The 124381-nt window shown below is 34.7% G+C and overlaps 11 protein-coding genes, 3 non-coding genes and 1 pseudogene across 15 annotated transcripts in view; 9 read left to right on the top strand and 6 right to left on the bottom strand.

Moving 5' to 3' along the window:
* The window catches only part of LOC131628964 (stearoyl-[acyl-carrier-protein] 9-desaturase 6, chloroplastic-like), a 1536-nt gene extending 733 nt beyond the window's left edge, over positions 1 to 803 (top strand). Inside the window, exon 2 of the mRNA XM_058899774.1 lies at positions 1 to 803. This exon is cut by the window's left edge and continues 5 nt beyond it. Within this exon, the coding sequence (XP_058755757.1) occupies positions 1 to 541 (541 nt within the window). The 3' untranslated portion in view covers positions 542 to 803.
* An 18405-nt stretch (positions 804 to 19208) lies between these two features.
* Positions 19209 to 29556, bottom strand: LOC131628936 (flowering time control protein FPA-like). Its single transcript, XM_058899749.1, has 4 exons — positions 29304 to 29556; positions 28755 to 29102; positions 22552 to 23765; positions 19209 to 20620 (listed from the first exon to the last, which is right to left on the bottom strand). Exons 1-4 carry the CDS (start codon positions 29304 to 29306, stop codon positions 19384 to 19386), a joined length of 2802 nt encoding a protein of 933 aa, XP_058755732.1. The 5' UTR covers positions 29307 to 29556; the 3' UTR covers positions 19209 to 19383.
* A 16799-nt stretch (positions 29557 to 46355) lies between these two features.
* Positions 46356 to 51974, top strand: LOC131628937 (AUGMIN subunit 1-like). Its single transcript, XM_058899750.1, has 6 exons — positions 46356 to 46824; positions 46929 to 47061; positions 47163 to 47297; positions 47509 to 47632; positions 51477 to 51614; positions 51715 to 51974. Exons 1-6 carry the CDS (start codon positions 46593 to 46595, stop codon positions 51820 to 51822), a joined length of 870 nt encoding a protein of 289 aa, XP_058755733.1. The 5' UTR covers positions 46356 to 46592; the 3' UTR covers positions 51823 to 51974.
* Positions 51975 to 53031: 1057 nt separating this feature from the next.
* LOC131628965 (non-specific lipid transfer protein GPI-anchored 11-like) lies at positions 53032 to 54655 on the top strand. Its single transcript, XM_058899775.1, has 4 exons — positions 53032 to 53671; positions 53920 to 53976; positions 54120 to 54179; positions 54336 to 54655. The coding sequence occupies exons 1-4, from the start codon at positions 53275 to 53277 to the stop codon at positions 54446 to 54448; spliced, it is 627 nt and encodes a 208-aa protein (XP_058755758.1). The 5' UTR covers positions 53032 to 53274; the 3' UTR covers positions 54449 to 54655.
* Positions 54656 to 64558: 9903 nt separating this feature from the next.
* LOC131628938 (zinc finger CCCH domain-containing protein 40-like) lies at positions 64559 to 67514 on the top strand. The gene is made up of 4 exons (XM_058899751.1): positions 64559 to 64819; positions 65004 to 65273; positions 65422 to 65645; positions 66443 to 67514. Exons 1-4 carry the CDS (start codon positions 64715 to 64717, stop codon positions 67359 to 67361), a joined length of 1518 nt encoding a protein of 505 aa, XP_058755734.1. The 5' UTR covers positions 64559 to 64714; the 3' UTR covers positions 67362 to 67514.
* Positions 67515 to 67646: 132 nt separating this feature from the next.
* LOC131628941 (neutral ceramidase 2-like) lies at positions 67647 to 71363 on the top strand (annotated as a pseudogene).
* On the bottom strand, positions 71110 to 74896 carry LOC131628940 (alcohol dehydrogenase-like 7). 2 transcript variants are annotated; one of them, XM_058899753.1, is made up of 9 exons: positions 74779 to 74896; positions 74508 to 74691; positions 72893 to 73218; positions 72642 to 72724; positions 72465 to 72540; positions 72200 to 72264; positions 71898 to 71993; positions 71604 to 71768; positions 71110 to 71354 (listed from the first exon to the last, which is right to left on the bottom strand). In XM_058899753.1, exons 1-9 carry the CDS (start codon positions 74828 to 74830, stop codon positions 71238 to 71240), a joined length of 1164 nt encoding a protein of 387 aa, XP_058755736.1. In that variant the 5' UTR covers positions 74831 to 74896; the 3' UTR covers positions 71110 to 71237. The 2 variants fall into 2 exon arrangements, with proteins under 2 accessions (XP_058755736.1, XP_058755737.1); XM_058899754.1 differs by lacking the exon at positions 74508 to 74691 and having other exon boundaries at positions 72893 to 73201; positions 74779 to 74854.
* A 1412-nt stretch (positions 74897 to 76308) lies between these two features.
* On the top strand, positions 76309 to 76381 carry TRNAA-AGC (transfer RNA alanine (anticodon AGC)). The gene has a single exon. It is a non-coding gene; the product is annotated as a tRNA-Ala (tRNA).
* Positions 76382 to 76496: 115 nt separating this feature from the next.
* LOC131628939 (alcohol dehydrogenase-like 7) lies at positions 76497 to 79838 on the bottom strand. The gene is made up of 10 exons (XM_058899752.1): positions 79637 to 79838; positions 79394 to 79530; positions 79267 to 79313; positions 78558 to 78883; positions 78341 to 78423; positions 78180 to 78255; positions 78012 to 78076; positions 77776 to 77871; positions 77455 to 77619; positions 76497 to 77271 (listed from the first exon to the last, which is right to left on the bottom strand). The coding sequence occupies exons 1-10, from the start codon at positions 79701 to 79703 to the stop codon at positions 77155 to 77157; spliced, it is 1179 nt and encodes a 392-aa protein (XP_058755735.1). The 5' UTR covers positions 79704 to 79838; the 3' UTR covers positions 76497 to 77154.
* A 10583-nt stretch (positions 79839 to 90421) lies between these two features.
* LOC131628966 (superoxide dismutase [Fe] 3, chloroplastic-like) lies at positions 90422 to 93569 on the top strand. Its single transcript, XM_058899776.1, has 9 exons — positions 90422 to 90566; positions 91028 to 91144; positions 91317 to 91394; positions 91762 to 91953; positions 92198 to 92369; positions 92707 to 92780; positions 92861 to 92887; positions 92970 to 92993; positions 93074 to 93569. The coding sequence occupies exons 2-9, from the start codon at positions 91049 to 91051 to the stop codon at positions 93197 to 93199; spliced, it is 789 nt and encodes a 262-aa protein (XP_058755759.1). The 5' UTR covers positions 90422 to 90566; positions 91028 to 91048; the 3' UTR covers positions 93200 to 93569.
* Positions 93570 to 95243: 1674 nt separating this feature from the next.
* Positions 95244 to 95327, bottom strand: TRNAL-CAA (transfer RNA leucine (anticodon CAA)). The gene has a single exon. It is a non-coding gene; the product is annotated as a tRNA-Leu (tRNA).
* A 6125-nt stretch (positions 95328 to 101452) lies between these two features.
* LOC131628911 (uncharacterized) lies at positions 101453 to 102721 on the bottom strand. Its single transcript, XM_058899718.1, has one exon. It carries the CDS (start codon positions 102719 to 102721, stop codon positions 101453 to 101455), a length of 1269 nt encoding a protein of 422 aa, XP_058755701.1.
* Positions 102722 to 105816: 3095 nt separating this feature from the next.
* LOC131628967 (uncharacterized) lies at positions 105817 to 109876 on the top strand. Its single transcript, XM_058899777.1, has 6 exons — positions 105817 to 106284; positions 106383 to 106579; positions 106781 to 106861; positions 107777 to 108037; positions 108376 to 108453; positions 108536 to 109876. The coding sequence occupies exons 1-6, from the start codon at positions 106167 to 106169 to the stop codon at positions 108887 to 108889; spliced, it is 1089 nt and encodes a 362-aa protein (XP_058755760.1). The 5' UTR covers positions 105817 to 106166; the 3' UTR covers positions 108890 to 109876.
* Positions 109877 to 114541: 4665 nt separating this feature from the next.
* Positions 114542 to 119126, top strand: LOC131628943 (protein ALTERED PHOSPHATE STARVATION RESPONSE 1-like). Its single transcript, XM_058899755.1, has 6 exons — positions 114542 to 114710; positions 115340 to 116492; positions 116714 to 116785; positions 117141 to 117355; positions 117638 to 117861; positions 118019 to 119126. Exons 2-6 carry the CDS (start codon positions 115382 to 115384, stop codon positions 118770 to 118772), a joined length of 2376 nt encoding a protein of 791 aa, XP_058755738.1. The 5' UTR covers positions 114542 to 114710; positions 115340 to 115381; the 3' UTR covers positions 118773 to 119126.
* Positions 119127 to 119260: 134 nt separating this feature from the next.
* Positions 119261 to 119344, bottom strand: TRNAL-CAA (transfer RNA leucine (anticodon CAA)). The gene has a single exon. It is a non-coding gene; the product is annotated as a tRNA-Leu (tRNA).
* Between the last annotated feature and the right edge of the window lie 5037 nt (positions 119345 to 124381).

Below are 124381 nucleotides of genomic sequence, written 5' to 3' on the forward strand. Positions count from 1 at the left end.
AGGAACTGAAAACAACCCATATATGGGCTTTGTTTATACATCTTTTCAAGAGCGAGCCACTTTTGTGTCGGATGGTTGTTTGGCTCGACTGACTAAGGAAAGGGGTGATCCAGTTCTTTCATGCATATGTGGCACCATTGCTGCGGATGAAAAGCGCCACGAGATTGCATACGAGAGGATTGTGGAGAAACTTCTAGAAGTAGACCCCACAGAGACGATGATAGCGATATCAAAAATAATGAGTGGTAACATAACGATGCCCGGACACTTGATGTATGATGGACAAGACCCGCAGCTCTTCACCCACTTCTCTGCAGTGGCACAACGCATTGGCGTGTACACGATTAGTGACTACATTGATAACTTGGAGTTCTTGATTAGAAAATGGAGATTGGAGAAGATAGAGGGTTTAACGAGCGAGGGAAGACATGCACAAGAGCTCGTGTGTGGGCTTGTGCCCAAGATTAGGAGGCTACAAGAACGTGCTGATGAGCGGGTGCGAAAGATGAGACCCAGGTTTAGTTGGATCTTCAATAAATAGTGTCCATATTGAAGTACAGAATCTTTAAAAACAAAGTGCAGTGGAAAAGCAATGAATATGTGATCTTTAAACTCCTCTTATCCTGTGTTTGGTTATCCTATACTCTTTAGAGTAATTAATAAATAAAATTATTGTAAGAAAACTATGAGGACGTACTATTGTTCAACAATATTCGTTGAGAGATTGTGTGTATGTGTATGAGTGATGCATAAAATAAATAGAAGACATGATTTTTTATTAAAAAATAGAGGACAGGTTGTTGATGCTAGTGCAAATTAATACATGGTTAGAGAAAGAATACTCATATGACTTTGTTCTTATACATGTAAATAATTAAAGTATATTTGATTATAGATAGTTCAGTATGTGGTTCAAGCATGTGTTAATTCAGCCACATAGAAAAAACTTGTAAACCTTTTTGGTGAAGAAGTTGTTAACTAGTAGCTACTCAAGAAACAAATATTATATTTTTTCCAAAGAATTTGAATGATATGGTTGACAGTGAACCTCAAACTTATGTTGGTGGTCTCGACATCCGCTGCAAGACAATGAATATTGTAACATATGTTATCAAGCTTGTAAGATGTTGGAGAGTTATATTCAGTGGCCATGGACAAAGAATGGGAAGATCAAGCTTGTTGATATGGATGATTGTCATCTTCTAGTTTGTATCATTATCTCCTTGTCCAAAGATTGGGAAATATGTTTCTTCAAAGTGTTGATATCATGAAAAATGTGGCGGTTTGGATAATAATACCTAGAATTATACAATGATACATATGTGCTTATAAACAACCCTAGGAACTATGGAGTGTTTGGACATATAAGTGTTATAGTATCATTGGTACTTCTACTTCTCAATATTATACTCGTCTTAAAGTAAAACTTAATCTGGCTACTTGTTGGCATTTAACCATTGTTCATGCTAGTCCTATGGCATGAGTTTTGTGCCCTTAGCACCTCCATTTTCGTCCCTTGGTGTTTATCAGGAGATTTTATTGTACAATGCTTTTACATAAGGAAAAAATAAGTGGTGTCTCCATTAGTAATTTTTCATTTGCTTGATTTGAATATCTGACTCTAATATCTTTGATCTTAGTTTTTCGGGTTCTCCTTTCACTTTTCATCATGGTACGAAAGACAAGATTGTGTGGTTTGTAACTCTTAGCGTCAATTGTTTCCATGTAATTAATAGATGTGTAATTATGTTTTCTACACGTGGTTACCGATAGTTTAGAATGTGGTTACTGATACTATAGTATATGGTTTATAGTTTTGCATGTGGTTACTGATAGTTCAGTATATAGTTACTGATAATTCAGCATGTGCTTATTGATAGTTGAGTATGCAATTACTGATAGTTTAACATGTGGTTATTGATAACCATGCATGTAGTTAATGCTAGTTATCCATGTGGTTACTAACTAGAAGTTAGATAATTAGTAGTATGATCTTATATAAAGGATGCAACACATGTTTGTAAAATTTTAATTCCAATAATACTTCTCTCTCAATTGCTCTTTATGTTTCTCTATTTTCCTCATTTTGCAAATAACTTATAATTCAAGTTATTCAATAAATTGGTATCTAGAGCATCGGTTTGTTCTTCTCCATCCATGGCAAACGGGAATATAACCTTCAACCAGTTCCTAACCAATCTACCAATTTTCAAGGAAGAAAATTATGATAGATGGTGTGCGTAGATGAAAGTGATATTCATATTTCAAGTTATGCTTGAAACTGTTAATGATGGTTTCTTATTAGAGGCAACTGCTACTGAGGCGCAAAGAACGCTCATCGTGAAATGAGCAAGAAAAATGGGAAAGGCTTGTTCTTTATCTATCTGTGTGTGGATTCAAATATATTGGAGAAGATCATTGAGCAAGAAACGACCAAAGATATGTGGGATACTCTCAAGAAGTTGTATGATGAGGATGAGAAATTGAAGAAACTAAAGTTACTATTTTTTAGGAAATAGTATAAGAATTTGCAAATAAGTAATGGTGAAACCATTGTTGAGTTCTTCTCAAAGTTGGTGGTTTTCACAAACCAAATCAAGTTGTGTGGAGAGAAGATCTCTGAACTGCACGAAATTGAAGGTTCTAAGAGATCTTCTAGTCAAGTCTGATCACATTGTTATGTCCATTGAGGAGTCCAAATATTTGTCAGAGATGAAACTTGAAGAGTTGCAAGCATCTCTTGAAGTGCGTGAGTTTAGCTCAGATAGAGACATTCATATAAGGTATCTGAACAAGCTTTGTAGACCAAATTCTTCAAGAAAATGAATGAATATTCCTCAAAGAACAACAAATTTAAAAAAATGGAAGAAGAAGAAGAAGAAGATGAAGAAGAAGTGGAATGAAGGTGATGGTGCGGACAAGAACTCAAGAAGTCATGGTGGGACAAGGAAGAATGGTGCAGCTTAGAATTATAAATTCAAGAAGAATGTTGAGATTAAGGAGTTTCAATGTTATTGCTATCAAAAGTTTGGTCATTATGCTTGATATTTCTACTTCAAAAAATTCTAATGGAGGTGACAAATGTGTGACTCATTTCACACATGTTGGTGTAGTGATACAAAAGAGGTCATTTTAATGGTTGCAACACATTTGGTTCAAGAGAAAGCAAATTTTTGGTACCTTGATATAGGTTGCAGCAATCACATGACAGATAACAAAAATGGTTTATTAAACTTGATGAATCAGTTAGGAGATCTATCATATTTGTTGATAATAGCATTGTTACATCAGAAGTAACGGAAAACATTCTTGAAAAGAAAAAGAATGGGGAAAAAGAAATCATTTGTGATGTCTTGTATTATATGATAATCAACTTGATCAGTTTGGGTCAATGTCTTGATAAAGACTATAAAATAAGGTTAGAAGAAAGGGATCTCAGGGTGTTTGATGAAAGGTCTAAGCTAATTTTGAAGGCATCTTTATCAACCAATAAGATATTCAAGACCATGATTAACATGTTAGACCATTAGTGTCTTGCATCAACCATAGTTTGAGATAAAAATTGGATTTGGCATCAAAGGTTTGGCCATCTCAGTTTAAGGAGTCTCAGCTTGACGCACATAAAGAATATGGTGTATGGTCTTCCCAAGATTATAATGCCAAAGCAGTTGTGTGAGGACTGTTCATTTCCTAGTCAACTAGAAGGTCATTCAAATAGGACTTGCCAATAAAGTCACAACATAACTTGGAGATAGTGCACTCAAATATGTGTGGTCCCTTTGAAGTGAAGTCACTATGAGGTAATTGCTACTTCTTAACCTTCATTGATGAATTCACTAAATATGTGGATTTACTTATTGGATAGGAAAAGTGGGGTGTTCACTAATCTTAAGAGCATGTTGCTAGTTGAGAAGTAGGTTGAATGTGCAATCAAGAGGTTGAGAATAGATGGTGGTGGTGAGTACACCTCGACTGAATTTGCTTAGTTTTTTTAAAACGAATAGATTGAGCATGAAGTTATATCACCATACAATCCACACCAAAATGGCATTACTGTGAGAAAAAGCAGAAGTATCTTGGACATGGAAAGAAGCATACTCAAGGCACAACAAATGCCAAATCATTTTTCGGTGAAGTCACTTCAAGTTCTATGCACATCATCAATAGATACGCAACAAAGAAGTTAAATAAAAAAACACTTCATGAAGCTTGATCAGGTTTGAAACCAAGTGTTAGTCACTTAAATATTTTTGGCTCATTGTGTTTTAGACAAATCCCTAAACAACTTAGAAGAAAGTTGGATAATAGAAGCCAAGTTATGGTTCTAGTTGGATATCATTCAATAGGTGCTTACGAGTTGTTCTCGCCAATTAAGTACATGTTGGTGATTAGTAGAGATTTGGAGTTTAATGAAAGAAAAAATTGGAATGGGCTGAAAATTCCAAAAAATCTAATGCAAGAAGGTGAAGATTCAAGCCACATCATAACTACCCTTTATGATGATGATCAAGAAATAACAGTTGAGCCTACATGGTGTTTCTTTTGGATTGGCGGAATTATATAAAATATCATGGAGTTTGTTCAATCTATTTATGGTGCAGAAGGGACATGTCAAACACGATGTTCTAACATGTGTGCTGCAATATCTGGTCTCTATCACAGAAAAATGTTATTGCAGTTTTTATTCAGTCTTATTATATCTAAGATTTACTATACAAGAAGATCTATAATTCATAGAGAAGAGTTAATTTGGATGTACAGGAGCAACAAGTGGTATAAGATGTTCCAGCATGTGTGCAGCGCAACATCTGGCCCTAGTCAGCAAGTCATGGTGGGTGTTGTTTGGGGAAAAATTTCAAATTGAGATTCAATCAGAGTTATTGCAGATTGGTTAGCAATGTTTGTGAGATTTTTTTGACAGCTGTGAAGATCAAATCAGATTTAAGTGGAGATTTCAATTTGAATTTGAAATATAACAAATCATATCTTTTTGTTGGAGACTTTTATGGAGCTAATTAAATCCAACAAATTTAGTTATTATTCTGGATGAAATTAATTCAAATATCAAGGGAGAAAAAGCCCAGAAGACATTTCTATATAAGGAGACTCTATTCTCGTGTTTAGGCGTGACTTTTGTATGCAAGGACTCATTTCTTTGTGCTAGGGTTTCTGAGTCTTTTGTTTCTTGTATTCTACACTAATGTCATCATAAGGATTAGTGTTGAATCTTTGTTATACATCACTCTATATTTTAGTAACTTGGTATAGTTATTGAGTTGTCTTAGTTAAGTTGTAAATTCTACAATCATAATGTTATGATTAAGTTGATCACTAGAGGTTAGTGATTAAAAGAAACTAAGATGAATTCTCATATTTAGAGGGAGTCCTGAATATAAAGTCACTAGCATTAGGAAGAGGCATTGAACATCATGGGGTTGATATTCCTATTAGACTAATTGTACTAATTCGAAGTAGTGAATTTCCTTTCTAGGATAGAGAGCCCTCCAGACGTAGGTGTGGTTTCACCAAACTTGGTTACTAATCTCCTGTGTTATTTTATTGCTTTTTGCATTGTGTTATTATTGTTGTTATTCTGCTGTCATAATGGTGAAATTGTCAAGTATTGTTGAAGCGGTAAAGCGGAAAGCAACAAAAGTTTTGGAAGTATTTATCCGGGAACTTATCGTGTCCACAGAGATTGGTGAGAAGAACTGCCGTTCGACTATCTCGCGTTCTAAGTTTCATGATTTGGGTGCAGAAAGGTAAATGCGGGAAAAGTAAATAAAAGCAATTAAATATTCTTAATAGTCTAAAATAAATAGTTATGGAATTGCATTTCGTTCTACCCGTCTAATACTTAAGTCGGAAGATCTTATTGCAACACACTCACAATACGCATCAAAATCACCAGACATCAATCGAGACACCACATCAGTGTCCATGTCTGAAACACCGACGAAAGCTCAACCGTACTATTCACATTAGCGATCTCTCAACCGACACAAACAACACGGAGGCATTAAATTCGATACCCATTACGGTTATTAGCCCTAAATCCATTTCTGAAATCTAGAAACTAACAGTTATCATTCCTAATCAAGATCTATGATGTCTATTTCTACAACAACACAAATCCAGAGTATTTTAGCAAAAAGATCAAGAACAACAACAATGATGATTTGCAAAGTGAATATATCAAAAAAATCCCAAGATCGACAAATGTACATACAATAAGAGTAGAATATACATACAAAACCCACCATTGGAATGAAACATAGGGAAGAAAGAAGATGAACCAGAAACTCTCACTGTGTCAAGGCAATCGAGACAAATCCATAGCCAATCCACATGATGCAGCACCCAATGGTGTTTCCTAAACCTCTAAACTACCAAAAATGGATCAGAGCCACTCCAAGGGGGAAATGGGTGATAAAAACCCTAGAAAAATCTGTCTAAGCTATTTATACAAAAACTGAAATCGCAGAGCGTGACGCGCCCTAGCGCGCGCGACGCGCCCTAGCGCGCGCGACGCACCCTCTAACTAAAATGTACTAAACCGCCCTAGCGCGCGACACGTGCTACATAGCGTGCGACGCGCCCAATACTCTGCCTGGATTATTTCTTTTTCACCTTCAGCGTGCAACGCGGCCATCAGCGCGCGACGCGAGCTACACCAGAACAACAACTTTACGGATTCAAAACGCGTCTGCAGCCGTGTCTTCGACACTTTATTTCTCGAGGCTCCGAAACGCAAAAATACCTACAAAAAGACAACAAAACTATCAAACGGTACATATTTACATAAAAACATATTAAAACACAAACGATACAAATATACACAAAACGGGGAATTATTCAAACGGTATTAACAAAAAGTATCGATAAGTGTCACTATTTACATACACAAAATAACTACATTTTGGCACTTATCAAACTCTCCCCAACTTGAATTTATTTGTCCTCAAACAAGGCCAAACACTCAAATCGCAAAAGTAAAAATCAAAGAATCAAGAATCAACAAGATTTGGAAAAACGAAACAATTGTACGGTTCAAACAAAAACGTACCAACAAAGTAAATACTTACCACAATCCTACAACGACAACATGAAAATGAAACGAATCCTAAGTACAAAAATCATACAAATCATTCTAAAACAAAACAAGCTCAATCACGAATCACGCCTAGTAAAAATTCATCGGTAGATGAAAAACACCGAAAGGTGAGGACTTTGACACACACCCGACAACTTGCAAACAAAAGACAAAATTATGCATTCATCCACAAACAGTATCGAAAATGCAACGGAACGAATCACAAGGGCTTTTAAAGGTTGTAATGCGGCTCGGTTAACAAACAAGTGATAAGTCCTAAAGCTAATCGAAACAAAAACTTGCCTAAACCTAAGGGAGTAATTACTTCCACAAAGTTTCAAACAAAGGAATTTCAATCCAACTTTTCTTTTCATCACAAGTTTCACACCAAACACAATACTTATTAGCACAAATCTTATTCAACTCTTTTTGTTATTTTCTTTTTCAAACTTTTTCTCTATTTTTCTTTCTTTTTCTATTCTTTCTTTCTCGCGTTTTTTTCTTCTTTTCTTTCCTCAACTTCACATCAATCACAATATAAGCAAGCAAACATCTTCTCCCCAACTTGAATTCAACCATAACATAAAGTGAATACTCCCTACTTTCTAAGGCAAGGTAAAAATACAACTAAACATCATAGTTAAGGGTCAAGAAAAATGATAATCAAAATCCATCAAAAAGGTGAACTATGTCTCAAGTTCAAAAACAAAATGGACAATGACAAAAAGGCTCAAAGGGGTTACGAATGGTCACACACTCACAAGGTAAATTGACATTTGGCTAAGGTAGTTGTGCTCAAAATCAAACAAGTGCCTTGATCCATTTCGTGCATTCACAAAATCAATAAAAACAAAAGATTAAACATAATAATATCCAGTTAAAACAAGAAATGTCGGTCACTCGCATATGTACACAATGGAAAGCCATCTCACATTTATGGTAAAAAGGGAAAAATAATTGTGATTCAAGTCATGAGCAAGTTATGCAAAAAGAATGAGTAATATGAAAATTGTACAAATGAAAAGTCTCCTAAACATGTTATGCTATAGAAAGCGATAAACGAGTACATTGCTATGTACAAATTCGATCAATCATTACCGCACAACCGGCATGTTGAAACAATCAAAATCGAAGAATTACCAAATGCGACCACAAGCAAACGGGCCAAAATTTGAATCTAAACACAAACAAAAGAATTAAAAAAAATAAAACTATAAAATACTATACTATAAAGCCTTAGGGTAAGTGGGAAAAAGGCGAGCCAAGCGAACAATTAAAAAGAATTCACTGGCCAAAAGCAACACAGCGCGCGACGCGCCTTAGAGCGCGCGACGCGCGCTACACCATAAAAACCACACCAATCTAAAAAGACCAGAATTTCCAATGCGGCCTCGACTTATCACCTACACAACTCATTAACAGAAAAACAGAAGAAAAAAAATTGTTGGGGTGCCTCCCAACAAGCGCTTGTTTTACGTCGTTAGCACGACCCCTTTTATTGTTTCGCGAATGGTAAGAAACTTCCTCGCGGTACGCCAATGCTTTCGCCTCAAACGCCACCTAAAGAAAATGTCCTGCCCAAACACTTAACAAACAAATCAAAAGCAAAAGTATATATAAGTATGTGTAAAATACCAATTTACAACGGAATGGTGAAATTGACTAAACATGTTGAAAAGTGAAGATATATAATTTAAGAGCTAATCCGAGTTCAATTTGTTTAGTAAGTTCACCAAACAAAACGACACAAGTATAACTATACAAGTATGCGTCTATACACAAAATATACGATATTCACATATATACGAAACTTAAAACGAGAAACCATCGCAATGCAATTAATCTCAACCAATCCCCGACAACGGCGCCATTTTGTTGAAGCGATAAAGCGGCAAGCAACAAAAGTTTTGGAAGTATTTATCCGGGAACTTATTGTGTCCACAGAGATTGGTGAGAAGAACTGTCGTTCGACTATCTCGCGTTCTAAGTTTCATGATTTGGGTGCGGAAAGGTAAATGCGGGAAAAGTAAATAAAAGCAATTAAACATTCTTAATAGTCTAAAATAAATAGTTATGGAATTGCATTTCGTTCTACCCGTCTAATACTTAAATCGGAAGATCTTATCGCAACACACTCACAATACGCATCAAAATCACCAGACATCAATCGAGACACCACATCAGTGTCCATGTCTGAAACACCGACGAAAGCTCAACCGTACTATTCACATCAGCGATCTCTCAACCGACACAAACAACACGGAGGCATTAAATTCGATACCCATTACGGTTATTAGCCCTAAATCCATTTCTGAAATCTAGAAACTAACAGTTATCATTCCTAATCAAGATCTATGATGTCTATTTCTACAACAACACAAATCCAGAGTATTTAAGCAAAAATATCAAGAACAACAACAATGATGATTTGTAAAGCGAATATATAAAAGATCCCAAGATCGACAAATGTACATACAATAAGAGTAGAAATATACATACAAAACCCACCATTGGAATGAAACATAGGGAAGAAAGAAGATGAACCCGAAACTCTCACTGTGTCAAGGCAATCGAGACAAATCCATAGTCAATCCACATGATGTAGCACCCAATGGTGTTTCCTAAACCTCTAAACTACCAAAAATGGATCAGAGCCACTTGTTGCACCCCAAAATTTGCCCTCTTTCCCCGTGCCATAAGTTATCAAAGACGTTTATTTCGTCGTTTGAAAATGGAAGAGAAATAATAAAGAGTTTCATTTGTTTCGGGACAGTTTAATTGAGGATTATCGAATTAAAGGTTAATCATGGTACGTGAGTTTGGCCAAGGCGTATTGGAATATGATTAGTTTTTATGGACACATTGATCATCTTTCTTGGTTGTCCTCTTTGGATTATAAAATCATACGGGGACATTCATTTATGATTTCAGTCAATACTATGCAAGCTTGTTGCGCGATATTCAATTGTCACGCGTTATCATTGATTCAATGTTCAGTTCAAAGACATCTTCGGGCAGAATTATAGATTGAAGTTGGTATTTGGAAAATTGAAGAAAAGAACTTAGAAGGTTCAAATTAAAATCATTTGGTGGAAAAGAAAATTAAATTCACATTGAGAAGAAAAAATATATCCAATTTGCATTCACCATTAAAATCAAGTCAAAAATTCTACAACTTCAAAATCCATTACATTGCAAACATCCATTTGTCCATACTTCACAAATACCATTCTACCATTCAAAACCATCACAATTTGAATAGGGATTCATTTCAGTGCAGTTACAAAAATCTTAGTCCTTAAACCAATTGGCTAAATCAATCCTAATCTTTTCAATCTTCCAATCTTCAAATCTTAGGTTCAAACTATCGTGACCACCCTCTTTCTCGCTCTGGCAGGCCTGCATAACAAAAAGAAATAAATAAACGGAATGAACTTGCAGCAAAAAGGATCTGAAACCGACACAAAAAATCCTTCATTCAATTCACAACAAAAAAGAGAAGAAAAAAAACCATAACAACCTCTCATCATGAACCATAGCAAAAGGAGGCTGCAACAGAAAACAGAACAGGAGATGAGCAAAAGAAAAACGTAACAAACTCTTCTCCAATCTTCATTCATCTCAACCTTCTTCAATCTTGAATCTCCACTCTCGAATCCTCTCTCGTCACCGCATAGCCATCACGATTCCACCATCTTCTTCATCCTTTACAAAATCCTCAAGAACGCAACATCTTCAATCTTCACTCTACACAATCTCCTTCAATCTTCACTCTACACAATCTCCTTCAATTAATTCATTGATCACCAGAAAACCACAGAAATCAAGAAGAAGAGAAATGTGAATCGGATAGGGGAAATAAAGGATTGACGTTAACGCTTACTTGGATTTCTCACCGACATCTTCGAATCCGCCATAACCACAATCTTCGTCGTGATTTCTGATCAGCTTTAAGACAAAAACGCAGCAACACGTAATCTTCATTTTGCGTACTCGTCGTTACACATTCAACGGTTTCGATCTTCAACGACACTTCTTTGCTTCTGCGTCCTTCAGCGTCGATCTCTGCAATCAAATCCGTGATTTCTCAACATCAAAAAGAATGCACTACGTCTTCATCAACGACATCAATCATCTTCTTCAACATACTTCATCGCTTCTCTTCAATCTCCTCTGCATCGCAAAAACAACAACCGCGTCACAACGTGTTCGAAATTGCAAGTCAAAAGAATAAGAGAAGAAGGATATTCCGAGGCGTGAAGAGGAATATGATTGAATCCATTACAATTAGTAGAGGAAGCATATATACCAAAGCAGTTTGGTGAAGGTTCTTTGGTTCAATTTCTCCGTCGTCGTCCGATAGAGATATCGAGAGAGAAAAGATGCTGAGACCGAGGAAAATGGAAGACGAGTTGAAGGATTGAACGGATGGTTACGGCGGCGCTGGGAGGTCTTTGCCGGAGAGAACGACGGCCGCATCTGTGTTTTGTGAGGAAGGAGACATTTCTCAAATGTACGTGATTTTCTTTAACCTAGTTCCTCTTCTAATTTCAATTTGCATTGATTTGGAGTTTAATCAGTAATAATTAGCATTAGTTGGGAATTTGATGTTTAATTGTTAGTTAATGATAGTTGAATTAATAAAATCTGTACAAAAACAAACCTTGGGCCAGCAACATGGGCCTTGCGCCCCTTGTTTAGTTGCACCACAAATTGCATAATAAACCCCCCCTGTTTCTCATAATTCATGTTAGTTTTAGTTCTTTTTTCCTATTTTCTTTTAGGTGATAAATTGCCACGTATCTACTATGTTTTGTTAGATTTTTTGCATGATAAAAAAGAATAAAAAATATGTAATATCTTTTGCTCGTTAGACTTTAATTGTTTTCTTACATAGTTTTGTTCTATTACTTTTAGTTGAAAATGTCACAAAAAAAACAATTTAATCTTGTTAGATTTTTGTTTAGGATTTACTTAGAATTTAATTTCTATTATCTTCTATGGCGGGTGCGTGCCTCCTTGTTATTACTGATTTGGTTGTTGAGATGTGCGAGGTACTTCGAGAGAGCCTTTGATTGCTATTTGACTTGCTTCGTGTTCCACTTTATTTGTGGGACACAAATTCGCTTCCAGTGCGATTGATTCGAGTCGTGTTCCACTTTAGTTGTGGGATACGAACTTATCCTCGATGTGATTCACCTGATCTCTCATTCATTGAGATGTATATACCTGTCTTGTCTGGCTTGTGTTCTCTTGCAGGTTGCTCATGTGGTTATGCTCGACGCGTACCACATGGCGCTCATGATTGATTTTCACGATGACGCTTTCTGACTCGCTTTGCTTGATGATGGCTTACGCGAAGTATTTCGGACTTCTCTGCTTACGCTTGCTAGCTCATTGCGGATTTGCTATCCGTTAAGTATTGTCTCCCGTTTCATTTTATTTCTCTTGCACTTTATCGCTTTTCTGCATCATCCTTTAATATGAGAAGTAGGACCTAGACATGCATCTGGCCAAGCCCTCGAAAGAGGCTCTGTTTTTGTTGGTGTGTTTACGTTTGTGCTTTGCGGCAGGGAGTCACGGTGTAATAAGTCCTATATGGCACTCCGTTAAGTCCTCATGGAAGGCACGCGGAAAGGGTTAGTAATCAACCCCCGCCTAGTCTCATCGAGTCTGTTCAGTATGCGCACGCTACGCGTTGCTCGCTTCTGAACCTGCACAAGATCTTGTTATCGAGTATGTCAGGAAAAGGGTTCATGCAGCCGGACCCCCGCCTTTCCTATAGCTCGCGTCGCTCGACGTTGATGCTCGGTGTACGCACGCACCGTTTTCCTTTATGATCCGTGACGGCTTGGTTGCTGAGAGGGGTCCGCCCTCTTGTCTATGGCCCGATCATTTTCGCGAGGTCTAATGCTTGGTTGACTTGGGTTGAGCTGCTCCCCTTGGCTATGGCGGGACCGCTTTTCTACCATTCGGTCAGTACCGTTGGTTTTGTTTGCTTTACGAGTGGATGCTCGTTTGTGTGATATTCTTGTGTGCCTCCCCTCTCCTTCGTAGGTTGCTAGTTTAGTTAGACTTGTACCCTTTGTATGATAACATTAGGTAGCAAGCTTTCCCCCTTAGTTTAGGTTTTCCTCATGCATTCTTTAAAACACAAACCACACTCTTTCATTTTCTTTTCTTAAGAGCTTGTTATTTCCGCTCCATTCCCAAGCATAAGTCTCCAAAGGTCGAGCAGCGGAGTGTGAATGTAACTCGTTCACCTAAAAAACACAAAACAAACAGAAATTAGTTAGCCGAGCTACGGTAGCTCTGATTCTGCAAAACAGATACGTAGGCAGCGGGGTAGGGCCCGTGCGAGCATAATCCTTTCTTTTCCCTACATTCTGCATTCATTTTAGTCCAGATTAGCGTAGATTTGTTACACACCCATAGCTTTAGACACAGGCATGGATACCATCGAGTACGATGGGCGCGAGGGGTGCTAACACCTTCCCCTCGCGTAACCGACTCCCTTACCCTTTTTCTCTGGTCGTGAGACCGTTGTTTTGTTTTGTGGTTTGCTGGCATTCCCTTCCTTTTCAGGATAAATATGTTAGTGGCGACTCTGTTAATTTTCGCGGTAGCGACACCACTCCAAGGTGGAAATGGGTGATAAAAACCCTAGAAAAATCTGTCTAAACAATTTATACAAAAACTGAAATCGCAGAGCGCAACGAGCCCTAGCGCGCGACGCGCCCTCTAACTAAAATGTACTAAACCGCCCTAGCGCGCGACGCGTGCTACATAGCGCGCGACGCGCCCAAGACTCTGCCTGGATTATTTCTTTCTCACCTTCAGCGTGCAACGCGGCCATCAGCGCGCGACGCGAGCTACACCAGAACAACAACTTTATGGATTCAAAACGCGTCTGCAGCCGTGTCTTCGACACTTTATTTCTCGAGGCTCCAAAACGCAAAAATACCTACAAAAAGACAACAAAACTATCAAACGGTACATATTTACATAAAAACATATTAAAACACAAACGATACAAATATACACAAAACGGGGAATTATTCAAACGGTATTAACAAAAAGTATTGATAAGTGTCACTATTTACATACACAAAATAACTACATTTTGGCACTTATCAAACTCTCCCCAACTTGAATTTATTTGTCCTCAAACAAGGCCAAACACTCAAATCGCAAAAGTAAAAATCAAAGAATCAAGAATCAATAAGATTTGGAAAAACGAAACAATTGTACGGTTCAAACAAAAACGTACCAACAAAGTAAATACTTACCACAATCCTACAACGACAACATGAAAATGAAACGAATCCTAAGTACAAAAATCATACAAATCATTCTAAAACAAAACAAGCTCAATCACGAATCACGCCTAGTAAAAATTCATCGGTAGATGAAAAACACCGAAAGGTGAGGACTTTGACACACACCCGACAACTTGCAAACAAAAGACAAAATTATGCATTCATCCACAAACAGTATCGAAAATGCAACGGTACGAATCACAAGGGCTTTTAAAGGTTGTAATGCGGCTCGGTTAACAAACAAGTGATAATTCCTAAAGCTAATCGAAACAAAAACTTGCCTAAACCTAAGGGAGTAATTACTTCCACAAAGTTTCAAATAAAGGAATTTCAATCCAACTTTTCTTTTCATCACAAGTTTCACACCAAACACAATACTTATTAGCACAAATCTTATTCAACTCTTTTTGTTATTTTCTTTTTCAAACTTTTTCTCTATTTTTCTTTCTTTTTCTATTCTTTCTTTCTCGCGTTTTTTTTCTTCTTTTCTATCCTCAACTTCACATCAACCACAATATAAGCAAGCAAACATCTTCTCCCCAACTTGAATTCAACCATAACATAAAGTGAATACTCCCTACTTTCTAAGGCAAGGTAAAAATACAACTAGACATCATAGTTAAGGGTCAAGAAAAATGATAATCAAAATCCATCAAAAAGGTGAACTATGTCTCAAGTTCAAAAACAAAATGGACAATGACAAAAAGGCTCAAAGGGGTTACGAGTGGTCACACACTCACAAGGTAAATTGACATTTGGCTAAGGTAGTTGTGCTCAAAATCAAACAAGTGCCTTGATCCATTTCGTGCATTCACAAAATCAATAAAAACAAAAGACTAAACATAATAATATCCAGTTAAAACAAGAAATGTCGGTCACTCGCATATGTACACAATGGAAAGCCACCTCACACTTATGGTAAAAAGGGAAAACTAATTGTGATTCAAGTCATGAGCAAGTTATGCAAAAAGAATGAGTAATATGAAAATTGTACAAATGAAAAGTCTCCTAAACATGGTATGCTATAGAAAGCGATAAACGAGTACATTGCTATGTACAAATTCGATCAATCATTACCGCACAACCGGCATGTTGAAACAATCAAAATTGAAGAATTATCAAATGCGACCACAAGCAAACGGGCCAAAATTTGAATCTAAACACTAACAAAAGAAACATAGGGAATAAATGTACATACAATAAGAGTAGAAATATACATACAAAACCCACCATTGGAATGAAACATAGGGAAGAAAGAAGATGAACCGGAAACTCTCACTGTGTCAAGGCAATCGAGACAAATCCATAGCCAATTCACATGATGTAGCACCCAATGGTGTTTCCTAAACCTCTAAACTACCAAAAATGGATCAGAGCCACTCCAAGAGGGAAATGGGTGATAAAAACCCTAGAAAAATATGTCTAAGCTATTTATACAAAAATTGAAATCGCAGAGCGCGCGATGCGCCCTCTAACTAAAATGTATTAAACCGCCCTAGCGCGCGACGCGAGCTACATAGCGTGCGACGCGCCCAAGACTCTGCCTGGATTATTTATCTTTCACCTTCAGCGTGCAACGCGGCCATCAGCGCGCGACACGAGCTACACCAGAACAGCAACTTTATGGATTCAAAACGCGTCTGCAGCCGTGTATTCGACACTTTATTCCCCGAGGCTCCGAAACACAAAAATACCTACAAGAAGACAACAAAACTATCAAACGGTACATATTTACATAAAAACGTATTAAAACACAAACGATACAAATATACACAAAACGGAGAATTATTCAAACGGTATTAACAAAAAGTATCGATAAGTGCCACTATTTACATACACAAAATAACTATATTTTGGCACTTATCAAGTATAAATCAAGGTTAGTGGAAAAAAGGTTTTCTTCAAAAACCTAGAAGTGATTTTAATGAAGTTTATGCACAATTTGCTATACTGAAAACCATGAGACAGGTTGTTTCCATAGCATCTAATAAAGGTTGGAATATGCATCAAATTGATGTGAAGTCTGCACTCTTTAATGGGCCTTTAAAGGAAGAACATAGATCCACAGCATGAAGTGGCAACAGTAAACAATAGGAGAGAAATGGAACCTAAAAAAGGTTGGAGATGCCGAGCTAAAGCTACGATGCAAATCACTCAATATGCTAGAGACCAAATGAGTTACAAAATCTTAAGAGGAAACAAGTAGACATAACAAGTTATCACTAGAACTCAAGGATGGATGATTAGAGTTGGCAAAGGAAAAAAAGGCAGTTTGCGTAAAAGGTGAATCGTAACATGAAAAGAGAAATTGTCTTAATATAACGGAACAAGGTAAACAAATTAACGGCCCAGAATGAAGGAAAGTAGGCAGACGAAAATCAAGGGACAGGTTCATCTCAACATCAGAACGATACTCAAGTGCATTTTAGCGCCCTAAGGCGCAAAGTCAGTGGCCACATGGAAAAACGATCATCCCAATTGTTTCAGAGGCAAGAGTTGTGTTTAATGCGCTTATTACTAAGGTCACTTATTCCCACACTATAAGCCTTTCCACTTCTACAAGATAGGAGTCTGTCACGAGGACCATGGTCGAGGGGAACAACGGCTCGGAACTCTGAAGAGTATTTCCATTTTGCACAATGATAAACCTTGGTGACAACGGTGCTGGATCGACTACAGACCCAAGGACAATAAAGTCCAATCATGATGAGACCTAGTCCAAAAATATATGTGTCAGAATATTGAGGACTCAGGGTACTCGCGACCATGAGACTTGCACCAGATCTTTGCCCTTGGATGATCGCTCACAATCAGATATATAATCATACAGCCCTGCCTAAGGTGTCGGATCACATAGAGATGGCTCTAACCGCTCACACTATATAAAGTCTCACACGTGTCATTTCTGGTATTCATTCATTCACACACTCAAAATGCTTTCGCACTCATATATTAACTTGAACTTTGGAGTGTTTACTTTGTAGGTTCACTTCCCATTTCGCGTACGAAAAACTCACTCTACCGCATCATATCTCTGTTTTATCCAATATCTATCTATTTCAAGTTCCTATAGGGAACCAATCACCAGTAACAATAAGTTATTATCTTCCTCCTAGCCATTATTATATATATATAAAAAATACAACATAGACGCAATCATAATAATTATGTATTAAAATTATGAAAACATGTCTAAATATTTTTTTCTTAGTTAGTTTGATCCTTAAGTTAGTTAATTTAGCTTAGGGTTTTAAAATCAAATGATCCAATAGAAAACCGCTAACCAAACCAAACTAAAAACCGTATTTTGTTCAGATTTGTTTGGACCATATTTTAGTAAAATCGTGCGGTTTGTTTTGGTTTGCGGTTTATGTCAATATATTTGATATTGTATTTTATATATTTTTAGAAATGGCTCCGATCCTACACCTAAATGAGGGACTTTTTGATATTGAACATGATTGATAAATGTGCTAGAAAATGAAATAATATGTTTTTAAATCTTGTTCATTTCTTTTAATTTTTTTCATTTATTTTCAAGTATTAACTTCTTCGATTAGGATATGTAAGACGTTCAAATGGAGGATAATTGGATATCAAAATTTTGATGGAAGAGTTTGATGTTGTTATGACTGAATTTTCAAGTAGTATGGGGTGCTTTCTTGTTGTCTTGGGAGAAAGTGTTGTATTTTTAAGGTCTAATATAGGATTGAAGAGTTTCTCAGTTGTCTCGTGTAATGGGTAGCCTAGTTTTGGTCTAGGTTATGTGTACTTTGTAATACACATTGTTATTTTGTTATTTGATTTCTTTTATTATTTTGTGTTGAAATTTTATTATAACTTGTATTCATTGACATTGTTATTCGTTATTGATAATGTATGAATGATTAAACACAAAGTTATGTTGTACTCTAGACGTGTATGTATGATTGAATAAAAATATGATAAAAATCGTACAAATCAAACCAACTCAAACCGTATTGATTTGATTTGATTTGGTTTGGTTTAGTTCAGTTTTATTTCTAAACACCAACTGAAACAAACGAAATCACATATTTTTTCTCTTGCAAATCGGTTGACTTCGGTTGACTTTTATTGTTAAAAATATCCAAATCGCACCGTAAATACCGCTAATTTAACCTATAATATATTTTTGGTTATATACTAGACCAAAATTCAAACACAAATGCTCATAATTTTACCAAAAGATGGTGCTTTAATCGAAAGCAAAAATTAAATTTGGACCCATTAAAAACCATCATTGACATTAAAAGTCAAAGTCTAATTTGGCATAACAAATTTGACAATGGCATTTACACACGAGTTTGTATAGTTTTATTTTATTTAGAAATTAGTCTTTAGTCTCTAACATCAAAAGTCGGTATCAAATTATTATCAAGACGTTATTAAATATTTTATATTCTTTTATAATCATGTCCTCCTTTTTATTTTATTTTTTTTCTCCTCTCTTTTTCTCTAAGAATTTATATTGTTGACACTATTCATTTTTAGATGGTCTATAGTGTAACATTTTTATTTAAAAATATGATTTTTCAAAAAAATCATGTTATTATCTATTTGATAAAAGTATGCTGCTGCATCAGGAATGTTGACACAAATGTAATTATGTCATTTGTTATTAAGTACAAAAAATATTAACATAAGAAAACCTATTGAAAAATCAAACCAACCCAAAATATTACGTCTAGAGAGAACTTTTGAAAAGACACAGGTGCATCCAGTTATGGTGAATGACAATCACTAGTATATAACATGGCAAAATGACACACGTAATATGGAACAATAACTGATTGTGAAAAACCAAAGAACTACATCATTTCTACAAGAAATCCCATTGGTTATAAACCACTGCATTAATAAACCTAAACATCTTAATGACAACAATTTATCCTTGTTTTTCAAGTCAAGACATCAAACCAGGAAAGCAACTACTGATATCCCCGGCATTTCTCAATTCCCTTTTTCTTGATGGATTTGCTGAAGTAGAGTAGCAGCCAGCTTTAGTGTTGCTTGTAAACGTCTCTGTGGATCTGCGTCTCCGTCTTCCTGCAACCCATGATCTGCCAACTGCTGATTTCCATTAACTTCTCTTGGTAATTCTCTTTGAGCCTGTGAGAACTGTGGCGCATTTGGCATCATTTGCTGTTGTTGTTGTTGTTGTTGCTGCTGTTGCTTTTGCAACTGTAGACCGTGATGACCAAACTGAGATGTCGAGAACTCAGAGTTCGCTAGGTTATTTTCTGCAGCATATGATGGTCTGGATGAGGCTTCAGACTCATTAAATCTGTTCTGTCTGGGATCACTTACTGCAGATGTGCTCATAGAGCTTCCCAAATGCCTCTGCTGCTCAAGAAGAGTTGCAGCTAGTTGTGCCAGCTGTTCTGGTTGCAGGGATCCCACAGGGGTTGAAGGATCGAAATTTCTCATTTCCTGATGTTGTGACCTGCTGTTGCCGCCAAATGGAATACCAGAATTTCCACTGGAATGTTGAGTTGTATTTACATTCATGATGGGGTGACGCTCCTCGGCAATAGGTTCAACAGCACCGCTGAATGGATGTGAAGGTAAAGCTCTGTTAGAGTTGAAGTTATGCGGATTGTGAGGAGGCCAGTTTGGTCCTGATGGCTGTGGCTGGATGGATGGATAGTCGTGATTTCTTCCATCATAGGACTCAGATATGCCAGCTTCATAATGGGCCGAATTCGATACTAATGGAGCTGCTGGAAATTTGTTTCCATGAAATGAAAGGTTGCTTCTGATTCCAGAATTACCCAATTCTGAAATAGATGGTGGGTTTGTAGGCATGCGTGCGGATGGAAAAGATGAATTTGGATACATGTTCGGGAGGTTTTCGTTTTTCATTTCTCTTTCAATGTGCATAGAACCTTGGTTTAAACCAGGATATTCCAACCTAAGAATAACACCAGATATACTCAATTTACCAGGTACCTTTAACACTTTCTCTGAGAACTCTGATGGAGGTACAAGAAATAAGGTTGTCTTGTCATCCACTTTGGAAACAGCAGCTCGCTGCTTTTCCTCCAGATAATGCATAAACTCATTGTAGAATTCAATGTCAGCGTCACTTCCCGGCACAAAGAAAACAACCCAAACACCAACTGCTTGGTAGTAATGTTTCGAAAGCATGTCTAGACTAGTTCTTGCAGTGCAGTCCAAGAATTCAGGTCTGAAATAAATGTATTGATTGACATTAAAACCCAACATAAAACAATTGATGGGAAAATATAGTCAGTAAACTTTTATGGCATTGTTTTGTAGTTGCATGATTGTGATGTTATTGAATGCATAATAGTGCCTGAGTTTTCAATCAGAATTTCCTCCTTATCACCATTTTATGGGACAGTTGATTCTTCTGGCTTCTTTGTGGCAATCACAAAATGGACTTATTTAAGAGTGTTTTCTATTGTGACTAAAGGGATTGGAGAGATTCATTAGACAATGTATGTGTCATTTTCTCTTCGTCGGTTACTGCACGAGGATTTTGTATCCCCTTGTTCTGCTCTTTGCTATCATCTAATGAATTCTTTTATCAATTGATCATATTTTAGTTTGAACATTAACAAGATACTGCATATGTATGTTTATTTTGGTAAAAGAGTTGCATAAATATGAAGTATAAACAAAGAGTCTAAAGCCACATGTGCCTGGTCAAATGAATTTTTCTTTTTACTTTTTTTTTTGAAATGTTTATTAAATAATCCAACTTTTTGTTAGATATTTCAGTGACTAAATTAATTCATTTCTATACATTATTCCATATCTCCTGATAGAGAAATAATATAAACTTTTGGGTTTGTTAGCTCAAGACACCTCTAAAATCTTGAGTTTCTCTCCTTCAAATAAAATTAGTAAAATTTGGATTTGGCTTGGCTATTTTCTTTAGAGTAATATTGGCACATCTTCTGGGGAGTTTATTTGTAGTAAGCCTCAAACTCCCAATTGAAACCAGCCATTCTTGTAGCAATAATTTATTCTATCTGGTTTATGGTTCTGTAGGAATAATAATCACTTTAATGGCAGGTCCTTTATGCCCCATCAATTATCAGTTGTGATCTTTATTGTATTCTTAAGTAATGCATTACAGTAGTCTTGGTATATTGTTATACTGAGTTGTAAAGTGTGTCTGTTCAGTTTTTCAGCTAATGCAAATCCGGTTCATATTTTTTTCTGGGATTTTCACTTAGTTCTAGATGTCTTTCAGATTCTAACACAATACATGAAGAGCCAATAGTTTAGGCTAAACCTGCAGAACTCAATATGTAAAAACACACGCAGTCTGAGACAACAGCACTATCAGTATGTTACCATTTGTCAATCCATGGGAAGAAAAGACTCGCCTAAAATGACCTAAGACCACATGATAAGGATAACTTAATAACCTAAGCTTAAAATATGAGGACACCTCTGTAGTTTCACCCCTTTTCATATAGCTCACTCAATACTAATAGTCAATCTTTTTGCGTCACTACAACCCTTAACTCTTTGGTAATTTAACTTCTATCCTCTAGTAATTTAACTATCTCTTAATTCACTACTCGAAGTTACTCCCGTTTACATAGTAACCCTATAAGAATTAAACTAAAGGGGCGCATGTTAAGAAAATGTTATACCGCCATCGAAGTTAACTGAAGTTGAGAGGGTATTTAGTTTTGAGAAATCACTTTCTATTTTCAATAACAATTACAGAACTATTGCTTTGTGTTAACTTTATTTCCTATTTTCAACATTTTGAATGTGAAATGATGAAAATTATAAAATGTTATATTCCTGCCACTTACACATATATCTTTGAAAACTTAAAAAAAAAGTGAAAGTGCCATATTTGTAAAAGCAGAAAATTAAAACAAAAAAGTCTTCAAACCAAAACAAACCCTATCGTTTTCAACTTAAACTAAGGTTGAGGTGGTTAAGTGAGACAAAAAAATGGTTATTTCACAAAGATTATACTACATGGAGGGTGAAGTCTAATTATAGATTACCCACAAAGCACCTTAAAACCAATGAGACACTGTTTCAACTAAAAAAATACCTTGCAAGGCTTATATAAGACATTCTCATCAAGAAAAATGAATTTTAAAAGGAAAATGTTATACTTACAATGCGATATCAAGGACTTTCCCTACAGGAAAGCAGCGGGCGCGACAAATAGGGGTCCCACCTTTAGCAATGGTTCCTTCCCATTTCCACTCAGATGAAGATGAATGATCAGGTTCAGGTGTAAATCTTTTTTTCTCAATAAAATTTGATTGGAGAGCACCAGGACCCATTTGGAAACTATCATAAGGTTTCCAGCCATCATGTCTATCCATGCGAACCAGAGGCGAACTTGGTGGGTGATTAAATGTTTGTCCATAATTGAAGTTTCCAGCATCAAAGCTTTTGTCAAAAGCTTCGCGATGAGGAAAATCAGGTAATGGTCTAGGGAAAACATGTTTTTGTCTTTCTAGTTCAGAAAAAGCATACTCTGGAAGCTCTCTGTCAGAAGGAGAAGAACCACTCTTTAGCTTTTTAGCCACATGAAGATAAGGTGCATCTTCAGGCAAGCCATGCGGATCTTCAAAAAATGGACCTCTTTGAGGATAATTCTGTGGAAAATCACCCTGAAGAAAGTGTCTTTCTCTTGATGGACTATTTTTATGTTCATAGAATTCTTGTGATACTCCTAGTGGACCGCCCTTCTCTCCAACTTTCCTTGGCTCATATGCGTGAGCTCCACCAGCCCATGAAGAACCCCTGTTGTTAAAATCAGAATCTCGAGAATCCCAATTCCCTAACATATTCGGAGAACTAATGTTCTGCTCCCCACCAAAGCTCCAATCCTGCCTAAAGTTCTCAGAAGATCCACCACGGCCACTTGACTTGTATGATGGGGATCGAGGGCCATTAAATGAGCTCTTCCCACTGCTTGATGAACCTGATTCACTCTTGGCAAAACAAATATGTACGCGGGGATTCCCAAATAATTTTCCCTTCAGAGCATCTATTGCTCTGCATGCTGAAGTCTGATTTCTATAGCGAACAAACGCATAACTACGACCTGGAAATGTTGAAATCTTCACAATCTCACCAAATGGAGAAAAAGCCCTATCCAAAATTGATTCATCCACCTTTAACTGAGCTGGGAACCCAATCCACAAAACCTCACTGGGCTCTGGATTTTTATCACTCAATTTGGATTTGTCAGAATAATGTGGTTCAGGGCTACCATGACGTCCTCTAAACTCTCGTTGGGGGAAAGGAGACCCCCTTATCGCTGGTCTGCGCTCATCACGAGAATAATCTTCATCACGTGTTACTGCCGAGGGCTTGTCCTGTGATTAACAATATAAACTAAATGTGAATTGGTGTACATCTACAGAATTCAAATTTTAGTAATTTTAAAGAAATAATAATCCATAATCACGCTTAGATCGCAATATGACAATTATGGAGAAGTGCTTACACCAATTAACCAACATCCAACACTTTAGAGCACTAACAGATGACTAACAAACACTTTTTTGGCATGACATACAAGTACAAAGAAAATTTTGCTTCTAATGGTAGGATGAGATGCTAAACCCATAGAAGTGGAACAGTTTATAAAGTTGCACAGTCAAAACCTGAGTAGATAGATATCCAACACAAAGACAGAACGAATTTCACACAAGAAGAAAGTTACTAATTGAATCATTCTAAGGTCATCAAAATACAAGTACAGCTTGAAGTTACCCCAAAAAGGGTGGAATCAGCTTCATAGATAAAACAATACTTTAGGCTCTTACAAAAACTAATGTATTGTTGACCTTATATACAAAATTAAAGATTCACATAAGTTAACCAAATGATTAGGATTGAGTGAGTAATGAGCTTCATTTAAGGACAAATCATTCAGAAAACCTTAGTTCGGATCCTAGCTGAAACAATCCTTGGTCAGGCTTTACTTACCTCCTGGCCGGACTCAGAATTACTAGGACCCCCTTCCCCTTGGACCCGAAACAGCGGAGAAAATATACATACTATAGTAGTGTGTTTCTCAAATGCTGATCTGGCTAGATCCCCTCTAGTTAGCTAGAGAAGAAAGATGCAAGATTGATATTGCTCAATCAAGTTCCAAATCAGGATATAATACCATGGTCCAAGCTACAAGTGAATTGGTGGGGATATATCATCTTGTTGATGAGATTGGATTCAAGAGGAAAATGCATATGAAAATTGAAGGCCGTGCAAATTAACATTAAGCTGCAAGCTTGAAACTAAAGTGAATTGGCAACAATTGAGCTTCAACAAATATGTAGCTCAAAAATTGTAATTGTTTTATAGTGTATTTACAAACACTAATGAAGTCTTTGAGCTTTGCTTTGCCTCAAGTAATAAAGGCAAGCTAACTACTACTGATTCAAATCCACACTGAGTTCATCTTTCTAAAGGTTGATTCTTTTTTGTCTTTGGTTATGAATAATATGAACTATAGATCTCAGTTCAGGTTTGACTAGAAACAACTGCAGTCATTTTTTTCCTAGATATTTCTATTTTCAGAAAAGCTGAGTTGTTGAGAATTTCATCAGCTTTTCTGGTGTCTCCTCCCCCTTATGGATGAGGGAGTTTGAACGCCTAATTCTTCCGCAGTGCATTCTAGTCAGTTCATTCACTTTTTTACTCATTCATAAAGCAGGAACATATTCTTTCTTGATAAAGAATTGCTATAGATGCATAGACAATGACACATATTTTCCCACCTGTATCCAAAGTTCATAATTTCTTTGGTGCAATAATCAACAGGTCGTTATAAAATAAAAGTGCATATTGATAATTCTAATGGTTCAAGAACAATAACCATTCCATATTCCATAATCACTTTCAAGTGGAAAAAGAAGCAAGTTGACCCTGTAGATTAAATGCAAGAATTTGAGCTTTGGCTAGAAACGGGAAAATATAAGCAAAAACTAGATATGACTCACTACTTCTATTGATTCTTACCGAAGAACCTTCCGCAGACATTCTAGACATTTCTTTACTTTCAAAAGTAAGTCTTAATAGTTGCTAGACTTCTAGACTCATGAGAAATGAAAACAAAGAGAGAATTGAGAGAGAGAATCTAAACTGAATTCTGTTACTAACCAATCTGAATAGGATAGTTTACAACAGAGTATTAAAGAATTAGGATCATAACTAACTCTTGAGTTGAGGTTCCAGCAGTTATAACTAACCGACAGCTGTCATAAAAATCTAATAACAGATTTATAACAGAATCAGTAAGGAGGATATATGAAGAGTTGACTAAAGTCAATCTTCCTAAACAAAATAATGGTATACCTAACAGCATGTCCCTAATAATAGTGATGCAGGTATTTCTCCATAACAAGCACAAATGTCAACGGTTTATTTCACGTTAAGAGGCCTCATAAATCCATAGCTCTACCAAGTATGTGCTTATGTTTTGTCTAGCTCCAAGACTAACAGATACTTAAATTTATACGCAACACTAACAACATTCATTTGGGTTAAGCTTTTTCTTTTGGTGAATACAGAACTTTGTCTTAAGAGCAGTTTCCTCAGTGAATTTGTTATGCTTGGAAGGAAAGATCAAAGCCTTGTAGAAATGCATTAGGTATGTGGTTGTTTCTAATCTTGTATTTCAAAGAAGTAAAACATTATTTTCAGATTATAAGTTTTTCCTCAAAGATCTATGGGAAAAGTGCTATATTTTTTGCTTCTCTTTCATGTCTGTAGTATTTATGAGGTATCTTTTGTCTGCCATTCTGTATTTTCCTTCATTTATGTTGTGATTTCTCTGTCAACAACAATAACTCACTTTCCTCTTTTGAAATCCTTCATATAAAAATCAATAAACATCAGCAATAAGGAAAATCCAGTCTATAGCTTCATCCCCAACAGATGCAAGTGCATTCCCATCTGCAGCTATATGCATTGCATTGCAAAAAGAAGCACGTCTAGGCGTGGGAAATTGTGACTAGATATGGGATGGGAAACAAGAATCGGGTACTTGCTCGGGTAATCACATGTCATAATCCATACTCCAAATAGATATGAATGTTAGGTTGTAGGTCATGCAAGTCAACATTCACATCCATAATTACATTCGTGTTGAATATTGAGCTATGTTGACTAAGATTCTAACACAAGAACAGTGAACTGATATTACCACAACCTGCTGAATTTTTGGGCTTATTGACAGGTAAGCAGTTCTCTTGATTAATGTGAGGATTTTTCATTAAAATGTGATTCTCGATTTCTAAGCTTAATGAGTGAAGTTACTATTTGAAATTGATCTATGTTAATGTTACAACTTAGTTTGAAATTGATTTGCTGTCGTCGGATTGCCAATTTGTTTTCATGTAGTGGGTATGTGCTGTTTTGCTTGGTTTTGGCCTTTTTTTTTCCATAATCTTAAGTAACATAGTCTCTGATTATTGATTTTTGTAACATTTTATGCTAAAGCTCAGTTGTCATGTATTACTAATGAATTATTTTGCTTAAGCATTACAGAATTTACATCTATAATTAGCTTTCTTGAATTTTACCAAACTTAAGTACTATATAAATCATTGCTATCAAGAACTTGGAAATATATGCAAGAATTGAAAATTGAAGGTGGAACTCCAGTCCCATATACTATAAACCAATACATGCAATGTAAGTAGCAGAGCAAGCAGTAGCAATCATCTGAAGCATAACATTTCAGAAATTTCACAAACGCCGCCAAATTATTATTAGGCTTTTGTTTTTTTTATACTAAGCAATCTAGGCTACATTTTGGTGCATGTGGCTGAAACGAATCTGCAATACGGCAATGAAGGTTTTTTTGGCACAGCTGCAGATTTCTTTAAGATTAGGTATTCGGTTTCCATTTGATTTGAATCACAATACCTTAATAGTTAATCCTGGTGTTGACTGGTGGCCATTGAAATGAGGAACATTTATTGTGAGACATTATATAATGAGTTATTGAATGCTTGGTCTTAGAAAATTTCCTGATTTTTTCATAGTTCTCCAGTTATTAACTCCAAGCTGTTGGCATGAAAAATACAACCAATTATAGATAACATGAGCCAAACTGTCTTTTCTTTTGTTTATTCTACCGGTTGAAACATTGATTCTTACTTGGTAGAACAATGTGCTGATAGATAGGGGTTACTTTACTTATACTATAAAGCTGATGACCATCCTTTAAATTTAAGTTTACTCATACTATACAGCTGATGAATCTTCAGTTTAATTTAAGTTTTTTTAATTTTCCTACAGTTGCAATCTCTCTTTAATTTGCCTGTTATTGAATTCGTTTATTTATTGTTAGGTAAAATACTTTTATTTTCTTTTAGTCTTAAACCATGCACCACTCTGAGAAAGGAAAGAAAAAAAACATGCATAACTGAAGCTATCAATTTCATAGCATATATGCACGTCACAATGAAGAGAGAATACAGATATTATGGTAAAAGGTTTAATTGAATCCCTAACTTCAGTTTTACTAATATTTAAGCTCCAAATTTAGTCACTAGCCTTCTCTTGAAGTTTATGTTGAGGTGTGACTTGAGTTAACAGGAGCAGTATACTACCTGTTTTCTAAGAATTTTTTTATACCTATACCTATTTTTTTAAGAGTTTTTTATACCTATGATGTCAAACTCATTGAGTACGGAATTTCATCAAATTTGATAATATACCAAGAAGACATGGAAAATCTCTTGCCCTGAGATTATGCAATGTGGAAATCCAATTCAGAACTTGCAAAAATATTGAAGAGCTGAGTAATGCTGCTTGAGTCCATTTGCCAATAGTATGAAGTATGTGTAGCATGGTTTGGAGTGAAACGTTTAAAAAAAACTTTCTGGGGTGCTTTATGTGACTGTAAATGTAATGTGCATGTTGTGGAGTAACTTAATGTCATGTGCATGTTGGGGAGTAACTTAGTGTGTGTTTGGTATAGCTTTTGAAAGCCAATTTACACACGTCTGGACCGAAGCTAGAAATGTTAGCTTCTGAATTTCCGCGTTAATATGACATTGGAACGCGGTATTGTGGGAGTAAACGCCATACATAAAAGACGCTTAATGTAATGTGCAAGGTCTGGAGTAACTAAATTTGATGCACTGAATTTTATCAATTGCCATAAATGGAAAACAATGACCAGTGTAAAGTAATCCTAAATTTAGTTGTTGCAAGTTTTGCTGATTTATATCTAACATAAAAGCATGACCTTGATTAAATGAATTGAATTGAACCGAGCTGAACATCTGGGGTATATACATATAATCAGCTGAAAAAGTAACAAGCAGTATAAGATGGGCAACACTGACCGCCTTTGCAAACTCGATTCTAAGCGGGTTGCCAGCAAGAGGAAAACCCTGCAGCGATCTCATGGCATCAATGGCATCTTCATCCACTTCAAAATTGATGAAAGCATAGCTTCTCCCAGGCTGAAATGCAACTTTTTCCAGCGGTCCAAATCTTATGAAAGGATGAGCAAGTTCATCTTCTACAATGTTGTGGGGTAGATTCCCAACCCAAAGGTGCCTGGAAGGAGGATTACCACCACTATTGCTGCTACTACCACCGCGCCCAGAACCACCATTCCCCTTATTGTCTTCATATCTTGAAGGATAGTCCCTCCTAGACCGATCCCGATCCCTTCCACCTCGATTTGACTATTGCCAAACACAACAAAAAATAACAACAAAACACAGTAAATTATCCATCTTTTTCCCAATTTCCTCACATAAAATTAAACCTAAACATGAAATTACAAGCTAAACTAATGAACAATAGTGCAAACAGAGAAACCCTAATAGAGTGATGAGTGAGTAAATCCGAAAGTGTAGCAATTGAAGAAGTGGGATAAAACTGACCATAGTGGATTGAAGAAAGAGCGAATTGAGAATTTAGGGTTTGCTGGCACAATTTGTGGATCGAGGAAAGAGCGAGTGACGATTTCTATTCCTCAATCGGTGTCGCCGAATGAACAATTTACTGTTTAGGGTTTTTTGGTGATTGGTGATGTAATGGTAATAAGGCTGGCTGTAACTGCAAGAACAAGCGGATATGCTGCTGCGCTTTCTCTTGTTGAAGAAAAATAAAAAATATTAGAACCAATGTAATTGAAATTATTGTAAAAAAAAAAAATTTATACAATGGGGCCAAAACCCAAGGAAAACATGTATCGACTGAATATTTTAACTAGGTGTAGATTTCATATTAGTTTAATAAATCTGGACATTTATTTTTTTCCTCAAATATGTAAATAATTCGAACACTATTAATATTATTAGTAGTTACATTCTGAACACTATTAATCTAGTTGAACTTTCAAAATAACTTCTAACTAAGCACATGCCTTCATAGGTATGTCATGTATGTTATAGTATGACCTAAATAATGAGTAAATCTAACAATTCACCTGATATTGCTATCAGGGATAACATTGCCACAACCTACAACTTGTTTATCCATCTTAGCAGAGTCACCGATATTTAAACACATTCATCCATGCTGAGGAGAATACCAACTAACATTGATTGTTTGTTTGAAAGTGCTCAGTCTCATCCTTTGCGTGTTTTTTGAATTATGATACCATTAAACTTGGTTGAGGATAAAACTCCAAGGTTTGTACATACTTTTATAATTGTCATCTTGAACTCGTTTATCCTGCTACTGTCAAGTCCAATAACAATGAGTAGCCCAGATATCTCTCCACTTATTCTCACATTTTTTACCAATTTCTTAAGTTAAATTAAACTCAATAAATTATTGTATTGTTCCAATGAAGAATGAAGAATCTTTTACGATATCAATATTCATCAAATGAGTCTAAATTTCTATAGATAGCATTATAAATATGTTTATGAAAATTTAATGTTACGTTGTTTTTGCAATAATGTTATTAAATATTGTTTATTTCAAAAATAAATAATAAAATGTAAAAAGGTTGATAAATAAAAATATTATAAGTACAGATAATGAAAAAAATAGTTAGTAGAATTTTACCGTCTAATATGATCTTTTGTGACTCTAAAAATTAATATGTGCAGTTGTACGCAAAGAATAATTAATAATTTTTTGTGGATGGGATTATTAATTGGGCTGAGTTATTGGTGCAGGATTCAACCTCTCACATCGTCTGCATTTACAAAATAATAATAATAATAACCTCATAAATCTGTCATATATGTTGAGGTATGGCCCAGATTATGAACAAATCTAACAATCCACATTTCATTGTTATCACGTATAACATCGCCACAACCTACAACTTGTGTATCCATCTTAGCAATGTCATCAGTATTTAAACACATTGATCCATTCAAAGGAGAAGACCAATTAACATTAATTGTTTGTTTAAAAGTGCTCTGGTTCATCTTTTACATGTCTTTTGATTTATGATACCATTTAACTTATTCGAGGATAAAACTCCAAAGTTTTCATATACTTTTATAATTGTCATCATGAACTCGTTTATTTCACAACTGCCAAATTCAATAACAAGGAGTAGCTCAAATATCTCTCCACTTATTTTTACCATTTGACCAAATTCTTGAGTTAAATTAAACTCAATCAATTATTGTTTTGTTCCAATAAAGAATTGTTCAGGGTCGGCCCGAACATTTGAGAGGCCCTGTTCTAATTTTGAATTTATATATATATATATATATATATATATATATATATATATATATATATATATATATATATATATATATATATATATATATATATATATATATATATATATATATATATATATGGCATATCATATGAGAATGTCTTTTTTATATAAATATGTGAGAATGAATCTTAACCATTGGATTTTAAAATAAATGGTGGAGATTATGGGTGGATCTTTTTTTTCTCTCTCCTACATTTTGAAATAAATGATGTAGGAGAGAGAAAAAAAGTTTCACCCATAATCTCCACCATTTATTTTAAAATTCAATGGTTCAGATTCTCATATTATATGCTTCACCCATAATCTCCACCATTTATTTTAAAATTCAATGGTTCAGATTCTCATATTATATGCCTTAATATATATATATATATATATATATATATATATATATATATGTATATATATATATATATGTGTGTATATATATATATATATATATATATATATATATATATATATATATATATTAAACAAAATAAATAATATATATTTTAAAAAATAATAGAATAGTTAAATAAAATATCGTAAAATATTTAATAATAACATCTTGTTAAAAGGTCATTACCTAAAGTTTTTTTTTAAAAAAGTTAAACTAAAATTTAAAAATTATTTTCAATTATCTTTTATAAATTAAAAAGAATAATTTTGACATCTATTTATGGAAAATTTTATCAATAAAATTTTAAAATAATCAAAATCACATTATTTTTTATAACAATATAACTCAAAATTATTTTTTTTATAAAATTCTGTTTAAAATAACATAATTTTAGTGATATTTTAAAATCTAAAATATTAAAACAGAATAATAAAACCCTTTGGGTCACCTTTGACTTTGTTGTTCAACTAAGAAAATTCAAAAGCATATTCCAGTTGAACTGAATCGAACCAATGGCATTACCCTTACAAAACTTAATGGTAACACATACTCTACCGTTGAAGCATATCACATTTTTGTTAGTTTAGCGAAGTATAATATATTTAATATATACATGATATATTTTTTCTTAAGCCCAAATGTAATTGTGAGGCCCAAAACATTTGAGGCCCTGTGCGGTGGCACTTGTTGCACACCCATAGGGCCGGCCCTGTCCATGATTATCAATATTCTTCAAATGAGTCCAAATTTCTATAGTTAGTAGAGAATTTCTAAGAACGTCCATTATAAATATGTTTATGAAAACTTAATGTTACCTTTTTTTTTAATAATGTTAGTAAATATTATTTATTTCCAAAACAAATAATAAGTGTAAAAAAATTAATAAATAAAAATATTACAAATATAGATAATTAAAGAAGTAGTTAATAGAGTTTTACTATCTAATATGATCTTCTTTGACTTTAAAAATTAATATGTGTAGTTACGCTAAAAGAATAATTAATGATTTTGGATGGATGAGGTAGTTTAATTGGTAGTATTTATTAGTTGAGCTAAATAGATGTGAGTTATTGGTGCAAGGTTTAACTCCTAACGTCGTCAAATTTTACAAAATTAATTAAAAAAATAAATAATAATAATAAAAATAGTTTAAAAATAATTATAAAAATATATAGTTAATTAATAAGTAAAGGGAAATGTTACTAAATTAACTTTAATTTTAAAGCTAATAGTTAGTTAACTAAAGTATGGTTAAAGTATGGTTAGTAGTGCGGGTTAATTTTTATTAAATAATTAATAAATAAGTTTTAATATATATTGTAATTTCGGAAAATAAAAGGCGGTCTTGTCTACCTAAACCACGAAAGCACTATCAAATCACCCAATAGAGCTAGTTTACAGGTAAGTCGGCCAATACAGCTAGCCAACGAAGGCATAGCCGATTCGCCCAGCAGATCTAGCCTACGAAGGGACAATCAAGTCGCCCAATAGAGCTAGCCCACTGAGCTAAAATGCAGAGCTAGCCCACTGAGCTAAAATGCAGAGCTAGCCCACGAAGGTATCAAGTCGACCTACAGAGCTAGCCTGCAGGAAAGCCGACCAACACAGTTAGCCCACAAAGGCATAACCAATTTGCCCGATAGAGCTAGCCCGCAAAGGGACAAAACCAGGTCGTCCAACAGAGCTAGCTCAAGAAGGTACCAAGTCGGCCAGTACAGCTAGCCCACGAAGGTACCAAGTCGCCCGACTGAGTTAGCCCACAGAGCTAGTCCGTGAAGTAACTGACCCTAGGACATACATTGATGGACATTTAGAATATGTCTCCTATGTAATAATAGTCGCATCATTAATCATGAATATGATTTTATGGCATTGATTACCATTGTCTCACAAGGAAAACTATAAAGGAGCATAGGGAAATGGGATGGGAATTTCATAGAAAAACACCTAAGTTAGCGCATAAGTAGCCATATAACGTCCTCATTGACCCTCGTGAATGAGGCTGAAAATGCGACCTCTCCCGACCAACATCGGGGAGGTTATCAAATATGTTCTTTGCAGGAACAGTTGGCGTCGTCTATGGGAACCGGTAAAACTTTTTCGGACCACACAAAATCCATTTTCTCCATAGTTGCATGTAACCTTTGATCGATCTTCGTCCTCATCACATTTTTTACAGACGAGAATGAGGTATACATAACTTTTGATATGTTTAAGCGTTCAGCAGTTGGTGATTTCATAAAATTCTCGACATCACATGTTTAATTCATGAGAGAAATGATTCCCAATTGATTTGGTCATTCTGTTAAATACATTAATTTTGTAATGATAATTATAAGAGTTATCATAGTACTTAACAAAATAATATTTATAATATTTATAATGATTACAATATTTATAAGTCGGTTATAATCACAACTTAGTACTGGAATTTTCCGCTAATGTTGTATGTGGCAGCCTTTTGTTTCGAACACAACAGGCTAAGAGAACATATATATGTTATATATAGAGGCTAAATATTAGAAGTAGTCAATGATTGTGTTTTTCTGGTCTATCAATGTTACCTCTTGTTTCATATACTCCCTCCGTTTTTTATTATAAGTCGTTTTAGACTTTTCACACAGATTAAGAAAAATAATATTTGTTGTATGAAAATGAGAAATTATGAAGGTTTTTACAAAATTATCCTTCATTAATGACATGTGAAAGATAAATTTATATAAGGAGAGAGAATAATAAATATTTAAGGATATAATAGGAAAAATAGCATTAATTATTCATTGGAATTGTAAAGCGACTTATATTAAAATACAAATTCTTTTTTCCAAAACGACTTATAATAGAAAACGGAGGGAGTACCTTTTTATGAGGTCAGACAAACAAGGTATGTCATATACTGATGACTTTGATAAATAACAAGGATCTCAAGTTGATTATAGCAAAGGAGGATAAACGAATAAGCGTAATCATAAAGGGGCGTCCGAGTTATAAGCAGATAGTTAAAAGACATGAACTCGCCCACATGGAGGCGAAACGCATCAGATCGCAACATGAGTGTCAAAATAGAGACTAAAAGAAAATATTCATGGAAACCTTAAGTGAGATTAACGACATGATCAAAAGATTAGACATGTTAAATTTTAGATTTTAATTAAATTTTTTGTTTATTATTTGATAAAGGCGAGATACAATCTCTGCCGATTGTAGTTATTTTAAAGAAATTCTTTAGAAATTTACTTTAGGTTATGGGTTACGCCCCCTCTTTTTCTAAACTCATAAAATTATGCAAGGGGTTGTCGGAATAATCTATTTCCTATGGAGAGTTTCGAATTTTCGTTACAAAGCCCGAACAGAGGCTTACCTGTGAAGTCAAGACTCTCAATCCAATGTGTTTTTATGAAGACAAAATGAATGTCAAATAATTATATCAAAAAGTATGGAAAAAGCTACAAGAACAATGTATCAATTCAAGTGTCCAAGTCTTATCATGAGCAAAAGCAAAAGCTAGCACCAAATTATTCAAGATTAAAGTTGAAAACTAAGCATGGATCTTGATTGATAGAGGTACAAGCATGCAATTATATTGATAATTTTAGTGCTCAAATTATTCTCCAAAAAAATCACTTGCATGCATTGGTCATTTGTGTTCAAAATCACTTTCAAATATATTTTTTTTAATCATATTTGAACCATGTTAAATCTCTTTTAAATATATATTTTTTATCATGTTTGAACCATGTTAAATCACTTTCAAATATAATATATTAACTTAAATAAATCAATAGATGTTGCATTAGGTTGGTTCAAATATTAAGACAATTATTTAAATATTTTATTTTTTTTCAAACATGCCGTTTTTGGTAAATTATGGCGTTTTTAGCTGCCGTAACAGCACAAAAACCGCCACAATTTCCAACGTTCTGAACCAGTATTTTTATATTTGAAATTTGAAAAATACTGCGAACTTGTTAAGTCAAGTGGCCGTTTAAACTAACTTAAGAAGTGCTGTACAGAATTTAAAATTATGTTTTTTCATGAACCATTATTATTTTAAACTATTGCAAAGCTTCATGAAAATGTCTCAAAATTTACCATGTTTCATAGAGGTGTTATGCACTTATAAATACATGATATTTCAAATTAAAAATCACCTCTTTCATTGCAATTTAACATCATATTTTTCACTCAAATTTTCAAACAAGTGTTTTTGTTCTTAATATTTCATAAAGAATTTTCTACATTGTACGTTCATAACATTCTAGAAAATTCATATCATTCTCATAAACACTTGAACACTATATTTTCATCATAAATTTTTTGTTTGGAAGAGAAGATCAATCCTAGTGATTGATATATATTCATTAACATTACTACTCAAATATATTTGGTTATTAATGACTTGCTATCCATGATTGTTGGAAGCAATGGTTTTTGATTAGTAAGAGGATTATTCTCATAATCAATTTAGTAAATCCAAGAGGATTGTTCTTGGTGGTTGAATTCTTGTTGTCCAGGAATGTTAGAAACAAATGAGTCATTAAGGGAGGATTGTTCTCTTAGTGTACTTAGTGAAAATCCAAGAGGATTGTTCTTGGTGTTTGGTTTGTCTTGTGTAAGTCACAAATAATAGTAAAATTTCTTTCATGTTGGAAGGGGACTAGAGTACTCTCGGATTGTGAGGGGAACCAGTATACATCATTGTGTTCTTTACTTTTCCGCATTTACCGCTTTCATCACAAATCATAAACCAGAAAAGAAAGAAACATATGTATAAACTCTTACACCCAACCAGAAGAATAAGAACAAGTATTCTAAAAACAGGATAAAATTTTCAAAGTCCTAATTCACCCCCTCTTAGGCGCACTCTTATACTTACATTACCTTCCAACAAAAGTGAGGACTGAGAATGACCTCCACAAGGAGTGTTTTAGCCCAAGATCTACGGGGGGCACTTTAACCTAAGACCTCTACCAGGGGCACTTTAACCAGAGACCTACATGGGGACTCTTTAACCCAAGACCTCCACGGAGGGGGAGCATTTTAGCCGAAGACCTCCACCGGGGGCGCTTTAACCCAAGACCTCCATCGGGGGAGACTCCGTCGAAAACCCCAACTAAGGGCTATCCAATCCCAAATTTTCCGCAAGGTGAGTACTTATCCGATCTCTCCCAAAGTTAGAGCTTCGAACCTAGTTGGAGAGGAGCAGGAAGGACAAAGACTTAAAAGTCCTAACTCGCAAGGCGGGTACCTATCTAACTCTTTCGAAGCCACATCCTCGAAAGAATTTGGAGGGGAATAGGACAGGCAGAGACTCAAGAGTCCTAAAGCCCGCACTACGAGTGTCTGTCCGCCTCTTACAAGGAGCACGACACTGGAATTTGAAAAATAAACATAAAGCATGAGCATGTTAAAATCAGATCTATAAAACATTGTACGCAAAAAACTAAATCGCCTAGAGTTGTTCAAGCATGACATAATTAAGTCGGGTAAAGTCGCTTCAATAAAAGAAAGCAAATCGACCGAGAATATTTAGCTTGAAGCCGCCAGAAGACGTTAAGGGGGAGAAAGAAAAGTTCAAGATGTATTTGGGTCTTAAAAGATCATACATGCAAAGGAAAACAAATATGAGGTACAAGGACTCAAGAGTCCTAGCTCGAACGATAAGTCCCTATCTGCCTCGCATAAGATCAAGTCGCCAGAAGACATTTGGAAAGGAACTAGAAGGAAAAGGACTTAAGAGTCATAACTCGAGGATGATCCCCTACCAAAACGCTTGTGAACTTAAGCACTTTGATCCTTCAGACCTCACGCTTTGGGTTGAGATTTTGGGTCCGCCGCCCATAAAAGTCTGCTTAGCCAAAATCCGCCGCCCGCCAAAGCCCGCCCAGCCTATTCGTTCAGCTCGTCCCTCCTTAAGCCCATCTTTTTTTAGTTAATTATATTACTTCTAATTCTTGATGATTTTATTTTATACATTTATCTGTGAATATATGCAATATTTCTTAAAGTAAAATTTGTTAAAAGTATGCTTTGTAACACCCTTCTAATACCCCGCAGAATATAAAGTAAATTAAGGGTAAAACATGTAAAAGGATGCTACAACTCCTTAATAAAAATAATAACCATCTGTCATGCTTTTCTGAGGAACATAAATCACATCAACCAAATATGTTTAACACAGCGAAAAGAATTTCATAATTGGATAATGTAAAACATCAATTATCAGCACCAAAAATCACCGTCTCAATTCAAATAAAATTATCCAAATAAATAAAATCAAAGTTTATTAAAATAAATCTAAAACAAAATGTTCCCCAGTGTTACAAGACCAGGGCACGACACCGACACAGCTGAAACTAAACGGATTAGCTTTACGAGTTATCCACACCAAGCACGACGCCGATACCCCTTAATCTGAAAAATGATCAACAGTAAGGGTGATACATATTCACAATTAACATACATTATGAGTTCATAAACAACAAAACATCATAAATAAATTGTTCACCCTATTGCAACATATTCTAGATTTTAGAAAATTCAATCAACCATTCACAACTTACAAATAACACAAGTCGCATCACCACATTATAACACTGGAATTCATCCTCTCATGTTATAATAATCATACATAACAATGCAATGAGACATTGTGCATGTGGTACCAAATCATGGGATTAACTCATCTCACCGATCCAAACACCACCGGGATATAGCCATCGTCAACTCACTAATTCCATACAATGGGAATCAGCTACCACTGATCCAAACACCACTGGGATACAACCACAATATGATAATGAATGCATGCCTCATAACTAGCATACTAATCATCAACACCAATTACGATGAACAATATCATCACCGCATAACTCACTGAAAATAACACCAAATATGACATATTCATGCTTCAACATCATTTAAACATTCACCTTATACATAATTCACTGGAATACAACATCAACATAGCAATCATTTTGCCACAACATTACCACATTGTCACATTTATCAATTTATGCACACAATGTAAAAACCCACCATAATAAATTAAATTGGGATTTTCAAAATAAAATCGAGCCACTGCCCGTTACACCATTTTATTATATAGAATATTCAATTACTTTATCAACACTCAAAACGGTGACTAAAACGGACTTACGGTTTGAAAGATATGAAATTTTAAAATATTTTTCAAAAAGCATCAGGTGTAACCGGTTACCGTCCAGTCCGTACCCGGTTACACAACAACGTCAAATAACTATTTTTTCAAAAAGGCTTTAGTGTAACTGGTTACCGTCCAGAGCGTAACCGATTGCACATTAACGTCATCCAATTCGCTATTCTCAAATTTAACATGTAATCGGTTACGGCCCCGAGCGTAACCGGTTACAAGACCCCAAAAACCCCCATTTTAGCTATTTTTCGCTGTTGTAATCGCTTACAGCTCTGTTGGTAACCGGTTATAGTGTACCCAGTAGCAAAAATTCCATTTTTGACAGCACCTCCTCTTCTCCAATTCAACCCAATTTGTACCAAAACAATTGCAACCTCAAAACAAAACCAATTCACGTAATCTAACACATTTCTATCATACTTTGGGGTTATCTAACATCAAGCATAACCTATATCCATTCAATTTCATCAAAACTTCCAATTTATTCTATAGGTTCCCAAACCCCAAAACCTCTAATACATTCAATCAAATTAAACAACACATCTAATCAATTATATCATTTGCAAACTAATAATATAGGCTAAAAGGATTAGTCCCCCCTTTCCTTAGCCAAAATCTTGAGTCCTCTTCCTCTGATTTCACGTACTTTGAGTTCTCCTCTTTGCTTCCTCTCCTCTAGTCCTCTTTTCCTTTCTAACTTCCTTTAGTTATGAAAAATAAAATTAATTTAGTAGGCCCTTGCTTACACCTCCCCTTTACTAACTCCCACACTAGGCCCAATTATTTTATATTTCATAATTTTCCAATAAATCACCAAAAACTCCAATTAATTCAAATAAATAATTTAAATTCCAATTAAATTAAATAATAGAAATTATGGGGTGTCACATGCTTTATATCAAATGATATTTCCATCACTATTTGAAGTCTCTTAAATTTATTTATAGTAATGAAAAGTAACTTTGCAATTAAGTTTTGTTATTGGTTTATTTTGGATTCTAAACTGCAAATGTGCAAAATATACATTAACAATATATATTATGAAATACACTTTAGTTTGTCAATGTGTTTGACCATCAACCAAAGTATTATTGTCACGTGGATACACATTCATATTTTACCATTTGATATACACTTCAGATGACTGGTGTTGCCGGTGAATTTTACCACCGACAAATGTATAGTTATCTATAAATAGACATTATTGTTGTCACGTTCCCATATCACCATAAATTTATCGTTTGCTTATATATGTTGCACATAATGTTTAAGGCCTCTTGTTGGTCAAAAATATTGTTATTATCATTCGTGCCTTTTGTCCATAAAAACAATATGCTTATCAACAAAAAACTTATGTGTTTTGTTCGAGGTTAATATTTCTCACCAAAACCAATTATGGCAATATGAATCGTCTTTGTGAAATTGAGGAATGTTTCTTTAGCTTGGCATGCTCCCTTGTATTTTGGGTAGAGAAAATTTTATCTCATATGCATTAATACGAGATAGGGGTGACTTCAGGGTTGTTTTTGAAAGCGTAATGTTTGTATGAGGCAGTATGCAAGCAATTTAGATCCATCATTGCTGGTGTGTAATGTATGTCTTATACATGCCGAGGAGTAAACTTGACACCTCTATCCTGAGAGCCTTACAACGGGGAAGAAGTTGCACATTTTTAAAGTTTCATGGCAAAGTAGAAACTAAACACCTTTTACCTAACAGTGACATGAAATTTGAACACTCTTTAAAGATTTAATGTTTTTTTTTAATCTTTTAACACATTTCTAATAGTCTCATATACTTAGTAGTTAGAACAATTGTATCCTCTCTAACATTAACGAGTGCCAATCATATTTGAGTTACTTACGGACAAATACATATAATTGAGCAAAGTCATAGCATACCCCATGACTCAAGCACTTACAAATATACTCGTTTAATTATACAATTAAAGATTATCCACTAAAAGTTTTCACATTAAGATTCTATTCCATTAAATTCAGCATAGCGGTATGAGATGAAATGAAGTGATGTTTATTATTTAGATCAATTAAATTCTGATGGGGCGGGACACAGTAGAATATAATAATATGAATTATATTTCATTTCATCACTTACTATTACTAACCATATTTCTTCTTCTCTTATTTAAATAGAATAAAGAAGGCTTATTTAGTCCTGAAGTCCCGTAACTTAGTTTATGTTTTCACTTTGGTCCCCTATGTAATAAACGTTACATGTTAGTCCCTTAAGGAAACTTCCGTTATGAATGTTGATCCATTCCGTTACTTTCAGTCTGAAAACGTTAAATTTGCTGACCTGGTATGCCAACAAGGATTTTTTTAATTTCTGACTCAGCATAGTGCATTATATTATCGTATTATCATGGTTGCAATTATCAGAATCCATTTTCACGTTTTAGGGCAAACTTGTGCCTCCTCTCCTTCTACATTTATCACCTTCATCTCTTGTTCTTCTTTGTTTCTTCAGTGACCAGGAAATCGAGCGTGTGAAGATGTCTACGAACTCCAGTCACTACTCAAAATCAAACACCCAGAGTTGTGGGTCATTTGGGTCTGTTGTGCTAAGAAGCAAAAGGATTGATTGTTGGTGCCAAGAAGAGTGTGTGATGCGCACGGTTACAGATCTAAACAGTGTTAATGTAGGGAAAAAGTTTTGGGGCTGCAGGAATTACAGGAATCATATGGAGAAGGGATGTAATTTTTTCAAGTGGGTTGGTGATGAGGTTGTTGATGGAAGGGATTTAAAGATTGAAAGGCAAAGGAAGAAGATTTTAAAGTTGAAGAATGAAGTTCTGAGCATGAGAGGATTGTTGAAGAATGCAATAGTTTTTGCTGTTATTAGTCTAGGGTTTAATTTAGTCTTTGTAACTATGTATTTGAAATAGAGGTGTAACAAATCTTGTGAAAGTATGTAAGTTTTATGTTGGTTGAATGAATTGATTTCTAGCAATATTGAGTGTTATTTAACCATCTGTTATATGTTATATACTGATATTGTAAAAATGGTTGCAGATTGATAATTGTTGCAGATTGATATTGTAACAATATGTATACTTGCATTGATATTGTAACAATAAGGAGTAGCATAAAACACTTTGCATTATAAAAGTTATGTGTTCTGTTGACACAAACATAATAAGTTGTTCAATGACACAAACATAACAAAATGGCATGAAAGCCTAACTACTTGCTCGATGACAGAAACATACAAAATGACATGAAAGCCTAGGTTTTTGTTCAGACTAGATAATACACAAAATACATAAGGGCATAAAAGCCTAATTCAGAATTGCTTCAGACTGGGTTGAATCTTGCTGAGTAGCTTCAGGTTGAGTAGCTTCAGGCTGGCTAGGTCCATGCTGAATTGGGGAAGGCTGAGTAGTTTCAGGTTGAGCAGACTGGCTTGGTGGTGGCAGTTTGCATGTTGATTTGTTGTGCCCCATCATGTGGCACCTACTGCACTTAATGCCAAAGTTTGCTCTTTTGAGTTGAGTCTCATTCCTTATACTTTCAGATGGGTCTCTAGTTCTCTTCTTCTTTGGCCTTCCTGGCTGCCTCTTGATAGGTGGTGGTTGCAATTCAACATAGTCCTTCTTCTCCCACAGATTTTCTCCATTTACAGGAAAAATAACACTTGCATAACATGCCTCATAAGTAGATTTTTTGTAACAGTCAGGCACAAAATCTTCAATATCAAGTTGTTGTGATTTCATACAACTCATGGCATGACAACAAGGTAAACCTGTTAGCATCCATAACCTGCAAGAACACAGCTTGGTGGACAAATTCACCACATACTTTTCTCCATTGTTTGAGATGTGCCTCACTTCATAGTCAAACTCACCTGCACGCCTGTAAGAGCAACAAACAATAGCAATAATAAATATCTCAGAATTGCTACACTACAAAACACACAATAGGATTTTTCAAATACCTCACAATCCAATAGTTTGTTCTTCCAGATTCCTTTGTAAGTTTTTTCTTGATATTGGGCAAAATATCTCCTTCAAACTTGGCAATTTTCTCTCTATTTGACTCCCACCTTTGCATGAGATATACTCTGATTTCTTCAAGCATGGTAATTATAGGTTTGGCCCTAGAAGTCACAAACACTGAGTTGAAAGCCTCTGACATGTTGTTTACCAAGGCATCACAAAGAGGATATGGCTTGAAGAATGCCTTGCTCCAATATCTAGCTGGCAGCTTTATCAAATGCTTGAAGGCATTCTCATTGACACCCTTCATCTCCAGCATAGCCCTTTCAAATGCATTAGTATAACTAGCTGTAGCAGCTTTCCACAACAATTCCTTGAGTTTGGCTCCAGGGAATTTCTTTCTAAAATTGCTATACAAATGCCTACCAAAACATACCAATGTAAATGAGTCATCAGAACATACCAGACACATACCAACATAAGAATGTAAATGCAAATGAATATATAGAACAATAAGAATGCAAATTAATACACAGAACATTATATGTATTGAATCCTACCTGACACAGAACCTCTGATCCACTTGGGGCAGTAGTTCTTCTAGGGCTGGTAATAGTCCCTAAGAAAATATACAAATTATAAATCAGTCCCTTATGGAAATATACAAATTATACATCAAATCCTTATAGAAATATACAAATTATACAGAAGAGTACCTTTTGTTGATCACTTATGAAAGTGTAAGTTTTGCAAATCCTTTCCCCACCAAGATCAGCTATCAGCAACTCAAGGAACCAACTCCATGAATATTTGGTTTCTCCCTCCACTACAGCATAAGCAATAGGCATCATCTGATCATTGGGATCCCTCCCAATTGCAGCAAGAATCTGTCCACCATAATAACCCTTCAAGAAGCACCCATCCAATCCTATTATAGGCCTGCACTTAAAGAAGCTGTCCTTGCATGCCTTAAAACAAATGTACATTCTCTGAAAATGGGGACTCAGTTGACTTTGAGGATTCTCAATGCTTTCTTCTTCACCTTGGAAAGGTTGACTGGTTACTTTGACTGTTGAACCAGGATTGGCCCTTAGAAGTTCATGTGCATAGTCATGTATCCTTTTATATTGTTCTCTAAATGAGCCATCAACAATGTCAATTGCCTTTGTCTTGGCCCTGTATGCAAGAGTTCTATTGATTCCCACATTCCATTTCTGTTGAGTTTTTTCCATAATGTCAGCTAGCCTTAAATTAGGATTCTCTCTAACATTTTTCTGTATCTTACTACTCAGCCATTTTGAGTTTAACAAATTTACTTTGAAATCCCTACTACAAGTATGTTTGTCAATAATCTTCCTGAGCTGCCATGTTTCCTCATCCTGAATTTTGGCACAATATGCCTCCCATGGACACCCTTTTTTACATATCACTCTCATCCTTTTTTTATCATTTTTCTTGAACTTCATGTCCCTACCATTGTGTATGGCATATGACCTTATGGCATCCTTAAAGTCTTGGTTAGTTGCAAAGTATGTTCCTAACTCCCACTTATAATCCTCCATAGTTTTAGGCATTTTGAAGGTTTGAAATAGAGTCTTTGTCACACAATCATCCTCACTAAAATATTCATCAAATCCTACTTCACTGTTGTCAGTCTCAACATCACTCAAACCCTTCAAATTTACAGGTATTTCTTCTTCATCTACCTCATCATCATCAACTAAAAGGCTTTTTTCCCCAGATGTGGCACTCTCACTAACTTTCTTCTTACTAGGTCTTCCAATCTTCCCCTTCCCTTTTACTTTCCCCTTCCCCTTCCCCTTCCCTTTTACCTTCCCCTTCCCCTTCCCCTTCCTCTTAGCTTTAACTTTTCCTTTACTCTTCCCTTTTCCCTTACCTTTTTTTGTCCCATCCTCAGATATTTCAGCATCATCAACTGCCACTGCTTCAGTCATCACCACATCATTATCAGAATCTTCAAAGTTTATTCCTATTGCACTATCTTCACTACCACTTTTCAATCCATCAGTATCTTTGGTCCCCTCAACATCACCACCTGGTAACTCCTCTTCAAAGTTCAGTTCAGATTCAACCTCCTTCTCAAAGTTTAGATCAAGTTCAACATCTTTGTCACAAGTCAGTCCATCAGTATCTTTGGTCCCCTCAACATCACCACCTGGTAACTCTTCTTCAAAAATCAGTTCAGATTCAACTTCCTTCTCTAAGTTCAGATCAACTTCAACATCTTTGTCACAGTTCAGTCCCTCAGTATCTTCCATGTTACAGTTTAGTCCCTCAACTGCTACTGCTTCTTTGGCAATATCACTATGTCCTGATTCCATGGTCCCACCAACTTGTTCTACATCTGTGGTCCCCTTGTCTCCATATTCCATATCTGTGTTTGTACCTTCAACTTCAGCTTCTATATTAAGTGAATCTTCAGTGGTCCCCACTACATTCTCCATGTCTCCTAAACTATCAACATTTATCTCTCCTGTATCCATTGTGTTTGTTACATTAGTTTCAACTCCACCAATATCCTCAATAATATCTGGTTCTTGCACAGGATGCAAAACATATAAATGGACTTCCCCAGTCAACTCAGCTATTACATGCATCCTCCTAGTTCCTATGTCATCTGTCAACTCAACAATGCTATTACTCTCCATTTCGTCATGATACCAGAGACTATCTATGTCTGGATAACCTAACTCATTTAACGCGTCTAGTACTTCGAAATAACCCCAAAAGTCAGGATCCACTTTCCAGATTTCCTCTAACCCATCGTACCCTAATTTCGTGAACTCAGAAAAAAAACCCCCGTGATGAACAATGCATTCAAAACGAGTATCCATTACCTAAACACGGATTATGTAAAACCCTAAATGAGAAAAACAGGTAACGTAACAAAACTATAAATGCAAAACATCATTCATACCTTATCTCAGATTGTAGAATGTCTTCTTGTTCCACAAACCCTAGCAAATGAAGACGAAAGAACCATCAGTATGATAGATGAACGAAGTTCCAGTAGGAGATATGAAGGAAAATGTAAGAAATCAGTACTGATAACATTCACGAAGATGAAGCTGGGAATGATAGATGGTACCTTACTGCACGAAGATGAAGCTGGGAATGAACTATGTATGAAGATGAATCATTCACGAACCCTAGTGAACGAAAGGGGGTTGTGGGAGAAAACTTAAAATGAATATGGTAGATGAGAAAGAAATAAGGAACGTCAGAAATGTTCTTTCATTTTTTAATCATAAATCCATGTCAGCTATTGATGCCCAGCTGGACTGCCAACAAGGCAAAAACTAACAGAAAAACATAAAACTTAACAGAAAGGACAACATGCTTTAACGGAAGTACAAATAAGGGACCACAACGTAACGTTTATTACATCAGGGACTGAACTGAAACCTATAATTAAACTAAGGGACCAAAGGATGTATTAAGCCAATAAAGAATTTGTCTAATCTTTTTATTAATAAAACAAAATTTTCATTAGCTTCACTTCACTTCATTTATTATCTTTATTCCACTCTATTTCATTCCGTTTATTATATCCAAACTTTAACTTTAGTTTTTTTGGGTAAATTAATTTCTTATCAATCATAACGGTTAAATGTAAAATAGTTTAACCTAATAATTAATTAATTATTAGTATAAATAATAAATTTACCTATTCTTTTTGGGTTGCAGCCTGCTATATTTAAATTCAATTCTTTCTTAGAAGTCTGGTATCTTCAGTTTCAGAATTTTGAAATTTCAACCTAAGAACCTAAGAATTTTGAAAATTTAACAGCAATCCGCTTTGTTCCTATCACTGTCAGTCTGTCACTGCCATTTTCTTCTGCCCAAAGTGCAGCGTAGGTATCCCAATCCATCTTCAGATCTGATATATTCGCGATTCATTCTCCTTTCGTTCATCAAAAACCGCAACCGCGCGAGACGATCAATGGCCGATCAAGAGCCATCAGTGTCCACGGAAGCATCCGGCATCACCGAAGTCAAAGAATGGCTAGCCAAAACCTTCGAAGTCGCCGGCAAACCCGTTCCGGAATTCCAATACACTACACGCAGTGTCTCTCACTTGCACCATCTCTCCACACTATCCAAAGCCAAAGACGAAGCCGCTCGTCTCGTTGCGCGCGATTATCGCCTCAAAGCCGCCGAGTATAGATCCCAAGGTAACGTAATCGATGCAGTTTGTACCAGTTAGGGTTAGGTTAGGTTAGGTTCCTTTTATTTTTCTCCTTTTTTAAATGTATTTCGATTCGATTTTGCATTGTAGCTGCAAGGATTAGAGAAATTCTGGAGAATGTAGGTTTGGCTCAGGAGAGTTTACCGTCCAGTGTGGTCGCGTCTGCGCAGGTTCTCGCAAATGTCTCTAACTTGTTGAATATCAGAGATACTGAACTTAGTAGGTAGGTATCAGTCTCACCATTTTTGTTTGTTTGTTTAATTTTGTTGTGTTAAATTTGAAATTTCTGAACTGTTTTTTTTATTTTTTTTTTTATTTTTATAGTTTTCTTGTGGCAATGGGTGATATTTCCCTGAGGAAGACTGGTGTGGAGGAAAAAAGGGCTAAAGTGCAGAAAGAGTCGAAGTTTCTTCTCGATTATACTAGAAAGGCTTTATCCAGGCTAACTTATTTGAAAAGGTAGAACTGAAATTTTTAGCTTGATAAGTAACTTGATACTAAATAATTTGAAGAATTATACATTAGAATCAACAAATTAAAATGTAGAAAACTTTTGTGAAAATACTACAGTAATGTGCTCAAGGGGGACAAAATGTCCTAGCTTTTGGCATACAATCATACAATGTTCTTTTGTTCCTCACTTGTTTAGTGTGACTCAATGCTTGTGCAGAACACAATCCCAATTGGCTGCTGAACAACCTCTGTGTCAGGCTCAGATGGAAAATTGGAGCACAAACTTGCAAGTTATGGCTGCAAAAGAAAGGCAGTACATGCAACAATCAGCCAACTATAAGGTACACAGTTTTGTTATTTTGAAGGGGGAGGAGGTGAACTTGGTTCTTTAAGTTGAGGTGTGTTTTGAGAGTAACAGGAAAATTAGGTGAGTGTATTTGATGTTTGATGCTAGGTAAAATGCTGTTGGGTTATCGTAGCATGCAAGAGAAATAGTTAGAAAAAAACGGACGGAATTAGAGGCCAACCAGTTGAAAAATAACTTCGGCCGGTGGGGGAGAGGGGAGTTATCCTCTACTCATTAAACTGGTTTTGTTGCATAGAATTTGAATATTGAAAAAACAGAAGTAACTTGAACAAAAGAAACAAAAAGGCACAAACAAAATATAACAACTTGCAAACTTTGTGCTTTTCTTTTTTATGATTCCTGTCACAAACTTGTATTATGCAAGACTGTGGTAGATACACCGCGATGCGATATAATTTGATAAGTGTATTTTAGCTGTAATTTTTGTTGCATAATGGATTTTCCAAACTGAATTACTATATGAAAAGAGAAAGCATAACACATTTGTTAATATGCTTATTGATTTTGGTGCTGATTTCTAAATATCTCATCAAATTGTATATTGAATTGCAAATTCATATCATGGAGGTTGTTAGGGTAATGAATGAGGGAAAATCAGAGAAGCCATTCTGTAACCTAGAAGTCTAGAACTGTATTCAATTAGGAACAATTAGAGAAGCAATGTAGTTAGAGGGAAGGTCATGTATAAATAGGATAAATTTGGATGGAAGAAGGCATGTGTGAATTTAGAAATTTTGTGTAGAAGGATGTTTGGTCAATCTGTAATTAAAAATCCACTGAATAGAGACATAAGAATTATTGATGATATTCTGAGGAAACAAAGGGGTTAAATATTAGGTGGTCAAGAAAAGGGTAGGAAAGACCAATATACCCTTTTAAAAAATTAACACACATTTCTAAATATTTGGGTTTACGATTTTGTCCCAAATTGAGAATGTTGAAATTGTATTTCTTATATTATAATTATTATTTTTTTTGGTGAAAAGGAGGGCCTAGGCCCAAAAGGAAACAAAACTAAACTGAAACAACTCTAGAGGATGTAGATCCTCTAGCATCAAAATCTAAAGCTAAAACAAGAAAATCAGGTATCTCATTATGCATCACCAAGTCTCCTTGAAGCTGCCTACCAGCTTTGGCTAACAAGTGGGCACACTTATTTACTTCTCTATAAGTATGCACAATCTCCACAACTTCAAACTTACTCAAAAGCTTTTTGATATTTTCTACCAAGGAAGCCATGCCAAACCACTTCCTTGCAGTATTATTAATACAATCTACTGCACCCTTTGAGTCTGTATTAAGCTCCACTCTTTGATATCCTCTAAAGTTTGCCATCTTCAAACCTTCAAGGATCCCCCAAAGCTCTCCTTCCATAACAGAGGGTCTCTTATATTATAATTATAATGGGGAGAAAAATACGCATATATATAGGTCTCCGCCTCCTAATCAATCTCACTAATTACGGAAAGATTTGATACAATAATATCCTAATTGATACTACTAATAAATGTAATAGATATAGAATAATAATAAAATAATATCTCAACACTCCCCCTCAAGGTGGTGTGTATACATCATAAGCATCCATCTTGTCACATATGTATGTAATTCGAGGTCTTCGAAGAGATTTTGTAAAGAGGTCAGCAAGTTGATCCTTGGAATTACTCTCTTAAGAAAATGACAGTTGACTTCTATATGCTTTGTCATTTCATGAAAAACTGGATTGGAGGAGAGGTGCAAAGCTGATTGGTTGTCACATACAAGTTCCATCGTGTTGACTTCACAAAAATGAAGTTGCTACATACAAGTTCCATCGTGTTGACTTCACAAAAATGAAGTTGCTGTAGTAAATGTTTTAACCACAAGAGCTCACATGTGGCATGGGCCATGGCTTGATACTTAGCTTTTGTACTTGATCGAGCGACGACTGTTTGCTTTTTTGTTTTTCCATGAGATCAAATTTCCACCAATAAAAACACAATAACCCGATATAGAGCATCTATCACTTGCATCTCCTGCCCAATCGGCATCTGAATATCCAATGATATCAGTGTTGCCTCTATCACAAAAAACAACACCTTTTCCAGGTGATCCTTTGATATACCAAAGGATTCGAATAACTGCATCCCAATGGTTGTCACAAGGAGAATTCAAGAACTGACTTACTACACTGACTGGGAAAAATATATCAGGTCTAGTCAAGGTTAGATAATTCAACTTTCCTACAAGTCTCTGATATCTCCTATGGATCCTAATGTTAAGCTTCTTCCTAATCAGGGGGAGCGTGGTGGGCCCATAACCCACAGGTCCATGGATCGGAACCAGACTTTGATACCATGTTGAGATTGTATTTCTTATATTATAATAAGGAGAAAATTACACATATATATAGGTCTCAGCCTCCTAATCAATCCCAGTAATTACGGAAAAATTTGATACAATGATATCCTAATTAATATCCTGATTGATACTACTAATAAATGTAATAGATACAAAATATTAATAAAATAATATCTCAACAGAGAATAACAACTATCAAATTACTATAGCACTACTGTCGCTCCCCCATAGCGCTGTACGAAACCACTATTCGTGACCTCTATGACCACTATCATCAAGATCTTGCATAAGATCGTAGCTAAGATCGGAAGATCCTACTCAATTATTTTTGTAAGATCGAGAAGGGGTTGTAAAATCGTAAAACGTAAGATCGTAAAAAAAAAAAATTAAGATCCTACTAAAACGTGAAAATAATACTATATTTGAAGTATTTTTACATGATATTTAGGTTGACAAATGTATTAGTAGAAAAGTGTCCATTTTTTTCGCGTGCTTTGTTAGACATTAGAGAAATGTTCATTTTATTACTTGGTTTATCATAATCCCATTATTTAAAACAATCTGTAAATGATTATTCTCTTAACCCTAAAACTAAAACTTCGTCATTTCAAAAGGCATGTATTCATCCCGCAGAACAATAGTTGTTGCGCCTTTGCATATTGTCATCCTTCTCGACTTGTGATGGTGGTGGCTGGAAAACAGCCGGTCATGGTCAGAACTGGCCAAGATCACACAAAATCAATGTTTTTTTTTTTGTTTTTCTTAATACAATTTGGCTACAACACACAATTTACTTAAGATCGAGATTGTTGGGGGTGAGTAAGATTGCATAATCGTAAGATTTTAAAATCTAGATCGATATCTTGACGACCATGCTAATATAGGAGAGAGTCAGAGAAAGTGGAGTAACTTTTACTCTACCGAGGTACCCAATTCCTACCCGCATAGCCTATAAACTTGGGGAGGGATTTGCTACCTTTGGACTTTGATGCTTTTGGTATGCCCTATCTCGCTCTTAACCACACTATCTTACCCAACCATCCTCTAATGTACACTAAAGTTATGGAAGTTACCCAATAACAAAGGTAGCAAATTCATTCCCCTATAACCACCCATTGATTCTATTACCAACATGTTAGGTGCATAAAAATTTATGTCACTAATTTTAGTAATGCGCGCTTTATTGTAATTTTAACTGTGGTAGGTTGAACAATAAAGAGAGTAATATTACAATAAAGCACACATTACTAGAAGAGTTAATCCTGACAATTTAATATGTCATCTAGAAGAGCAAATTCCTTCCCAGGGTTATAGGCTATGCGGCTAGTAATCCGCAGTTGAACAATCTCATGGAAATATTAACTCTAGTCTTTGGCGGATAACATATTATAAACTGACTGCATCTGATGTACAAATTATTATTGTATTGTGATATTTTATATTTTAATCTCTTGAATGCTGAATAAAATTTGGTGCAGACGGTGCTCAACCATACAGGCTATACCCCAGAGGTTAGCCACAGTGTTTTGGTTGAAATGGCTGAGCATAGGAAGGAGCTGGAAAGGAAAACTAAGCCCATCCTTGACACTCTTAGGAGTTATCAAGATTTGCCTCCGGTATGTTTTATTTCTGATGCTCTCCATTTTAGTTCTTGAGTAAAATAGAAGAACTTTGTTGCATTTATTCTGACATTTTTGGCGGATTGGAACTATCCAGGATAAAGCTCTGGCTGCATTAGCAATTGAAGATAAAAAAAGGCAGTTTGATGCTGCTGAGAAACATCTGGATGATGTATTGCAAACAGCTCTTTTAAATTCAGAGTGATTAGTGATTACACTAAAACAAGTTCATAGCATGTTTTCTGAGTTTGGTTTTAAGTTAATGTTTTTATACCAGGCTAAAAATGCAGTATATGTACAACAATGATGTTTTGGTGCTTTCGGTTGATGAATGGATTCAAAGACAATTGATAGCTATTGATCCACTCTCATATTTTTCAAGACAAAAACTCTATTTTTTTATTCCTTAACAAATGCTCTAAGGGCACACATTAGAAGATCATCTGCTTATGGTATTTCATTTGAAAAAGAGTATAAAAAAAGTACTGAAAGAAGTAACACAGAAGGGATGCATTGTGAGTTTAAAAAGTGTTCATAATAAAGAAGGATTCATAATAATAAAAAATAGAAAATATGATACAAGTATGGCAGAGATACGAAACCCCATAAAATAAAATAACTATTGAACATGTGATGTCCTTTAACAAAATGGCAAAACATATCTCGAGTCCCACAAAGGTTTACAATATCATAAATGCTTTCTTCTCCTTATCCAAAGCCTCAACTTACAGCTTTCAACAAGATAATTCTGGTAAGAAGCCAAACCCAAAACACCCCTATCATTTTTTCAACATATCAAATTTTCAATAATGATTAACAAGTTAAAATTTGCAAAATAAATTTTACACAATAGCAAATTGGCAATATCTAACCGTCCCTATAGAAAATTGACACCCTACGGTCTAAATACAGCACAACCACCGCTACCAATTTAATCAAAACCCATTTTACATAACTTAACATGATGATTCATCCTAGCCAATGCAATAGGTAGATGTCATTTTCTTCATAGGTTGTTTTACTTTCTCTTTTCACACATTAAAACTACAAAAATTCCATAATTGCCTATCAATCTTTATTTAGTACTACATGTGAATGTGATGTTATTTTCCGCCTAATCATACAGTCTCAAAATAACATAACTTAATTCACACCAACAATGCCAGCTATCTAGAAATGTGAATCTAAAACTCACAGAAAGCAACTTAAGGCTCAGTTTGGTTGAAAACTTTACTATAAATTATGTTCCAAAAAAACTATTATTTAAAAATATTTTATTTATATAATTTTTTTTTTAATATAAAATTTGTTGAAATAGTAACTCACACCAACCATTCCATTAAAACAGCTTATAAATTCAATCACAGATTTAGAGATATAAAAAAATACCCCATCTTTAATTCAAAGAGAGGATAGAAGTTGGATCCAATGATAAATATACGGTGCAAAATGAATTAGTTAGGTAGTACTATTAATAGCTGTTAGTAAAATCCATTAAATTCATCAACCAAAAGTTAGAACCAAATTTTCCAAATCAAGCCCCTCTATTTAATTACTCCAACTACACCACACCTATATTCATAACACAGAACCCAATTTAACTTCTTATTCTACTCAACTCAACACACAGTTCAAAACACATCACAAAAGAACCAAAATGGCCACTACACCATTAGTACTACTAGCAATTGCTTCTGTACTCCTTGCATCACTACCATATCATGGAGTATCTGCTCCTACTCCTACTCCTACTGCTGAATCTCCGGTACCGGAGACTGTTGGAGCTCCATCGCCTGCTGTAGCAGACGATGGATGCTTGGCGGCTCTAACAAACATGTCAGATTGTTTATCATTTGTGCAAGACGGGAGTAAGTTGAAAAAGCCGGATAAAGGGTGCTGTCCTGAATTAGCAACTTTGGTTGATAATAACCCTATTTGTTTGTGTCAGCTTTTGGGAAATTCTGATTCTATTGGGATTAAGATTAATCTTAATAAAGCTCTTAAGCTTCCTTCTCTTTGTCGTGTTACTACTCCTCCTGTTAGTACTTGCTCAGGTAAATCTCAATGCCTTTTTTATGTTTTACTTTATAATTACTTTTAATTTGTAGATCTAGAAAAATGTGTGACTTTTATATCAACTTTATTTTTTCCAATAATTTAGTGATTAGAATATCACGTTATAAACGTGATCTCGTGATCTCAGATGTTGCGAGTTTAAACTTATATGTCTGACGCCCCTACATAACTATTAATTTAAATGTATATCACTCGTTAACAAATTTTTATATTTATGATGTTACAGCTGTTGGAGTTCCTGTATCTTTGCCTGGCCCATCAAGTCAAGATTCTATGCCACCAAGTAAGTTTTTTCATCACTTTAATACTGTTGTTAAATAATTATTATGCAAGTCCAAAAAAATTTATGCATTTTATTCTATCATAATATATTTTGATTATTTGGTGGTAACTTAATTTAATTTGGTGGAAAATATAATAATGAAGATATGGCAATGACACCAAAAGGATCAGCTCCCAGTCCTTCAAATTCAGCTGACAGTTCAGGTAAATTTTTCTTATTTTTCCTATTAATTCTCAACTATGTGAATGAAAAAATATCAATTTATTAAAATTTTAATATCTATATTTTCAATTAACAATGTTGTATGTACTAGAATGAATTTAACATTTTGTTTTTTTTTCTAAAACAAATTTGTGTAGCTGGTGGTGTTCTAAGTCCTTCTGAAAGCAAAAAAGGAGGCTCAAGCATTGTTGCCCCTGCCATGACATTCATTTTTGCAATGTCCACTCTTTCTTTCTCCATATTCTTCTGATTTTAGAATTCACATTTATCCTATAATTAGTTCCTATTTGTGTGTTGAGTGATTTGATTTAGTGAATTGCACCCTTTAATTAGGAACTGCATCACAACACCATTATGGGTGTTGTGCTATTTTATTCTTATTTTTTCTTCCCAACCACATTCTTGCTATATTTGTAATAATATATTCCCATTTTCAATATGATGTTTCATTTAGTTACTGGATGATTTTGATAGGATTTTGATGCTTAACCAAGAGATTATATTCATAATATTATGTTAAGAAAGAGAGAAACAATTGTATATCTTATGGTGATTTACAAACAATTTGTATATACTAAAGACTATTTTAAAATCAGAGTTTTACAAGCAAAACCGCAGTTTACAAACAAAAGTAAAAAAACGAAAAATTGATAAAGGAAGCATTTGAATTAATTTCACTATTTACTTAAACTAGTACTTAGACCCATGCGAGACACGGGTTATATATTTTCTAAATAAAAAAATATTTTAAAAATACTTATAATTTAAAAATTTTATCTATAGTAAGATTACTATTGTATAGATAAAATGTCATTATAATTAATAGTATACATAAAAAGTTAATTTAACTTTTTTTTATAAATTATAAACTAATTTGAAAATTTCTGATTTATTAATAATTTATATAAGTTTAAAAAAAATTAACTCCTTAAATAAAAAGAGACTCAATCAAGATGACATTCAAATTAAAAATATATATTTATAACAATTATTATAATAAAGTTTATCTTTTTATTAAAAATATATTGTAATAATGGTTATAAGTAAACAAATTAAAATTTTAAAAAGCAATAAATGGGATGATAAATTAATTAAAACTACTGTAAATAAATAAAAAATACGAAATAAATTCTTAAATTTATCATAAATTTAAATTTGGTTAATTATGTTTTAATATCAATATAAGTAATATATGTCATAATTTAAATATATATATATATATATATATATATATATATATATATATATATATTCTATATATTATAAACTTAATTTTTATTCTATTGTTAATTGTAGAAAATAATTTTTATAATAAAAAATAATTTACTAATTTAATAATATTTGAATCAAAAATCATTTAATAATCATTTATTATTAATTTACTTGTAATTTTAAAATTAATTATTTATAACATACATAATTAAAAAAACAAAGTACTTTATTTCCCGTATTTGAATATATATATATATATATATATATATATATATATATATATATATATATATATATATATATATATATATATATATATATATATATATATATATATATATATATATATATATATATATATATATATATATATATATAGGGAGCGTATCCAGTGAGAACTGATATTTATGTGAGAAACGAGAACTTTCTATACCGATCGTTTGATTTAATTAACGATTATGATTTAAAAATTCCATATAGAGAACACTTTACATGATTTTTTCTAGAATGGTTAATATTTTAAAGAAAATCATTTAAAGATATTCTTACCAAAAATATTTTTATTTGATTAAATTGTTATAACAATATTGTGAAATATATTTATTATAACCAAAATGTATTTAGTATTTTTATTTTAAATTAAAATTCTCTAAGCTATATATACATTTTCAAGATTAAAAAAATACTAAAAAATAATATAAACATTAAAATAATAAGAAGTATAAATTTTTTTAATAATTTTATTTGTATTTAAATTATATTCAATTAAAATTATATTATCTAATGTTTTTAAAAAAATATTAATTCTTACAAAATTAATATAATTTATAAAAAAAATTAACGTTTAATTCTTACATTTAACATTTTTATAACAATATAACAAGTCTTTCTTTTTAAAACAAAACATGCTACCAAATATTTTAAAAACAATTTAATCATTGCAATGGAAATTAATAAGTAAAATTTTAACAATAATTATATAGAACAATGGAAATTAAATTGACCCCTTTAGAACAATTTATTTACCTAAATAAATTATGAAAAAAATATAATTCTATAAACTATGATATACAATGTTAGATAAGTTTTGTTTAAATTTAATTACAATCAGTATATATAATTTAAAAATTTTACACTTTTAAATCATATACGTTAATTTAATTGTGATTAAAATATTTGGTAGCATGTTTTGTTTTAAAAAGAAAGACTTGTTATATTGTTTTAAAATTGTCAAATGTAAGAATTAAACGTTAAATTTTTTTTATAAATTATATTAATTTTGTAAGAACTAATATTTTTTTAAAAAATATTAGATGACATAATTTTAATTGAATATAATTTAAATACAAATAAAATGATTAAAAAATTTATACTTCTTATTATTTTAAAGTTTATATATTTTTTTAGTCTTGAAAATGTATATATAGCTTAGAAAAATTTTAATTTACACTTCTTATTGTGGGATAATACAATGACTAAAGATGTTTAAAGAACCAAAGCATCAATTAAACTAATTCATTTTACACACAAGGCTTAAACTGAATCTTATTAATCAAATAATTAATCTAATCACTAAAAGTTTTTATAGTTATAATTACCAAAAAGAAGATTCAAATGATTAAATCTATCATAGATCTATAGTTACACAATAAATCGATATAAGTAGATAAAATCTATGAACATGTGATTCTAAAAACTAAAAAGCAATAAAGTCTAAGTCATGCAAATCTATTATGAAATTTTAAAAGATATAGGGAAAAAAGGATTTGTGCACTAGGTTTATACTAGTTTATTGCATTCGTTCTCGCTAGCACTTAATTTAATCTTCAAGCGAGAGCCATTGAAAATTCTTCAAGTCTTCCAATATTTTGTACACTACAAGAAAATTATTGATTAGCAAGGTGAGTTTGCCAGGTGACAAACACCTCGCAAATTATTGTACTTGCGGAATGCAAATCACCTCGCAATTCAGTTTTCTTAAAAAAAAATATATAAATATTTTTCCATCTCGCAACGAAGGGAGGGAAGTTTGAAATTTTGGAAGAAAAAGTTGCAGAAGGTTAAACACCCGCAACAATTTTAAAAAAGTTATTGAAAAATTAAATATTCCATTTACTGAGAAGTCAGGGTGACAAGTGACCTTTAACTGACACAAAAGTTGCGGAGTACAAACCACCCCGCAAGTCTCAATACCTTTTTACGTTGCGGGGTGAGGACCACTTCACAAGTTTTTTTTTGAAAATTTTTTAAAAAAATAAATCTGACAAATCTGACATTTTGCAAGGTGAAATTCACCCCGCAAGTCCCCTAACACTGCTCTGACTCAACTGGCACACCTGCTCTGAACGAAACTGTCACATGGAAAGTAGTTCGCTGAAAAGTCTTGGAAAGCGTGTTTGCGGGGTGAAAAGCACATGGCAACGTTGCAGGGTGAAAACCACCTGGCAAAGTTGCGGGGTGAAAACCACCTGGCAAATATTTGCGACTAACATTTTTGCAGGGTGAACAGCTCACCTCGCAATTAAGGAGTTGCAGGGTGATCTTTACTTTTGCGGGGTGAAGTTCACCTGTCTAATTGCAGTTTTTTTTGTAGTGGTAAATTAATATACAACAGTTTTTTATACAACGGATAATCAAGACAACAACACTAAACACTTCATGCGAAACGATGTTTAAGCCAACACAAATATGAATTTGAATTTCCCTTATGTTGTAGCAGAACACTAAAAACTGCCAACTTTTGAAGATCTTCACTCGATCTTGAACTAATTGCCTTCATAGACCCAAATTTTGCTCCAATTAAGCTTCTGTCTGCAACAGTCTTCACTCTACCCTACTAAAAGTCCCTTGTCTGAGCCTTATATTGAAGGATTTTGAAAATTCTCAACTTCGTCTGTAGCAACCTTCACTCAGTTCAATTGAAGTCTTTAGTGAAGAAGAAATTAATCTTTTTCTTTGCTGAAAGTCAGTCTCCAGACACCATAATCACAAATCGATTCTTTAACTTGATACACACAAAAAACTTCAAAAAAAAAATTCCCTAATGTACCTTGTATCTACCACTCACACTCAATCTTTAGAGTTGAGCACCACAACAATGATATTTTTTCGATTCAAGGTTGAAGATGATTGGTTATTTAAAAAATCTCACCCAACTCATTGTTAGCACTCTATCAATCAACACTATGAATTTTTTCTATTGGCTTGACTTGAGAATGAAGATGTTTGTGAAAGAAAGAATACTTATGGCTTTTCTGGAATTGTGAAAGTATGAATTTTCTAATTCTAAAAATGAATCATTATTTTTTAGAGAATGATATAAATGAATTATATATGTGCTAGTGGTAAGACACAAAATAAGTGAAAAATTTAGCAGCTGATTTGAGTCATATTCTACAATTGTGGTTTGAATCAGATGAACGAATGAATAGAATCAAAATGATAAATTATGGAAATAATTTGTTAAATTCGGATCATGATTTGAATCATGTGATTCGAATCAAGTAATTACTTGATTCAAATCAAATAACCAAATATGATTTTCAAAACAATTTAATTATTCATGATTCACATCAACGAGTCTTTGATTCAAATCAATCTTACAACACGAAATTCCGAAAATTTATTTTTATTCTTGATTCAAATCAGTCAATATGTGATTCGAATCAAGCTTAAAATATATCTTGTTTTAAGACTTCTAACTTTTGATTCACGGTATATATAATTGGCTTTTGACCAATTTGCTTATAACAAAAAATATTGCAATTGATTCAACCTAAGTGAGTGTAAGGGATAACTCAAGGTGCAATACTACAATGAACAGTACAATCAAATTTAAGATAAATCAATAAAATCAAATTACAAATAAACGATAATTTGAAAATATAGAAAATGCAACAAATCAACAAAATACACAAATGAAGTTCACTATTACCGACAAAGCAATTTCAGTCTCCTCCTTTTTTATGTTTGAAAAATTGAGATATTATTTGAAAAATTTAATTACAATCATTTAAGAGAATACATATAATACTTAAGCTCTTGAGGACTCAATCTCCCCTACATTAATTACTTTACGCGCATCTAATGTAGATAATAGTTTGGTCTTTCATCCTTTCCGCTATCGGGCCGGGATCTAGCTGAAATATCATTTTAATTTGGCGATGTTCCAAGTTCTTTGTATATGCTCCCCAACAAGCGTTTCTAGGATATAAGCCTCATTTCTGGTGTCTGATTGGACTCTATACAACCCTTCAGAGTTTGCTTTAAGCTTGCCATGCCAGGCATTTTTACCTCCGATGTCAGTCCACCGTAGTGTCAGGTCTTCAACTTGGAATTTCCTAGATCGGATGTACAAGTTGTATTGATTTATTGTAGTTTGTTTGATAACGACGCTGAAGAAGGTGGTGGATAACCTTTTTTCCTCTAAGAAATCATTTTCCTCTCTAAGTGCATGGTTTTTGTCTTCCATAGGAAAAAGTGTGTCCCATCCTCCAACTTAGTTCAACGAACTCAACTGGAATGACGACTTCTACACTATAAGTTAGGAGAAAAGGAGTTTTGTCAGTTATAGAGTGAGAGTAGTTTTGTATGCCCATACGACATGGGGTAGTTCATTCTCCTAATTTTATTTGGTATTTTTGAACCTTCGCTTCAGTCCCCTTAACAATATCCAGTTAGTTGCTTCCGTTTATCCATTTGTGTAGGGATGCTCTAGTGAGGCAAAACGTTTTTTAACTTTCAATTCTTCCAACAAGCTCTTTGACATCTTATCCCTGAATTCTGTTCCATTATCTGCCAAGATGGTTTGAGGAACTCCAAATCTAACCAGAATATTCCTTTTAAGAACTTTAAGATGTTTGCCTCCGCGATATTTGCCAAAGCCTCCACTTTAACCCACTTGATAAGATATTCAACTTCTAGTATTAAATATTTAAGTTGACCCAAAGCTAGAGAAAATGGACCGAGGTTGTCCTTACCCCATTGAGAAAAGGGCCAGGGTGATGTCAACATGTGCAACTCTGTCGATGATGTACTATAAATGTCTTCGTGTCGTTGGCATTAGTCGCATTTCTTCACATATTTCTTGGCCTCTTATGTACAAAGTTCTCTTAATCACCGAAGTAGCTTCAACCACGTCGTAAGGAAGAATTCCTTACTCTATGTACTTTATAATGGGATATATCCAAGAGGACTGACTGATACTGCCTATGGCTATCACATTATATCCTACGATTTAGATGCTAACACTCTTCAAAGTATATTGGATGAAAGAGTGGTTGACCCCAAAATATCTAGTATTAGCCAGTTTAAATAACATGTTAGCCCGAGTATTTTCTTCCCGCGGGACATGCGAGACCTCAGATGTCTTGAATTTCACCAACTTTTCTTTGGATAGCCTCAAATATCATTGCAGTAGTGGATCCTTGTCATGTGATCCTAATGATGACTGCTTCATACTCAATTTGATTGTTGATGGCGAAGAATTCAAAGAGTAAGGAAACTTCAACCACATGGCCGAGTTCACTTTCCACAATTAAGCCAACACCGTTGCTCTACCTATTAGATGATCCATATGTGAATATCATTTAGTTGTGAGCTGGTTGGGATGGGTTAAGAGTCATTTATGCTAGGAAGTTTGTGAACAATTGGCCATTTAACAATTTCCTTGCTTTAAAAGACACCTTGAACTAAGGCAATTCAATGGAACATTTAGTAATCCTTCTGGCCGAGTCAGGTCGGCGAGTTACCTATTTTAAAGACAAGTCAGTTTGAACTACTATAGAATGTACGAGGAAATACCTTTAGAGCTTCCTCAATGCAATCACCAATGCTAGAGCTGCATTTTATATATTTTGATAGCGTGTCTCTAGTTCGATTAGAGCCTTTGAAATGACATATACTGGGTTCTGGTTAGAATCTAGCTCCATGCTTAAAACAACACTAATAGCTCCTTCAGAAACGACCTTTTAAAGATAGAGGACTTTGTCGGGGACCAGACAAGTAAGCATCAAAGGTGTCGCTAACACCATTTTTTTTGACATAAATGCCCTATTAAATTTTGGTGTCCATTCGAACTATGATTCCTTCCTTAATAACCTATAGAACGACAACGCATGTTGTACGGATTTTGAGACAAATTTATTCAAAGAGGTAAGCATACCATTCAACTTCATGACTTCCTTTTTGAGTTTGACATGCTCATTTAGACGGCTCATTCACATTTTTCAGGATTGGCCTTTATCCCTCTTTCTCTAAGGTAAAAGCCCAAAAATATGTCGCCTTTGACCCTGAAGGTACATTTCTTTGGATTAAGTCTCATGTTGTATTGTCACACTCTCTTTAATACCGGATTAAGATGTTGGTCATATGACTCTTTTTGGGAGGACTTCACAATCATGTCGTCCATATATACCTCTAATGTCTCACCAATCCCCTCTTAGAAGACCTTGTTCATCGTTCTTTGGTAAGTCATTGTTCTTCAACCCGAATGATATCACATTGTATTGGTAATTGCTTTAACTAATCATGAATGATGTCTTCCTTCTGTCAAGCCCGAAATGGGTATTTGGTTGAAGCTAGAATAAGCATCCATGAATGACAATTGTTTGTATCCGACCAAACTGTCTACCAATTTGTTTATATTTGGCAATGGATATGAATCCTTCGGGCAATGCTCAGTTGATGTTGGATATAAACAATTGTTGTAACAGGGAAAAATCACGGCTCTAATACATAATTTGTTTCTCAAAGTCTACACAATAGTATTTTTTAATACTGGAGGCCAGAAGCAAAGCAAAGTGCTTCTAAGAGCTTTCCTACAACAATAAGCCCTTTCAAAAAGAACTTATTTCGAACCTTCTTCCAAGAACTTCTCTGTTGTCAATAACTTATATATAAGCTTCCAAAAACTTATGAGCAAGTATCATCCAAATACACAAGAAGCATATTTAAATAAAACTTTTCACATTAGAGTTTGAAAGAAAAAAAAGTTTCTCTTATAATCTCATCAATAACCTTTATCCAAATATGAACTCTGCAACAATACTATAAACTATAGGTAACCCCAACCACAAATCCCAGGAACAATAACTCATAAAATATGATATAAATCCATTGAATAATATGTTGACCAACTAAATTCACAGAAAAATTCTTCTGCTGCTGATTTTGGAGCATCACAAAAAGTTGAATGAGCTTAAACTTTCGAATAGTTGACATCTTTAACATATGGTACCACAAATAAATTGATATAATCAATCAACACACACAAACATTTTTTTAAAAAACTTATATGAAGCTTTGACGCGCCAATCAGAAGGCGTTTCCCTACACCGGACACGTATCGAACACCGACGAGCGTACGACACATATCAAACATGTTTTTGAAGTGTCCAATAAAAAATAAAAATAAAAATCGAATGGACACGGATATGACACACTATTTCAAATAACGGACCCATCAACCTCTCAAATTCTCATAATTTTAAAAAATAAAAACGTTTTTCATTTTCCATTTACTCACTATAAAAACAACTTGTATTCCTTGTTTTTTCATCTTCTCTGTTTGTTTTCATCTTCTTTATTTGTTTTCATCTTTGCCATATGCTGCTTTGCTGCACGCCGCTATTCCATTGTCGCCATCGTCGGGTTTCCACTCTTTCTCTTCTGATACTCATTTCTTTCTTTCTTAATTGAATTTAAGTCTTTTTTTGGTTGATTGAGAGTACTAAGTTTAATATTAGTAAATTTTGGTTCTCATTTTAGACTCTTTATAAATTATGCTCATAAATTGCATTATTTTATTATTATATAAAATATATAGTCGTATCCTTGTCCTATGTTTTTTACTTTAGTGGTGTCCTTGTGTCCGTGTCGTGTTCGAATCCGAGCTTCATAGATTTATTGTAATTAGAAGGTTTAATAGTAGAAAAAATAACAGAGAAGTGGAATCTTTTGTGGTGATATCAAATATATTACTTGATCCAAACTCAGTTGAATTCACAAAGACCTGAGTAAATTCAGCACAACAACAACATCAAACAAAAAACAAAGAAAATTAAACATGTAAGAAAAAAGAGAGCAAAATACTCACGACAAGCACATCAATCTCCAATATACCGAAAATAATACTCAAGGTAACCACATATCTATGTGTGAAACCAACAGTTTAAAATTTCATGTGAATAAACTATACTTTCAAAATCAAACACTTTAATTCCTAAAATTAACAATAATTGAGTACAACATTGATTTTCCAGTTAACATTTAACAAAAATCAAATTCCTTCAAATTTCTCAGTATAAAGACTTCATTTTTATTATATTCAAATTTAAACAACACATTAAAAAAAATTCATTTTCCTCTCATTACTTCATTAAAAAAATATTTTTTTAAAATAAAAATATGTTAAAAAAATTATAAAGAAGGAAAATTTCCTTTGGAGCTTCTGAGAGGTGTGATAGCTGTACAATTCCCATCCCATAAAATAAAACAATCTCATTCCAAAATATAAAATGATACTTCGTATCTCCTAACATACATTTCAACACAAAGAAAACGATTAAAATAGTCACAATAACGGAATCAAAAGTGATTTTAGGATTCATAGCCATTATTAGATGAGTCAAACGAATTAAGAACACAAATGAAACTTGCATGTTGTACCAAATCAAATGTAAACAGAAATATCATGTTGTTCCAAATCGAACATAAACAAAACACAAAATGTCATAAATATAACTCAAAGAATGTTAATCGCCCACTTTGGAATATAATTCGCAATCGAATGAAGTGGAGATTAAAAAACTGTAATTTTGCTTTAAGAGAGAACGACATGACCAAATTTTAGTCCGAATACAAAGAAGATTTAAGAAAATGATGAATTGTATATCACTTAAATAAAAGAAGAATACAAAGTTAAAGATAGAGATGACCAAAATTTAAAGAAGATTTACGGAATATAATATCTCCATGTTAAACATTTTTTTCTTTTCAAATTCTTAACAAATCTTTTAAAAAGAATATAAATTTTAGACAGAGATATTAATTTAAACGAAATATGAAATAAGTTTGTTTAATTGTTTTAGTGGATAACCCACCCATATTATTAGGGTTGGACTATTTAGGCCCATAAATTTCCAATCAAAAAATTGTATTCTTCTTATTTTCCCCAATAATTTGTCAATTGGAGTCTGTGTCACAGAATAGAGAAAATCCATATCTCAATTTTCGATTTTCTTCCACTCCAGCGTAAAGAGAAGAGGTTTTTTGTTGAACCCTAATCCCAAAAAACCTCAAATCAATGGCACACCGTTTGCTCAGAGATCACGAAGCCGACGGCTGGGAACGTTCCGACTTCCCCATCATCTGCGAATCCTGCCTCGGTGACAGCCCTTACGTTCGAATGGTTCGTGCTCTCTCTTACCCCTTTTTTTTCATTCACCTTCGGTTTTTAGGGTTTTTATTAGCTTACAATTGATTATTTTGAACATAGCCATAAAAATGAAGTTGCTTTTGTTTTTCCCCTGAGTTTTCAATTGTTTGTGTAGTTGCTGTATTTATGTTATGTTTATGTTTATCTATGGATGTAGACAAGGGCTGAGTATGACAAAGAGTGCAAGATTTGTACAAGGCCTTTTACGGTTTTTAGATGGAGACCTGGTCGAGATGCGAGATATAAGAAAAGTGAGATCTGTCAGACATGTAGTAAATTGAAGAATGTTTGTCAAGTATGCCTTTTGGATCTTGAATATGGGCTTCCGGTTCAAGTCCGTGACACGGCTCTCAGTATCAGTTCCAATGATGCCATTCCGAAGAGTGATGTTAATAGGGAGTATTTTGCTGAAGAGCACGACCGCAAGGTATGTATTTGTATAATGAGTTGTTATAATTACTTATAATTGATGATAATATAACGTGATTAAAGATGGGAAAAATAATGTTGTTTTCAGTTTTCTATGGTTATTACGCCCTGATGATCTTTTTACTAATGATGTGACCATGGTGCAGGCTAGAGCTGGGATAGATTATGAATCCTCTTTTGGTAAAGCGCGCCCAAATGATACTATCCTGAAGCTTCAGAGAACGACACCTTATTACAAAAGAAACCGGGCGCATATTTGCAGTTTCTACATAAGGGGTGAGTGTACCAGGGGAGCTGAGTGCCCTTACAGACATGAGATGCCAGTAACTGGGGAACTGTCTCAACAAAATATCAAAGATCGATATTACGGGTATGCACTTTTGTTAATGACTTTCTTATTTGATTATTACGGATCTCCATACCTGGACTCGCGTTCAAATGCTTTTATATTTCCCATATAGTTATCAATGTAACAACACTTTTTTTTAGTTAACTGCATAGTCCGCATGATGGTATCTCTGTATACAACAGTTACACTTTGGCGGTGCTTGTATAGGAACCTTTATTCAAACTCTAGTCAAGCTTCATCCTACTAGATGGTGTCAGATATATGGGATACATGAGTTATATGGTTCTTTAATCATTTGAATGTTATTTGTCAATATTTATGGATGTGTGGAACACTTCTTGATAGCTAAGTTTCTAACTTGTGTTCGTGTCTGCCTCATTCTTTGTTTCGTTCTGCATAGGTCTAAACTCATGCATCTTTCTGTTTAGTTTTGGTGAAACGGAAAAGGCGAAAAGCACAATTTTGCCATTTTGTATCAATTTGTTTTTAATTTGTTACTAGATGCCTTTAATATGCAACTTTAATCCTCTAATATTGCCAATAATGTAGCCAAAAGTGAAGGGAGATGACTATTTGTCAAAAAACATCTATTCAACTTATTGTGATGATAATAAACCTCTGGTTCCCATGTTTTAAATCCATCATGGGCTAACTAGTGAGAAAAGTCTCAGTTATTAATAGTTAAAAACTTTCCTTGTAACTGCTGATACTTCAGACTCTTTCATTTGTTTAGTTTGTTGCTTTTTCTATATACTGCTGCATGCTTTAAACATCGTTTTCATCAAGAAACATTTGTTGATCATGCCTTTGAGTTGCAGGGTGAATGATCCGGTGGCCATGAAGCTGCTTGGCAAGGCAGGAGAGATGAACTCGTTGGAGGTTCCCGAGGATGAGAGTATTAAAACACTTTACATTGGTGGACTTGATGCTAGGGTCACCGAGCAGGACTTGCGGGATAACTTTTATGCCCACGGAGAAATTGAGTCTGTCAAAATGGTTCTTCAACGGGCCTGTGCTTTTGTAACCTATACAACAAGAGAAGGTGCAGAAAAGGCAGCAGAGGAACTCTCTAACAAACTTGTTATCAAGGGCCTTAGGCTAAAACTGATGTGGGGCAGGCCTCAGACAGCTAAACTTGAATCCGATGGCTCTGATCAAGCAAGGCAGGCCTCTGTGGCTCATAGTGGGCTGTTGCCTCGAGCTGTGATATCACAGCAGCAGAACCAAGACCAGACCCAAGGACAACTTTACTATAACAATCCACCGCCTCAGCAGGAAAGGAGCTACTACCCTTCAATGGATCCTCAAAGAATGGGTGCTCTTATTCCATCTCAAGACGGTCCTCCTGGTGGGCCTTCTGGATCAGGGGAGAACAAACCCAGTTCTGATAAGCAGCAAATGCAGCATTATGGCCATCCTATGATGCCACCTCCACATGGTCAATACCATCATCAGTACTATCCTCCATATGGTGGTTACATGCAGCCTGTTCCTCCTTATCAACAATACCCACCACCACCATACAATGCTGCAATGCCTCCATCCCAACCACCTACTGCTAATCATCCCTATCAACCTCCATCCCAACCGGGGTCTTCACAGTCAGGGTCTGGACAAGCTGCTAATCATCCCTATCAACCTCCAACCCAACCGGGATCTTCACAGTCAGGGTCTGGACAAGCTGTGTCTGCACCAGCCGAAACTGGAATATCATCATCTGGTTCACAGCAACAATAAAAATATCGTTGTAATGCAAATTTTTTCTTGGAAGTACTGTGTTGACATGGAATATATTTAGACTCAAACAGTCGAACAGCTTGATATGATTTTTGCCTTGTGGTTTGAACAAATTATGTGTTCCTGTAATACAAGTTATTTTATTATTAGTAATTACTAGTTATGAATATAACTGATTTTATTAGTTTGAACAAATTAAGTGTTCCTGTAATAAAAGTAATACTAGTAATACTAGTTATGAATATAACTGATTTTTTAATCAGTAATACTAGTTATGAAAATAACTGATTTTGAAATAATAAATTTACTTATGACAATTAATTTTAATATTGGATTAAACAAAAAGATTATTGATAGTATTTTACTAAATTAAACATTTTAAAATGCAATGGCTAGGCTAAAAAGAAACAGAACTACATCCATTTTTCCATACTCTTGAATTGAAGTGAAGTTTACTTTGACGACTAAGTTCACTTAAATCCCACAGTAAGAGACAGAAGAATACCTTGGATATGACTTCCAAATTCTTCTTTAACTAAGCATAATATTAGTTAATTAATGTCAACACAAAAGCTTAGGATTCAACAAACTATGCTACCTCAGTTTGTATGCAAATCCAAGAAATTCTCTGCTACTACTTACTTATTATCCAGATATATATAACAAGATTAATCAACTAAAATCTAATGTAATCCATCATCAACAAAATGGCACAAATTCCAATTATTACTATTGCAGCTTTTTTATGTGTTTGGATTTGGATGCAATTGCAAACCACAGATGGTGAGTACTTAATTGGAGTTGGAAGTTATGACATGACTGGTCCTGCTGCTGATGTGAACATGATGGGCTATGCCAGCATTGATCAGAACACAGCTGGTATTCATTTCAGGCTAAGAGCTAGAACTTTCATTGTGGCTGAGAGTCTTCAAGGTCCTAGGTTTGTTTTTGTTAATCTAGATGCTGGAATGGCTTCTCAGCTTCTAACTATTAAGCTTCTTGAGAAACTTAAATCAAGGTAAAGCAAATTGAGTATACAAAGTTTCTCACAAAAACATATATTCAATTTTTTGTCATGGTTGTTTTTTGAAGGTTTGGAAATTTGTATACTGAAGAAAATGTAGCAATCAGTGGGACTCATACACATGCTGGCCCTGGTGGTTATCTTCAATATGTGGTTTATTCTGTCACTTCTCTTGGTTTTGTGAAACAATCCTTTGATGCCATTGCTATTGCTGTAGAACAAAGCATTGTTCAAGCTCACAATAATCTCAAGCCCGGTTCCATTTTTATAAACACAGGTTTAAGAAGTACTGTACTTGTTTAAGAATTCACCATTTGAGCAATTCTTTCTTGCTTTCATGAGTTTGTTTGTTTATTTGTTTGTTTGTTTGTTTGTTTGTTTGTTTGTTTGTTTATATAGGAGATGTGAAGGAAGCAAGTATAAACAGGAGTCCGAGTGCGTATCTGCTAAACCCGGCGGAGGAGAGATCAAGGTATCCGTCCAATGTTGACACACAGATGACTCTTTTGAAGTTTGTGGACAGTGCAAGTGGCGAAAGTAAAGGAGCATTTAGCTGGTTTGCGACGCACGGGACCTCCATGAGCAAAAACAACAAGCTTATCAGTGGAGATAACAAGGGTGTTGCTGCTAGACTCTTTGAAGATTGGTTTACTTCTCAAAATAAATCTTTATCCCCAAATACCAATTCCACAGAACCAGGCATGATCGAAATCTAGTCAATATTTTGTTTCAACTAGTGTTATGGAGAGATTGATATAGAATTGTATATTATATCAACAGATATAGGAGAACTAGTGAAGAAAGCGCAATCGATTAAAGCTACGGGAGGAAAGGATTGCAATCAAAAAACAAGCCAAGCGTCTAAGGTGAGGAAAAATGATGGATCCTTGTTTGTTGGAGCGTTTTGCCAATCAAATGTTGGAGATGTGTCACCAAACGTATTAGGAGCATTTTGCGCCGACAGTGGAAAACCGTGTGATTTCAACCATTCTTCATGCAATGGAAATGACCTGCTTTGTGTAGGAAGGGGACCAGGGTAATGTAACGCGTCTCTCGATTCTAACCAATTAGGACGGTTATTTTTTATTGCTTGAAGAACAAGTTATATGCTTATAAGTTATAATTTGGCATGGAGCAGGTACCCAGATGAAATATTAAGTACAAAGATCATAGGAGAAAGGCAATTCAAAAGTGCCGTGGAACTATTTGGGTCTGCTTCAGAGGAACTAACGGGGAAGATCGACTATCGCCACGTCTATCTGAATTTTACAGATATTGAAGTTGAGTTGGATAGCAACAAGGTTGTTAAAACATGTCCCGCTGCCCTTGGTCCTGCTTTTGCAGCAGGCACTACAGATGGACCAGGTGTTTTTGGATTTCAACAAGGTGATACAGAAGTAAGTGTCCCTATAATCATTCTTCGTGCCACAAATTTCTCAAGGGTAACAAATTCACCAACTTCTTTTTTCATATGAACTATTACTTAACTAAGAAGCATTTGTGCAGATTAGTCCATTTTGGAAGAATGTGAGAGATTTTCTAAAAAAACCAAGTCAATATCAGGTAGATTGTCAAAACCCAAAGCCAGTTTTGTTGAGCAGCGGAGAAATGTTCGACCCTTATCCTTGGGCGGTAAGTCGACAGATAAGTAATTATAAGTTATTTCTAGAAACTAAGATATCAAAAACTTGCATAGCATTGTACTGACCAAAATAGTTTTTTCATGGATTTATATAGCCAGCAATTCTTCCAATTCAAATTCTGAGATTGGGAAAACTGATAATTCTTTCTGTACCAGGAGGTTTGTATTCTTGCCACTGTCAAACTATTTCTATATTCGAAATTGATTCAGCATGATTTTTACCATTTCAGTTTTTACAGAGTTCACAACAATGGCGGGTAGGAGGCTAAGGGAGGCGGTGAAGGAGACATTAATATCGAACAGCAATGGAGAATTCAATAATGAAACATATGTCGTTATTGCAGGATTGACAAATACTTACTCTCAATACATTGCTACTTTTGAAGAATATCATCAGCAACGGTATGAGGTAAAACCAAACAGAAGAGGATATGAAATTACTATAAAGTGTAAACCTATTGGAAATCCGTATTTTACAGAAGCAATTGGTTTTGAAGAAGATTTATCCTTTTTATTGCTAATAAGTAACATAAAATGTGCAGGCTGCGTCTACGCTGTACGGTCCTCACACATTATCAGCATACATCCAAGAATTCAACAAACTAGCACAGGCAATGGCTAAAGGAGATAAAATCAATGGAAACGGTCCTTCTCCACCAGATCTTTTATCAGTTCAAAAAAGCTTCTTACTTGGTCCCTTCGGAGACTCAACTCCAAACGGAATCAAATTCGGCGACATGAAAGAAGATATAGCCTTTCCACAAAACGGATATTTTACTAAGGGGGATAAACCAAGTGCTACATTCTGGAGCGCCAATCCAAGATACGATCTTCTAACAGAAGGCACATATGCTTCAGTGGAAAGGCTTCAAGGGGAAAGATGGATTTCTGTTCATGATGATGATGATTTAAGCTTGTTATTCAAGTGGAAAGTAGACAATAGTTCCTTTCATGGTTTAGCTACAATAGAATGGGAAATACCAAAAGATGCTATTTCTGGAGTATACAGACTAAAACACTTCGGAGCATCAAAAACCGCTATAGTTTCCCCTACTAATTACTTTACTGGTGCTTCAAGTGCATTTGCAGTGCAATAGAATAACATCTAAGTTTTATTGAATGTTCTAATAAAGTCAAAATAAAACAGAAGCGTCCAATATTTTTATTGTTGCATACAACGATTCAAGGACTAGGATACATAAGCATTTACTCATTTTTCCATCTTAATCACGCATCGAAGACATTCTCCATTTCTCAATAAATCAAAAGCTTTGTTTATGTCCTTAAACTCCACTTCATGAGTGACAAATTCATCCAACTGCAGTTCCTGTTAATAAACGACACAAAACTCAACAGGCTTGAAATGCCTCAGATGATTTGAAGTTCCCTTAGTATGTCCTTATCATTATTATTTTCACACATTTAGTACTATTATGTATCATAAGAATGCTAAAAACAGTGCCAAGAACATAAAGAGTCAAAGAGTGTGATGCTAGCATTTGTTATGAAATATATCATAGTAAATAGTACAAAGACCATAGTCCAAAAATGAATTGAAAGAAATTGCATACACTACCTTGTCCATGTATCGCTTGAGTAGAACGGAAACATGAGACTTAGGTTTGAGTCCTCCAAATAAGTTTCCCTTAAGGGTCTTCCCATCATGAAGGACCTCACTAGAACTGAGGCTCAACTTGGATCCAGGTTTATCCAATCCTAAGACAATTGTTTTTCCCCAACCCTGAAAGCATAACATTGGTTTTCAACTATTACATGCTTTTGAGAAGGTTGAGTGTCAAAAACTGAGCTTCTCAATGTAGATATAATCACACAACTACTGTCTGTCTAAATGTGAGTAGGTGACATGTACCTTTCTGCAAGAAGCATATGCCTCATGCACTAATGACGCCATACCAACACATTCAAAGCAATAATCAGCTCCCCCGTCAGTCATCTCTATGATGACCTGCTCAGCCGCCACATTCAGATTTAGTTTGGCAGGCAATTAGTGAAGTCATTGAGTTCATTAATATGCTTAATTTTTTTTGAAGTTTTTATAATCTTTAATTTCATTCTAAAAAAAAATCGTATCTATTTCCTTTGGAACACGAGAGACGAATTTAATAGTAAATAAATTAGAAACTAAAGATTGAAGCTTTCAAGAGACTAGACCTGGCTCACAGATTTGTTCGTACATTCTCCAGCATGGATAAAGTCTGTGAGCCCAAACTTTTTACCTGATTGAATAAGAACAAACACACGAAATCAGATTCGGAGTTCTTGCATAGTGATAACAATAAAGGAAATCAAAACAGAATATATATCATTGAAACTGGAACAAATGTGTGCTTCTAGTATCAGGCCCCGTTAAAAATATATATTTGATTTGATTTAATGGTTGATAATGATATGAACTTGTTATAAAAACATCGCATACCAGCTTCAAATTTTTCTAGGTTGACATCTACACCTATAATCTTAGTTGCTCCACAAAGTCTAGCTCCCTCAGCAACCTTGGAAACAAATCAACTGCGCGATGAGTATTTTGATAGACACATCTTTCTTTCTTTGAATTATTATTAATTAAAGTAATAATAATGGTCATTTTACATACCGCTAGTCCAATAGATCCCATACCAAAAATAGCTACCGTAGACCCTGGCTCCACACCTGCAGTTCTCCAAGGAGCACCTACTCCTACAAATGGAATTTCAAACAAGATTTCTAAAAATATTGAATTAGATGAATATTGTTAACTTGTAACGCAAGAAACTTTTCGTTTATTCTTGACCATAATTTAGAATGAGTATTTTTCATTTCTATTTTGTTGTTACTTGTTAGTGTTTGCTGTGCCGAGGAAATTACCTGCTCCTATACCACAACTAAGAAGGCACGCCCTTTCTGGAGGAACTTCTTTGTCAATCTTTGTTACATTGGCAATGTCAACCACAGTGTACTCGCTAAAACTTGAAACATTCATGAAATGATATATGATTTCTCCATTTGAGTCGGTGAATCTAGAAGTACCGTGTCTAAGCATCCATGGAGACACCTTGAAAGGGAAATTAGTACAGAGGTTGCTCTTGGTTGATTTGCAATCTGTACACTCTCCACAATCTGGTAGGAAAATTGGAACAACAACATCTCCTTTTGTAACTTCAGTTACATCCTTCCCTACACTTTCCACAACCCTATGTCACATAAATATTAGTTGAAATACATCAGCTCCCGTAGTCTCTACCGGTTGATTGTGTTGAAGAGATTAAATCTTCAAGTTATTTTTAATATTAATCATCAAAATGCAAGCAGATAATGGAATACATGAAGTAGGGAGAAATCAGAAACTAAGAATTGAGGATGTGATTATACACAAAACAAAACAAACCATCAAGAAAATAATGGAATACACAATAAAATAATAAAAATTGTTAAAGGGGTCTTACAAATTGTTCAATAAAGATTGATCCTATTTATAGGATGTCTTAGAGGGAGAGGGAAACGGTTAGAGACGGTTTACTGACTTGACTCAGACAGTTAGTTACACTATAATTGAGTTAGGTACAATGCTAACAGAATCAGTTAGAGAGGAGTGCTATAGTGAGTGATGGTCTAGGCATGCTCCTGTGGGATTCAGCTAACTCAGGCACCATTATCCTTTAATTCTCCCCTCAAAAGTTTAATAGAGAGTGAGGAAGCCTCGCATATAATAAGCTTGGACCTAAATTGCTCAAATTTAGAAAGATGGAGTGCCTTAGTCATGACATCCACAAACTGTTGATGTTCTGGGATGTGGACAAGTTGGAACTACTTTTGAATAATTTTATCCCTAACAAAGAAGAGATCCAATTCCATATGTTTGGTTCAAGCATGTAGGCCATGACTACGAGGAGAGGAAAACAAGAGCAACCAAAACACTTGAGAAAGTTGTAGTCAGTACTTCGAGCAATTGGTTTAGTATAAGGAACCTCGAACCTTAAGAAGCAAGTAGGTAACCTATTGATGAGGTAGAGACCGGTCAAAAAAGCACAATCCTCGAACTTCTAGTGTAAAGAGGTTTGGCCTAAGAATGTCAAACTCAACTCAACTATGTGTCTGTATTTTGTTTCCACCACACGATTTTGATGATGAGTGTGGGAATATATAAGACGGTGAGAGATACCAAATTGAACAAGAAGGTGGGTGAGAAGATGTAATTCACCACCTCAGCTGGGCTAAAAAAATTAGATTTTGAAAGGGAATTTATGCTCAACCTTAATCTTGAAATATTGAAAAATAGATCCATGTGAACTTAGTAAAAACATCTACAAAGGAGATATAGTTAGAGTGACTAGTGCTAGAAGTTAGTGGGAGAGGACTTCATGGGCCAGTGTAAATCAATTCAAGAGGATTAAAGTAAGTGTTTTTGAGGGCAATGGGTGCGGAAAATAAAGCAAATAAATTCATAAGAGCAACTGGTAAAATACAGGAAGTAGAAACTCACCCAGCTGCCTCATGCCCAAGAATTCTTGGGAAAAAGCCAGGAGGGTCCTTCATGTTAGAAAAAGCGAGATCGATATGGCAGATAGAGGAACACAGAACACGAATCCGGACCTCACGAGCCATTGGTGGTGCCACGGTGATCTCTTCAATCACCAATGGCTCACCAGGCCTTCTTACAACCGCCGCTACACAGCATTGCAGTGATCAAAACAGAAGAACTTAAAAAAGAAATGGAAGTAGAAATCAACAAATGCAGCATGAAGTAAGTATACCTTTACATCTTATAGGTTGGCCTTCTCCTTCAATTGGAGGTTTATGTTCCATGGTGAAGTGGTTTCTCTCACTGGCTCTGCACTGTGAGAGTGGTAGTTAGAGTGGTTGAAATAGGTGAAATATCTATACCGACAAACGAGAGAAACAAAAACCAACGTTTTATTTGTGTGCAATTCAGTTTTTCATTTCAAGCGGTAAATTTTAAATTTGGTCGGTACATATCTTACGTAAGTTTTTTATATCAATAAAAAATCAATTGTTGGAGCATACTTTCTTAATGAGACACACCCTTATTTTTTTCAAAATTAGTGAAAGTGTATTTTTAAACAAACTCTAACAATGATTTTGATAATTTAACAACTAAGTGATAAATCAAAAAGTGCATTTCTAGAATTGTCGAGCATAAAATTTAATAAAACATTACGTCGCATGTTTGCTTCACTATGATCATATCACCATTTTCGGCTTCAAATCCTACCAAAATCGCATTTCACACCCAATCAATTTTTCTACTTCAAAACAATATTTCTCTATATTTTTTTATTAAAAGGAGCAAAAGAAATTAGAATTTAAGGTAATGTGTATTTCCTTCTTCATTACTTCCTATAATTTAATTTGTTGTCTGAAAAAACGATTGTTGCGTTCAGATTTACATTTCCGGATTTTTGTTAACTATCATACGAAAGTGTGTTTCTGGATTAATTCAGAGTTGACATTAGTTTAGAGTTGGCTTTGGACAGTTTTTAAAAGTTGGCTTTGGTCAGTTTTTAATTATTTCTATTATGATTAAACTTAGATATGGTGCACTTGATGTTGTCCCCAGAATTTTTTTGTCTACGGATGTCAAACTGGTTGATGTCAAGATAGACGTTAGTAAAAAATTTACGAATGAACATGAGTTTGCTAATCGTGATCATATGCTCCAATGAATCCGTGCGGAGGCTGCCAAATTGGGGTTCGACGTTGAAATTGGGAGGTCAAACTTCTGGCTACTGGTCTCTCAGGTTTGGGGATGCATATGCCAAAGATCCACTACAACATAAGTATGAGCTCATTCAAGACATATGAGATTGCCCATGTGCAAAGGGAGTGGAACATGAGGCCATATGTTCCATCAAAACTAGGAGGCATGACCTGTAGCAACCATTCTTTCACTCAAGAAATACTTGAGAGACTCAGTCTCTTCACAATGAATGTATTGGCTGTTGTGACACCAAGAGCGACGAAACCGGCATAGATTATCTTGATCATGACATGTATCGAGAACAATACTCTACATTTAACTTATTTTTGAGTATGAGTCTTGCACGTTCTAACCATATTTTATATTTATGAGAGAACTTAAAATATAAGTATCAGTATTGTTGTTTTCTTCAAATGTGGATGTTGTACAAGGTGTCCTATAAAATTTAATAGGAAGGAGTCAATGAGCCTTTGATGGTAGCATTTTTCATGTCATAATCATATATTAGTTCATTTAGTGTTTTGAATGTAATGTTATTGATATTTACAATCACATGAACATATGTGGGGATGTAGCTCAGATGGTAGAGCGCTCGCTTAGCATGCGAGAGGTACGGGGATCGATACCCCGCATCTCCATTTTATGTGGTTTTTTGCATTATTTGAAGCTGAAATTTTGTTTTTTTTCTTTCTATTACTTACATCTCATTTTCTGCCCTTTTTAAGTAAAACACCAGATTGCATTAACCAATGGCAAAGTCATTACAGAAAGATTTAATAGCTTGATTTAAGACACTCTCCAAGCTTGTTCTGATGCCAAACATATTTGCTTACCCTACAAAATAATGAGCCTTAACAATGTGTGCCTACTAATGTGGATAACAAGCACATTCTCAAACAAGTGCATAATATAATCTTGAACTATTGTGGCAAGAGGAGAACTGAAATTTAAACATTTAACAACAACAAATGCATTAGATTCAATAGCTGCATCAACTATATTTTGATCTAGTTTGAGACATCTCAAAATCTAAGAGTACAAGAATAACGACTGTTGTATTCAATGCATGCAGAACACTAAATCAAAAAAACTACAAATGATAAAATTATTGAAGAATGTGGCTTGAATAAGAATAGGAAAAAGTAGCACAACAGCAACTACAAAAGATGTTATCTTCCAAGGAGTGGTGAAGTAGTCATGTATGAAGACTGCCTTATATTTATGACAAGGGTCTTCACAGAAACAATTCAATTTTCTGCATAGCGAAATATAGCCGCAGTTGATGTTTTCCTGAACAACATTAAGGAAAATATTGTAACATAAGAATGTAATAAATGAAAACGTAAATCGTTAAGATTTGGATTCTGCTCAGAATTTTTCAGCAAGTACTGTCTGTGACATGATAATGCACTCATGTTTCCATCCAAATCACACATCGAAGACACTGTCCTTTACTCAACAAATCAAAAGCTTTGTTTATGTCCTTAAACTCCACTTCATGAGTCACAAATTCATCCAACTGCAGTTCCTGCAGTTAAGAAACACACCAAAACTTAACACACAAGAAATCTCCCAAATCACTATCTTTCTTTCCTTTTTCTCTTAACTTTTTCACTTTATTATTACTTTACTATTAACTATAACATCATGAATGATACTATTTCACAGTACAGAAACATAGTCGGAAAATGAAACAAAAGAAATGGATTACCTTGTCCATGTAACGCTTCAACAGAATCGGAACATGAGATTTGGGTTTGAGTCCTCCATACAAGGATCCCATGAGGCTCTTCCCATCATGAAGAACCTCACTAGAACTGAAACTCAACCTAGCTCCTGGTTTGTCCACTCCTACAACAATTGTTTTACCCCAACCCTGAAGGAAAAAGCATCAGCTTTTTGGACTTTCAACTTAATTAGCACAAACAAAGTGGTTGACACAAGTGAGTATTACGCGTCGGTTAAATTTGAATAGGTCATGTATATTTGAGTTCAATCTCCACATGAAATAATTCTTGAAAGTGAATTATACCTTTCTGCAGGAAGCATATGCTTCATGCACCAATGATGCCATACCAACACATTCAAAGCAATAATCTGCTCCTCCGTCGGTCATCTCTAGGATAACCTGCTTAGCAACCATATTTTGATAGATTATTACTAAAGACAAGTTTCTTACGAAAATATTTACAAATTTGACGATAAGAAGGAACTTCGATACTAAGCATATAAAATAAAGTTAAGATTGTAGCTTTCAAGAGGCTAGACCTGGCTCACAGGTTTGTTCCCACTTTCTCCAGCATGGATAAAATCTGTAAGTCCAAACTTCTTTCCTGATTAAACGAAAGCAGCAAACCGTCGGATCAAACTACGAATTCTTGCATAATATCCTCAAAGTAGTACAATTCCTTTCGGTTATAACAAACAATGCGTTACCGATTTCAAATTTTTCAGGGATGACATCGACACCAATAATCCTAGTTGCTCCACAAAGTCTAGCTCCCTCTGCAACCTAAGAAATCAATCAATTGCAATGAGAATTTTAGCAACCAACAAAGATACAAACAAAGCAAAGCCTTGTTTAAGAGAATCCATACTGCTAATCCAACAGATCCCAGCCCAAAAATAGCGACTGTAGACCCTGGCTCCACACCTGCAGTTCTCCAAGCAGCACCTACCCCTACAAATGCAAAATTTAAACAACATTGAATCACAAGAATGTTGCTAACTTGTAATACAAGAAAACTATGAATTTGATTCATGACCAACTAATTTCACCCTACTTTTTGCAAAGATAAGGAGAAAAAAAAGCACCTGTTGAAACGCCGCAACTGAGAAGACATGCTCGATCAGGAGGGATTTGTGGATCAATCTTTGTTACATTGGCGATGTCAACCACAGTGTACTCGCTGAAACTTGAAACAAACATGAAATGATATATGATCTCTCCGTTTAGGTCAGTGAATCTAGTGCTTCCATGTCTTGGCATCCAAGGGGAAACCTTGAATGGGAAATTAGTACAGACGTTGCTCTTGGTTGATTTGCAATCTTTACATTCTCCACAATCTGGTAGGAAAATTGGAATAACAACATCTCCTTTTGTAACTTCAGTTACATCCTTTCCTACACTTTCCACAATCCTATGTCACATGAAAATTGGTTGAAAATGAAACATATTATTATCTTCACAAGGGTCTTCAATGTTTGAGTATTGTAGATGAACCAAAGATAAAATAAAAACACAAACCACAAACAACGAACAAAACATTTGTTTACGCAGTTTGGCCAAATGTGTCTACTTCAGATAGTCATATTCAACAATCAATGCACAATGCAACAAATCACTCAACCCACACAAAACAAGAGAAATGAAGAAACATATACTCATAGAATCTATATTACAAAACAGTGTTCAAATTGTGGATCACATCGCATAATTTCTACAACAATATCAACCCACAATTGTGTTATGTTTGTAAATTACAAGATAATCTATATAGTAATGCAGACTGCAGAAACTCACCCAGCTGCCTCATGACCTAGAATTCTTGGGAAAATGCCAGGAGATTCCTTCAAAACATGTAAAAGGGTATACTCAAATAAATAAAAATTATAAATCAACAAATAAACGTTGATATAAAAAAGTAAACCTGCATCTTCCAAAAGGTGAAATCACTGTGGCAGAGAGAAGTACATAGAATACGAATCCGAACTTCATGAGGCATTGGTGGGGCAACAATAATCTCTTCTATAACCAATGGCTCACCTGGTTTTCTTGCAACCGCAGCTACAGTTTTGCAATAAAAAATGGAACAAGCTCAAACTTCAAATGTATTAAAAAAACAAAACTGAAGAAGAAATGAAACATTGTTATCATGAAACATGAAGTGTACCTTTACATCTTATAGGCTGTCCTTCGCTTTCTTCACTTGTTTTTGCTAGTTTATGATTGTGTTTCATGGCGAACTAAAAAATTAACAGAAGTTGTTGCTTCTGACTCGCTGCACTTGAGAAACAAAGTAGCAGAAGAAAGTCACTCAGCTTATATTGTACATGCAGTTGGAGTTGGATGATATCGAAATAGTAGTTGACACGACTAGGAAACGTGGATTTCATCATCCACAATTTATCCATCTACAATTTATTGGGAAAACTTCTCTATCCATCACACTAAGTTGGATAGTGTACCTCCAACCAATCACATGATTCTATCTCATTTAACACATTTAATTATTTATTCAAATACTACAAATGTTTGTTATTTTTAAAAAAATTTACAAAAGAGGTAACCTTATCTAACTTTTTGAGTTGGGTAGATAAGAATTCACCACAATTTATATATAGGTATTTTTTGTCACGCCTAGAGTGTGTGAATATTTTTCTAACCTTTTATATCTCTTTTATATCTAATATATTTTTATGTAGAATTAATAACTAATTTTATAAGAGTTAAGATAATAATAATAATAATAATAATAATAATAATAATAATAATAATAATAATAATAATAATAATAATAATAATAATAATAATATATTTGCAAGATCAATTATTAACATACATATAATATGTACATATATTATATTATTCTTTTGTATATAATATAGATAGGTAAGTTTAGTTAGTAAGTTAGATATATATGTCCAGCTGGCATTTTGCTATTGGTTGTAACTCTCTTGTATATAAATTCTTATCTGTTGGTAAGAGTATCAATGATAACAGAATTTTCTTTCATTCTTCATCATCTCTAATGAGACTTTCTTGGATGATTTCTATTTCTGCACGTTTCTGTTATGCACTTTATGCCATAATCAACATGGTATCAGAGCAATCATAGCTCTGGTAGCCATTTCTCTGTTTCTTCGTGATTCTTTACTCTGTTTTTCTTCTTTCATTTTTTGAATCATCGTTCCTTTTTTCTTCCTTTGTTCTCCCATGGCGAACCAGAGCTACGCCGATTACACCACCAACTCTGCAAATTCGTACTATCTACATCCGAACGAGAATCCTTCTCTTGTACTCGTTACACCGCTTCTTACGGACAAGAACTACCACACCTGGGCTCGATCGATGCAGATTGCCCTAATCTCCAAGAACAAGGAGAAATTCATCGACGGAACCCTAATCAAGCCATCGGTCTCAGATCCTCTGTATGCACCATGGATTAGATGCAACACGATGGTTCTTGCGTGGATTCAACGTTCAATTTCAGAGCCTATTGCCAAATCGGTGTTGTGGATTGATAATGCTTCTGGTGTGTGGAAAAATTTGCAGATTAGGTTTTCACAAGGCGATATCTTCCGCATCTCTGACATCCAAGAAGATCTTTATAAATTCAAACAAGGTACTCTAGATGTTTTGAATTATTTTACTCAATTGAAGGTTATGTGGGATGAATTAGAGAACTATAGACCGATTCCTTCTTGTACATGTGTTATACCTTGTTCATGTGGTGTTATTGCCTCTATTAAGCTGTATAGGGAGCAAGATTATGTTATCTGTTTCTTGAAAGGTTTAACAGAGAAATTTGCACACTCTAAGTCTCAGATTATGATGATGAACCCTCTCCCTAGTATTGACAAAGCGTTTTCACTTGTCATCGAACAAGAAAGAGAGATGGATAGTTCTGCATCCAATGCTATTTCATCCAATAGTGCTACTGAGGAGGTTTCAGCATAGCAGACTCAAACACAGGAAGCTAACTATACAGCTAAATAGGGAGGTCCTAACAACTATCGTGGGAAATCTCAGGCTTCTCAAGGATCCAATGTGTAACACCCTTCTAAACCCCGCGGAAAATTTAACAAAAATCAGAGTAAAACATGAAAAAGGGTATTATAACTTCAAAATATTTAAAACATTAAGCCATGTCATGCCTTATGAGGAACTTCAAAACACATTATTCAGTAATCATGTTAACACAACGGAAAATAATTCAAAACTGAATAACATAAAACAACGGTATTCAACACCAAGAATTTACCGATTTAAAACCAACAAAACATCATTCTAGCATAAGAATTAATCCACCAGACAATACTAAAATAAACGTCCCCCAGTGTTACAAGACCAAAGCATGACCCGACACAACCGACTAAACGAAGTAACTCTACGAGTTATCCTCACCAAGCACAAGCCGCTACTCCTTAATCTGAAAAATGTCAACAGTAAGGGTGAGACATATCACAATTAAACTATATTATAAGTTCATAACGACAAAATATCATAAGCAGATTATTCACCCAATCATCACATGTATTTCAGATACACAACAGCTAATCAAACACACAACCATTCATATTAAACACATACGAATTATAACATTGGACAACTTCCATTCATGTTATAATCCTACACAACAACCTAATGCAATGCAACTAATGCATGTGGTACCAAACATGGGACAAACCCATCTCACCGATCCACCACCATAAAGATTCGGCTACTTCTCTCACTAATTCCACACAATGGGAATTAGCTACCGCTGTCCCACCACCATAAGGGATACAGCCCACAACATGATTATGAAATACATGCATCAACCATAACATGCACATCATCAACATCCACCAAAGATTCATAATCATTCATCCATAACACACAAAGAAAACTCATATCACAACCATTTGATATTCACCACAACTTAATACATTTAACACATAAATATATTATCACCACAGCAATCACATAGCCTTTATCAATTACAAATGACATATTGCATACAAGACAATCAATGTCATCCTCAACAACCACCAAAAACAACATCTACATTTGATAACTTAAGCCTCATGTATACATATAATTACCAAAAACATATGCAATTAAGAATTATCTATGCGATTCTGATATTTACGCACATCACCATAATTCAACATATTGAATTATCCCCCACTTGTACAATATGCATTTATCACATAATAATCACAACAATGCATAGAATTTATCATTCATCAATTCCATGTATCACAATTAGCACATAGTACACAACACCAATACATATTGTTCTTAAATAACATTATTTCATGACATACACATATACAATTACATGTCATTTTCACAACCACATAATAATTAAATCATCTAGTGCCAATCAAATTATTTTCATCAAAACAGCATTTCGTTAGCTTCGTAACGATTCGAACGGCACCCAAAACGGACTTACGGATCAACAGTTATGAATTTTTTAAAGTTTTGAGAAAAATGTCAACACAGCGATGTAACGGGTTACATCATTCATGTAACCGGTTACATCAGTCCCAGTAGTGAAAATACCCCATTTTTCTTCGATGTAATCGGTTACCTCAACCATGTAACCGGTTACATCACCCAAAAATTCCCAGAAAGTTGCGTTTTCATCATTTTTCACATAGGTAACCGGTTACCTCAACCATGTAACCGGTTACATCACTGAAGAAGTGTCAAAATCTGTATTTTTCTTCTGCTACGGGATTCTACCTTCAAACCCCCAAAAACCCATCTTTTACACACCAGAAAATCATTATAAGTCCTAATTCTTCAAGTTCAATACCAGCATTATATAATTACTCAAATACACACATCAATTCCATCCATTGTACATAAATCATACGTCATTCACATCATCACAAACACATCCAATTTGCCCTATAGATTCCAAAACCCCAAAATCTAACACACATTCAATTGAGATACAAAACCTACATAATCAATCCTATCATCATTAAACTGATAATATAGGCTAAAAGGATTAGTCACCCCTTACCCTAGCCAAGAACCTTGAATTCTTCTCTTCCTCCTCTTCTCCCCTTTCACGTTCCTTCTCTTTTCCTCTTTTGCTTCTCTTTTTTCCTTATTTTCACAATTTCTCTATTTTATAAAAAAATAGGATAATTAGTTAGTAAGGCCTCTCCATTGGCACCTCCCATTTTACTAACTACGTCACGGCCCAATAGCAATAATTCTCATAATTCTTCCAAAAATCCAATTTTAATTACTAAATAATCAAATAATTTCCAAATAATTAATTTAACTTAATTAAATTAATTTATGAAATTACAGGGTGTTACACAATGCACCTAGAGGAACTAACAGAGTTTGTGTTCACGTGATCTACAAGAAGAGGTATACATGACTCTTCCCCCTGGAATTTCTTCTTCTAACTCTTCTTAGGTGTGCAAACTGCAAAAATCCCTTTATGGATTGAAGCAGGCAATGGTATTCCAAACTTTCCTCATTTCTTTTGTCTTTAGGTTACTCTCAATCTCAAGCAGATCACTCATTGTATGTGAAGTCTGAAAAAGTTCACTTTACCGCCATCTTAGTTTATGTAGATGACATTGTGGTAGCTGGTACCTCTATGTTTGAAATCCACGAGGTTAAATCTCTTCTTGACAAACAATTCAGAATCAAAGACCTGGGCCAGCTCACATATTTTCTAGGCTTTGGAATAGTCAGATCCACTAAAGGCATCTTTATGAATCAAAGAAAATACACACTTGAGCTTTTAGAGGATACAAGATACCTTGCGGCAAAGCCATCAACCATTCCCTTTGATCCTAATCTTAAGCTTGCCCCTGCAGATAGTGATCAATTGGCAGACCCCCACTATGCATAGAAGATTTATTGGTAGACTGATTTTGACTAATACCAGGCCAGATATTTCTTATGCAGTCCAACATCTCAGTCAATTTGTCTCAAAGCCATGTACATCTCACTATCAAGCTGCCCTCAAAGTTGTAAGATTCCTTAAACCCCCCCTGCTGAAGGAATTCTGTTTCCAGCCTCAAGTTCCCTCAAATTATGTGCATTTGCTGATTCTGACTGGGCTAGATGTCCCACCACTAGGAAATCCATTACTGGCTCTTGTGTTCTTTTGGGATCCTCCCTTGTGTGCTGGAGGTCAAAGAAACAAAATACTCTCTCAAGGTCCTCAACTGAAGTTGAGTACAGCGCTCTAGATTCCCTTACATGTGAGCTTCAATGGCTCCAGTATTTGTTACAAGATCTTATGGTTCATATGTCTCAACCAGCCTCAGTGTATTGTGATAGCAAATCTGCTATCTACCTTGCTCACAATCCAACTTTTCATGAAAGGAGCAAGCATATAGAATTGGATTGCCATGTGGTTCGTGAGAAAATCAATTCCAAATTAATACATCTTCTCCCTGTTTTTACCAAAGACCAGTTAGTAGATGCCTTTACAAAACCTTTGCACTTTCCAGCTTTTTCTTCTATCATGTCCAAGTTGGGACTTTGCAGCCTCCATAGTCCCACTTGAGGGGGCATATTAACATACATGTGTACATATATTATATTATTCTTCTGTATATAATATAGATAAATAAGTTTAGTTAGTTAGTTAGATATATGTCCAGCTGGCACCTTGTTATTGGTTGTAACTCTCTTGTATATAAACTCTTATCTGTTGGTAAGAGTATCAATGATAACCGAATTTTCTTTCATTCTTCATCTTCTCTAATGAGACTTTCTTGGATGATTTCCATTTCTGCACCTTTTTGTTATGCACTTTATGCCATAATCAACATCAATATCAGAAGAAAAAAAAATCAAATTAGTGCAATTTAAAAAATTGAGGGGTTCAATATGGTATCAAAATAGAAAAATTAGTATAAATATTATTAACTAGGGGTTCAATTGAATCCCTTCACGCACATGCGGCTCCGCCACTGCCAATATATATAAACTGCAATGGAAATTTCATCTTAATTTCAAGTGGAGTAATAACCAATTACATGCTTCAAATCAAGGAGCACAACGAAATCAACGTCCTGAGAAGTTTTCTCATGTGTGGAGGACGCCTTCACTCAATTTATTTATTAAGATGGTTCAATTTTTTTTAAGTAATCAAAATTAATCAAGAAACTTTTAAAAAGAACAAAGAAATCTCCATTAGAAATTTTGAAACTCAAAATGGGTAACTCTCAAGACTAAAGGTTGCTAAATCGAGTGAAAGGTTTGTTGAAAACACGTAAGATAATCCTAAAAATGAAAGTTGCAATGCTATAAGTTAAAAAAGTATAGTGATATCCACACTCGTGAATATTGAGTGTCATAAGAGGAAGTCAATTGAGGAAGCTGGGAGAGAAGTAAGAGAAGGGGAAGTTGAAAATGATAGAGAAGATATAATTAAGGAAAATGAAAAATGAATGAATATATATGAATGAGAGAGAGAGAGAGAGAGGGAGTGAGAGAGAGAGAGATGTTCAACTACTTATAAATCAACATTGCTTTTGCCGAAAAATTGCAATAAATGTCTACTTTTGTAAAGTTTATGAAAGAGCTTATGACTAAGAAAATTAAACCTATGGATGATCGAGATTCCTTTTTCATATGAAGAATGTAGTGCTATAATTCAAAGGAAGCTCCCTTCCAAGTTAAAAGTTTCAGGTAGCTTTGTTATTCCATGTACTATTCGGAAGTTAAAATTGAAAGAGTTTTTTTAGTTCTAGGAGAAAATATAAATTAGATACCACTTTCCATGATGAAGAAATTTATAGGAGAGGCGAACTCATCAAAATGACTTTGACATTATCAAACAAGTCAACTACATTACCCTTATGGTGTTATGTGTTGGTGAAAGTTGGTGACTTTGTGTTTACAAATGATTTTGTTATTCTTGATTTAGAAAAAGATGTCAGTGCTTCTTTCATTCAAGGTAGACCATTCTAATTGACCGAGAGATACAATATTGACTCGGAGTTAAAATTTATAAAGGAGAAAATTATGTTTAATTTCTTTGAAGTTGCCAACGAGAAGTAACAAGAAGTAAAGAAGAATATATAGAGGGTACTTCTGCAACAATTATGGCCATGAAAATATGAATATTGGCAGGTGGCAGATCATGGTTCAAAACAACTAAGAAACAACTAATGAAGTCAAATATAGTCATGTATCTTGTATCAAACTATCATATGCAATCGTGTTAAGAAAGAATAAATCATGGTAGGATATGCCTCAAATGATTAAAGAGAAATTAATTCAAAAATCCTTTAATTCTTAAGCTAACAAGATAACTACTTTTATACATTATTAAAACTTCATGCTTGCAATAAAAAATTAAATTAAAAACATAATTATGCGTATTGAAAGCACAACCTAACAGGGGTGAATTAGGTTTGAAGTATTTTTAGATATTTTAAATATTTTTTTAGTTTCTTATAATTTTCCAGAATTATGAACATATGAATGAATAAGAAACAGAAAAGTAGAGTGCATTAAAGTAAATGAACACAAGAAACTATACTAGTTCCATTTATCAATCAAGGATACATCTAGTCTCCTCATAATCCGTGAGAGATTTTCACTATTGTTATATTTTTGTACAAACCTCACACCAAGACTTCTCCTACAATCTTTTAACAATGACAAAGAAGCACACCACTCCTTTGATTTCCTAACACCAACAACTATGATGGACTTTGAATCACCCCGATTCAAAGGACTTTTTCAACAAATAAAAAACAACATTTCTTATTTTCTTACAGATAAATAATCACCACACATTTGGTGAAAAATACAACAAATTGTATGAAATATATTATAGACAAACTTTGCAACAACTGAGTTTTTACTGCTTTTCTCATATATGAAAATTCAATCTTCTCCTTTAATGAACAAATCAAGATGATATATACATTTAAGTGATCAAATCTTTCTCTAAACTTTTTCACATTTAAATGAAAATTACGTAGGAAAAAATTTTATATTAAAATGTTACAGACACTTGAAAAATAGTAAAATGTTCATGAAAAATGTGGTTTTGAATTTGAAAAATTATTTTGTTTATAATGAATCATGCATCTCTTGATTTTCATAAATAACTGCTAGAAAATGCTTATGAACAATTGTCATGATAATGAAAAGATTTAGAGATGAAGAGGTGATGCATTGGTTCAGTAATTTTCAAAAATAACAGAGGTTAATCGATTAGCATATAAGGGGTTATCTATTAGCCATGTTTTAACCTTAAAAAAATGTGGAAAACAACTAGGTTAATGGATTAACTTAGTTCAAAATTGGAATGGTTAACTTATTTACCAAATAGGTTAATCGATTAACCTTATGAAAAATGAAATTTTCGCTACAAGTAGAGACATAGTTAATCAATTGAACAAGGGAGGTTAATCGATTAAATAGCTAAATATTTAGAAAAAAAATCTAAGTTAAAAAGACACACTCAAAGATTGAACCAACAACACTTGAGTACTTTAACACGTCCACTCAACCAATAGGGCAAATCTTCGTTTTTTTTAAAAGTGCTCATTAAACATTTTTATGAGAAAGATTAAGATTTTCATTTAATTAATATATTAAATGATTTCTAAGTTAACATGCAATTTTAAAATAATTCATGCTTGAAAGTTTATGATTAATTCTTGACCACATAAATCTTACAACAACTAAATTGCACATTGTACCTTAGTTTATGATCCAATGTCTTTGAAATCCAAAACTTATTCAAATTTGATTACTTGATTCAATCTTTTTCTTCTTTGATCTTTCTTTTAAGATAGCCTTTTATCTTCATCAAAACTAAGGTATGATTGATGAGGAACATCTTCTTCACAATCTCTCCCTTTTTGATAATGACAAAACACATTGATGGAAGTTTTTGCTTGATGCTTGGTTTGTCCCTTTATCTTGTATATCTCTCCTACCTTTCATATCTCTCTTTTATTTTTTTCATTGCAATAGAAACAAGTAGGTCTAAAAGTATGATTCCTTTTATTTACATAAAAGTTATTTCTATCATAAGGCCTTTTATGATGATTTACAACTTGTTCTTTCTTTTATTCCTCATTGTTGAATTTGTTAGTAGCCTTTACAAAGATAGTTTGACTTGTACTACCTTTATCAAAATTAGAAAAACTAAGTCCACATTTATTATTTGAATATCATTGCCTACATAACACATTATCTAAGTCAATTTGCCATTTTTCATATTTGGCAATGACTTGGTTTAATTCCACAATTTTTGACTCAAAAGAATAACAATTATTGCATGTTGAATTTTTTATTAAGTTTAACTTCAGTTTTGTGAAATTAGCCTCACTTTCTAGATTTAAAATACTTTTCTTTTGTTTTGAAAATTTTCTAGAAAGTTTCAAAAATTCGTCATGTAATTCATTAAAGAACTTTGCAATTCATCATATGAAGGTTTATCATCAAATTCAGAATCACTAACATCGTGTTCTTCATCACTTGAATGATGTGATGTCATCAATGTCTTGTTTGCATGATCTTCATCTAAAGATGAACTTATTTCATTGTCATCTCATGCTACATATACTTTCTTTGGTCTTTTGTCCTTCTTGATTTTAAATTTGTTCTTCTTTTCAAGTGTTAGACATTCACTCTTGACATGTCCTATTTTTCCACGTTCAAAACATGTAACCTTCCTTATTGGTGCTTCTTTCTGAATGATCTCCTTTTTCCTTTCTTTTCTTAAGAACTTTTCAAACCTTTTGGTAAGATCACCATCTTCATCATTAGTTGACTCATCATCTTAATTGTTATCATGATTTAGTCTTTAATACAAGACTTTTTGAATTATTTTGTTTCATCTCCATGCCTTTCTAGTTTTTCAAGTTATATCTCGTGTTCTTGAAGTTTACCAAAAAATGTCGTAGAAGATTGTTTTGAAAGTTTTTCTTTTTCGAAATAGTCGTTATCTTTGGTTGCTAAGCTGATGTCAAAGATCTAAGCACTATTAAATTTAATTCATCATTTGTAAAAGTTTTACCAAGAGCCATCAAATGATTTGTTAAATGACTAAATCTCTTTTGCAAATCAAAAATAGATTCATGAGGCTGCATTCTAAACATTTCATATACATGTGTAAAGTGTTTAGTTTAGATCTTTTACCTCTATCGTGCCTTCATGTGTGACTTCTAAAGTGTCTCATATTTCCTTCATTGTTTTGTATTGAGAGACACAGAAAAATTTATCCATGCTTAGGGTCGTTTGAAGTAGATTCTTTGCTTTGTTTTCATAGAGAACTTTTTTCTTATCATCTTGAGTCCACAAAATTTTGATATTTGTTGTACCAACACCATTGACAACACTTTTCAGAACGAACAATTCGTTTTCTAAAACATCCCAAACTTCTTCTCCTTGTCTATCGAGATGTGCTTGCATGCAGATCTTTCAAAAAATCATAATATTCACCACATAACAAAAGAGGTTTAATATTGCTGCCACTGTCTTTAAAAACTGGTTTGCGGAAGCCTTTCTCTAGATCTTAAGAGCAAGTTACACTAACATGCTCTAATGTCAAATGTAAGTATTGAGTGTACAACCTAAGAGGGGGTGAATTAAGTTTGACGGATTCTTATAGACCCTTTAATATATATATATATATATATATATATATATATATATATATATATATATATATATATATATATATATATATATATATATATATATATATATATATATATATATATATATATATATATATATATATATATATATATATATATATAAAATATTTTTGTATTTATAATTTTTTTGTGTTTTGGACTTGGACATTATTCTTTTTTCTTAAAAATTTTATCTTTAAAAAAATTACTTTTGGATTAAATATTAAAATTTAATATACAATTTTTTTAAAAAAAAATATAGCTTATGTAAATAGATTCTATAGGTACTATTGTTGAACCGAACCGGGGTCATATCCGGTCGGTTCGAAGTTGAACACTGGTTACATTATCTCTTACTGACACGAACATCAAATAGCTTGAGAAGCTTGTTTGCTGCATCAAAACATCACCACCATCTTCCACCTTCACCCATTTCAACCGCATCGTTTTCAGCTTCTTGTAATTTTCCCTTTCCCTTTCTTATTTACTATATCAAAAAATTTCTTCCTTTTTTTCCCATCTATTTGGGTCCTTTTGTTTTTCATGTTTTCTGCATTACTTCTACTGTTACTGCTGTTGTTTTTCCTCTTCTATTTTGTTAATTACTGCAGTTCATAGGGGTAGCAGTAAATGATGTTTCTTTCTATTTTGGCCACTTCAGTTTTGAACCTACTTGCTGTATATAAGTTGTTTGTTTAAATGCCTAAATGACTGCAATCTTGCCCATATTTCTTTTAGTTTTATGAACATTATTAAATTGTGCTTAGCTTAGCTTAGCAATCTTGTAAATTTTTCTTCCAAATTTTACAATTTTTTTTATCCGTTTCGTTAAATCTAGGTTTAGGTTATATTGGTTGTATTTTAGTAGTACAATTGAATGCTAAATAATGAATTAATATTCTTATGTAAATGAATGCTAGGGAATAGATTTGCAAATTGCTATGGCTTCCTGTTACTTCAACCCTATTCCTACTAGCTCTCATCTCATTTCAGCAGACTTATCTACAAAATTCAAGATTCCAAAGCTTCTTCACCGGGTAAATTACTTGGGTTCATATTCATTTCCATGCTGATTAATTTCCCTTTTTAACTAGTGTAGTTTTTTTTCTCTTTTTTCTGATTCTTCATGTGATATATATTCTGTATGGTAAGTGGCAAAAAAATTCTGATTTGTGCTGGTATGTTGCTTCCTCCATTGTATTTATGCAGAAAAAGAGGTTGGGTGTCTTGTCCAGATCTTCAAAAATCACTGCATATTATGGCTTGAAGACCCCTCCTTACGAACATGTAAGTGAACCATATAGTTAGCTGAATCCATGTTATTGTTTGGAGATATACTGTTTTAACCTATATACTTGGATTAGTTGAATGCTGCACTATGCTTATCTAAGAAATCATCGCAGTCATAGGTTGCATTGTCATATTCAGCTTTATTTTAGATAATTTATAGTTATTCCGATGTTTTTACGATTATAACGACTGAGAAAGAAACTAGAATTGAGAAAAACCATTAGTGATTGACAACAGAATGATATAGAAGGTAACATTCATGATGAAACATACAAATAAATAAGTACAACCTTTAACAAACAATTTTTTTTTACTTAGCTTCATATCATAATTCTAACCTCATTTGTTGCTTCAATATTCATAGGATGCATTAGAGCCATACATGAGTAAGAAGACAATTGACATACACTGGGGGGAGCATCATCGGAATTTTATTGAAGGTTTGAACAAACAGCTGGCAAAGGATGATATACTTTATGGTTATACCTTGGATGAATTAGTCAAAGTGACATACAACAATGGCAATCCCTCGCCTGAATTCAACAATGCAGCTGAGGTAATAATTAAATTGATAGCTTACTGGATATTTTAAAGTCATGAATCTGAAGCTTCTTGCTTATTCATATAAAACTATTCAAAATGCTCAAGTTTATATTGCATAATAAAAATAGGAAATACACTCTTGAGTGTTGATAATATTAACCCCATTAATAATCACAAAATTACAATTGTGGCTGCTGTGCGCTTTTATATTCAAATGATGCCTATGTGAATTGTTATACCTAACTATTTCCACACAGGTTTGGAATCATGACTTCTTCTGGGAATCCATGCAACCGGGAGGGGGTGATAAGCCCATACTAGGACTCCTTCAACAGATTGAAAAGGATTTTGGATCATTTACGAATTTCAAAGAGAAGTTTACAGAAGCTGCACTGACATTGTTTGGTTCTGGCTGGGTTTGGCTAGTTTGTAAGTCCTTTCCAAATTGGTTCCCTCTTCTCCTATCTTGCTAAACTAATGCATAAGTTATTCAAATCCCATATTATCTTAATGCCATGAAATCATTGGATTTCTCTTATAACAAGCATATATCTAAAATAAATGTAAGATAAGAACCTAGTTTTTGTTTTTCCGCATTGGTAAATTCTCGTTTCTTTTGTCACTAGCTGGTTTAGTTCTAGAACAATTGCATTCTCAGACTGTTCCGTTGTCGATGTGTAATATCTTAAACGAAACCTTATCGTTTGATATTTTGCTTTCATATTGCGAATAATTGATTGTTGCAAATATTTGCTGGTTGTTTTAGTGAAGAGAGAAGAGAAACGACTAGCCATTGTTAAAACTTCAAACTCCATTTGCCCAATTGTGTGGAATGACATAGTAAGTTATTTCTCCCTTTCATTTATAAAATTTGTCTGTTTTAATATCGGAAATTGAACTAATAATCTTTTCTCATGCAGCCAATTATCAATTTGGATTTGTGGGAGGTATGATTGATGCACATTATAATTACATCGCAACAAGCTTTATGTTAGTCATCACTGACATTTTTTTTTCACTTCACTGCAGCATGCATACTATCTGGATTACAAGGTATGTAACCATCATATATTGTCACTTATTTTCCATAATTATTAACTTAGCAACCCTCGCGTCGTGCAATTTTTGGACAGAATGACAGAGCAGAGTATGTGAATGTATTTCTGAACCACCTTGTGTCTTGGAATGCTGCAACGGAACGATTGACATGGGGAGAGGCTTTTGTGAATTTGGGAGAACCTAAAATTCCTGTTGCATGAAATGCTGAATGATTACAGTACTTGGAATGTTATGGCATCTTAAGTGAAGCTGATATAGAATTCAAAGGTTTCACTTATCATAGAGTTTGGTCATATAGCCAGAAATGAAAAAGTGGATAAGTCATTATTTAAGTAAAACATTCACTGTGCCCCATGTGCTTCTTTCTGGTTATCTATTTTTGCTGTGTTAGTGTAGGACTGAGGAAAATCTGTAGTCTGAAGGGATCTAGTGAACTTAGAGTAGGAGACAAGGATTCAATGTATAATGAGATAGAGAAAAGGTGCACGTTGTTTGACATTATAGTCACATTGTTCAATTCTTATTAGTTGGTCAATATTTTAAAAATCAGTTATTCTATTGGTTAGATCTCATTTGAATCACAGTTTGGTCAATTCAAATTGAGTTGGGCTGAATTATGAATTGGTTCGAGCCAGTTTTTTATTTTATGCATCTTTTAAATAATATTTAGAATATTTTATCTAAATAACCTAAAATTTTCAAAATATTCAAAATAATTCCCCAAATAACCAACTTTCCAAACCATTTTGCAAACAGTAGAATACCATTGACAAAAAAACAAATGTGATAGAGGGGGTTAATTACGAGATAATCTGACAGGTTTTCAACGATCTTCATCGTCTGTCCTGGTGATTGTGTGCAACAACAATTCCATGCAAATAACAAAGAGATCGGGTGAAAAAAGGTCACCTTGTCGTAATCCTCTAGTGAGAACAAAATTTGGTAGTCGTCTTTCATTCCAAAAAATAGACAGAGGAGATGGTTACACAATGTTTGATCAACTTTGTAATAATGGGAGGAAACTCGTTTGACTTCAAACAAAATTCTAAGAAATCCCAAATAACATGATTATGTGTCTTCTCAAGATCTATTTTGAACACCATGTGGGCTTTTTTCTTTTTAGTTTAACGCATAAAATGAATTGTTTCTTGGAGGATAATGGCATTATCAGTTGTCCTTTTACCATGAAAAAACTACTTTGGAAGGGTCCAACTATCTGATTTAGATAATGCCGCAATTTGTTAACTATAATCTTCGTAATAAACTTGTAAATAGTGTTGCACAAGCTAATGAGCCTAAACTCCTTAGAATTTTTGGGGAATTCCACCTTAGGAATTAATGCAATAAGAGTCAAAGAGAGGAGTGAAAGTTAATTGTCACAAAAGCATATGATATAAGTTGGACAACATTATCTTCAACTGTATGCCAAAATTATTTCAAGAAAATATCATGCAATCCATTAGCGTCAGGCGCCTTGAAAGGGTGTATTTGATTCAACGCATAAATAACTTCTTTCCTCGTCACCTGTTGAGTCAAAGAGTGTTAGACTTCTTCAGTAAGACTCATAGTCATAGCTGAGTCATTCATACTAGCAGGGAGTATAGAAGATGTAGGGCAGAAAAGACCTTTAAAAAAATGTTAAAGTCACACGATGTTCATACCGCTCATTTTCATAATCTTAAAGTCACACGATGTTCATATCTTGTCAACACTATGTGTCACAGGGTCTTTCAAAAAATCTATTATTTTGCCCGAGATGCATGTGATAGTCATGATCTTGATCCTTATTCTACGCCAATTGTTCCATGTCAGGATGTTGCTCCATTTGTCCGTCTCAATTATGGTCTATTTTCATAATCTTAAAGTCACATGATGTTCATATCTTGTCAACACTATGTGTCACAGGGTCTTTCAAAAAATCTATTATTTTGCCCGAGATGCATGTGATAGTCATGATCTTGATCCTTCTTCTACGCCAATTGTTCCATGTCAGGATGTTGCTCCATTTGTCCGTCTCAATTATGGTCTATTTTCATAATCTTAAAGTCACATGATGTTCATATCTTGTCAACACTATGTGTCACAGGGTCTTTCAAAAAATCTATTATTTTGCCCGAGATGCATGTGATAGTCATGATCTTGATCCTTCTTCTACGCCAATTGTTCCATGTCGGGATGTTGCTCCATTTGTCCGTCTCAATTATGGTTTAAATATATTGGGGAAAAAATTAATTTTGCATAAAATGTCAGAAGTGGGATTTGAACCCACGCCCTCTTTCGAAGACCAGAACTTGAGTCTGGCGCCTTAGACCACTCGGCCATCCTGACAGATGTTAAAGATTTTGAATTCATATGTAAAATACTTAACAACATGCTCAATGTTTGATAAGTGTATGGGAAATGACGGGTTTTAGTTGTAGTTAGACAAAAAAGTTGAAAGAAAGATAGAGAAAATTATAAGCTTATTTTATTTAATTAAATGAGAAGAAAAAAATTGTCTTATTAACATAAATTTAAAATGAATTGAATATCATAAAGTGAGCACATACAAATTATTCTTAATCAATAGTAATAAAAAGTTTTAAAGGAGCATTATTTATAAATCTCATCAACTAAGCATGAATTGAAAAGTAAAGGAAATGTTGAAATTAGGGACTAGGTTTTAATGACTTTATGTTATCATAACTTTGATAACTTTGGTTCACAGTTTATTTTTTCACACTAAAATAATATTCACTAATTATTCATTCATCTATCATGCCAAGCAAAGTTATCAAAGCCACTGCACGATAAAGTCACCCAAGCCACTCCCTGATATTAGAAGCATAAAAATCAACATAGTTAGCTATATAGTCTTTGAAAACACCTCCACATGATGCAATGCCAAGACTATCCAGCTTGCGATAGACCATTTGATGACTAGTACAAGGCCTATTTCAAGATAAATTTTCACGGATCATGTCTATTTCAACTAAACTACATTTATCAATGACATTCAACAAAGAATATGCCATATAATGATTAAAATTATCTCATTTTTTTCACTTGGATGAATGATATCGTCAAAGTTTCCAATCAACATCCAAGGACCATCAACAATGTTTCTCCGGTCAATGAGGTGAAGCCACAAATCAAGACGAGAAGTGTACACGAGACTATCATAAATTCCAGTTACATACCAAGAGGAAATTCCCGATAATAACTTAATAGTAATTATATCCATAAAGACATCATGCACGACAGTTACAATGTTACTACCATTTTGCTTTAACATCCAAATTCCCCCTGATTGACCCCTTGCATCTACGTAGTGATCTCTCACATATTCAACTTTGTCCCAGAAGGACTTGGTTTTATGAAATCCAATGTGTGTTTCCATAATGATTAAAAAAGTTTGAAAGTGTTTCCTAATCAAATTTATCACGTGTCTTTTAACCTTACTATTAGAGGTTCCCAGATATTTCAGGAACAACTAGTTAAGTTGATGGAGGTGACAAAGCAAGTCTCAAACACGAGACAACTTACATAGCTGGTTCCCATTCAATGGGAGTTTCACGAACAACTACCTCTTATTGAGTAGCACCCTCATCCATAATGCATTGGTTTTTTTCATTTGTCTGACTTACTATCAGCTCAAAATGTGGAATGTTGTATCAAGTAATGGTCTCCAAACCAAAATTTACTATGGGAATGATGAAAGTGTATTTAGTAGTGCTAGGCACACACTTTTGTGTTGGACTAGAATTAAAAGTTGACCCAGTTTTGTGCAAAGATCCATTAATAAGATGACGTGGTTCCAAAATGGAAGAATTGGCCATGGTGCAGGGATCTCCTTTATGTGTTGGATGACACGTGTCTGGGGTGGATCCACTCTTATCAAATCGTTGTTTCTTAGAAACCGCGTCAAGTTGATGGGTCCAACAGTTTTACTGTTAGCGCTTATTTCTTTTAAGGAAACATAAATCCCCATGATTTTAGTGTAATATATTACTTGTTTAGTTAATAATTTATACATTTGTTTAGTTGACATATTTTAGTTTAATATAATTAATAATTATTTACTATCACTTAAAACAAAATATATAAACATTAATGCAAAGAAATTAAATTTGTAACAAATTTAGTACAACATTTATTTAAAATCAATTTGAAATATAATTGTACAACATGAAAAACGTTTTAAACATTAAATAGTAGGAGTACAACATTTAGCATAATCCAATTTAATAAGATGTTTATGTTAAGTTTATCTTACTGTAGTTAAAAAACCAAAAAAGAACAATTAATATAGTGGAAGAGTATTTGGTTGGCAAAATGATATTACATGGTTCAAAACGACATGGATAAAATTTCTGTTTTTTTTTATTCATCATATCTTCTTTCTTTTTTTTTAAATCAAACATCTTATAAAAAAAATCAAGCCAAAGAGGCTAAGCATACATCAAGTTCTACAGCATCAGGCAGTCTTCCTAACCAGGTTCTGCAACCAACAATTTTCCCAATTCTCACCATGTGGTGAGCCTCAGTATTAAAGGTTCTGCTAAGAAATAAAAGAGAAGCATTCTTAAAACTACCTAGCACATTACTACAATCCTTAACAAATGGATCTAAAGCTGCATTAATATTAGTTCCATTCACACAATCCACCATGTTCATTGCATCAGACAGAAACATGACATCCTCGATCTTCAGCTTTTTGGCCAGCTCCATCCCCCATTGAATTCCTTTAAGCTCTGCAGACTCTGGATCTTCATGGCTGGGGAAATTTCTGCTAGCTGCAAGGTGAATTGCTCCATCCAGTTCTTTGATCATACAGCCCAACGAAACAATTCCGTCTTCGAAGCACCCCGCATCGGTTTGTATAGTCCAGTGGCCAGCAGTCTTTCCTTGTAAATGGTTGACTCCGACTGTCAGATTTGGAGCTTTCCTTGACAGATTAAATTCTCCAATGTAGTCCCCAATGCTCTGAGCTAGCAGTTGCGGCTGACTAGTTTCCTTTTTAAAAACGACTGCATTTCGGGCATTCCAAATCCTCCACATGCCAGTACCAATCACTTGAACTAATTGCCAATCATTGTTTTGCAGGGCAGCCGCCACCCAATCATACACACTACCATCACTCGACATACGAACACCAAGGGGAGGAGAGAAGAAAACTCTCTTTGAGAAGTTACAGTGCAAGAAAGTATGGTTGATGGACTCGGGGACAAGCTGACACAAAGGGCAGGAAACATTAAGAATAATACATTTTTTCTCCAGATTGCAGTTCGTTGGCAGAATGTTATTTAGCAGCCTCCACACAAAATTTTTGACTCTCTCTTGCAAAGGAGCTTTCCATAATTGCTTCCAAATCTTAGCTTCTGAATAGTTTGAAGGTCCAGCCTTGTTTGATTGAAAATTCCCCGTCTTTCTCGTAGTGCCAAATCAATCTGTCCTCTGGGAGTTGACGTGACATCGGAATGCTTGTAATGTGACCCACTTCGGATGGAGCAAAGGAGTTCCTGATAGTTTCTTCCTTCCAGCTTCCATTATCTCGATCAATAAGCTTTGAAACCTTGTCATTTGGGCTCCACATGCCACTGCTAGAAAAAGGTTTAAAACCCGGGATCGACGGAATCCAATTATCTTCAGCAATGCAAACATTCTCACCATTCCCTATCCTCCATCTCGCTCCTTTTGACACCATCTCCTTTGCACTGCAAATGCTGCGCCACGCGTAATTGGGTTTGAAAGCCACCCCCGTATCTAAGATGTTACATCTGGGATAGTATCTCCCCTTGAAAAACCTCTCAAACAAGGATCCATCGCCCCTCATAAGTCTCCAGAATTGCTTCCCAGGCAAGCTACTATTGAAATATTTGATTCCTCGAAAGCCCATACCGCCTCTTCCCTTTGATTGTGACATTAGCTCCCGGCTCATCCAGTTGATTTTCCGATCTCCATTTTTAGCTCCCCACCAGAATTTTGATAACTGCGACTCGATCTCGTTACAAACATTATCCGGGAGTCTATAGCAACTCATAATGTACGTTGGTATCGCTTGAGCCACCGCCTTAATGAGGACCTCCTTGCCTGCTCTAGAGAGGAAACTTTCTTTCCAGCCCTTTACTTTCTTCCAGACCCTATCAATAACCATGGAAAAGACTTCTTTCTTAGATTTTCCAAACACAACAGGAAGGCCAAGATACTTAGTATGGCTGCTCACTGCCCTAAATCCCAGTTTGCTGCGAATAGATTCCTGCAGTGGACCAGAGACATTTTTGCTACAAGACACTTCAGATTTCTCAACATTCACTAACTGTCCTGATGCCCTTTGATACTGCTCTAGGATATTCAGAATAGAGTCAGCTTCCACCTCGTTTACTCGCGCGAATATCAAACTATCATCTGCAAAAAATAGGTGAGAAATAATGGGTGCCTTTCTTGCCACTTGTACTCCGTGGAGTTCCTTCGATGAGACTGCATTTTTAATCAACCCTGATAAGATATCTGCACAGATAATAAACAGGTAAGGGGAGAGAGAGGGTCTCCTTGACGGAGCCCTCGTTCCGGTAAAAATCGCCTGGAAGGAAGTCCATTCAGCAGAACCTGGTATGAAACTGTGGATATGCACCTCCTAATTAGTCTAACAAAGTTTGCAGGAAACCCGAAGGCCTCCATCGCTCCCACCACGAAATTCCATTCAATTCGATCATAGGCTTTGGACATGTCAAGCTTCAATGCCATAGTACCTTTCTTCCCATATCTTTTATTCTTCATCCAATGGAAGCATTCCATTGCAATCAACGCATTGTCTGTTATCAATCTTCCTCTAACAAAAGCGCTTTGTTCCTCGCTGATGACTTCTGGCAGAATTCTTTTCATCTTATTTGCAATAGCCTTCGTGATCGCTTTCATCACAACATTACATAAACTTATGGGCCGAAATTCATGTGGGGACCGAGGGTTTTTGATTTTTGGGATTAAGGCTATAAAGGTGGCATTATAATCAGCAGGGTCGCGTTGATTATTAAGAACTTCGAGTCCAACCTTTACGACGTCTCTTCCAACCGTACTCCAGAATTTCTGAAAAAATAGAGCGGGTAAACCGTCTGGGCCAGGAGCTTTAGTGGGGTGCATCTGAAATATGGCTTCTTTAACTTCCTCTTCAGTAAAAGGGGAGGAGCATAGCTCTTTCGCCTCCTCATTAATTACTTTCCCAGCAAACCTGCAGACACTTTCAATGTTTGTAGGATTTGACGAAGTGAAAAGCTCAGAGAAATAATCAATGAGAATCTTCTCACACTGTGCAGACCCTCTATACCAATTACCATCCCTATCCTTCAGTCTTCTAATCGTATTAGTCTTCTTCCTCTGACTCGCCTTGCCATGAAAAAACTTTGTGTTTCGGTCTCCATCCATCAACCATGTTGCTCGACTCCTTTGCCTCCAGATTGTTTCCTCAATGTTCAACAATTTCCTCCTTTGAGTCTCTAGGGCTTTATATTGTTGGATTTCTTCGGCCTCCGCAGCACATATCCTATCTTCCTTCAACAAAGATTCAATTCTTCTAATCTCCTTAGCCACATTTCCTGATCTGTACTCCTTGAAAGCCATGTTAAGCTCCTGAACAGCCACCAGTTTTTGTGTTAAAGGACCGTTCGAACCACTCCATAACTGCTTGATCATATTTTCGCACCGAGGGTCTTTTGCCCAAACTTCTTCAAACCTGAAAATGTGCACTCTTTTATCTCTGGTATGCACCTTATCAAAAATAATTCGAATAACTGCATGATCCGACCCGTGCCTAGGTAAATGATAGACTGACATGAATGGGAATTGCTCTTTGAAAGGGTCTGAACATAAAACTCTGTCTAATCTGCACTGGATATTTTCATTCCCCTGACGTCCATTAGACCACGTGAACGGGTATCCCAAGAAGCCAACATCTTGTAAGTTGCACTGAGTTAAAGCATTTCTGCTCCAAGCGAGTTGGGATACCGTTCTACTGTTTCCCCCAATCTTTTCACTAGCCTGGGTAATATCATTGAAGTCTTCAAACAAAACAATGCTCCCCCCCAATTCACTTTTAATGTCTTGCACCATCTGCCAAGTTTTCCATTTTTGATGTTCTTCCGGAAAACCGTAAATTCCAGCAAACTCCCACACCTCCTCATCGTTTTCCAGCTGACAAACTCCCCCTATATGATTTTGAGAATGCAACTTAATTTGAATATTCAAATCCTCTGTCCACAGCAAACTCAGGCCTCCAGCTCTCCCCCGTCCAGCACCTTTACAATCCACAATATACCCATACTGAAAACCGGCAGCCATACGAATACGATCCATTTCTTCAAAAAACAGTCTGGTTTCCATAAGGAAGACCAGTTGGGGTTTCTCCAACCGAATGAGCCTTTTGAAGGCTCGAACTGCACGAGGGTGCCCCAAACCCCTGCAGTTCCAGCTTAACGTTTTCATTGGTGTAGGCGGTGTTGGGTTTCCAACACCACCTCTGGTACTGTTTGCTTGATTCCTTCTTCCTTCGACTCCTGTTTCCTCTTCTTATCTCCACTACCACAAGCGTCAATTGTGCCTTCAGTTATCATTACCTCTACCAGTTGACTTTTGCTAGTCTCCAGAATTTTGGATTTGTTTTGAGGACTAGTTCCTTTCCTTGAAGGTTTCTTTCTGACCCACTTCCTTTTTTGCACCGAAGAGCCTTTGGATTGATTGCCTTCCCCTACTCCTTCAATAGATAAGTCCACAACCCCAAACGATTCCACCACTTTATCAATCTCGACCGCCTTCTGTTTTGATGCCATTGCGCTCCCAGTTCCATCCTCTCTTTCTGCCCCAACCTCCTTGGCACCTTGATTTTGTTGTACTTCTGCTTCCTCTATCTGCTCCTTCGATTTAGCTTCACACCTGCTATGTCCTGATGAAGCTTGGAACAAACTTCTAGTACATGTACCTGAGCTTGAATCTCTCTTTTTCTGATCTTCACTTGCTTTTGGTAGGGGAGATGCTCGAAGCCACTGTCCATACGATAGATCCTGTTCTTCAAGTTCCTCAAAACCTTCTTCAGAGAGATCCTCAACGGTCTCACAATCTTTTATTTGATGCCCTAGTCTGCCACAGACATAGCAAAACAAAGGTAGTCTTTCATACTTAAAATGGACTCTTAGGTTCTTCTCCTTGACTTTCACCATCGTTCCTCTTTTTAATGGCGCTCGTAGATCCAGCTTTACCTTAATACGTAAAAACCTACCATTTCTACAGACTTCTCTATTATCCATCTCTTCAAAGTTTCCCAAAACGCTCCCTATCTTCTTTGCCATAGAGTCCGATCTTAGGTTTAAGGGGAGTTCGTAAATCCTCACCCAGAAGGAAGCAAAGTGCATATTCAGATCCGACGGTTGTTCGTCTCCGGAGATGCGATTTAGAACCAGTAGAGATCTGTCGAAACTCCAGGGCCCATTTCTGAGAATGTACTCCATATCCCTTTTTGTAGCAAACTTGAACAAGAATAGGTTTTTCCCCAAATTTTGAGTCTCCACCTGATTCTTGAGTTTCCACGCATTTATCATCGTACTCTTGAAAGCTCTGGCGTTGAAACTACTTTCAGTCCATAATTTAGCAGCTAAAGTTCTCTGAAAGGATTCCTCTTCGCAAATCTCTTCTTCCTCCACAACCACTCCTTCTTCCTCTTCTTTTGATAACGGGATGCTCCTCCACTTGTCCATCGGTAACCACTAACTCAGACACAAAGGATTTTGACTTAGATCTCAAAGAAAAAGAACACGAACCACACTAGGTGGAAGAGAGCCAGAAAAACTGGGGAAGGTGAACAGACTAGCTGATGAAAATAGATGCCGCCACTAAACCCTAAATTGAGAAAAGGGGGAAGAAAGCACGATAAGTTTCGTAGAGAGAGAAGGGCAGCCTTCTCTCTAGAAAACACGTGAAGATCCAATACATATTTTATTCGTCATATCTGACAGAGGACAAAATGGTGATTAACTCATAAAACGTTACATGGATCTTAACAATAAAAATAAAAGAATCACCACTTAGTTATTACTTATTTGCAAAGGAGAAATTATGATTAAAACATAGTTAATTAAACTCCTTTTATTATTCATTATTTTTTTCTAATTAAAAAAAGTAAATTTAACATTTACTATTAATTTGTCACCGATACTTAAAATAAAATAGTAAATAATTAGAAATATTAAAAAAAACTAAAAAATAATGATATAAAATTAGCGTGGCAAAATGAGGTCGATCCGTCAAACGTATTTGTTAGCCCGCATATTTTAGAGAAACAAGTCAAAGTTTTAGATTCGCACGCTCTACCATTACCATTTCTGTTCATTTTTTTCTTTCCATTACTATTTCTGCTTTTTTTTTCTTTCCAATTTTGAATGTTAATGTAAGTTTTCTAATTTTTATGTTTGAGTGCAATGCTCGGAGACTCATCCATCCTATTTTTTTAGCTAATTGAAATTTTAAGTTCACATACTTAATGCATTCCGTCTTATTTTTTTCCAGATTTTTGTGACGATCAGAATAGACATTTTGTTTGCGACTATTTCTCAACCCACACCATGGTTATCTTACACACCACGCAAAATTCCAATTTTGTCCCCAACTTCCGTAGATGCACATCCGGAAGCACCCCGTATTTTGAAAAAATTTGATTCCTTCCGTAGATGCATCAACGGAAGCGTAATAAACTAGTGTATATGAGAAAAAAGCTTTCGTAGATGCATCTACGGAAAAGCTTAGCACCACATTGTTTCATAGATGCATCTACGAAAGCGTCTGATATAGTTTGAACCATAATGATCACCCCCCATTGTTTCATTTCTTCAAACTTTTCATACTCCACACCCTAAAAACCCTATATCATCAATACCCTATTTCACTCCAACACTCAAACTTTTTGGTGCAACAAATCAAAGGGAGCAAGAAGAGTCTGAATTTCAGGTAAATAAGCACTTTCAACCACTACATTGTTCACATTGTCAATGATTTTTTCTGCAAAAAAGTTACGTAGCTTCCGTAGATCCATCTACGGAAGGTGTTGAAGATGAACACTTCTGTAGATGCATCTACGAAATAGTCCCTACAGTTTTTTTCAAGCATTTTATAATTTTGTGTGATTTTGACAAAATAGGTATGGTGCACCCCGATAATATTTCAAGAGAATTAACTACTTTAGTTGATGTTTATATGAGTATCGATGGGGGTAGTCGTAAATGTGGTAGATGTCAGAGGTAACTTTCGTAGCAAGCAATACTTTGATGATCGTGAAAGCATGCTAACATGGATTCGCAGGAACACAACTAACCTTGGTTTTGGTGTGGTGATAGGATGGTCGAATAATGGTACGACAAGAAGAAACCTGTTTGTAACAATATTGTGCGAAAGAAGCGGGAAATACCATCATCTTCTAAAGAATTTTAAAAGAGACGACACGGGTACTAGAAAATGTGAGTGTCCATTTAAAATCCGTTGTTACATGTTGGCTAGCACGAAGTGGAGATGCTCTGTTGTTTGTGGTTTGCATAATCATGATTTGTGCGTAAAATTACAAGGACATCCTATTGCATGTCGGCTCAATCCGGTTGAGAATGCATTTATTAAAGACACGTCCTTGAATTTTGTCCAACCGAAAAATATACTTGCCACATTGAAAAGGAAGGAACTCGACAACACATCAAATATAAGGCAGGTGTATAATCAACGGTACCGCAATAAAAAGGCGAGTAGGGGAGATAGGAGCGAGATGTAACATTTGTTGAAAATGTTAGACGATAACAAATACGTGGTGCGGTATAGAAATTGCGATGCTTACTGCTTTCTGTTCTGCTAAAAAAATAGCAGGGAAACTTCCGTAGATGCATCTACGGAAGGGTGTTACGTTGAAAATTATAGGTGTTAACCGTATATGCATATACGGAAGGGCGTTACATTGAAAATTAAGGGTCTTTACCATAGATGCATCTATGGAAAGGAGAAATCTATGCCCCTTCCGTGGATATATCTACGGAACGTTCTGTGACAGACATTGTGTTGTCCATAGTCTTCAAAGGCTTTTATAAATTTGGGGTTTCTAGGTTTGCATTACACACAAGCACAAACACTAAACACAGACACAAAAATGTCTCGCATGAAGCGTCCCGATCCTGAACCGGAATACCGCATAAGGGAATGACATGTCATTTTCTCTCCCGTCAAACCCCCCGTGCCGGTGAAGTTTTGCAATATCCATTCCTTCGACCAACTCAAGAGGACTATCATGTCTTTTTTGAGAGGGAGTACAAACCCGGAGAAGAAATCAAAAGGATCTAGAGGCTTAGAACAAAGACCTCGTTTGAAACCAGAAAAATGGAACGTAGGTGGGATGAAGTGAAATACGACATTGATTCCATTCAAATGATGCATGGAATAGATGACATTGTCTTAACTGTTGTAATTTCTTAGATCTCTTAGTTTTCTTAATTTTCTCTATAATATCGATTAATCAATGAATCAATGCAATGTCTTTTATGGTTAAAAATGCTTCTGCTCTAATTTTTTGGGTCTGGACTGATTCCTTAGATGCATCTACGGAAGACTTCCGTAAACGCATCTACGGAACAAAACAACGTTAAACAAAAAAAAGAGGTGCTTTCGAAGATGCATCTACGAAAACACGAGGGCAAAATGATCAATTCAGTGGTGCGTAAGAAGGGTATGTGGTTGGTTGAGAAATTCATGTTTGCCACTTCTTTATAAAATAACAAAATTTATTATTTATTTATTTAAAAAACTAAAAATAAATGAAGAAGAAAAGAAGTGGGAGTAACTTGTTCGTTTTGTTTTCCAGTGTCATCTGTCCCGCCAGAGCCATATTTATTTTCCCCAAATTTTCGGCGACAAATATCCTTATTTGTTTTCCCTCTCTTTTCCTCACTTATTTTCGGCAACCTAAACACTTCAACTTCTCTAACCCCTAATTTCTCCTTTTCCGGCACCACTCGCACCGCTCATGCTCCGTCTCCGACCAACACCTTGCTGTTCCATCATTCAAATCCTTGAAAACTTTAACCAATCACTTTTCATTCTTCAAAAAATCTAGCATATTTTAGGTAAATTCCAAACCCTAATTTCCTCAAAGTTGATTCCACATTAGGGTTTCTCATGTCGGGTGGTTTAAGCCCAACACACCATGTCATAGTTCAAGCTCTTTTGTCACGGGGCCCACTCAAGGAGAAAGACTTGCACTCCATGTTTGAGAACCTCACTAAGAAAAGTCCAGGTTTTTTATTTTTCATTTTTCTAATTTTTAGTTTCGATTGGTACTATTTGTGTTTCATTTGTTATTGATTTTGGTTGTACTGGTTTGTTATTGTATAGGCACTGATCGTCGGCTATTTGATGCGTTTATTCTGGCAATAAACAAGGCTCTGACTTGTGCTAATTTTGAGTTGCGTGCCTGCATTGATCAATATGATGGCCAAGTTTATTATGGGGTTGTTAATACTGTTTCCGATGAACAATCGAAGCTCGGGACGAAGTATACTGTTCCTCAAATTGCTTTTTATAAGGCCATCGTAAGTGTAGTTGAACTTGCCTCTGTTTTTGCGCATGTCCATTAGATATTGATAGGGAGAAGAGATACTGGGGAAGTTTTTGAATATGCATGTTTCTATGTGAACAATATCATTTGGTTGTTCAGTTTAGTAGTTTGGTGCTTGATATTATGACATCTTGAGACTTACCACTGATTATGTTCTTTTAATGGTAAACAACAGATTGAAGCGATAGTTCAAGATGGCAGTGCAAATGGTTTTATCTCCACCATTGGTGCTCTCAATCTTAATTTGGATAGCCAGGTTATAAATTTTCACCTGCCTACATTTTTCTGCTCATCAGAAGTTAAATTTTGATTTAATTTACTAGCCTTTGATACTGTGAAGTATGATCAAACATATCAATGTAAACTATGTAACTTGTCTTATTATATAACCCCTAGTTTTCCTCTAATAAACATTGCCAATTCTCATGTCATAAAACTTGGATTCTATATACTTTATTTCGCTCTTGTTTAATGACTGGGGGGGGGGGGGGGGGGCTTTGATTGCAAAGTCTTCTTCCCAGCCCATGTTGAGAATTTACACGTTATCTCAATGGCGGGTCTAGAAAACATTCTATAAATTTGTATGAAGAAAAACATTACAGTATAAACTTTTACAAAGTATGTAGTATATAATCTTATGGGAAAAAAAAACTCCAAAATAGCAAAGCTTATACAATTACAATTGTCATTTACATATTCTGAAAATGTTGTATGAATTTTCTTTGTCAAAATTATCATAAATAGTTCTCTTATAATTCATTCATATATTTTACCTTTACGAGGGCACAGCAAAACTATTAAATATATTCACTTGAACTTATTTGGCTTTTTGAGGGCAATTGCCCTTATACTACATAACACAGGCCCACCACTTGTTGTCTCTCTTCATCAATTAGGATTGCCATTTTGTGCTATACTGCTACCCAATTTTGGGGGATGCTATCCGGGATTTACAACCTAGATGTTATTGTGAAAATGCATGCTTTATGGTACTGGCTCTTCAATAGAGTTTTTTTTTAAACGCAGCTCTGAAATATGTTGTAACACCTATAGAGTTAGAGTGATATAGACCCGTGCAGTTGCAGTTCTATTGTTATAAGAAAATCTTCTATACAACTCACGAGTTTATGGTTGTTGACAATAGTATACAAATTTCATGGTCTATGTGCAGATCACAACTGTGACTGGTTCAGAGCCTCAAGGGGGCCAACAACAATCTCAAGGAAGCCAATCACAAGTGCCATATGCATTTAAGAGTTTTAATTTGTCTCAAAAGGAAAAAACTCTGCATGAACTTGTGAGAGACTCGTGGCTTTATTTGACCACAGATGGTGATGTTAGACTTGGTGTAAAATCATTCCTTGATCTCCGCAGTTGGTTTCGAAGTAATGATGTTCCATCCTGTCAAGTTTGCAATGAAGCTGGAATTAAGGTTGTCCCTCTTTACATTTTTACTGTCTTACTCTCAGTTTTTTTCCCTTTTCACATGATTGGTTGTAGTTATTTTGAATCAGCATAGTTTTTTATATTTACTCTTTCTGTAGGGTTTTCAATATTCTGTACCATGGAAACTGTAGGGAAAATGTTGAAAAAGACTACTGATTTGGTTATTTACTTATTTATTGATCACATTTAAAACGTCATTAACAAGTTGTTTCTAATACAAGGAACAAATATGGAAAACTTGTAATATGTAGTTAGTACCTGGTGTACTTACCCCACATTGTTGCTATTTCTACGTCTGACAATTCATCGGTCATTGCATAACAGGCAGAGTTGTGCAAAAATGAAAATTGTACTGTACGAATTCATCACTACTGCCTGAAGCAACTTTTCTCCCAGATAAAGGTATGAAGTCAAGCTCAATTTTTACCATCTTATAAATGTGGAGTTCTTGTCTGTCTTAATGCTTCGATTCACTGGCGTTTAGGCTGCAAAAGTCTGCCCAAGTTGTGGCACTTCATGGCCATTTACAATACCCAAAGCAGAATACGTACAGACTGAAGATGACAATGGACCTAGTCAAAGCCAACGAGCTACTGGTTCTAAAGGAAAGAAGCGAAGAGCCAATATGATTGTTGAAGATGATGGAGTTGGATGCAGCAATCAGGATGAGCTCAATGAACATAGAGGAAGCCAGCATGACAATGGACGTGCACAGACAAGGAATACTAGACTACGTAGAACTCACGAAGCAGATATAGCAGGCCCTAGTGCGTCTCAATCATCATCAGCTGTCCCTGATTTGAGAAGAGTTACTCGGAAATCTTCTCGTCCAACGTAAACTGATAATGGTATTTTGTTTTATCAGGGAATGCTAGGTGTACTATATTTTGCTGCTGACTGTGCGCGCACACACAGCTGGCTACTTTTGAGTAGCTATTTCAAATCAGCAATATCTTGTTATTACGGTAGGCCGACACGTGGCTTGAAACACCAAGCTTTTAGCTAGTAATCTAAATAGCAGCTTGTAAATTTGTGTTGATGTTGAGATAGAGGCATTGATGTTATGCATATGCTCAACTTTGTTATTGCTTATTTGTGTTATGCATCTTCCATCGTGTCATTATTTTTTTATTATAAAGTCGACCCTTTATTTATTTAGCTTTGTATTAAAAAAGAATATCAGATGTCTAATGTCATTCACTTGTTTAGGAATATTGCAGCACAAGTTAACCTTTGGTTGGTAAATTTGAACATTTCAGGAGAATATATACGGATTTTATTGCATGGTTAGTGTATATTTAAAGTAAATTAGGAAGATAGGAGACAAGTTAATGAAATTTGATTCCATTTTCCATCTTAGGTAGATCCAAAGAGAATGGCATATTTTCCCAACTGTTCTATAAATTGATTGTTTATCTATTTTGTTGTCGTAGCCCACGTGATGTTATGCTTGGGATCTTTTGCTACAAATTACCTGTTATTTATCTTAACTCTAAAGTATAGATTGTAAAGTTGGTCTTTTGATTAAACAATTAGTGAAAAGCCGAACCTAACGGGACTGTATCTGGTGAGTTTTTTGTTTTTGTTTTGGGAGATACACACGCCCCAAACAAAGTCAACCACAGGTCCAAACTTAGCAAAAGAATCTGTACTTAATTGGCTTCACATTAGACATAGGATGCTATAAAATAATTAATAAGAGAGCTTAGCGAGCCACATAAAGGAGCAATTCTTCACAATCAATGACTCCACAACTTAGAGTTAGATCTAATATCAATGTTTCTAAAATCCTAAGCAAAATCCAGCTCCAAACTTTTGAAGATTGCCCATACATAGCTCTACCATTGGTAATATAAGAATCCTTAGGAGCAAAAAGACAATTTTTTTTCTCACTCGTGACTCACATATATGAAAATTCGAAATTGTTTTTGGAAATTTTCAAAATTGTTTTTGAAAATTTTCGGTGATGCATCTTCGACGTACTTTACCATGTTTTTAAAAATAAGTCTTTGGTCCCTCAACTTCACAATTAGGAGTTAGTTGGTTTCCCTCCAATTTTGCACAATTGACTGCCTCATTAATGACATGGAATTGATATAGTGGAGCTAAATCAGATTTTATTTCATTTTTAATTAAAACTATTTGTTTTTCATTTTGTAAATTACTTTAAAATGTTTTATATTCCAATTTATATAAATATTATGGTAACTTTAATTTGCAAAAAGAAACATTTCCCTAATCCCTATTTTTTTTGAAAAAATGAAGAATCCTAATCCTCTTGTCCTTCTCTTCAGTTCACCATTGTTGCTCAAGCGAAATGAAGTTCAATCACCATCTACGACTGCTTGCAGCTTTCATGTCTAACATATCAGTAACCATTGTTTTTTGGGAATCAAAGTTCACGAAGATAAGCAAGAGACGTTTTCATAGCACTGAAGAAGTGAAGTTCTATTTAAGGTATGTTTTGTTGTCCCCTTTGGAGTGTCACCATGTCCCACTTGTCTTGTTGTGTCATTCATATGTTAACTTGTGGTCCACCATGATTTTTCTATGTTAACTTGTGGTCCCAACAATTTTCTTATTTTATTTGTATGTTGTGTTCCACCATCTTTATTTAATATTAAGTTGTAGTCTCATTGCATGTTAATTTATTCCAATGTTATTTGATTAATTTTCAGGCTAACTAAGAGTCATAAGGTTAATGTAAGAATACACCATAAGGGGAAATTAGTTCTTGAACATGTTAAGTGGTATGTTGATGGAGATGTATCTGAGATGAATTGGTATTGGGATGTTGATTACATGTCATACATGAATTTAGAGAGTTTGATTAAAAGTGAGGGTTATAAAGACATAAGGTGTATGTGGTATTGGAATCCTAAGTTCAACTTTTCTTGTGGTCTTAGACCCTTGAATAGTGATAACGATGTGTTGTAGTTTGCCAAAGATGTCATAGGATAATGATGAAATGATTGGTGATTTTAATGTTGTTGATGATCATAATGTTGGAGTTAGCGATGAAAATTTTAAAGAAATGAGTGGTGATGGTAATGTAGCTGATGATCAAAATGTTAAAGTTAATGATGGAAATGTTGAAGAAATTAGTGGTCATGGTAATGTTGACGAGGATTATGTTGCAAGTGAGGATAATTGAGGATATTGGGCTTCTCTTTAGGGAAGAATCCGAGGAGAGTGACTGGACCAAAATACTACCCTTGAGACTTTAGATGAGGTTTCTAGTGGCAACAAAGAATAAATACATGGTGATATAGAACATGAAGAATTTGATCATTTATACACCCCTCATGGGAGTGATGATGATGAAGAGGTAATTAAGTTTCCAACTTATAAGAGTGGTGATGGAGTGAATTTTCATTTAGGGATGATGTTTATCAATAAGGAGATGAAAAGAGATCCTATCAAGGATTATGAAATGGAAAAAAAAAGTGTTCATTAAAAATAATGATTCCAAGAGGATGGTGATTCAATGTATGATTGGTGATAAGTTATATGTGAGGTTTAGTAAAAGTAATATGCAACAATATTGGCAAATACCAACTTTATTGATGATCATACATGTCCCAAGATTGCACATAACAAAAATGCAAAGACTAATTGGTTTGAATTTTTTTTTTGCGAATATCCTTAGACATAACCCTTATATTAAACAAGCAGGGCTCATAGTTGAATCCATTGAGAGGTGGGGAGTGTATTTATCAATAGATCAAGCATATAGGTAGAAAAGGAAGGCAATGAAATTGATTCAAGGTGCTGAGACTGATCAATTCAACCATTTGAGAAGTTATGCAAAAGAGTTTATGAAGTCAAATCTCAATAGCACTACGGTTATACAGTGTGATGAAAGTAATGAAATTTATATTTTTGAAAGGATCTATATATGCTTAAAGGCCTGCAAGGCAAGATTTGCATAAACATATAGCCATTTATAGGTTTGGATGTTTGCTTTTTGAAAAGGGGGATATGGTAGACAATTAATGGCAGTAGTAGGCATATATGGTAACAACGAAATATTTGCAATTGCATATGCTATTGTTGAAGGTGAGACCAATGACTCATGGGAGTGATTCTTACACATTCTTTTGAAATATTTAGATGCATTCAATCAAAGATCATATGCCTTTATTTCTGACCAACATAAGGTATTATCTTATATATCTTATTTATGGTTGTGTCTTATTTAATTTTATTACATCTAATTATATTTTGATTATATGTGACATAGACTGCTTCCCGCAATTCAAGGTATTAGTACCCATGTGGAGCAGAGATTGTATGTAAAATATCTATATGGCAATTGGAAGAAGAAGTACCTTAGTTTGGAATTAAAAGAGGTCATGTGTGCAGCAGTTAGGGAAACTACAATACCAGCATGAGATAGAGCAATACAAAGAATGAAACCTTTAAATGAAAGTGCATGGAAGGGCATGTTATAAACCCATGCAAAACTTTGGAGGAGATCACACTTCAAAACATACCCAAATGTGATATGCGAGTAAACAACATATGTGAGGCAATTAACAAGGCAATATTAGAGCATATAAACAAGCCTATAATCACCTTATTGAAGAGGATCAAGCATTATATAACAAAGAGAATAACCATCCATAAGGGGTCGTTACAAAGGTATAGTGGAGTATATGTCCTAGAATCATGCTAGTCATTGAGAAAAAAATTGGCAGATGGATGGACTCCAACATGGCATGGTGATAATGATATTGCAATATTTGGTGTAACCAATGACATTAAGACCTATTGTGTTGATCTAAAAAATGAAACATGTTGGATACACCAATGGAGAAGAAAGAAGATACATCACCGGTGACCTGGTTAAAACAAAACAACATCAAAATTAGCATACACAAAATCATACCTTATAATCCTACATTCATAAAGCATCAAGACCGCATTGGCATTCGTACCTCAATGAACAAAATCTACTGTTACTGTTGGAAACTGATATTTGAGACATTTGGAATTTGGAGAACTGAGTTGGAGGAAGAATACGATGAAAGACTACAAGGATGTGTTCTTCGTGGTTGATTTGATTTCAAGGGTTGGTTGTAATTGCCGATAAGAATGGAGAAGATGAAGACGTGTTATTCGTGAAGCTCAATTTGTTCTTCAACTCAATTCTTTTTTCATTTAATTATAAACCGAAATGTTAATTTCAATTAAGAATATTATAACAATTCTGAAAACAAATAGTTTCAATTAAAAATGTGATGTTATATGACCGACTCCACTGCAGCAAAGCCACATCATTAATGAGGAGGCAAACTATGTAAAATTAGAGGGGGAGACCAACTAAATTTCAAGGGATGTAAAGTTGAAGGACAAAAAAAGCTGATTTTAAAATAGGGGGACTTAAAGTTAAAAATCATCAAACTAGGAGGACCAAAAGTGCATTTAAGCCTAAAAGAATAACTTAAATATAGAAGAATTAATTTTAAGGTTTTGTTTGGAAGTTTGGAGAAAAAAATCAATGTTATTGCCGCGACTTTGTAAGACGAGTGACATACAAATTACTCCCTTCGTTTCAAAATGAGTGTCATTTTAGAGAAAAAATTGTTTTAAAATGAATGTCATTCTCACTTTTCCAAGTAGAAATACTGTTATTTTTATAATTGTGTCCTTTAATTATTACTTTGTACACTACTTCCAATACATTAATAAGGTAAATTTAGTAAAAGTGCAATGTTTTATGACACTATTATCATATTTCTTAATCTGTGTGCAAAAATCTTAAGCGACATTCATTTTAAAACGGAAAGAGAATATGGTAGTAAATGGTCGCTTTGCCACGCTATGCCGCTATAGAGGCACAACCACACTCTAGTGATAACATAACTTGCTTGGTAGTAGAATCAAATCCAAATCAAAGTTTAACTTGAGATTTTGTTAAATTTATCATAATAATGTAATTACTCATGCTTTAGCGATCTTAACCTCGTATACGACTTATTGTCTAATTGTCATATTTAACTAATTAATAAATTCAAACATAAACATTAAAAAAATAGATTTAGATTCCATATTATCGTCATTTTGAACTTGAAACCTTGAGGGAAACACACCCTTAAGACCCAAACTTTTCACCACTAGACCACACACACAATTTTATGATGTAGTTGATCTCGACTATTGATTTAAAAATCGAATATTTAATTTTATACTATTAATTTCACACAATCGAATCATCTCAATAGTTAATTTAGATGAAACCTCTCAAAATATCACACATTGTAACATCCAATCCATTTCCAAAAACATACATGAAAGTGAATGATAAAAGAAAGAGATAACTACATGGTTAAGCAAAGTGACACAATTTAGATGAGATTGAAAAGGGGAAAATCTTATGACTATGATCTTTAGGCCCCCTTTAAACACTTGAAGTGGGGTCCACATACACAACATGAGATATTGAGATGTAAATGTCTTTTTATTATATGCCTTTTGCATGGACCGATCAACACTTAGTCAGCCGATTCATCCATCTTATTCCCTTTCTCTCTCCTCTCTCTACAAACTAAACAACAACAACAAAAAAAACACACTAATCCCTTTCTCTTTCTCTGTCCATGATTTTCGCCGGAATCCAATTCCTCCGCGTGTACCTCTGAATCAGTGCACTCTCGGTACCTCAAATTCCCAAATTTTATTCAATTCTATTCCTTTTGTTTTCTTGTTTTCCTTCTTCTGCTTGTTTTGTTCCAACGAATACATGTACTGTGCCATTTAAGTTTTATTCAAACTTTTCCAGTTTGAGAATTACCCATTTTTTGTTTTCCTATTTTGTATCTGGGTTTGTGTTTTCTTTCTCTTTGTTGCCTTATTTACTGTTAAAGTTTGCTTTTTTATGCATCTTCAATCACTCTGCTTTGCTTTTCTGTGTTGTGAAATTTACTTTCTCTTGTTATTCTGTTTTTCTTAATTGGGCTGTTTTTTTTCTTTATCTATACATATTTTAGTGCCCTAATAGTTTTTATAGAATATGTCTGTGTGATATTGCTAAGGCATGTTTTATGCTTCTATGCTATATTGGAATTTCTGTTATGTGGGTTTGGTTGGATGATTTGCTTGTGGGAATATATTCATTTCATGCCTTGTCTAGACTTGATGCTAGTGAAGTGACTGTTAAAATGTTTCAGAAGTATGATTTCTAGATATATCGGCGCATTCTGAGCTGTGATTTTCATGTTGTTCCCACTTGTGTATAATTGATTTATTGTTTCTTGAATACATTTGATACTGAGTTAGTTTGCAGATATAAGTCTCACTTCAAAGGAAAGCTACTACTTGGATAATAATGGGGGCGTCTAGCTCCAAATTGGATGATGATAAGGCACTCCAACTGTGCCGTGAAAGGAAGAAATTTGTTAGGCAAGCACTTGATGGGCGATGCTCGCTCGCAGCAGCCTATGTTTCATATGTCCAGTCGTTGAGAATTGCAGGAACGGCTCTGAGGAAGTTCTCAGAACCTGAAGCGCCGATTGAATCTTCCTTGTATACGTCCACTAATGCAACACCCGAGCCACTTGTTTTTAATGAGAAAACCCCGTCTCAGTTTTCATTCTCTTCACCGTCTGCATCACAGCGCATTGATCCACATGAAAACTTTTCTCCAACGCCCTCTCCTCCCAGTGCTACTAAGTTCCAAGCTAATCATATGAGGTTTAGCAGTAGTTCGTCTAAAAAGGTAGAAGAAAAACCTCCTGCGCCTGTTATAGGAACAGTAACATCATCGGCTGCTCCGCAAAATGCCGCTCCCTTTTCTGCCGATAGGTCTGAAACTTCAGCGTTTGAAGATTCTTCACTTCCAAATGGAACTCAACCATGGGATTTTTTCGGTCTTTTTCATCCTATGGACCATCAATTTTCTTTTCAAGAAGGAAAGGGAATGCATCGAGATATGGGAATTGCCGATGATATAACAAGATTAAGGGAGGAGGAAGGGATTCCGGGGTTGGAGGACGATGAAGAGAAGGTTTCTTCTCAAGGAAGTGAGGTCTCTCATGACTCTGTAGATGAATTTGATGATGAGCCTGCCACAGATACACTCGTCCGAAAATTTGAAAATTTTAATAGAGTAAGTGACCATGTTCAAGCCAATGGATTTCATGGCGCAGATAAGCCTCAAGCAGGGGATTCGGTTGTGAATGGGGAGAAGGAGAGCTTTGCCTCTCCTGATGTATCACCACTAAAGACAGCAACTACTGTATCAGCGCTTCCAACTGAAACAAATAAGTCAGTGGAGAAAGAAAACCACTCTGAAAATAAAGTTGTACCTAAGGACTTTTTCGCAAGCATGAAAGAAATTGAATATCTCTTTGTTAGAGCATCTGAATCTGGAAAAGAGGTTCCAAGAATGCTTGAAGCAAATAAGTTACACTTTCGTCCGATATTTCCTGGCAAAGAAAGTAATTCCTATAGCTCTTTATTCTCCATATGTTCCTGCATAAATGTCTATCATTGAGATTCTAATACCTGTATGTATGACGAAAATGTTCTGTTGTTGTTCTGAGGGTTAAAAAATTCATACTTCTGAGAGTTTTTTTTTTTTTTTTTTTAATTTTCATTTATTTTTATGTAATTTAATTCAAGATGAATGTGTAACCATGAAAATCCTTAATTGTAACAGATTCTTCGATGGGGTCCTCATTTTTGAAGGCTTGTTTCTCTTGTGGGGAAGATCCAAGTCAAGTTCCAGAAGGTATTTTTATTGTTCTTTTTGTTTTTGCTCTTTAATGTTGCCCGGACTTTGCCAACCATCTTTTGTTGCATTAGCCGTTATTAGATATTGATATTGTTAAAATTGTTCAAGAGATTATTGGAAATTTCATATTAAATTCGTATAGTAGTGTGTTTCTCTTCGGCCTTTGTTAATATGATTCGTGTTCCTAACTTTCTTTTTTTTTTTCTCATATTGGTCTTTAAGTAGTTTTTGACGTGTTATGTGAATAGAGTTGCTCATGAAACACAGTTTATACATACATTATACTCATTGTTGTTTGTTGAAAACTGTTTTGTGAATTGTGGGTCTAACTTTTTATGTAAATTTTTCTTAGAACCTGCTCAAAACTCGGTCAAGTACTTAACTTGGCATAGGACAATGTCATCTCGATCCAATTCATCCAGAAATCCTTTGGGAGCAAACTCAAAAGATGATATAGACAACCATACAAATAATCTCTTTGATAGTTTCTGTATGATCTCTGGAAGCCATGCATCGACCTTGGATAGATTATTTGCGTGGGAAAGAAAGCTCTACGATGAAGTCAAGGTACTGTATACTCTGTATCTCTTATCATCAACTTTTATTGGCTTCATTAACTTAACAATACTTACATAGAATAACGAGTCTCGAGTGGCCGAAGCTAATACTTTAAGCCACCACTACTAAACACTTAATTGACACAAAATAGCTTTGTTATTCTTCATCAGTATACTGTCTTAAAAGTTAAAAATGGAACCTTCTTAATTCTTGATAACTTTTTTATCTGATTTAAGATGATAATTTCTCTATATATTTGCTAATTTCATTGTCTATTTCTACTAATTGCAGGCTAGTGGGGTGATCAGAAAGGAATATGACACCAAGTGTAAAATCTTGCAGCATTTGGAATCAAAAGGAGAGAAGACTTCTACGATTGATAAAACCCGTGCTGTAGTTAAGGATCTGCATTCAAGAATCAGAGTTGCAATTCTGAGGATAGACTCTATATCTAAGAGGATCGAGGAATTGCGAGACAAAGAACTTCAGCCACAACTCGAGGAGTTAATTGAAGGGTATGGTTCTTTAGATTCCTCTTGTTTTACTAAGGATCTTATTCATGCGATTAACATGTTAAGCTATAATAACCTTTGAATATGGATCAACATGTTATGCTAAATATGAACCTGTTGCTTTGGTGTTTCATATGATTCTATTTCGCTTCGATGTCAGGTTAAGTCGGATGTGGGAAACTATGTTTGATTGCCACAAGCTTCAGTTTCAGATTCTGTCAACAGCATATTACAACAACCATGCTAGAATCACCTTGCATTCCGAAACACGTAAACAAATTGCTTCCTATCTTGAAAGTGAACTCCATTTTCTAGCATCAAGTTTTACCAAATGGGTTGGAGCTCAAAAATCTTATCTAGAGGCTATAAACGGATGGCTAAACAAATGTGTCTCTCTTCAACAAAAAACCGCCAAGAAAAAAAGAAGGCCTCAACCTCCACTCCTCAGAATGTACGGTCCGCCAATTTACGCCACCTGTGGTATCTGGTTGGATAAGCTCGGCGAATTACCTACCCAAGAAGTCGTAGATTCCATCAGGAGTTTAGCAAGTGAAACTTCCCGATTCTTACCGCGTCAAGAGAAGAGCCATGCTAAAGTTGCAAAACATCCTCATGTAGCATCATCCTGGAACACAGACATCGGCAACGAGTCATCGGATAATCTATTGGGAGACGACGCTTCGGAGGACTGGTTGTCGGGTTTTGATCAATTTCGAGCAAGCTTTATAAGATTTCTCGGTCAGCTAAATAATTTTTCCGGGTCTTCTGTCAAGATGTACACGGAGCTGAGACAAGCCATTCAGCATTCCAAGACTCACTATCATCATCATAGATCAAATTCTCAGACTCAAGATGATCATTCAAAGCTAGAATCAAAAGTTGAAGAGTCTGAGAATCAAAATTCAAAACAGTAAAAAGATAATTGCATTAGACACAAGAAATGCATTTTTGACTTTCATATAAGCCCTTTGGATGTGGCATTGGCACAGGAGAAGGAGGGAATACAAACTTCATTGGATGATCATACATATCACAGTTTAATCTTTTCAATAATAAAAGGGAGTGGTGAACTTACAGGTTAGGTAAATGGTGTAATTACAGGGTGTCTGTTAAGTATACAAAAAGAAGGAACTTGTAAAGTGTCATTTTTGTACACATAATGTGTCTTGTAGGACTTAATTTTTATCGATGTAAAAATATGAATTTATTTGCATGAGTTTTTGTTTTCTCACCCCTTGAAAACTCAAAAAAATCCTAGAATTGACAAAATTATTGTCTAGATTCTTGAATTTATATAGTATATTTTTGAAGAAAAACATAATATTTAAAAGATAAAGAAAAAAAATAAATGAATCTATTATTAATAAGAAAAAGCAAAAAAAAGGTTATTTTTGCAAAATTATGTCAGAAGTGGGATTTGAACCCACGCCCTCTTTCGAAGACCAGAACTTGAGTCTGGCGCCTTAGACCACTCGGCCATCCTGACATTTATTAAACAATTTCAATTTACATAAAAAGTACTTAATTAACACAATGCTTAAAGGAAATGGTAATATTAGAAGTATAGAAACCTAAAAAATTAGTTTACTCCGTTTTCGAAAACACTTCCAACAATGCTAAGACTACTATGAAACCGAGCTGCATTTTATCCAAGATAATATAGGATAATGCCACATGATATATTTAATTTTAAGAGTCTTAGGATGATGAATCTTCATATAAAAATCAAATCTTAGAATTGCAAATTCTGCCATTTAAGAGCAACAAAAGTATTTGTATAATTTCCTGGAAATGTTCCTATAAAACCATACAATCTTAACTATATTGATAATGACACTCTAGATGACAAGGTTATACTGGTCAGATAAACATTTTCTGCAAGAGGTGAGTATACACTGCGTAGAACTAGTGTTAATAGGGATACCAATAATATTTTGCAACCAACTTTAAAGTTTTTGAAAAAAAAAAACACAAAAAAAAAATGTAAATATGATTCCATACTAGGACCATAAAGACTATATTTGGAAACAATGACACAACCACTAGAGCACAATTTATTATTAGTAAGTAACTTATTATGAATTAATCTTCAAATAGGGATAGACTTAGACATTGGAATATCTTTGTGCCAAACTATTTTGGTTGTTAGGTTAGACGTGGTATCTTTTAGTTGTTTAGTGCAGAAATAAACTCCTACATTTTAGGAGGTAGTTTTGATAGACTAGTTCAAAGTTATTTTAATTATGTGTCTAACAAACTCCACTATTCAAGTGCAGTTTAATTTTGTAAGGCTATTTAATAGCCAAAGCTTTCATAATAAACTCAAGAAATTACTCCTACTTTCTGTGCGTGACTAACTGAGTGCAACAAAACTGGTACCAGAGCTTAAAAAGAAGCCTGGCCTGTGAGTGAAACAAAGTGTGTGAAAAAAAAAGAGTGAAAATCAGTACATGATGAGTGAGAGCAGTAACTTTGCGCAACCAAGCATTCCCAAGTTTGACGGGGATTATGATCACTGGAGTCTTCTCATGGAGAACCTTCTTAGGTCAAAAGAGTATTGGAGCGTGGTGCAAGCTGGCTTCATGGAACCAGCAAATGAAGAAACCCTATCTGCAGTCCAAAAGAAGAATATTGATGAAGCTAGGTTAAAGGAGACAAGACCATCTTGAAGACCATCACTCAAAAGGAGACATCGAAACAGCTCTGGGATTCGATGAAAATCAAATATCAGGGTAACGCGAGGGTGAAACGAGCGCAGCTGCAAACATTGCGTAGAAACTTTGAACTGTTGGACATGAAAGAAGATGAGTCAGTCACAGAATATTTTGGTAGGGTTATGGTGGTTGCCAATGACATGAGGAATTGTGGAGAAGACATGCCGGACGTAAAAATTGTGGAGAAGATCTTGAGGACGCTCACGGAAAATTTCAATTACATTGTATGCTCGATTGAAGAGTCCAAAGATATTGACAGTCTGACTGTAGATGCATTACAAAGCTCGCTACTCGTTCATGAGCAGAAATTTAAGAAGACTACAAATGGAGGAGAAGAACAAGTTCTAAAGATCTCACATGATGAACGTGGAGGAGGAGGAAGAAGCAAAGGAAACATGGTTCGAGGAAGAGGGAGAGGCAGAGGCCAAAAAATATCACGCACGGTAACTTTGTCCTCGGAGGTTCGGAAGCTTGAAACATAATTGTTATCGCCTAGAAGTTTCAAAAGTTGTTGCATTTCCGACCGAGGGCCCATATTCAAAACCTTGAGATTGTGCCGTTCATTGTAAACTTGCTTGATATTTGAAACACTATCCGGTTTCTTACGCTTCAAATCGGCAAGTATGTTGCGAGGCGCCACTTTGACTATCGTTAGGTCCGATATCACATTTCTCTCTTCGCGGGACAAACGACACGCCATTGGATGCCCGTGTAACTTGACATCCAAGGCATGATTATGCATTCCACAAATTACGGTTAACCGCCACAAATCATCAACCCTCCGAGTGGCACGCAACTTAAACGGACACCCGCACTTTCTCGATCCCGTGTCCTCGTGTTTTAGCACCCGGTTTGATTGTACATATCTACCACCCCGTTCGCAATTCAAAACAACAAAAGCTTTCCGCCTACTATTTCCGTTGTCCGACCTTAAAATAACAATTCCAAATCCATGTTTGTTAGCTTCCTTCCGAACCCAATCAATCAATTGTTCTCGACTACCGAAACTCCGATCATTTGTAAAATGTTGCCGAACATCGACCGCATTGATCATGGGAGTAGCGTCAATAACCGGATCGTTATTAACGTTGACAATTTCCGGATTTAATACTCCATCGTCTTGCACAATGTTGTCTGGATGCACCATACCTAACAAATGCAAAAATTAGCAAAATTGGCCAAAACTGTTTTTTTTTTAACTGCCAGGGCATATTTCGGAAGTTCATTTCCGAAATTTATTAGGTGATATATTTCGGAAATGAACTTCCGAACCATATCAGTTTTCAGCATAAATTTGTTGAATCAATGTGGTGAAATAGGGGATGAAATGAGAGATGTTTACCTGAAATTGTAGCTTTCTATGCTCCCTTTAACGTGATCAACGGTTTGAAACTTGATTTTAGGGCGAAAAATTGATGGAGATTGATTGGGTTTTAGAGAGGGTTTTGAGAAGTTTTGGAGAAAAATGATGAAATAGTGAAGGAGGGAAATTTGTATATGCAGAAATATTTTCGGAAATGAACTTCCGAAAATATTCACGGTTTTGAATTTTTTATGACTTCGGAGATGCATTTCCGAAGTCAAAAAAAATCAAAAAAAAAATAACTTCGGAAATTCATTTCCGAAACAGGGGCAGTTTTGGGTTTTCGCTGGGGGTGACCCCCCATAGGGAGGTGGGTAAAGAAATTTTCAATAAAAAATTAAAAAATGTGGATATCATTTCAGGTTGTATAAGTACTATATGGTGAAAAATGTTTGAAAATTTAATATGTCGTATAATGTACACAATCATAGACTAGATTGCTAGTTAGCAGTCATTTGATTGTTGGTTGTTTAGATGGTGAATCGAAGAAATTTTTTATACATATGATATTGAACATTGTTCTTTGTAAAGATATAATAACAACTTTAAAAATAAAGAGGTCAGACAGTGTAATAAATATTGAGCAAGTTTATAATATTCAACGCAGAAATAACAAGACAATAAAGATCATAGAACTGAAATGCAATATTTTTTTTTAAACTTTTGAATGAACATCATTATGTTTCTAGATACATAATGCCTAGGAAAAGAAAATTCATTTCTGATGCATTTTGAACGCATCCAGAATCCATTAAATTATTTATACACTTACCATTATATTGATAATGGATTCTAAAAATAAAACTAATAAATACAAAATAACTTTGCTTGAATTTGTTCGTTTTATTTCTACAATTATGAAATATTCAGTTATACTTTATTTTATGGAATATGAAAAAAGAATAACGTTACTTTTGATCTAGAAATGTGTTGTAACTTGTTGAAGGACCCGGATAATATTCCCCAAGTAATTGTAATTGATTATAATACTTAAGGAGGTAAATGATATTGTCACAGATAATATTTCTACATCGCTTTACTGTGTCAGTATCACATAAATTGAAATGCTATAGCTAGATGTAAGTTGTTGGTAAGAATAAAAAATATCAAAGCTAAGGATTAGAAATTTTTCAAAACTAAATAAATTGTGGAATCCATAATGGAAGCTTAGAATGTTGTACCAAATTCTTCTACAGGGAAGTCTTATATTGATTATGTCACGCAGTTAAGAAGTGTGCGCAAAAATTTCAATTTTTTTTTAAAATATATTAAAACTACAATATATTCTAGGGGTAAATATATTTTAGATCCTTCTAATTGTATCAACTTTTATTTCTTTTAATTTCTAAAAATTTCCTTCGTACTTTAATCTCAAATTTTTCATACCACTTTTAGTCTTTGTTTGTATATAAAAGTTCATATCATTTGTTCCAAGTGACTTTTTAAAATGATATATCATTTTTTTAAGACTTCAAAATATTATTAAGATAATAATTTAACTATTTAATATTTGATTGAGCGATTTAATATTAAAAGTTATAGATAAATTAATAAATAAAATTGATATATTTAAAGTAGGGGTGAAAAAAGGTCGGGCTGATAACAGGGGTCTACAGACTAGCCTATACAGGCTCAGGTCAGGCCACACATTTTTTTATATAGAAAAGGCTTAAGTTTTTTTATAAGTTTATTTAGTTAAAAGGGATAGGTCTCAGGCTCAAAAAAAAAATCCTTTAAGCCTATCAGGACAATCTATTTAAATAAATATAAATAATTTTTTTATTATTATTATTATGTTATGTTTTATACTTTGAATTAAAATACATAAATAAAACTTGATTATCTTGAAGAACTTGTAAAAATAAGATGAAAACACTCAATGGTCATTGTTTACATAAGTTCTCTTAAATAAATAGTCTCACAGAACTTATTCGAATAGATTTTTTTGTTAGTCTATTTAAACATTATAGTCAAACAAATTTGTAGTCTCTTAATTTTTTAGTTAGTTAGTCTATTTAAATATTATTTTAATTGTTTATTTACATATGTCTAAAATAAATAGGCTTTTATATAGGCTAACATGCTAACCAGACATTCGAAAAGGCCAAACTAAAACCTAAAAATAAGTCTACGACAGGCTATACGCCAGACTTATGCTTCAATATTTTTGACAGGCCAAGCTAAGCCTAGCTCGACCCATTCTATTTTCACTCCTAATTTAAAGGGATAAAACATGTATAGTCTACTATTTTATAATCAAGGCAAAAATCTTAAACAAGACATTGGTTAAGATATTGGTTGTGTAGCTTATGTTGAGGTGTGCATTGGTTAAGATATTGGTTGTGTAGCTTATGTTGAGGTGTGCATGTGTATGTTAATGGTTTAGGGGATGATCATTAGGGATGTCAATTGCATCTGTTAACGGGGATCCCTGTGGGGAATATCT

Source organism: Vicia villosa, unplaced genomic scaffold, assembly GCF_029867415.1.
Source record: "Vicia villosa cultivar HV-30 ecotype Madison, WI unplaced genomic scaffold, Vvil1.0 ctg.000493F_1_1, whole genome shotgun sequence".
NCBI classification, from domain to species: domain Eukaryota; kingdom Viridiplantae; phylum Streptophyta; class Magnoliopsida; order Fabales; family Fabaceae; genus Vicia; species Vicia villosa.

Bases quoted from the DNA above. Each gene is read 5' to 3' on its own strand.
- LOC131628937 (XM_058899750.1), top strand. From the start codon at position 46,593: ATGGCCGATCAAGAGCCATCAGTGTCCACGGAAGCATCCGGCATCACC. The intron at 47,298-47,508 runs GTAGAACTGAAA...ATGCTTGTGCAG, and splicing joins AGGCTAACTTATTTGAAAAG to AACACAATCCCAATTGGCTG. The intron at 51,615-51,714 runs GTATGTTTTATT...GGAACTATCCAG, and splicing joins GTTATCAAGATTTGCCTCCG to GATAAAGCTCTGGCTGCATT.
- LOC131628939 (XM_058899752.1), bottom strand. From the start codon at position 79,703: ATGAAACACAATCATAAACTAGCAAAAACAAGTGAAGAAAGCGAAGGA. The intron at 78,424-78,557 runs GTGCTTTTTTTT...TTGCATTTGTAG, and splicing joins CAGTTGCGGCGTTTCAACAG to GGGTAGGTGCTGCTTGGAGA. The intron at 77,620-77,775 runs GTATAATTCACT...TTTTTCCTTCAG, and splicing joins CATATGCTTCCTGCAGAAAG to GGTTGGGGTAAAACAATTGT.
- LOC131628967 (XM_058899777.1), top strand. From the start codon at position 106,167: ATGTCGGGTGGTTTAAGCCCAACACACCATGTCATAGTTCAAGCTCTT. The intron at 106,285-106,382 runs GTTTTTTATTTT...GTTATTGTATAG, and splicing joins CCTCACTAAGAAAAGTCCAG to GCACTGATCGTCGGCTATTT. The intron at 108,038-108,375 runs GTTGTCCCTCTT...ATTGCATAACAG, and splicing joins GCAATGAAGCTGGAATTAAG to GCAGAGTTGTGCAAAAATGA.
- LOC131628938 (XM_058899751.1), top strand. From the start codon at position 64,715: ATGGCACACCGTTTGCTCAGAGATCACGAAGCCGACGGCTGGGAACGT. The intron at 65,274-65,421 runs GTATGTATTTGT...ACCATGGTGCAG, and splicing joins CTGAAGAGCACGACCGCAAG to GCTAGAGCTGGGATAGATTA. The intron at 65,646-66,442 runs GTATGCACTTTT...TTTGAGTTGCAG, and splicing joins ATCAAAGATCGATATTACGG to GGTGAATGATCCGGTGGCCA.
- LOC131628940 (XM_058899753.1), bottom strand. From the start codon at position 74,830: ATGGAACATAAACCTCCAATTGAAGGAGAAGGCCAACCTATAAGATGT. The intron at 74,692-74,778 runs GTATACTTACTT...AATGCTGTGTAG, and splicing joins CCAACCTATAAGATGTAAAG to CGGCGGTTGTAAGAAGGCCT. The intron at 72,541-72,641 runs GTATGTAAAATG...TTTGTTTCCAAG, and splicing joins TGGGATCTATTGGACTAGCG to GTTGCTGAGGGAGCTAGACT.
- LOC131628965 (XM_058899775.1), top strand. From the start codon at position 53,275: ATGGCCACTACACCATTAGTACTACTAGCAATTGCTTCTGTACTCCTT. The intron at 53,672-53,919 runs GTAAATCTCAAT...ATGATGTTACAG, and splicing joins TCCTGTTAGTACTTGCTCAG to CTGTTGGAGTTCCTGTATCT. The intron at 54,180-54,335 runs GTAAATTTTTCT...AAATTTGTGTAG, and splicing joins AAATTCAGCTGACAGTTCAG to CTGGTGGTGTTCTAAGTCCT.
- LOC131628966 (XM_058899776.1), top strand. From the start codon at position 91,049: ATGGCTTCCTGTTACTTCAACCCTATTCCTACTAGCTCTCATCTCATT. The intron at 91,145-91,316 runs GTAAATTACTTG...GTATTTATGCAG, and splicing joins TTCCAAAGCTTCTTCACCGG to AAAAAGAGGTTGGGTGTCTT. The intron at 91,954-92,197 runs GTAATAATTAAA...ATTTCCACACAG, and splicing joins AATTCAACAATGCAGCTGAG to GTTTGGAATCATGACTTCTT.
- LOC131628943 (XM_058899755.1), top strand. From the start codon at position 115,382: ATGGGGGCGTCTAGCTCCAAATTGGATGATGATAAGGCACTCCAACTG. The intron at 116,786-117,140 runs GTATTTTTATTG...AATTTTTCTTAG, and splicing joins TCCAAGTCAAGTTCCAGAAG to AACCTGCTCAAAACTCGGTC. The intron at 117,862-118,018 runs GTATGGTTCTTT...CTTCGATGTCAG, and splicing joins CTCGAGGAGTTAATTGAAGG to GTTAAGTCGGATGTGGGAAA.
- LOC131628936 (XM_058899749.1), bottom strand. The intron at 23,766-28,754 runs GTCAGTGTTGCC...TGTTAATCACAG, and splicing joins GAATCGAGTTTGCAAAGGCG to GACAAGCCCTCGGCAGTAAC. The intron at 20,621-22,551 runs GTAAGTATAACA...CATTTATTTCAG, and splicing joins AAAGTCCTTGATATCGCATT to ACCTGAATTCTTGGACTGCA.
- LOC131628911 (XM_058899718.1), bottom strand. From the start codon at position 102,721: ATGGACAAGTGGAGGAGCATCCCGTTATCAAAAGAAGAGGAAGAAGGA.